The sequence below is a fragment of the Thalassophryne amazonica genome, chromosome 11 (assembly GCF_902500255.1).
Source record: "Thalassophryne amazonica chromosome 11, fThaAma1.1, whole genome shotgun sequence".
Classification (NCBI taxonomy): Eukaryota; Metazoa; Chordata; class Actinopteri; order Batrachoidiformes; family Batrachoididae; genus Thalassophryne; species Thalassophryne amazonica.
The window spans coordinates 8,978,898-9,123,076 of record NC_047113.1 but is presented as its reverse complement, the minus strand read 5'-3'; the positions used below and the strand labels follow the sequence as shown (position 1 = coordinate 9,123,076).

The window sequence follows — 144,179 nt, the reverse complement described above, 5'->3', positions numbered from 1 at the left end:
GGACAAGATTGGTGCCACCTGCAAGCCGAAGTGTGGGGGTTGCCGCTGTGGAAAGTGCCAGGCAGGACGGAAAGAGATCACCCTCTTGGAGGAGCGGGAGCTTGAGCAAGTGAGGAAGGGGTTGACTTATACCCTTGGAGACCATCACTGCAACAAGCCTCACTGGCATACCAGATATCCTTGGGTTGAGCATCCTGTATCCTTGCCCACCATCAACCGCAGAGTAGTGGAGGTGACATTTTTGAGAACAGAGCGGCAGTTGTCCAAGGACCCAGAATGGAAGTCAGCCTATATGGCTCAAGTGCATGAGATGGTTGAGCGGGGAGCTGCTGTCAAGTTGTCACAGAACATACTGGAGAGTTGGACTGGTCCGGTTTGGTACATCAGCCACCTTATTGCCCCAAACCCTCATTCCATCACTACAACCAGTACGGCTCACCTGGAACAGTAGTCAGAAGTGTAAAGGGCAAAGTTTGAATGACCTACTCATCAAAGGACCTGATGTGCTGAACAACATACACGCCGTCCTCCTGAGATTTCGGCAAGGAGTTTTGCTGCCATTGGTGCCATATAAAAATATATAACTCAGTCTGGCTTGCATCTCCACCACGTTGTATGGAGAGACTCTGAAGAGGAGGAAATTGCTGAATATGCAATAACCAGAGTCAACATAGGCGATAAACCTGCCAGTTGCATCGCTCAAGTCGCTATGCGAGAGACTGCAAACCTGCCAGGGTTCTCTCATTTTACAGAAGTGCGGCAAGTGTTGGAGGAGGATACGTACGTGGATGACATACTTACCTCGTGCGATGACCGGGATCAATTAAAACACATAATGGCAAATGTTGGACGAATCCTAAAAGCAGGTGGATTTAAGCTGAAGCCGTGGGTCTTCTTCAGTCAAAGTGGGAGGGACCCCAATGACCAAAAGATTGCTGGCACCTCAGTTTCATTCTCCCCAATCAGTTCTCGGACGAGGATCATAAGGCGCTTGGGATGGGCTATACGCCAGTCAAAGATGAGCTCCACTTCATGGTCTCGGTAAACTTCTCAAAAAAATGCCAGAAGATGAGACTAGGGGAGCATTTGTTGAAGGAGGATGTGAAACAGCAGACACCAAATCCTCTGACCCAACGGGAGCTGCTGAGTCAGGTGGCTGGATTGCATGACCCCCCTGGGTTTGTAAATCCCAATCAAGCAAAAAGGGGCAATTCTTGTGAGGAAGCCTTCCAGGAGGCAAAGGCTCGAGGAAATGGAGCAGATGTCACATGGACACAGCATTGTCGGATGGACTTCGGGAGGATGTCATTAATCTGCTGGAGAGCTATGCTGAGCTGGACAAGCCTTACGTTCCCTAGAGCATTAATGCCTCCGGAGACAGGACACTGAACACTGCTGGCATCATAGTTTCAGATGGAGCGTGAACGCTCATATGGAGCCTGTCCTTTACCTGAGATGGGAATTTTGCCAAGGAATTGTTGTGCGGACTCGTTGAGGTCGAAAGCTAATTTCACTCCATTAGACCATAAGGATGATTCTGTGAAAGCTGAGGTCTGTGGAGCTGTCATACCGCCAGACTGAAGAATTACTTTCCACAGACACTGCAGGATTCGGGTGAAGAAGTGGTACCATCTAGGTGATAGCCAGACTGTTTTAGGCACAACACAGAGGGAGAGCTATGGATATCAGACCTTCTTCGCAAACAGAATTGGCAAAATTCAGAGCAGCACCAGCAATCAGGATTTGCGGTGTATCCCAGTCCTGGTGGGACCTGTGTTTTGTTTGTGTGTGTGTGGGGGGGGGGGGGTGACGGTCCTTTGCGGCCATCCTAATGTGTTTGTTGTGCTGCTGTCTTAGTGTGTGTGTTGTGTGTCCTGAGGTCTCGGCCACCGGGAGGCGCTGGTCCTGTTTACTGCCGTGGGGCTACAGAAGAAGGGAGTTCCCGACTTTTTGGTGCTCCTCCTCTTCCTCCTCTGGATTGCTGCGTGGGGAGCGGCCGCGTGCGCTTGGCCCTGGCTTGGTTCTTCAGTTTATTCCGCTACACCTTCCTTTCCTTTTCTTTTCTTTTACTTTTTATAATAAATGCCCTACAAAGGGTTAAAAAGATCCGTGCTTCTGTGTGTGCCTCACTTTTTGTTGCAGCTTTTGAGCCAGGCCATAACAAATGGGGGCTCGTCCGAACAATTTTTTGTTGTTTTGTTTTCCTAGACTCGTGTTGTGGCGCTTTGGGGTTTTTGCGCATCTTGTTTTTGCAGTTTGTGCTTGTTTGGCTGTGACCTACTTTTGAGGAGAGCAGGTGCGTCGGTGTGGGGCGTGGATACTCGCAGTAGGCTGTAGTGAGGATGCATGGAAGTGTGTTTGGTGTACTTTTTTTTGGGTGGCATGGTGTGTTTTGACGGACACAACCGAGGAAATATAGGTGAGTGAAATGCTGTTGTTGGTGTACGAGTATTGAGCTCTGTTTTGTGGCTGTGTATCCTGGTAAGGTAAGAGGCTTCGCTGCTTTATGCGTGGCCTGTTTTTTTTATAGGGGGGATGCAGTTTGGAGTTCACTGTGTTACAGTGTTCTTGGGAGCAGTCCAGGAGAAATGTTTTCTCGCTGGTTGTGTGCTTAATCATCCCGCCGCCAAACCATTGTTGACTCGGTTGGTGTGTGAATTGTTTGGTTATGTGGCATGGTGTGTGCGCGTAATGGACGCGCAGGTGGAGAGTTTTGTGGCTAATCCCACAAGGGTGAAGCCTAATGTTTTCGTCAAAGATAATTGCTGCCAATTGTGGCTCATTTTGACATTCCATTTGTAGAACGGGATAAGGAAGAAGTTATCAAACAACAAATTGATGACGCACTGGTTACAAAGGTTGTTTTTTTTCCTGCTGCGTCAGTGGTAACCCAGGTGGCAGCTGGGACAGCTGAAGCTGATTTGCGTAAATTGGAGGTTGCAGTTGGAATGAGATGTCTGGACCTCAATCTCGAAGAGCAGGAAATTCAGTCTAATCTTAGGGAGAAAGAGATTCAGTTAGAACAACATAAGTTGGATATGGAAGAGGCGCAGAGACGGGAGGCGGTGCATGTGTCTGACGTGCGGACTGTTAATCCTGGTGAAGCAGACTTTGACATTAACAAGTGTATTTGATTTATTCCACTGTTTATGAGAGAGACGTGGATAAATATTTTGTTTTGTTTGAGCGCGTGGCCGAGGGAGGTTTGGCCGCTGCTGTTGCAATGTGTGTTTACAGGTAAAGCATCCCTTCACTGGCTTCCTGTCCCAGTGATATCAGATTTTAAGGTTCTGCTACTAACCTATAAAATTATTCATGGACTGGCACCTCCCTACCTAGCTGACCTAATTAAACCTTACGTACCGGCCTGGGCTTTACATTCTCAGGGTGACTACTTTGTGTCCCTAAGGTGAATAAGAAGTCTGCAGGTCACAAAAGCTTCTCTTATCGTGCCCCTGTTCTGTGGAATGATCTCCTGCGTCAATAAAACAGTCAGATTCTGTGGAGATTTTCAAGTCCAGACTTAAGACGCACTTATTTTACCTTTCATATGGCTAGCATACTGGTACAGTTTTGTTTTTAAAACGCTTTTTACTCTTTTAATTCATTCATTAGTAATTGGAGCGGGCTGCGGTCTTAACTTTACATAATTCTGGGTCTTTTAGTGAATTTCGGGCTAGTGGCCGGCGATCACCTTAGTATTTCTCTGTTTTTCTTGTTGTTTAATGCTGGCAATTAGACAGTATTTTTTTGTCTTCTGATGCCTGATTCTGTTTTTTTTCATCTCTGTTTTAAGGTGCAGCTCCATCCAGAGATGGGAGTTGTATTCGTGTTGGAGATCCTCCTGTACTGTGCGCCAATAGCATTTCTTGTATATTTGTCCGTGAATTGTTCTGTGAATTGTTCTGTAATTTATGTTTGTAGCATGGCCCAAGCAGAGGGTCACCCCTTTGAGTCTGGTCTGCTTGAGGTTTCTTCCTCAGAGGGAGTTTTTCCTTACCACTGTTGCTCTGGGGGTTGGTAAGGTTAGACCTTACCTGTGTGAAGCGCTTTGAGGCAACTCTGTTGTGATTTGGCGCTATATAAATGAAAAACAAATGAAACTAGGACTGCAAGCAGTCATATACGGGCCCTCGTTCCGTGCAACCGCCTACCCAGGCTAGTGGGTGCCCTTGTGACCACATGTGGGCATGTGCATGCAGGGGCAACCACTCATCACACAGTTAAAATTTTAAACAAATCACACAGTGCATCAAGGAGTTATGACATGTTGATTGTTCATCCACTAGGGGGTGCTCAGTGTACAAACAGAGGGGCTGGGTGTGTTCAGGGGCCAACCGTCATCATACATGTGAAGTTTCAAGTCAATCAGGCAAAGCATGAAGGAGTTATCATGACTTGATGTTCCATGGCAAAGGGTCAAAAGGGCGGCACCATAGCGGCCACACCCTTCAACATAGAGAAAAGCTTTCGATAACTTTTGTTCAGTATCATCTTTGGATGCTGTCAAAGAAATTTGAAGTGCATTGGACAAAATCCCTGTGAGGAGTTTGATCAAATACAACGTGGAAATCACGCCAAAATGAGAAGAAAATTCAAAATGGCTGACTTCCTGTTTGGAGTAGACTCATGGTGCAAGAGACTTTTTTGTACGTCTATGAAAGTCACACGTGTACCAATTTTCATCTCCCTACTCCAAAAAAACCCCTATGTGGAGGGGTTTTTGAAAGTTTCAAGGGGGCGCTATTGAGGCATTTTGCCCCGCCCATGGGCAACGCCCTATAAATTGTAGAGGTTGTCATGCTCGACCTGTGTATCAATTTTCATGATGATGTGACAAATTAAAGCCGTCAAAATGAAGAACGTAATTTCATGGCGAATGGGCAATATTCAGCACGCCGCCACACGGACGCCGTTACTCGTACCTTCACGGCGTTCATCGCCTACGTTCACCAATTTATTCTGCATGTTTTAGAAGTGGAATGAAGTTGATTGGGTTAAGTATGTGACATCAGGACCTCTTAAAGTAAAAATAGGACATTTCCCGCCACCACCGGGGGCGCTATGGCGCAGGTGGGAACTTAAGATATGTAGACGTTCAGGGCAGAGCCCTCATCATGTCCAGCAAGTTTGAAGGATCTACGATGATGTATGTGGGCGTGACAGCCGTTCGAAGTGAATTGGCGTGCTCCGAAAAAGCTCGCCAAAGTTTGACGACCCCTAGCAGCCACGCCTTTTGACTTAATTAGAATCTTTTGATAACTTTTGATCACCATTGTGTTGTGATGATTTTGACCAAATTTGAAGACGATCAGATAAAATCCCTAGGACGAGTTCGTTCAAATGTAAGTAGTGGAAATGGCCAAAAATGGCAAAAATTTGCTCAAAATCGAAACTTAAAATCAAAATGGCCGACTTCCTGTCGATATTTCACCATGACAGTAAGAGACTTTTTCGTGCATCCTGGCATGGTAAATATGTGTACCGAATTTCGTGAGGCTACGACGAAAAAAGCCCAATGCGGAGGGTTTTTTGAAACTTTCTAGGGGGCGCTATTTCTCAATTTTTCTGCGACCATGTGCGATGCCCCCAAAATATCAAATTTCGGATCTGGCCGGACAACTTTGGAAAGTTTGGTGAGTTTTTGAGCATGGGAAGAGGCCGAAATTTCGATTTCAAGAGTCAGAATAACAATAATAATAATAAATAATAATAATAATAAACAGCGCAATTACAATAGGGTCCTCATAGGACGTTGCCTACTCGGGCCTTAATAATAATAAATAGGACTGCAAGCAGTCATATACGGGCCCTCGTTCCGCGCGACCGCCTACCCAGGCCAGTGGGTGCCCTTGTGACCACATGTGGGCATGTGCATGCAGGGGTAACCAGTCATCACACAGTTAAAATTTTAAACAAATCACACAATGCATCAAGGAGTTATGACATGTTGATTGTTCATCCACTAGGGGGCGCTCAGTGTACAAACAGAGGGGCTGGGTGTGTTCAGGGGCCAACCGTCATCATACATGTGAAGTTTCAAGTCAATCAGGCAAAGCATGAAGGAGTTATCATGACTTGATGTTCCATGGCAAAGGGTCAAAATGGCGGCACCATAGCAGCCACACCCTTCAACATAGAGAAAAGCTTTCGATAACTTTTAGTCAGTATCATCTTAAGATGCTGTCAAAGAAATTTGAAGTGCATTAGACAAAATCCCTAGCAGGAGTTTGTTCAAATACAACATGTGGAAATCATTTCAAAATGAGAAGAAAATTCAAAATGGCCGACTTCCTGTTTGGAAGTAGACCCATGGTGCAAGAGGACTTTTTGTACGTCTATGCAAGTCACACGTGTACCAATTTTTATCTCCGTACTCCAAAAAAAAAACCCTATGTGGAGGTGTTTTTGAAAGTTTCAAGGGGGTGCTATTGAGGCATTTTGCCCCGCCCATGGGCGACACCCCTATGAATTGTAAGAGGTTGTCGTGCTTGACCTGTGTATCAATTTTCATGATGATGTGACAAAATTAAAGCCGTCAAAAGGAAGAACGTAATTTCATGGCGAATGGTAAATATTCGGCACAACGCCACACGGACACTCGTAACTTCACGGCGTTCATCGCCTATGTTCAACAATTTGTTCTGCATGTTTTAGAAGTGAAATGAAGTTGATTGGGTTAAGTATGTGACATCAGGACCTCTTAAAGTAAAAATAGGACCTTTCCCGCCACCACTGGGGTGTGCTATGGCGCAGGTGGGAACTTAAGATATGTAGACGTTCAGGGCGAAGCCCTCATCATGTCCAGCAAGTTTGAAGGATCTACGATGAAGTATGTGGGCGTGACAGCCGTTCGAAGTGAAATGGCGTGCTCCGAAAAGCTTGCCAAAGTTTGACGACCCCTAGCAGCCACGCCTTTTGACTTAATTAGAATCTTTTGATAACTTTTGATCACCATTGTGTTGTGATGATTTTGACCAAATTTGAAGATGATCGGATGAAATCCCTAGGATGAGTTTGTTCAAATGTAAGTAGTGGAAATGGGCAAAATGGGAAAAAGTTGCTCAAAATCGAAACTTAAAATCAAAATGGCCGACTTCCTGTCGATATTTCACCATGACAGTAAGAGACTTTTTCATGCATCCTGGCATGGTAAATACGTATGTGTACCGAATTTCGTGGGGCTACGACGAAAAAAGCCCAATGCGGAGGGGTTTTTGAAAATTTCTAGGGGGCACTATTTCGCGATTTTTCTGCGATCATGTGTGACGCCCCCAAAATATCGAATTTCGGATCCGGCCGGACGACTTTGGAAAGTTTGGTGAGTTTTTGAGCATGGGAAGAGGCCGAAATTTCGATTTCAAGAGTGAGAATAATAATAATAATAATAATAATAATAATAATAATAATAATAAACAGCGCAATTACAATAGGGTCCTCGTAGGACGTTGCCTACTCGGGCCCTAATAATAATAATAATAATAATAATAATAAACAGCACAATTACAATAGGATCCTCGTAGGACGTTGCCTACTCAGGCCCCTAATAATAATAATAAATAATAATAATAATAATAATAATAATAATAATAAATAATAATAATAATAATAATAATAATAATAATAATAATAAACAGCGCAATTACAATAGGGTCCTCGTAGGACGTTGCCTACTCGGGCCCTAATAATAATAATAATAATAATAAACAGCGCAATTACAATAGGGTCCTCGTAGGACGTTGCCTACTCAGGCCCTAATAATAATAATAATAAATAATAATAATAACAATAATAATAATAATAATAATAATAACAATAAATAATAATAATAATAATAATAATAATAATAATAATAATAATAATAATAATAATAAACAGCGCAATTACAATAGGGTCCTCGTAGGACATTGCCTACTCGGGCCCTAATAAATTGAACTTGAAAGCTCAGGAGGCGTATGCTTCGTGGTCACTTGAAGATAGTTTGGTTTATGACAAAGTGAAAAGCGCTGTGGAGAGAGCATATGAGCTGGTGCCAGAGGCATATAGACAGAAATTTCAGCGTTACAAAAACTTGATCATCAAAATTATGTGGAGTTTGGATGTGATAAAACTGCATTGTTTGATCGTTGGTGTGCTGTGCAAAATGTTAAAATTTTGATCAGCTGCGAGATTTGATTTGATGGACAATGACTGCATATTAGCAGCCAGCTCACAGTTGCACCAGGTATAGAGCATGTAGGAGCCGTGCTCCAAAGTGACTGCGGGGATAAGTCCTCACAAACAAGTTTGAAGAGGCAGCCGGTAAGAAATGCTTACTTATTTACTTAATGCTGGAACTGTCACACGTGGGCTGTGGTAGATTGCACTAAGACTTTTACTACCAGTCTAAGTGCCTGTGGTTTAGATGCGCGCATTAAACAGCCAATGCATGCCGGCTGAGATGCCTGGACTTTAAATATGTGATGTGGCGTCTCGATGGCATGTGAACTGTTTGGCGTTTGTGATGTGTTAAAATAATATTAATGTTTTGGTGACTGCGTGCATTTTTAGTGGTTTGAGAAGTGCCTTTATTGTTTGCTTTGGATGCTTTTATTTGATTAAATAAAGTAAACGTTAAAGGGTAAATAATCTTGGTTATTGGGCATAGTGCAATGTAGCAGTTGTTGAAAATTAATTATTATTAGTTGGACTTTGTAAATTAAGTAATAGTATTTGTTTATCATGTAGCTAATTTTAGACTTTGAATTGTGCTAAATGTGTTAAAGTGTGCTATTTGAGATTTTAAATTATGCATAGAAATGAACTACCATTTTGATATGAATTTATTGTGGTTTATAATTTTCACTGTAAATAAGGTGTATATGTATGTGTGTTTAAGGTTTTTACCTGGCGTTTTGGGAAATGAAGCAAAATAAACAAACTCCTAATAAAGACAAGAAAGGAAAAGAAACTTAATGCCTGAGTAAATCCATGCAAATCTTCAACTGTGGGTACACCTCTTTTCAAGTGTGGGGCACCGTGCAGTCAATGTACACTTGACAATGGAGCCTCAGCCCCAACCAGTCCCAGCAGAGGACTGCCCCTCCCTGGGCCTGGTTCTGCTGAAGGTTTCTTCCTGTTAAAAGGGAGTTTTTCCTTCCCACTGTCGCCAAGTGCTTGCTCACAGGGGGCGTTTTGACTGTTGGGGTTTTTCCGTAATTATTTGGCTTTGCCTTACAATATAAAGCGCCTTGGGGCAACTGTTTGTTGTGATTTGGCGCTATATAAATAAAATTGATTTGAAATTGATTTGAATGGGACTACACTAAGGATCGGCTCTGAGCCCTTTTTTGTTTGTAGTGGTGATGGACAGGTTGATGGACGAGATCAGACAGGAGCCTCCATGTACTATGATGTTTACAGATGTCATTGTGATCTGTAGTGAGAGTAGAGAGCAAGCTGAGTCTAGCCTCAAAATGTGGAGATACGCTTTGTAGAGCAGGGAAATGAAAGTCAGCAGGAGCAAGACTGAGTACTTGTGTGAATGAGAGATAGCGTGTTGGAATAGTGCAGTTACAAGGAATAGAGGTGGTTAAGGTAAATTAATTAAAATCTTAGGCTCAACTGTCCAAAGTAGCATAGAGTGTGTGGTAGAGAGGGAAAGAAGAGGGTGCAGGCAGGGTGGAGAGGGTGGTTAAATGTGACCAAAGAATATCTGCAAGAGCGAAGAGAAAGTCGAAAAGACAGTCGTGAGACCAGATATGTTTTACTGCTTACTTACTGTAAGCTTACTGTGGGCAGGATGCTGCACGGCTCTCTGGGATCCACCTTGGCCACAGGCAGATAGCTGGTTGGTGCCTTGGTATTTGCTTTGGCCATGGAGCCAACGGGCCCGTTGCCAGACCTGAAAAATACAGCACAGTCATTAATCCCCCCCACCCCAGAGTCGAGATGCAGCTCCGCTGAGGAGCTGGAGGTGCCCTCCTGGGCTCGCCCTGATGTGGCTTTTGTGGCACCCGGCTGGTGATCTCTTCCCACAGCCTTGGCACGACCCTTCTTCTTCATCATCGTGGCCCCGCACAAGCCCTGATTACAGCCAGGACAGTCACTGTGAGAGGTGTCTGGGAGGGTGAGGATATGAAGGAGGGTTGGGCGGCTGATGTTTTGTTGGTGGGACCCCCTGGAGTGTCCCGGGGTGCGTAGCCACCGACCCCTGGAGACACATGCCCCAGTAGTCGTGACTGGTAAAATGCCACGGGGTTATGTGCCCAGTCCAGGCACTTTGTAAATGGCCTATGCCTCCCAGTACGCTACACACAAACCTGCACATCCACCATCCCTGGAACTTCCAACAACTCCAGGTCTTCTACAAATTGAGAGCAGCAACTTGGATTTTGAGGTCAAGGGGACTCTGAATTATGAATTATGCCATTCCATTGTGTTTCTGACAGCAAAATGAGTGGGAATTGACATTTAAATTGTTATTTTGGGCCATCTACTGCAAGAAATATAATATTACAGTTTTCTAAGGGAGTGGTGGTGGCCATTTTGAAAAACGCCTAAAATAAACACTTTCTCGACGTTTTGGTGAGGTGTATGGGAGCTTTCTTTTTTCTTTTTTCTTTTTTTTTTAGTATCAGTTGCCCTTGTTAAATCCACTGAGAAACTTTGGAAACCTAAAAATGGTCACAGAAACCCCGAAAATGACCCTACTATATATCTCTGCAGGAAAATCAATGAGGACAAAACGTAGTACATTCATGATGGGTCCCTCAAAAAGTCAGCCCCTTTTCAAGCTTTTCTTGAATTCCTGTTTACTTTCATCTCTCTGACTATCCCAATTCTTTATCAGCACCCCGTTTGTCCTTATGCTTTCCTGAAGATCATTATTCCACCACCAAGTCTGATGTACAGGGACATGCTAACACTAACCCTAACCATAACCTTAACCATGACTATAACCATAATCAAAACATAGACGAATGTTCCCTGAGGACACACAAATGAAGCAGGTGTTCTGTGCTCTGTCACAGAGAAATGATGCTGCTGTTAACAAACATGCATTCCTGCCCTTCACGAAATAATGGGATGGGGCCCTACCTCATGATGTAGTTTCAATACAATTATTTTATTTATATAGTGCCAATCACAACAACGCTACCTCAAGGTGCTTCACACGAGTAAGGTCTAACCTTACCAAACCCCTCCTTCTCCCTATATAACACTGGTGTCAGAATTTGAGTTTTGTTAGTTTTGTATTTTCTGGGTTTTGGTTTGTTTATTCTCTTGTTGGGATTTTTCTGCTTGGGTCTGTCTGTCTCTTTTTCTCTTGTCTCTCTCTTGGTTCTTGGTGATGGGTGTTTCTCTCTCTCTGGCCACGCCCTGCTTCTGCTGCTTTCCATGCATACCTGTTCCTGATTTACTGACTACCAGCTGGGGTTTTATAAGCTCACTGGGTGGTTTTGTTCCTTGCCAGTTTGTCATGCCATGTGCCTTCATTCCAGCTCTGTACCTGCGTTTTTGTTCCTGTCTGCCTCATAGTGTGTACCTGACCTCCTGCCTGTTGCCTTGACCATGCCATATTGCCTGATGATTTCTGTACTGCTGTTTTTGTTGGACTGCCTTCTCGTGTACCGACCACTATTATCCATTTCAGTAAAGCCTTCTAAAAATCAGAGCTGTCTGCTGAAGCCATGCATTTGTGTCCTACCATTCCTGACCATCCTGCCTGACAACGGGTCTTTCCTCTGCACATGTCCAAACCATCTCAATCTTGCCTCTCTGACTTTGTCTCCAAACCATCCCACCTGAGCTGTCCCTTTGTTATGTTCATTCCTAATCCTGTCCATTCTTGTTATTCCCAAAGAGATTTGTAACGTCTTCAGTTCTGCCATCACCAGCTCTGCCTCCTGTCTTTTGTTAGTGGCACTGCCTCTAAGCCATACAACATAGCTGGTCTCAATACTGTCTTTAAAACCTTCCCCTTTACTCTTGCAGATATTCTTCGGTCACAAATCACTCTTGTCACCTTTCTCCACCCACTCCACCCTGTCTGCACTTTGGACAATTGAACCCAAGTATTTAAACTTATCTTCTTTCACCACTTCTACTCCTTGTAACCACACTATTCCACTGGGCTCCCTTTCATTCACACACATGTATTCAGTCTTATGACGACTCCTTCATTCTCCTGCTCTCCAGATATCTCCACCTTTCCAGGCTAGACTGAACCTGCTCTGTACTCTTACTATAGATCAAGATGTCATCTGTAAACATGATAGTCCATGGATACTCCTGTCTGTTCTCATCAGTCAACCTGTCCATCACCACTGCAAACAAGAAAGGACTCAGACCTGATCCTTGGTGTAATCCCACCTCCATCTTGAATGAGTATGTCATTTCTACTGCACATCTCACTGCTGTCGCACTATCCTTGTACATGTCCTGCACTAACCTCACATACTTCTCTGCCTGTTGCAGTTGGACCCAAAAAATCTCAAGGAATTGGACCCCAGGAGACAGGAAACCAGACACAAAAGGCTTAAGTGCAAAACATACACGTTTAATGATCCCAAGTGAGGGTGAACTTACAAGGGTGACAAAATACTCCAAGTGGCAAAATCCAAAACTGTCAAAAAGTAACAGTGAGGAGAAATTAACAAAATGAACAACAGGTGGAATTCACAGCATGGACAACAGGTATGACTGGCACAAGAACTAAACAGGAAATAAACAAGTGGTACCTGAACCAAGACAAAGGTTTGTCTTAAAAGCAAACTAAACAAATGAATACAGGTGTGACAAATCAAGGGGAGGAGTGAACACAGCTCTGCAGATCACCCTTGTGCTTAAAAATATGAATCAGCACACTTCGTCTCCGCTACTCAGGCATCCTATCACTTTCCAAGATTTTATTAAACAATCTGGTTAGACACTCCAATGCCGTCTCTCCAAGACATTTCTCATGCCTCCACTGGAATGCCATTTGGACCAACTGCCTTTCTGCTCTTTATCCTCTTCATAGCTGCCCTCACTTCATCCTTACTAATCCCTTGCACTTCCTGATGTACTCTCTCCACACCATCCAGCTTTTTCTCTCTCTTATTTTCTTCATTCATCAGCTCCTCAAAATATTCCCTCCACCTTCTCAACACACTCTCCTCGCTTGTCAGCATATTATCATCTGCATCTTTTACCATCATAATCTGCTGCACAGCCTTTCCAGCTCTGTCCCTTTGTCTGGCCAGTTGGTACAAGTCCTTTTCTCCATCCTTACTATTCAGCATCTTGTGTAGCTTGCTAAATGGCTTTTCCTTAGCTTTTGCCACTTCTTGTTTTGCCTTACGTCACTCTCCTTGTACTCCTGTCTACTTTCTTCCTGTCTCAGACTATCCCAATTCTATTTTGCCAATCTCTTTTTCCTTGTGCTTTCCTGGACATCTTCGTTCCACCACCAAGTCACCTTGTCTGTCTTCCACTGTCCAGATTTTTTTGTTCATTTTTTGCTCAGGCGCTGTGGTATACAGCTGCCTCCCCAGAAGCTCTCCAGTTTTACTCTTATTAGCGCTTTTTCCTTTCCTTTCTACCCTTATTCTCTTCTCACAAAGACATTGTGTGCTGTATACATATCCCATGCATATTTTTAACTTTTCAGTGCTACAATGAGCCAGTTTTTGCACTTAATCAAAAGAGGAATGACTGGCTCTGCGAACAAACGGACGAGCCGGAATATGACACCCCATCCTGGCAGAGTTAAGGAGGAGAACTGGGGGCTGCAAGGCCAGAGCTAGGCTAGGCTAGCAGACAACCGGATAAGCTACAAACCATTGATTCCTTCAATGATTATGGGAAATGTGAACTTGCTGTGGAACAAGATCAACGAGCTGTCTGCACTGACAAAACAGAGGATTTACTGTGAGATAAGTTTGTTAATCTTTATGGAGCTCTGCATCAGATGCTCAAAGCGCTTTACAAATAATGCCTCGCATTCAGTCCGATGTGAGAGTGCTGCCATACAAAGTGCTCACTACACACCGGGAGCATTAGGGGATTAATGACCTTGCCCAAGGGCCCATAGTGATTTTCCATTCAGGCTGGGATTTGAACCGAGGATCTTCTGGTCTCAAGCCCAGCACCTTAACCACAAGACCATAACCTTCATATCATGGTACCTAACTGATGGTGCCATCACAGATGTGTAAGTTGCCCATGCCATGGGCACTAACACACCCCCATAGCATCACAGATGCTGGCTTTGGAATTTTGCGTTGGTAACAATCTGGATGGTCTTTTTCCTCTTTAGTCCAGAGGACACGGCGCCGATGATTTCCAAAAACAATTGAAATGTGGACTCATCAGACCACAGCACACTTTTCCACTTTGCGTCTGTCTATTTTAAATGAGCTCAGGCCTAGAGAAGGTGGCGGCGTTTCTGGATGTTGTTGATGTATGTATGTTGTTGTACTTGAGCTTGGGACTCCGGCAAGGGTGGTCGCATCTCCTCCTCTCTCCTCTATCTCTGCTCCAACCTTCAAAGTCCCTACTTCACCAGACTGTGAATTCTTCAAACTATATTGGATTAACCATGGAATTGATCAGCTGGTCTCTGAACGCTATTGACACCATTTTTTCTAAAAGAAGATCAGGGCCGGGTGACCCTGCATGCTCAGATGGAATCTACCCTGCGGGCTATGTTCTCGACGCCTGGGAGACATGGCGTGTCACATGCTTTGCGCCATTCTCTGTGGAGGATGTCGAGGATTTATTCATATTTGGTTTCATAGTAGGAGGGCTGGTACTTATTGGTTTATGTGCTGCCCTGACCTCCCGGAAAATTGGCAAGACGGCTGCCGCCAAACCACAACACCTCAGTTGTCCCTCATGATTAATGAGTTGGGCAAGGCGATGCATTCTCAGACTGCGTTAACCCTTGAACTCAGACAAAAATTGGATAACATCTTGGAGCAAATGCACACCTTGTAGGGGAAGGTGAACGATTTCAGAGACTGGGAATAATTCAGAAATTGGGATCTGATTTGTTCATGTGAAGCTGTAAAAGTGTTTTCACTGCTCAACCACAAACACGGCAGGCTTATCAGCCTGTGAAGGAAAAATGCCCCGTTGTTTCCTCCAGAAGAATCTCTAAGGCCTTGGGGAATATTGGCTGCCTCCTTATCTCTCTAACTCCAGACACAAGGACAGATACTGACTCACACATGGACAAAGACTGAAGCATGCTCCACCTCCCCCCTACCTCCCATCTGCCCCATCACACACCCCATCCCGGCCACCGCTCATGCCACCCCTCCCCTCCGGGGGCTGCACAGTTTTAGCTGCGACAGGTCCCCGTTCCCCCCCAAGCTGATGGCGGCACGACTTACATTTGCTGCAGCCTTCACCCACTTTGCCTCAATTTGAATGACGGACTACTTCAAATTTAGAGCACATAAACAATGTCAAGTGTATATGTGTTGTCTTTAATTTTGATGTGTGCCATAATTACAGTAAAAACAAATAATAATTGTGGATTAATTGCTGTATTCTGAGGTAATTGGAGTGTAAACGTAATCTCGTTGTTGTTGCATTTGTAATGACAATGATAATAAATCTCATTCCATTCCATGTATGGCTTTTGCTTTGCATGGTATATGTAGTGATGAACTGTGTTAATTGACAATGGTTTTCTGAAGTGTTCCTGAGCCCACACACAGAGATTCTTATCATGAACCACTCCAGTACTTGAACAAAGCTTTTAAGGTACATTTCCTGGCAGTTGCTGACTTGAAGTTGATGCTTGAGCTTCTTCTTCCTGTTTAGATTTCTGTTTACTGAATATAGTGATTACTGCTGATCTGGGTGTAACATGTACAGGCCTTTAGGCTCCTTGTGCCATTCCACTGCAGCAAGGGCATGCTGAAATTTATCAAGTTCTTTCCACCGAAAACACTTGCTCTTTAGATTGTCCCACTTTGTATCAGATGTATTGTCCATACTACCATCATTAACACAGGGTTGCTGACATACAATATACATTTCAATTCCGACCCTGGGTTAGGCACATCACTATCTCCTCTACTTTCCATGCCTCAGAATCTTCTTCTATTTCAATGTAATAGACCTGCAACAAGCAAACAAAAATCTTGATCAGTCATAATTCTTAGTTTTCATTTCAGTCTTCATACAGGAGTTCAAGGGGACTCTCAATGATGAATTATGCCATTCCATTGTGTTTGTGACACCAAAATTAGTGGGAATTGACACCTAAATTGTCATTTTGGGCCATCCACCTCAAGAAATATAATATCAGGTTTCTAAGAGAGTGGTGGTGGCCATTTTGAAAAACGCTTAAAATAAACACTTTCCTGCCATTTTGGTGAGGTGTATGGAAGCTCATTTTTTTTAGGATCAGTTGCCCTTGCTAAATCCACTGAGAAACTTTGGTATCCTAAAAATGGTCACAGAACCCCAGAAAATGACCCTACTATATATCCCTGCAGGAAAATCAATGAGGACAAATGTAGTACATTCATGATAGCTCCCTCAAAAATTCAGCCCCTTTTTAAGCTTTTTTCAAATTCCTGTTTACTTTCATCTCTCTGACTATCCCAATTCTTTATCAGCACCCTGTTTGTCCTTGCTAAATCCACTGAGAAACTTTGGTATCCTAAAAGTGGTCACCGAACCTCTGAAAATGACCCTACTAATATGTCTAGTCAATGAAACTCGATGACGCCAAGCCAGCAATTAAGGGAAAAAAGTTATGGACTTTTGAAACAGAGTACCATATGTAACACTTTGTACGATAAATTGGTTTGAATAATTTTGGGGGTTGGGCTACTCAACCAGCTGTTGCTCCTAAACTATCAAACATATCATCACATCCTGTATACCAGTAAAAAGATAATGCAATTGCCTTTCTGATGATATCTGAGTCTTGTATATTTACCCAAGATTCATTTCCCTATTGCCATAGTTACCTTCACAGTGACTTACTTTTTAACATGATTTTAGGTCAAAAACAGCATTCTGAAGGGCATGCTTACATTAAATGATCTTTCTTTGCCTGTGATTTCATGTTCTGCACCACTGGAATTATAACTGAATTACCTTTTATCAATTATCAATGAGGACAAATGTAGTACATCCATGATAGGTCCCCTCCCAGTTGGCTGCCTATTCTACTATAAAGAGAAAAGAGAAGCGACAAGGGCTAAAAAAAAAAAGGGCATATAGTGAACTATATGTGAAGTTGAACATGAAGGACTAACCCTGTTCCTTCCCCTAGCCATAACCCCCAAACCCCACATTTTGTGAAACCCTACATTTTGTGCTCCCATCATGAAATGAATTCGTGCCCACATCATGAAAATGTGACACTTTTTTGTGACAGTATCATGAACCATAGATTAATTTACTTTTCAAGATGCCATCACAAAATGGCATGAGACTGGGTTGCGCCAGACAGAGGGACCAAGCGGGAAATGACGTCTAATGCAGCAGGGTCAGTTTGTAAAACAATGCACATGGCAATGTGCTGACAAGTGAGGAGAGTGTGTTGAGAATGTGAAGGCAGTATTTTGAGGAGATGATCAGTGAAGAAAATGAGATAGGGAAGGCTGGATGGTGTGTAGAGAGTAAATTAGGAAGTACAACAGATTAGTAAGGATGAAATAAGGACAGCTATGAAGAGGATGAAAAGTGGAAAAGCAGTTGGTCCAGTTAACATATCAGTGGAAGCATGGAATTATTTAGGAGAACTGGAAATGGAATTTTTAACTGAATTGTTGAACAAAATCTTGGACAGTGAGTGGATGCCTCAGAAGTGGTGGAGAAGTGTACTGATAATTTTTTAGGAAGAAAAGTGATGTTCAGAGTTGCAATAACTACAGATGTATAAAATTGATCAGACACAGCACAAAAATGTGCGAAAGACTCATGGAAACTCAATTTAGGAAAGAAGTGACAATCTGTGAGGAGCAATATAGTTTCAGGCTGAGAAAGAGCACTGCACATGCAATATTTGGTCTGTGAGTGCTGATGAAGAAGTATAGAGAAGGCCACCAGGAGTTACATTATGTGTTTGTGTACTTAGAGAAAGCTTATGACCGGTGCATGCCAAGAGAAGAGTTGTGGTATTGTGAGTACCACAATGAAAGTCCAAAGTCTTGAATATGATGCCACAAGCTTGGTGCACCTATCTTTGGACAGTTTTGCGCATTCCTCTTTGCAGCACCTCTCAAGCTCCATCAGGTTGGATGGGGAGCATCGGTGTACAGCCATTTTCAGATCTCTCCAGAGATGTTCAATCAGATACAGGATGTCTCTGTACATTGCTGCATTCATCTTTGAATCCTGACTAGTCTCCCAGTTCCTGCTGCTGAAAAACATCCCCACAGAATGATGCTGCCATCACCATGCTTCACTGTAGGGATGGTGTCTGGTTTCCTCCAAACATGATGCCTGGCATTCACACCAAAGAGTTTAATCTTTGTCTTATCAGACCATAGAATTTTGTTTCTCATGGTCTGAGAGTACTTCAGGTGCCTTGGAACTGTGTACATGTGTGCATGCATGATTTTATTTCATAAGTTCAATGTAAATACATTGTTGTAAATACAATGTAAATTATTGGTTGCCCAATAATTTAATGCTTTAATCTATTCTCTTTATTTATCTTTTATGGTTACTTGATGTTATCAAGAACGCCTGAGTACAAGAAGTATAAAGTGGTAAATTCTAATTCCACCCCACCCAAAGTATAATATGTAGCCCTACAAACTATATATATATTCTGAATCCTCATGACATGGGGAACAAACTGGTACCATTTTTTTTAAAAGTTGAACTGAAAATTATCCCCAAAATAGCCTTTTATGTAAAAAACAGCCTTTTATGTAAGACCATACAGTGTTGTACCATGTGGTTTCTCAACTGTTCTTAACTCTTAAGCACCTGATTGTCCTGTACAACCCAGTTTGACTTCCTGTCTGAATACATTCAACCAAAGACGTTATTTGATTCAACTTCTTCTTCTTCTTCTTTGTCTTTCGGCTGTTCCCGTTAGGGGTCGCCACAGCAGATCAATCGTTTCCATCTCACCCTGTCCTCTGTATCTTCCTCTGTCACACCAACCACCTGCATGTCCTCTCTCAGCACATCCATGAACCTCCTCTTTGGTCTCCCTCTTCTCCTCCTGCCTGGTGGCTCCATCCTCAGCATCCTTCTCCCTATATACCCTGGGTCCCTCCTCTGCACATGTCCAAACCATCTCAATCTCACCTCTCTGACTTTGTCTCCAAACTGTCCCACCTGAGCTGTCCCTCTGATATGTTCATTCCTAATCTTGTCCATTCTTGTCACTCCCAAAGAGAATCTCAACATCTTCAGCTCTGCCACCTCCAGCTCTGCCTCCTGTCTTTTTGTTAGTGCCACTGTCTCTAAACCATACAACATAGCTGGTCTCACTACTGTTTTGTAAACTTTTCCCTTCACTCTTGCTGATATTCTTCGGTCACAAATCACTCCTGCCACCTTTCTCCACCCACTCCACCCTGCCTGCACTCTCTTCTTCACCTCTTTACCACACTCTCCATTACTTTGAACAGTTGACCCCAAATATTTAAACTCATCTACTTTCACCACTTCTACTCCTTGTAACTGCACTATTCCACTTGGCTCCCTCTCATTCACACACATGTACTCAGTCTTGCTTCTACTGACTTTCATTCCCCTTCTCTCCAAAGCATATCTCCACTTCTCCAGACTAGACTCAACTTGCTCTCTACTCTCACTACAGATCACAATGTCATCTGCAAACATCATAGTCCATGGGGACTCCTGTCTGATCTCATCTGTCAACCTGTCCATCACCACGGCAAACAAGAAAGGACTCAGAGCTGATCCTTGGTGTAATCCCACCTCCACCTTGAATGAGTCTGTCATTCCGACTGCGCATCTCACCGCTGTCACACTATTCTTGTACATGTCCTGCACTACCCTAACATACTTCTCTGCCACTTCAGACTTCCTCATACGATGCCACAACTCTTCTCTTGGCACCCTATCATAAGCTTTTTCTAAGTCCACAAACACACAATGTAACTCTTTCGGTCCTTCTCTGTACTTTTCCAACAGTATTCTCAGAGCAAACATTGCATCTGTAGTGCTCTTTCTCGGCATGAAACCATATTGCTGCTCACAGATCTTCACCTGTTTTCTAAGCCTAGCTTCTACTACTCTTTCCCATAACTTCATGCTGTGGCTGATCAGCTTTATGCCTCTGTAGTTACTGCAGCTCTGCACATCACCCTTGTTCTTGAAAATAGGAACCAGCACACTTCGTCTCCACTCCTCAGGCATGCTCTCACTTTCCAAGATTTTATTAAACAATCTGGTTAGAAACTCTACTGCCATCTCTCCTAGACATTTCCATGCCTCCATTGGAAAGTCATCTGGACCAACTGCCTTTCCACTCTTCATCCTCTTCATAGCAGCCCTCACTTCGTCCTTGCTAATCTCTTTTACTTCCTGATTTACTCTCACCACATAATCCAGCCTTTTCTCTCGCTCATTTTCTTTATTCATCAACTCTTCAAAATATTCCCTCCACCTTCTCAACACACACTCCTCACTTGTCAGCACATTACCATGTGCATCTTTTACCACCATAACCTGCTGCACATCCTTTCCAACTCTGTCCCTTTGTCTGGCCAATCGGTACAAGTCCTTTTCTCCTTCCTTACTATTCAACTTCTTGTACAGCTCGCAATATGCCTTTTCCTTTGCTTTTGCCACTTCTCTTCTCGCCTTACGCCGCATCTCCTTGTACTCCTGTCTACTTTCTTCATCTCTCCGACTATCCCAAAACTTTTTCGCCAACCTCTTTCTCTTTATGCTTTCCTGGACCTCTTCATTCCACCACCAAATCTCCTTGTCTTCCTTCCACTGTCCAGATGTCATACCCAGTACTGCCCTAGCTGTCTCCCTCACCACATCTGCAGTACTTTTCCAGTTGTTCAAAATTGCTTCCCCTCCAACTAGTGCTTCTCTCACCTGCTCGCTAAATTTCACACAACAGTCTTCCTCCTTCAGCTTCCACCATCTGATCCTTTGTTGAGCTCTCACTCTCTTCTTGTTCTTTACCTCTAAAGTCATCCTACAAACAACCATCCTATGCGGTCTAGTGACACTCTCTCCTGCTACCACCTTATAGTCTGTGATTTCTTTTAGCTTGCATCTCATATAAAGAATGTAGTCCACCTGTGTGCACCTTCCTCCACTCTTATATATTACCCTGTGCTCCTCCCTTTTCTTAAAGTAGGTATTCACCACAGCCATTTCCATCCTTTTTGCAAAATCAACTACCATCTGTCCTTCCCCATTCCTATCCTTGATACCATATCTACCCATTACTTCCTCATCACCTCTGTTCCCTTCACCAACATGCCCATTGAAGTCTGCTCCTATCACCACTCTTTCATGCTTAAGTTATTTGATTCAACATAACATTATATTCAATCTGAAAAATATAATTACCTTTGGTGTACAACCCAATACAGTTTGAAGATTTGCTGTCTGAAAACTTTGTATTTTCACCATTTATGACAAGACAGAAAAAGCTGGCAAGATACATAAAGGTTAAAGGTAAGACATCTTTTACTTCCTAAAGACACAATTAAGGGCAACCAATAATTTAATGCCTTAATCTGTTCTCTTTATCTATTTATCTATTACAGAATTCAGCTTTAATCATTATTGCTAGAAATCTTAGACAAAAGAACTTTCACTTTAATTCTTTATGGGTACTGGACTAATGCTTTAATCTATTCTATTTATCTGTTACAGAATTCTGCTTTATTCATTAGTGCTAGAAATCGTACACAAAAACTTTCACTTTAATTCTTTATGGTTCCTGGGCAACCAATAGTTTAATGCTTTAATCTATTCTCTTTATCTATTTATCTTTTATGGTTACTGGGCAACCTGACACTCTGGATGACCAGGTCAAGCTGCCCTTTGGTCACACTGTTCATGACATATGTGAGTTGGTGGCCAAAATCTTTCCAAACCTCCACCGTAATGGTTACTGGACTAATGCTTTAATCTATTCTCTTCATCTATATATCGTTTACAGAATTCTGCTTTAATCACTATTGCTAGAAATCTTAGACAAAAAAACTTTCAGTTTAATTAATTCTGCTTTAATCATTATTGCTACAAATCTTAGACAAAAAGAACTTTCACTTTAATTCTTTATGGTTACTGGGCCAATATATGAGTTGGTGGCCAAAGTCTTTCCAAACCTCCACCGTAACTACCAGAACCACAACTGGCTGAGCGAGCGTGCTATCCTTGCTCCAAAGAACTTGGCAGTGGATGACATCAATGCCAAGCATCTGGCCCAGCTTCCAGGACAGGCCTCTAGCTACATGTCAATTGACACAGTGCCCGATCCAGATGAGGTGGTTAACTACCCAGTTGAATTCCTTAACAGCCTGGCACCAGCCCTCCCACCACACAGCTTGGTGCTTAAAGTTGGTGCCCCAGTCATGCCCCTGCGGAATCTCGACCCACCCAAGCTCTGCAGTGGAATGCAACTCACAATTAAGAAGTTGATGCCAAGAGTCTTGGAGGCCACAGTAATGACAGGCAAGGCCAAGGGAGAAGATGTCTTTATACCAAGGATTCCACTTATCCCATCAGTCATGCCATTTGAGTTCAGGCGTCTGTAGTTCCCAGTCAACCCAGCTTTGCAATGTCCATCAACAAGGCTCAGGGACAGTCCCTTAAGGTGGTTGGACTGAATCTGGCAGAGCCTGTGTTCTCCCACGGCCAGTTGTATGTCGGCTGCTCCAGGGTTGGTAACCCAGAACAGATGTACATCCACTTGTTAAGTGGCATGACAAGGAACATTGTCTATCAAGAGGCTCTTCAAAACTAATGGTCAGAAAACACTAAGTGAATTTCATGAAGAAATATTTCTCCATTCTAATATTCACATTTGCTGTTTAAAGCCATTTTATGTTTGTAAAATTGCAATGTAAAAACTGAAATACACCGCTACCTCAATTTTGATTGATATTTACATTTACTGTTACATATCTTTTGTGTGTAATTTTATTATAAATTTGATTGCAAAACAAAGTCTTCATGAAGGACTTCAAATGTGTTTGTCTTTTAACCAAGTATTTCCACTTAGTTTGGGGAGTCCACCTCTTATAGTTCTGCTGGACAAACTTTAGTCCATTAAATATTATATTTGTAAGACATCAGCATTACAAAAACAAATGTTGGGCAATTGTTTTGATTAAAATGACTGGCATTTGGCCTATGTCTAAAACAGGTTAACCCAGACAACGCCGGGTAAACCCAGTTAGTACATAATATAATTGTAAATGCATTAAAATACATGGATGGCACAAGAAAGTGGCACAAGAAAGTGAAAACACTTCTTCCCATTGTTGTCCATTTAAATATCAAATGACAAAATTTAAGTAATAATAATAATAATAATAACAACAATAGTGTGTATATAATAACAAGAACCTAAACAATTTACTATAATGATAATTTACTGTAAGACAGTAAATTATCATTAAAAAAAATAGGTTATTAACAGGAAATAAAAGGGTTGAGTTCTTCTTCTTCTACAAACTGTTGAGGTCTAAGGTTCTAAAAACATGCTGGACACACACACCATTACAACTCATTATAGAAACTTTGCATAATTTATTACTACCCTTGAATAATATCATCTACATTTTTTATAAACACTACCCAATCTACAGCCCGTGGTTCTACTAGTTTTTTTTTTTTTATTAAATTTGCAAAAAGGCAAAAGAAAAAACAAAAAACAAAACAAAACTTTATTCGTGTTGTCATTATTTTGTGTTGTGAGTAGAATTTTTAGGGGAAGAAATTAATTTACTCCATTTTGGAATAAGGGTGCAACAAAGCAAAATGTGGCAAAAGTGAAGTGCTGTGAATACTTTCTAGATGCACCGTACAAGGAGAAGGATGCTGAGGATGGAGCCACCAGGCAGTAGGAGAAGAGGGAGGCCAAACAGGAGGTTTATGGATGTGCTGAGGGAAGACATGCAGATGGATGTGTGACAGAGGAAGATACAGAAGACAAGGTGAGATGGAGACGTGATCAGACTGTGGTGATCTCTAACAGGAGCAGCCAAAGGAAGAAGACGATTACTCTTAAATATGAACCTGTCAGTAATAACAAAACTGAGCACATTTCTTCAAGCAACTATATTCACCACATGATCAACAACTGTGACTGAAATGCTTTGAATGCCATATTTATTTCACAACCCTAAAATGACCTTGTATATATATATATATATATATATATATATATATATATATATATATATATATATATATATATATACAGTGAGGAAAATAAGTATTTGAACACCCTGCAATTTTGCAAGTTCTCCCACTTAGAAATCATGGAGGGGTCTGAAATTTTCATCTTAGGTGCATGTCCACTGTGAGATATAATCTAAAAAAAAAAAATCTGGAAAACACAATGTATGATTTTTTTAATAATTTATTTGTATGTTACTGCTGCAAATAAGTATTTGAACACCTGTGAAAATCAATGTTAATATTTGGTACAGTAGCCTTTCTTTGCAATTATAGAGGTCAAACGTTTCCTGTAGTTTTTCACCAGGTTTTCACACACTGCAGCAGGGATTTTGTTCCACTCCTCCACACAGATCTTCTCTAGATCTTTCAGGTTTGGAGTTTCAGCTCCCCTCCAAAGATTTTCTATTGAGGTCAGGTCTGGAGACTGGCCAGGCCACTCCAGGACCTTGAAATGCTTCTTACGGAGACCCTCCTTAGTTGCCCTGGCTGTGTGTTTGGGGTCATTGTCATGCTTGAAGACCCAGCCATGACCCATCTTCCATGCTCTTACTGGGGGAAGGAGGCTGTTTGCCAAAATCTCGCAATACATGACCCCATCCATCCTCCCTTCAATATGGTGCAGTCATCCTGTCCCCTTTGCAGAAGAGCACCCCCAAAGCATGATGTTTCCACCCCCATGCTTCACGGTTGGGATGGTTTTCTTGGGGTTGTTCTCATAATCTAAACATGGTAAGTGGAGTTGATTCTAAAAAGCTCTTTTCTGGTCTCATGTGACCACATGACCTTCTCCCATGCCTCCTCTGGATCATCCAGATGGTCACTGGTGAACTTCAAACGGGCCTGGACATGTGCTGGCTTGAGCAGGGGGACCTTGCTGCCCTGCAGGATTTTAAACCATGACAGCATCATGTGTTACTAATGTAATCTTTGTGACTGTGGTCCCAGCTCTCTTCAGGTCATTGACCAGGTCTTCCTGTGTAGTTCTGAGCTTTCTCAGAATCATCCTTACCCCACAAAGTGAGATCTTGCATGGAATCCCAGACCGAGGTAGACTGACAGTCATCTTGTGTTTCTTCCACTTTCTAATAAATAATCATAACAGTTGTTGTCTTCTACCAAGCTGCTTGCCTGTTGTCCTGTAGTCCATCCCAGCCTTGTGCAGGTTGACAGTTTTGTCCCTGGTGTCCTTAGACAGCTCTTTGGTCTTGGCTATGGTGGACAGGTTGGAGTGTGATTGATTGAGTGTCTGAACAGGTGTCTTTTATACAGGTAACAAGTTCAAACAGGTGCAATTAATACAGGTAAAGAGTGCAGAACAAGAGGGCTTCTTAAAGAAAAATTAACAGGTCTGTGTGAGCCAGAAATCTTGCTGGTTGGTAGGTGTTCAAATACTTATTTGCAGTAGTAACATACAAATAAATTATTAAAAAAAATCATACATTGTGATTTCCGGACTTTTTTTTAGATTTTGTCTCTCACAGTGGACATGCACCTAAGATGAAAATTTCAGACCCCTCCATGATTTCTAAGTGGGAAAACTTGCAAAACCGCAGGGTGTTCAAATACTTATTTTCCTCACTGTATATATATATATACGAGGGCTGTCAATAAAGTAACGGTCCTTTTTATTTTTTTCAAAAACTATATGGATTTCATTCATATGTTTTTACGTCAGACATGCTTGAACCCTCGTGCGCATGCGTGAGTTTTTCCACGCCTGTCGGTGACGTCATTCGCCTGTGAGCACTCCTTGTGGGAGGAGTCGTCCAGCCCCTCGTCGGAATTCCTTTGTCTGAGAAGTTGCTGAGAGACTGGTGCGTTGTTTGATCAAAATTTTTTCTAAACCTGTGAGACACATCGAAGTGGACACGGTTCGAAAAATTAAGCTGGTTTTCAGTGAAAATTTTAACAGCTGATGAGAGATTTTGAGGTGATTCTGTCGCTTTAAGGACTTTTCACGGTGCGAGACGTCGCGCTGCGCTCTCAGGCAGCGTCATCAGCCTGTTCAAGCTGAAAACCTCCACATTTCAGGCTCTATTGATCCAGGACGTCGTGAGAGAACAGAGAAGTTTCAGAAGAAGTCGGTTTCAGCATTTTATCTGGATATTCCACTGTTAAAGGAGATTTTTTTAATGAAAGACGTGCGGACGGATCCGCGCGTCGGGACGCAGCCGACGCGGTGCGGCGGCACAGGAAAAACACCTCCATGTTGATAACCATTTGTAAAATCCAGGCGGCTTTTGATGGCTTTCAGTGGAGTGAGTATATGAGAAATTGTTTAACAGGCAGGACATGTTCCAACTTGTCCTTAAGGCTTTCAACAGAGGTGTTTTTCCTGTGGCGGAGCGTCGCAGCGGCTGCGTCCCGACGCGCGGACCCGTCCGCACGTCTTTCATTAAAAAAATCTCCTTTAACAGTGGAATATCCGGATAAAATGCTGAAACCGACTTCTTCTGAAACTTCTCTGTTCTCTCACGACGTCCTGCATCAATAGAGCCTGAAATGTGGAGGTTTTCAGCTTGAACAGGCTGATGACGCTGCCTGAGAGCGCTGAGCGACGTCTCGCACCGTGAAAAGTCCTTAAAGCGACAGAATCACCTCAAAATCTCTCATCAGCCGTTAAAATTTTCACTGAAAACCAGCTTAATTTTTCGAACCGTGTACACTTCGATGTGTCTCACAGGTTTAGAAAAAATTTTGATCAAACAACGCGCCAGTCTCTCAGCAACTTCTCAGACAAAGGAATTCCGACGAGGGGCTGGACGACTCCTCCCACAAGGAGTGCTCACAGGCGAATGACGTCACCGACAGGCGTGGAAAAACTCACGCATGCGCACGAGGGTTCAAGCATGTCTGACGTAAAAACATATGAATGAAATCCATATAGTTTTTGAAAAAAATAAAAAGGACCGTAACTTTATTGACAGCCCTCGTATATATATATATATTTTTTTTTTTTTTTTTTTTATTTATATTGCGCCAAATCACAACAAACAGCCGCCCCAAGGCGCTTCATATTGTAAGGCAAGGCCATACAATAATTACGTAAAAACCCCAACGGTCAAAACGGCCCCCTGTGAGCAAGCACTTGGCGACAGTGGGAAGGAAAAACTCCCTTTTAACAGGAAGAAACCTCCATCAGAACCAGGCTCAGGGAGGGGCAGTCTTCTGCTGGGACTGGTTGGGGCTGAGGGAGAGAACCAGGAAAAAGACATGCTGTGGAGGGGAGCAGAGATCAATCACTAATGATTAAATGCAGAGTGGTGCATACAGAGCAAAAAGAGAAAGAAACACTCAGTGCATCATGGGAACCCCCCAGCAGTCTAAGTCTATAGCAGCCTAACTAAGGGATGGTTCAGGGTCACCTGATCCAGCCCTAACTATAAGCTTTAGCAAAAAGGAAAGTTTTAAGCCTAATCTTAAAAGTAGAGAGGATGTCTGTCTCCCTGATCTGAATTGGGAGCTGGTTCCAGAGGAGAGGAGCCTGAAAGCTGAATGCTCTGCCTCCCATTCTACTCTTACAAACCCTAGGAACTACAAGTAAGCCTGCAGTCTGAGAGCGAAGCGCTCTATTGGGGTGATATGGTACTATGAGGTTCCTAAGATAAGATGGGACCTGATTATTCAAAACCTTATAAGTAAGAAGAAGAATTTTAAATTCTATTCTAAGAATTAACAGGAAGCCAATGAAGAGAGGCCAATATGGGTGAGATATGCTCTCTCCTTCTAGTCCCAGTTAGTACTCTAGCTGCAGCATTTTGAATTAACTGAAGGCTTTTCAAGGAACTTTTAGGACAACCTGATAATAATGAATTACAATAGTCCAGCCTAGAGGAAATAAATGCATGAATTAGTTTTTCAGCATCACTCTGAGACAAGACCTTTCTAGTTTTAGAGATACTGCATAAATGCAAAAAAGCAGTCCTACATATTTGTTTAATATGCGCTTTGAATGACATATCCTAATCAAAAATGACTCCAAGATTTCTCACAGTATTACTAGAGGTCAGGGTAATGCCATGCAGAGTAAGGATCTGGTTAGACACCATGTTTCTAAGATTTGTGGGGCCAAGTACAATAACTTCAGTTTTATCTGAGTTTAAAAGCAGGAAATTAGAGGTCATCCATGTCTTTATGTCTGTAAGACAATCCTGCAGTTTAGCTAATTGGTGTGTGTCCTCTGGCTTCATGGATAGATAAAGCTGGGTATCATCTGCGTAACAATGACAATTTAAGCAATGCCGTCTAATAATACTGCCTAAGGGAAGCATGTATAAAGTGAATAAAATTGGTCCTAGCACAGAACCTTGTGGAACTCCATAATTAACCTTAGTCTGTGAAGAAGATTCCCCATTTACATGAACAAATTGTAATCTATTAGATAAATATGATTCAAACCACCGCAGCGCAGTGCCTTTAATACCTATGGCATGTTCTAATCGCTGTAATAAAATTTTATGGTCAACAGTATCAAAAGCAGCACTGAGGTCTAACAGAACAAGCACAGAGATGAGTCCACTGTCTGAGGCCATAAGAAGATCATTTGTAACCTTCACTAATGCTGTTTCTGTACTATGATGAATTCTAAAATGATGAAAATGCATATCGCCCTCCAAAAGCATGTTATTGTATTCTTATTATCACTTACTGAGGCGTTGCTAGGCCTTTAGCATAGATTTACATTTACGCTACCTGTCCATACCTGCCCGCAGTAGCAGCCGGGTATTGGGATACCTGCGTGCTGTGCATAAAGTGATGACGTCATAGCATGCACAACCCAAGAACTGTCCGCAGACGATAACATGAAAAGGCGAGAAGTGTGTGTTGGTCCCATTATGAATATTCCGTATGATTTCATCATGGATACTCCGACAATGAACCGCAGCCAAAGCAGCCAGCTTGATGAGGACGCCCTGGCGAATTTGGAGACCAGCACGGTACCAGCCAACACGACAAAAGTTAAAGTGAGCCAACTTTTTATGTACGCATTTGCTGGGTGTTGAGCATTTTGAAATGACATTAAATATTGTTCATGTGATTCCATGTGTTGTGTATCTCATTAAGTGTTATGCATTTTCAGAGGCCCGACGTCCATGCCCAGTTGCCCAAAATGATTGATATTTGACCTCGTCTAACTTGGGCGAATATTGATCATTTTGGGCAACTGGGCATGGACGTCGGGCCTCTGAAAATGCATACCGCCCTCCAAAAGCATGTTACTGTATTAATATGCACCACCCGAGGCAGCCATATTGCAATTTGGGATGGTGTGGGTAGTTTATGCGGTAGGAAACTTCAACATATTGCTAGTTTGGATCAAATATTTAGCTGTGAAATCTGACTATCAGAAGGCTTTTCGAATTTGACCTGGGAAGAGCAGAGGAATCCATATTGCATTTAATATTATACAGAAAATTTGTGTTGATGAGGGTGGTGAAAATAGGAATGTACTAAATCTTAAATTACACATCAGTGGTGTACATAGCTTTTGCCGATACTTTCAGTCCCTCTCAGGGGCAGAATAGCAGAATACAGAATGACAGAATAACACAAACCATATCAACAACAAAAACTTTAGTATACAATAACAACACAACTCTGACAGTCACAGTTTTGTTGAGTTCTGTTTATTTTCCTTGACTTCTTCAAAGTATCACATTATTTAAAATGGAAATAGTGATTATAGAATTTGTCATAAGTAGTGCTTTCAGCTAAGTTTTCAAAATATTTCTGTGTTCAGTGCATTTCTATCAATATTACCTATAAAATTTCAATTCATTAAAAAGACATACATAGGTGTACAATCATACAATATGAAAAACTTGAAAATCCCCCAAACATAAAATCCTCAGTTGCTTCCCCATATTTACACCAATCACAAACAGTCCCCTGTATTTTGACCAGTGGTTCAGTTCCAGATTGTCTCATTTACAGTTTTCATTATGAATGTCTTTGTCACTGAGCTACACATGCTTACAAAAATTTGTAGTTTTATTTATTGCATTTCAAACCCCAAAAACACGCACTCATCAATGAATTTGATCCTAAATGTGCAACAATTACTTAAGATTGGTGTAGTACTAGAACATAGCAGCAGATGGCATATGAGAGCCGTTAAATGTGAGCCATTTGTTTCCCCAAATAAACAGACATTGTGTAAATGTATGTGAGAATGAACAACAATAACAAAAACAAAAGCACTCATCTCCATGTCAATGCATGTGGATCTATCTGTCTATCTTTATATATATATATATATATATATATATATATATATATATATATATATATATATATATATACACACACACACACACACACACACACACACACACACAATTTAAGGGGAGATTTACAAACCAGGTGGGGGCTACAGATAAGCATTGTCTTCCTCTGAAATCCGGAGGACTGGTGTGCTGAAGTTGGATGAGCAGGTGCCCAAGTTCTGGGTACCAAAATAACTCTTATTGTTCATTTCTTCCCTGTGGGCCCCGTAGAGTCCTGCCTCCAGTGAGTCTGGTCCCTTACACTGGCAGCTCGTCTGTGGCGGAGGCACCAAGCCATGCAGGAGGCTATTCCCCTGAGAGTTGCATCGAGCCAAGTTGTCTGTCAGATGCTGCATGTACACCTCCTCCAGCTGCTTCTCTAGGAAGCCATTCAACATGGAGTTAGACATGGGCTCCAACTCTGATCCAGGAAGATCCAAGCTGATGTTCTCTCTGCCTCCCATGACCAGGTAACCTTGGTCAGGCATCGATGAATTAGGCAAGACTTCTGAAGTTTGCTGGGATGCACGTTCTGGAAGGACTAGATCTTGAGCAGAAACATTGTGTTGCCCGTCAGTAGCTGTCAGTGGGCTGTATGAGATCCAGCCTGATTCAGCCACCTTAAGGTCCGGGTACTGCTGCAAGAGGCTACAGTTATCCAAGTCAACAGGAAGGTCAGGGTCCTGGCCTGGTGAACCTCGGGGGATCAAGAGCCCTACAACACCTTGTGGCACCATGTCTTTGGTTTTGGGGAGATCCTGAACTTTGTTTGGATCTGACAAAAGAAAATCATTTTAATTTGGGTTTTAGTTTGAGTTAACATTTTCCATGTGATGAGTGGGACAAGTATAGGATTAATGAAGCCAGTCAGTCACTGAGTCATTGAGTAGTTCTGCAAAATTTCCATAACTGTACTTAATCAAACCATAAATTTAACATGCTCCCATTTTCATTACTTGAAGAAATAGATTTAAGACTTGTATACACACGAGGTTTATTTACCTCAAACTTTACAAAAGTGTTAAAATAATGTTAGTAAGCACTTCGCCTTGCCAAGATATTCCACCCACCTGGCAGGTGTTGCATATTGTGATGCTGATTAAACAGCTTGATTATTGCACAGCTGGGAAGTTTAGGGTCCCCTACTGAAGCTGTTATCCCCGCAACCCAATCCCGAATCCCGGATAAGCGATTGAAGATCAGTGAGGTGAGTGATTATTGTGCAGCTGCACCTTGGAGTGGCAGTCCTGGGATTGTGTGTGGTTGAACATGCTCACCAGCCATGAGGCTGGGCGGATGTACTTTACGGAAGCGCATTGCATTCACTGGATTAAAAAAAGTGACAATTTATCTCGTAATTACGAGATCTTTTCTCATAATTACAAGATCAGGATCTCATGATTATGAGATAAGATGAAGAAAAAGTTCTTGTCGCTTATAAATCCTCGCTAATCAGTGGGCAATGATGGTGCTCTCGAAGTTAATTACCACCTTCTTGGTTTGAGACACTGGGAAATAGTGATACAGAAAAAAAAAACAAAAAAACAATGAACCTAGTATTTTGGGCCACATTGGCATCTTTAAACATGCACAACAACCATAACATAACATATATACAGACCTTCTGAATCACCTAGGTGGGAATTATTTTTATTTTTAAGGCTTTTCACACTTCCGGTGACTGACTCTTAATACCTTTTTTTGCATCACTGTGACATCAGTGATCCAACAAAGGATAAATATTTGTATCCCTCTCTATTGTAACTTGGAACTGATGAAGCTTTTCTGGATGACGAGCAAAAGAGCATATTTTATATTCCCATGCTATACCTTTGCATTCCTTCTCATATAATATTGGCTCCATCCCTTCTCAATGGATGGCACTGATGTCATCCATTGAGAATGGCCATCCATTGATTCTCAATGCATCAATACCAGATACTATGGAATGGATGCACACACAGACCTATATTTTGAGCTCTGTGTTAAATATACAATCACAGCATTGAAAGCACATCAATGCAATTAGCGAGAGAAATCTCTAGGGCTGTGTCAAAGAAAACATTGCAGAAGTATCGTGGATGCTGTGGATATTATTCATCACCACAATGGTGGATGCAGATGGATGCGTTCCCAATGCAGAGAACATGGTCTGCTCATCAAAAAAGAAGTCTATTTAGTTCTGTATGAATTGGACATGAGGAGGATGTCACTGAGGAAAAGGAGCACAAAACGTATGGTGAGGGAATGCAAATGTATTTGTGTGGTAATGCAAAACATATTGCAAGTGAATGCAAAACAAGCTCTAAAAATAAATCCCAACCACAGCCCTTCAGGAGCTCTGTACATGTATGTTGCTTGAGAAGCTACTAATTACATAAGGGTCCCGGTGGCCACGAAGGCCACTGTTGCTCATTTGATTCATAAAATCCTGTAAAAGTGCTTTTAATGCAGAAATGTTTAATTTGAAAGAAACAGCGCATCAAGAGAAAAATGAAAGTTGGACTTCTATGTTTACGTACTTTTACATTTACAGAACATTTTCTTGGGGTATGGATTGACAACAAGGCTGCTTACCTGAAGCGGCTGAAAGTATGTGCAGATCAGTGGAGCTTCCAGAAGGATCACAGTTAATTTTTTGTATTTTATGTACTTTTGCAGGAGAGGCCAATTTTCTCTCCTCCCTGTAACGCAGCATTCTGAGAAAACCTTCGGCCAGCATGGCACAGTCGTCAATGTTTGTGTCGTCTTCGTGTCGTGCTCCTTAAGGCAGCTGGTCTAATGTACGATGGAACAGTGTGACTGTGACTGTTTCACTTCTGCAATGGAGGAATGACTTCTCCGCCCCCTACACCAAACTTCCCTTATTAATCTAAAACTGAAAATCACAGTTCAAAGAAAACAGAAGAGACTCTGACAATTGCGAAACATGGTAAGACGGGGGATCCAATTAGTGGTTGGAAAATATTTTGGAGAACTTTTGGGGCATTTTACAAATTTATAACAATACAACTAGCAGGGCATGCTTCTCTAAAAATCATCTTTCAGGAAGAAAATCACTCACACCGTGCATGCTTATCAGGGTGCACACACTGCAGTACAATCTGGCCCATTGTGCTAAACATAATGACAGGATACCTTAAATGGAATATAAATTTTTATCTGATGTCACACTGCCTTACTCACTACATCTTAAACATCAGGAAAAAAAAATGCTACAACATCCTCCTCCCCACTGCGTTACACTAATATCACACTACCCCAGTTACTACATATTAAACATTATTGATTATATAGTCGATGGCAATAGCGATAATCATTGTTTTGGGCTCATATAAATTACATCATATATTTTTACAGCCTCTCAGGGGTATGTAGTTGCCGTGTGTGACAACACATACCCATAAAAAAGCTATACATATATATATATATATATAAAAACATAAAATCACTCTGTAATTTGGTTGGTTTTAAAAGGCTCTACAAAAATTATTTGATTACACTATGTAACACAATTTTTGTTCCTGGCTTCTAAGTGTTATATTTCAACTGCTTATGTCTAAAGTCTATGGAAAAATGACTACATTCAGCACAAACTTTGATTTTTTTTTTTTTTTTAACATTCTAGAAAGTTCTAAAAGTTTCTTGAACAAATTTCTAGATAATTCTGGAAACGTCTAGAAAATTCTGGACAGTTCTAGCAGTTAAAGACTATTCTAGAAGACTACTCAGTAGTAGTGAAGGCGAATCGAGAATATTCTTGAAAACAGACAAATAAAATTTTAAAATATCATTGTCCTGATCACAGAAGCAAAGTTTCTGTGGAATAACAGCTATTTTCTATTTATTTAAGGCATAACAGGTTAGGAAAACACACTGTGTACCCAGGAACAAAACAAAAATAAAAAATTGTTACATAGTGTTATTTGCTATAGCATGGTGAATTAGGTTTATTCATTTTGTTTTGTTTTTGGTGCACTGCTGTTTGCATGTTTGTGTTTTTGAAAATTTAGTTTGGGGATTAATTTATACTTTGTATTAGTTATCATGGGTATATGTATAATTTTATATACATATGTATCATTTTTATTTTTTGGTTAAAGGGGTGAGCGTTTACAAACTTTTGCTTCTGCCAACACTCTTTTGGACACATGGGTACGTTGGATTAATTTCTTTCTTTATAAGTTTCTTGTTGTTTTTGATCTGTGTGTGCTGAATACATTCATTCATTTATTCAAATTCATTCATTCATTCATATATCTGTGGAATTAAAAATTTGATGAAACTGAAAATTGTCAACCTACAGAGGGCAGAATTCAAAGATACCAAGAAAATCAAAGTGAAAAAATGATGCGGCAGGCTGTCCATTTTCCCAAAATTTCATTCCAGCAATGTATGGTCACCATGTGCTTGCATGCATACCTGAGAATGTAAGTGCATAATTGAGGTTTCTTCCTCAGAGGGAGTTTTTCCTTACCACTGTTGCTCTGGGGGTTGGTAAAGTTAGACCTTACCTGTGTGAAGCGCTTTGAGGCAACTCTGTTGTGATTTGGTGCTATATAAATGAAAATAAATTGAAATTGAACTGAAATTAAATTGATAGTAGATGGAGGGGAAAAAATGTCAGTGGGCTCTGCCTGCAAAACAATTTTTGTTTTGGGTGTCATCTCATTGTTGCCACTCTAGTGCACCTGTTGTTAATTTCATTAACACCAAGACAGCTGAAACTGTTTAATTCAACTGAATAGGAAAGTTTGTCCAAATATTTGACTATCCATTCATCTATCCATCTATCTATAGGTGGAGTGAATGTGTTTGACTGCATCATAGCTGAGACTTGTTTCATGATTTCTATCAAAGAAGAGACTTAGATTTAGAGTGTTAATACGGCCTTATTTGTGTTTTATTTTATAGAAGGTATAAGGCATGAACCAACTTGAGTTTGAAACTGTGAAAAATATCGGGGTGGGGGGTGGTGGATAATCCACTTTCCAAAAACAAATTAAAAACAAACAAACAAACAAACAAACAAAAAAAAACATCTCAGTCCATCTTGTGTCTGTCTGTTTGCAGTTGTGTAAAATTTGACATAAAAAAAGATTTATCACTGGAAAAAGGTTTCCAATTAATACATTATTAAGTCAAAAGTATACAAAAACAGAAATGGGCTTGAATAAACCCAGTTTTCCAAAAAGGTGCTGCAGTTTTGAGTTTTAGTAGATAACTCGTCAACCTTCAGATCAACACTTCAACAATTCAAGGGAAACAAATTACGTAACAAAGTGCAGAATGAACCTGCAGAGTTAAATCAGACGCTACACATATGGACACTACTTTAAAAAGGCAAAGATATTTTATGGTGCAATTTTACCACAGTTGAAGTTGTGCGGCGTAATTACGCGACCAGCCTGACAGTTCTCAGTGTGCACACGTTGGTGCCTGTGGTGACGAACTCTCACACAGGAAGCCATTCGTGCAAACGGTTGATTGACACATAAGCAGCATCAACATTTAAGAGTTTAGGGCTAAGACAAGAAGTAAGGACTGTGCTCAGTTACCCATAATTCTCTGCTTTACAAACTCCTTTCACTATGGATGACAAGGCACAGCAGAATGGAGATTAATTAAAAAAGAAAAGTCTTTGTCTGGGTCCAGGTCTTGATTGAGGTCTTGGTCTGAGTGTCAGCTACAAATGATGTGATGCTACTGTTGTCCTTTTTTCGCTAAAGCTTCAGCCTCCTGAAAAAAAAGAGCAAAAAACGAGGCGACATTAACAGGTATGACATACAGTAAAATAGCTTTGTTTTGTGTGTAGACATCACAGAGGAAAACCCCTGTGTTTCTATGGTAACTGGCACACCTTTCTGCAGTCCCTGTTGCAGCAGACAGGAGGTGCCAGTGTGTGTGTGTTTGTGTGTGTGTGTGTGTGTGTGTGAGAGACAGCTAAGAAAAGGAGAAAAGGCCTACTTGGGTGATGCATTATGTAATATTTGCCGTTTAGGTGTGGAACTAATGCTGTGACAATTAATACACATTTGCTCTATGGGTTTTAAAAATGCAGTTAGGCTACTGGAATGAGTGTGTCTGTTGTTGTGGGTCGTTGGCGTCACAACATTACCTTAGAGCCAGGGGGAGCAGTCAAACCCAGAAATGCATACACAGCATTGTCCTCTCTGGCATCAAAGAAGGCCTCATAGTTCTGAGAAAGAGGAAAACACATTTTTAGTGGTGCCTTCAGGCTCAATCAGCAGACTTAAATCCAAACCACGATCTGATGAACCACAGTGCAAAACAGACTTAGGACCCATGCCTGAGTGCACGAATTTTAGCATGGAATATCACATTCGAGAGTCTTTGTGGAACAGCAGATGTGGAGGTGTGTGGTATTTGCCCAGGGAGAGGCCGAGCTAATTTGGAATCAGACAGGAAACAACTTATAAAGCATCTCAGACAAAATAGGTTAAAAGTACAACTTTCTGTGCAAACATGTTGCTTTCAGGGCTCAGGCTGTAGAAATTTACATGTCAGGTCAGGGAGGATGTCCTAGTGGTGTGCATCCACCTTCATCATCCTTTGCACATACAGTGCATCCGGAAAGTATTCACAAAGCTTCACACAGGATTAATATATCCTGAGACAATTTCTCTGGATCATTTTACAAACGGTAAAAGGTACCACATTCTTTACTGTCATGAAATGGCACATTAGGATGTGACAAAAGTCACTGAAGAATGGTTGAATGAATAGACTGTATTATCCAAGTAGTAATAATAGTGGGCGGACCATTTGGTCGGCAACACAGTCTAGTCAATGCAAGTGGTCTCCAAAAAGAGCTGATTTTACACTATGTTGAGCTGATTTAGCCCCATAGTAGAGTATACGAGGTCCGTCCATAAAGTATCGTACCTTTTTTTTTTTTTTAAACTATATGGATTTGATTCATATGTTTTCACGTCAGACAAGCTTGATCCCTCGTACGAAAGGTACGATACTTTATGGACAGACCTCGTATTTTAGTCTATTTAGATTGGGATCAAAAGTTATCCCAGCAGAGTAAATTTTACTCAGCAAAATTTACTGTGTAGAAGGCATGAATCAAAGAGTTTTAGATTGAAAATGGGAGTACATTGTATTTGCTGCTCAAATTCATTAAGAAATATTTCATCTTAATACAAATGGGAGCATGGGCTCAGGAAAGTAAAGAACTCTGGTCCAACTGTAGTGGTGTAATACTTATTCTGTTTATACATTTTATGATAGTTGTTGTGGTGAGTGTTTTAAACCGCCCGAAAGCTTATCTATATACACTCAACAAAAATATAAACACAACACTTTTGGTTTTGCTCCCATTTTGTATGAGATGAACTCAAAGATCTAAAACTTTTTCCACATACACAATATCACCATTTCCCTCAAATACTGTTCACAAACCAGTCTAAATCTGTGATAGTGAGCACTTCTCCTTTGCTGAGATAATCCATCCCACCTCACAGGTGTGCCATATCAAGATGCTGATTAGACACCATGATTAGTGCACAGGTGTGCCTTAGACTGCCCACAATAAAAGGCCACTCTGAAAGGTGCAGTTTTGTTTTATTGGGGGGGGGGGGGGGATACCAGTCAGTATCTGGTGTGACCACCATTTGCCTCATGCAGTGCAACACATCTCCTTCGCATAGAGTTGATCAGGTTGTCAATTGTGGCCTGTGGAATGTTGGTCCACTCCTCTTCAATGGCTGTGTGAAGTTGCTGGATATTGGCAGGAACTGGTACACGTTGTCGTATACGCCGGTCCAGAGCATCCCAAACATGCTCAATGGGTGACATGTCCGGTGAGTATGCCGGCCATGCAAGAACTGGGACATTTTCAGCTTCCAAGAATTGTGTACAGATCCTTGCAACATGGGGCCGTGCATTATCCTGCTGCAACATGAGGTGATGTTCTTGGATGTATGGCACAACAATGGGCCTCAGGATCTCGTCACGGTATCTCTGTGCATTCAAAATGCCATCAATAAAATGCACCTGTGTTCTTCGTCCATAACAGACGCCTGCCCATACCATAACTCCACCGCCACCATGGGCCACTCGATCCACAACATTGACATCAGAAAACCGCTCACCCACACGACGCCACACACGCTGTCTGCCATCTGTCCTGAACAGTGTGAACCGGGATTCATCCGTGAAGAGAACACCTCTCCAACGTGCCAAACGCCAGCGAATGTGAGCATTTGCCCACTCACGTCGGTTACGAGAACGAACTGGAGTCAGGTCGAGACCCTGATGAGGATGACGAGCATGCAGATGAGCCGAGACGGTTTCTGACAGTTTGTGCAGAAATTCTTTGGTTATGCAAACTGATTGTTTCAGCAGCTGTCCGAGTGGCTGGTCTCAGACGATCTTGGAGGTGAACATGCTGGATGCGGAGGTCCTGGGCTGGTGTGGTTACACGTGGTCTGCGGTTGTGAGGCTGGTTGGATGTACTGCCAAATTCTCTGAAACGCCTTTGGAGACAGCTTATGCTAGAGAAATGAACATTCAATACACGAGCAACAGCTCTGGTTGACATTCCTGCTGTCAGCATGCCAACTGCACGCTCCCTTAAATCTTGCAACATCTGTGGCATTGTGCGGTGTGATAAAACTGCACCTTTCAGAGTGGCCTTTTATTGTGGGTAGTCTAAGGCACACCTGTGCACTAATCATGGTGTCTAATCAGCATCTTGATATGGCACACCTGTGAGGTGGGATGGATTATCTCAGCAAAGGAGAAGTGCTCACTATCACAGATTTAGACTGATTTGTGAACAACATTTGAGGGAAATGGTGATACTGTGTATGTTTTAGATCTTTGAGTTCATCTCATACAAAATGGGAGCAAAACCAAAGGTGTTGCATTTATATTTTTGTTGAGTGTAATAAAAGGCAAGTGACCTCTGTGCATGTGTATGTGTGTGTGCATGTTTGGCTTCGATCACAGAGAAACTGGGTAGAGCTGACATTTGCCGTTTGGTATGCTTATGTATTTTGGGTCAAGGATGAATGCAGCAAAAACGGAAAATTGATAGGACTAATGTTTTTGGAGAAATTAGCGATATTAACTAACAAAAGTCAACGTTAGTTTAACAGTGTCGTTAGTGTTATTGATTTATTGTGTTTTTGTAGTTCAATTGGTTTAGTCCGTTTAGTTAAGTGTCATGCTGCCATTGCCATGAGTGAGAAGTGTTGTGTGTTTCATGTCTTCCGCCATGTCTCTGTTTGTTGGTGTGTAAAACTAAAAGCACCTTCTTGCGGCAGAATGCAGAAAAGACAAAAAGCTCTGGCGCGGTTTTCAATCTTCTGTGCAGCTTGCCACAATATATTAAAAGCGAAGTGGTGTGTGTGCATGTGTGTGTATAACTTTGATCACAGACACACTAGGGAGAGCTGACATTTGCTGTTTGGTATGTTTGTGTAATTTGGGTCAAGGAGGAACGCCACCAAAACGGAACATTGATAGCACTGATATTTTGGGGGAAATTACAGATATTAGCTAACACTGAACAATGGACATTGATAACTACGTTCTGGACTCACACACCATTCCAGCAGAGGGCAGTAAATCATCTATATATCAAAAGTGTGCATGCATGCGTGATCTTATTTAGTAAGTTCAATGTAAGTACATAATATAATTGTAAATTCATTAAAAATACATGAATGACACAAGAAACTGAAAACATTTCCTTTGTGGTCCATTTAAAAATCCAATGACAAAACATAACTGGCGATACTACTACTACTAATAATGGATTATTAACTGAGCGTGAGCTCTGGACAGGAAAATTTTCCCACACAGACCGAGCAAGTGAGGTTAATAATTTGTTTATTATATGGCTATATATATATATATATATATATATATATATATATATATACACACGAGGGCTGTCAATAAAGTATAGGTCCTTTTTTATTTTTTCAAAAACTATATGGATTTCATTCATATGTTTTTACGTCAGACATGCTTGAACCCTCGTGCGCATGCGTGAGTTTTTCCACGCCTGTCGGTGACGTCATTCGCCTGTGAGCACTCCTTGTGGGAGGAGTTGTCCAGCCCCTCATCGGAATTCCTTTGTCTGAGAAGTTGCTGAGAGACTGGCGCTTTGTTTGATCAAAATTTTTTCTAAACCTGTGAGACACATAGACGTGGACACGGTTCGAAAAAATTAAGCTGGTCTTCAGTGAAAATTTTAATGGCTGATGAGAGATTTTGAGGTGATACTGTCGCTTTAAGGACTTCCCACGGTGCGAGACGTTGTGCAGCACTCCCAGGCGCCGTCGTCAGCCTGTTTCAAGCTGAAAACAGCCACATTTCAGGCTCTATTGATCCAGGACGTCGTGAGAGAACAGAGAAGTTTCAGAAGAAGTCGGTTTCAGCATTTTCAATCAATCAACATTTATTTATAAAGCGCTTTACAGCACCGACTGGTGTCCAAAGTGCTTAACATTAAAAACACAAATTTACAAAATAAAACACATATAAAATAAAATTTTAAAACAACACATAAAAAAAAAGAACATAAAAATAACAGAACATCCGGATATTCCACTGTTAAAGGAGATTTTTTTAATGAAAGACGTGCGGACGGTGCGGTGCGGCGGCACAGGAAAAACACCTCCGTGTTGATAACCATTTGTAAAATCCAGGCGGCTTTTGATGGCTTTCAGTGGAGTGAGTATATGAGAAATTGTTTAACAGCTGGACATGTTTCAACTTGTCCTTAAGGCTTCCAACAGAGGTGTTTTTCCTGTGGTGGAGCGTCGTGCCGGCTGCGAGCCGACGCTGCAATCCGTCCGCACGTCTTTCATTAAAAAAAATCTCCTTTAACAGTGGAATATCCGGATAAAATGCTGAAACCGACTTCTTCTGAAACTTCTCTGTTCTCTCACGACGTCCTGGATCAATAGAGCCTGAAATGTGGAGGTTTTCAGCTTGAAACAGGCTGACGACGGCACCTGAGAGCGCTGTGCGACGTCTCGCACCGTGGGATGTCCTTAAAGCGACAGTATCACCTCAAAATCTCTCATCAGCCGTTAAAATTTTCACTGAAAACCAGCTTAATTTTTCGAACCGTGTCCACTTCGATGTGTCTCACAGGTTTAGAAAAAATTTTGATCAAACAAAGCGCCAGTCTCTCAGCAACTTCTCAGACAAAGGAATTCCGACGAGGGGCTGGACGACTCCTCCCACAAGGAGTGCTCACAGGCGAATGACGTCACCGACAGGCGTGGAAAAACTCACGCATGCGCACGAGGGTTCAAGCATGTCTGACATAAAAACATATGAATGAAATCCATATAGTTTTTGAAAAAAATAAAAAGGACCTATACTTTATTGACAGACCTCGTATATATATACACAACCCCTGGCAAAAACTATGGAATCACCGGCCTCGGAGGATGTTCATTCAGTTGTTTAATTTTGTAGAAAAAAAGCAGATCACAGACATGACACAAAACTAACGTAATTTCAAATGGCAACTTTCTGGCTTTAAGAAACACTATAAGAAATCAAGAAAAACGGTTACTTTTTTAGACCAAGCAGAGGGAAAAAAATATGGAATCACTCAATTCTGAGGAAAAAATTATGGAATCATGAAAAACAAAAGAACGCTCCAACACATCACTAGTATTTTGTTGCACCACCTCTGGCTTTTCTAACAGCTTGCAGTCTCTGAGGCATGGACTTAATGAGTGACAAACAGTACTCTTCATCAATCTGGCTCCAACTTTCTCTGATTGCTGTTGCCAGATCAGCTTTGCAGGTTGGAGCCTTGTCATGGACCATTTTCTTCAACTTCCACCAAAGATTTTCAATTGTATTAAGATCCAGACTATTTGCAGGTCATGACATTGACCCTGTGTGTCTTTTTGCAAGGAATGTTTTCACAGTTTTTGCTCTATGGCAAGATGCATTATTTCATCATCCCCAAACATACTTTCAATTGATGGTATAAGAAAAGTGTCCAAAATATCAAAGTAAACTTGTGCATTTATTGATGATGTAATGACAGCCATCTCCCCAGTGCCTTTACCTGACATGCAGCCCCATATCATCAATGACTATGGAAATTTACATGTTCTCTTCAGGCAGTCATCTTTATAAATCTCACTGGAACGGCACCAAACAAAGGTTCCAGCATCATCACCTTGCCCAATGCAGATTCGAGATTCATCACTGAATATGACTTTCATCCAGTCATCCACAGTCCACGATTGCTTTTCCTTAGCCCATTGTAACCATGTTTGTTTCTGTTTATGTGTTAATGACGGCTTTCGTTTAGCTTTTCTGTATGTAAATCCCATTTCCTTTAGGCGGTTTCTTACAGTTCGGTCACAGATGCTGACTCCAGTTTCCTCCCATTCGTTCCTCATTTGTTTTGTTGTGCATTTTCGATTTTTGAGACATACTGCTTTAAGTTTTCTGTCTTGACGCTTTGATGTCTTCCTTGGTCTACCAGTATGTTTGCCTTTAACAACCTTCCCATGTTGTTTGTATTTGGTCCAGAGTTTAGACACAGCTGACTGTGAACAACCAACATCTTTTGCAACATTGCGTGATGATTTAGCCCTCTTTTAAGAGTTTGATAATCCTCTCCTTTGTTTCAATTGACATCTCTCGTGTTGGAGCCATGATTCATGTCAGTCCACTTGGTGCAACAGCTCACCAAGGTGTGATCACTCCTTTTTAGATGCAGACTAACGAGCAGATCTGATTTGATGCAGGTGTTAGTTTTGGGGATGAAAATTTACAGGGTGATTCCATAAATTATTCCTCAGAATTGAGTGAGTCCATATTTTTTCCCTCTGCTTGGTCTAAAAAAGTAACCGTTACTGATGGCCACAATTTTTTTTCCGGATTTCTTATAGTGTTTCTTAAAGCCAGAAAGTTGCCATTTGAAATGACTTTGTGCCATGTCTGTGACCTGCTTTTTTCTACAAAATTAAACAACTGAATGAACATCCTCCGATGTTGGGAACATTGCCGAAGTGCAGACAAACTTCGTCTGCAGGCGCATCTTCTGATGTGGCGCAAATTTCGCTTCAACATCGACGCGTCATTTTCGCTTAAGCAAGATCGAGCGCAGTGAATATTATGAATTTCTTGAAACCTCCTGCCTCTGGGCAGAAACCAGGAAAGCAAAGGAAAGAACAGCTATCACCCTCAAAACAAGCACAGAAGAGGAAGGCTGCTGATGCTGAATATGAGAAGAAAAGGGTGAGGAAAACTTGGCAAACTTCCTGGAAGAAAAGACGGCCATAGCTGGAGCGTGATGAGGAGAGTGAGGTTGTCTTCTGTGGAACTTGTAGGGCCATGCCAGAATATGCTAACAAGTAAGTATAAATATACCATGTCCTGGTAGACAATGTGGTATGATTTCATACGCCAGTTTAAAAGTCTAATCAGTATGCCCTTGTGGAAACCCCACGGTGACAACATTAGCAAGGGAACTTGGTTTATGAAATTTAACATATTAATTTTGTAAATGATCAAGAAATAAATTTATTTTTGTATTAATGTCTGAGTGTTGAAAAAATTCCTATCAGTTACCTACCGACATTTTTTTTCAAACTTTACTCACTTTAAGGTTTTTATCATGTAGTATAAGAATTTTGTGTTTGTTTTCAAGTGTTTTTACATTAAGGAAACCCAATTCTAATGTCTGAGTGTTGATTTAAAAAATTCTTATCAGTTACCCCCCGGTTCGGCACAGGCGTGAAAGTATGGGCCAGTGATATTTTCATCCGGGCCAGTAACTTTCAGATTCTACTGGCCCTGTGGGCCAGTGCATAAATTGCCTTATTGTCAAGCCCTGAACTAATGTGATATGCATTCTGGACCGATTGTCACGGTAATCGACCTGACTTGGGAAAATATCAGATTGGAAATCAGCCAATCAGAGCGCACGTAGCATTGCAGGCATAATATAGTGTGTATGTGAAAACAAGAACCTAAACAATTTAAAAATACATTAAGACAGTAAATTAACATAAAAAAATTACAAAATTAACAGGAAATAAAAGGGTAGAGTTCTTCCTCTAAAAAATGTTGAGGTCTAACATCTAAGGTTCTAAAAACATTCTGGACTCACATGTCATTCCAACTCATTGTAGAAACTTTGCATAATTTATTTCCACCCTTGAAAAATATCAACACTACTCAGTCTAGAGCCCGTGGATCCCCATGGGCAATGCGCGAGTTAAAATTATGTCCATAACTAAGTGTCATGTCCAAATTAAGAAACAACGTGACAGCATGGGTGTACGTGTTGTAGCCATGTAGTGGCACACTTATGTTATTTATTTTGACCACACACAAACACTACAATCTCCATTTCACATAAGTTGATTTGCTTTTCTGTCTTATGAAAGTATTCCGATGAGAAAGTGAAGCAACAAACAGATGTACTGTTGCCATACATGGTTACGTTATAGCATGAGTATGTGCTTATGTGGGATTTATCAACAGCTGACACTTACTGGTGTGCGTATAAACAGCATGTGTCTGTGTGATGAATACAGAATTTTTTGTACTTACACAAATACTAAATTTTGTTCATTTTCTCCAGAGTTTGATGTGTCCACAAGTCTCTGTACCACTGTCCTCCAACAAAGTTATTGTAGTTTTAAACAATTTTGTCCGGTGACTCCATTACGCATTACATTCTTCGCAAATGTCACTTGACCTCATTACATATTATTTCTGTACATCGACATCCCACGAAGAATTTTGTCTTTTCCAGTTTCTAATTGAGCTGGTAGCAGCTCTGACTGGAGATAACAATTTAACTTAGGCAGCTACATGCTGAATAACTATCATGGAGAGCTGTTCTGCACATTATGCACACTGGGACAAAAAGGGATCTTTTTTAATGTGGCCACCATTTTTGGAAGGAATCGGTGTGCATCCAGGGTCAGAATAAGGTTCTAAACCTGATGTCTCAGCTGCCTAGCAACATTATAAATTATTTTATTATGACTGAATTAGAGTTGGGGATAAGACTAGAAAAAGGGTTAGGGATTCATTTTTAGTGAAATACACACAACATCTGGAAATCTGAACAATACTTCTGCTTGGGGACCACAGCATTGCACTTGTCCCGATGTCCTGCACAGCACCAGTATTCCTATACAAGTCAGACCAAATTCCAGAATATTTCAGATTCTCATACTGCATGGAACAGACCTATTGCAGTGACTGGGCTAGGTTAGACAGCCTAGAATGGGAACGTCCCATATAATAAGCTTCAACATTTACATCAAAAGATGTATTTTTACTACCTAGTGTTGTCTTATGACTGCATAATATACACACAACCTTGGAATGTTTGGAATTGTGTATTATTGGAATGTTTGAAACTGTATTATTTTACACAATTAGGAAATATATTATTAGCCACCAGTTTGGAATTTTAAAAAAGGTCCACAGTGGCTGAGCCTGATTGGTCATCAATACAAATTTGCAAATGACAGCTTATCAAAAGATGTCCTCTGTTGCAAACACTTTGTACAGGTTACTCCATCAAATGTATTACTGCATTTGTGAAACTTCAAGGTACAAAAAAAAAAAAAAAAAAAAAAAGAATCATTAAAATTAACTCAAATTTTGCAAACAAAATGAAAATGTGACATCATATAATTCAAAGCATCTCACCCCACAATATTTGTTTTCATTAAATATTTGTGGAGGAAGAGGGTTCCCGGTGGCTGGCCTGGAATCTTCTGGAATGTTCTCTCTCATCCACTTTCTGTTCTCCTCACTGGCTGCGATGTCACACTCCTCAAATTCGATTTTATTGGCTGCCAGGAAGCCCATGACATCCTGCTGCTGCTTTTTAATCTGTGTGGTGCAGAGAGAGGGGAAGTTGTTAGTAGTAGTGCTACTTCAACATTATGAGCACACATACGGCCTTGACACGCCATACTGTCACCAGTCTGCTCCAACAATAAGACACTTCTGCTGCACTGAGAAGTAACACCACAGTAATTGTTAAATGTTTTGTTACTAAGTTACCATTCATTCACTTGCAGAAGAAGGAAGTGACACAAGCGTATTATAAGAGATGATGAAGTTGTCAAGGCGAAGCAGACAGTCACCTTCCATTTTTTTTTACTATTTAAAGTGGGCTCCCATTGTTGATAGGATATGTTTCTGGCACAAATGAATGAAGAAGTAAATAAATAAGTTCATAGAACACCTAATCTGGGCCTGAACATGTGTATGTAATCTGTGGTAAAACTAGTGGTGTAGAACACTGTGAGCAATCATGAAAGCTTTAAATGTTTACAAATAATTATCATGTCGGGACACATCGTGATCCACAAGATCCATAAAATGTAAATAATCAGATGTTATTTGTGCAGGTAGGGGGTAATGTTTAAACAAAGTCAGGGCATGTGAGTGAAATGAGCATGGAGTAGAAACGGTGGATTTTTGGCTTTTATCTTATGTAAACTTAAAATACAATGCAGATTGTTTTCTCTTTTGGAGCGAGCAGTGAGTGATTTAATTTGTGTGGGATGAAAAGTGACCAAAGCGGGGAGTGATTGTGAGTGTAATGGTCTGCTGTGGCTGTGCCTGGGGGAGCAGGGGGGAAGCGTAGAGGGTTGTGAGAAAGCCACGCCCACAGAGTCGTATGTTAGTAGTAGAGTCCGGAGTTGCACTGAGACGTGTGCCGGCAAGGAGGCGCGGACAACATTTTCTAACCAGGCAACTCAGTGGTTTGCACACACAGGAGTAGCTCATAAATCTTGTCAAGACACAGCTGAAAATGCCAGAAAGGTGCACATGTTGGCAATGCGACAACAGGAGGAAGAAGGGAGACAACATTTCCTTCCATAAGCAATTAGTTTTGGTTATTTTCTGTACTTTTTCTATGACTTTTAGGCAATAAACTGGTTTATAAAGTGGTTGGCTCTCACTGCAGTATTGTATCACTTCCTGTTCCGGAGCACAGCGGTGTTTTGCTGTATCTGTTAGCTGTTTAATCTGCGTAGTTAGATTGATCTAGATAACTAGATAACGATTTGTTTCACAGTGTAATCTTCACGTGCCTTAACTAAAGCACTCCCTCTGCTGAATCACCTCTAAATTATTTACACACTATTCACTTTGTGTGTTTTTAGGAATCCACTAGCTTAGCGCAGCTACTAGCTCTTAGCCGGTTTAGCATGGCGGCTTCTCCTGTCTCTCCTGCACTTTTCTGCTTTGGGTGTGAAATGTTTAGTTATTCCTCGGCCTCCTTTAGCAGTAATGGTACTTGTAATAAGTGTAGCTTATTCGTAGCTTTGGAGGCCAGGCTGGGCGAATTGGAGACTCGGCTCCGCACCATGGAAAATTCTACAGCTAGCCAGGCCCCTGTAGTCAGTGCAGACCAAGGTAGCTTAGCCGCCGTTAGTTCCCTTCCAGCAGATCACGAGCAGCCGGGAAAGCAGGCCGACTGGGTGACTGTGAGGAGGAAGTGTAGCCCTAAACAGAAGCCTCATGTACACCGCCAACCGTTCACATTTCTAACCATTTTTCCCCACTCGGCGAAACACCCGCCAAGGATCAAACTCTGGTTATTGGCGACTCTGTTTTGAGAAATGTGAAGTTAGCGACACCAGAAACCATAGTCAAATGTCTTCCGGGGGCCAGAGCAGGCGACACTGAAGGAAATTTGAAACTGCTGTCTAAGGCTAAGCGTAAATTTGGTAAGATTGTAATTCACGTCAGCAGTAATGACACCCGGTTACGCCAATCGGAGGTCACTAAAATTAACATTGAATCGGTGTGTAACTTTGCAAAAACAATGTTGGACTCTGTAGTTTTCTCTGGACCCCTCCCCAATCGGACTGGGAGTGACATGTTTAGCCGCATGTTCTCCTTGAATTGCTGGCTGTCTGAGTGGTGTCCAAAAAATGAGGTGGGCTTCATAGATAATTGGCAAAGCTTCTGGGGAAAACCTGGTCTTGTTAGGAGAGATGGCATCCATCCCACTTTGGATGGAGCAGCTCTCATTTCTAGAAATCTGGCCAATTTTCTTAAATCCTCCAAACTGTGACTATCGAGGGTTGGGACCAGGAAGCAGAGTTGTAGTCTTACACACCTCTCTGCAGCTTCTCTCTCCCCTGTCATCCCCTCATTACCCCATCCCTGTAGAGACGGTGCCTGCTCCCAGACCACCAATAACCAGCAAAAATCTATTTAAGCATAAAAATTCAAAAAGAAAAAATAATATAGCACCTTCAACTGCACCACAGACTAAAACAGTTAAATGTGGTCTATTAAACATTAGGTCTCTCTCTTCTAAGTCCTTGTTAGTAAATGATATAATAATTGATCAACATATTGATTTATTCTGCCTTACAGAAACCTGGTTACAGCAGGATGAATATGTTAGTTTAAATGAGTCAACACCCCCGAGTCACACTAACTGCCAGAACGCTCGTAGCACGGGCCGAGGCGGAAGATTAGCAGCAATCTTCCATTCCAGCTTATTAATTAATCCAAAACCCAGACAGAACTTTAATTCATTTGAAAGCTTGACTCTTAGTCTTGTCCATCCAAATTGGAAGTCCCAAAAACCAGTTTTATTTGTTATTATCTATCGTCCACCTGGTCGTTACTGTGAGTTTCTCTGTGAATTTTCAGACCTTTTGTCTGACTTAGTGCTTAGCTTAGATAAGATAATTATAGTGGGCGATTTTAACATCCACACAGATGCTGAGAATGACAGCCTCAACACTGCATTTAATCTATTATTAGACTCAATTGGCTTTGCTCAGAATGTAAATGAGTCCCACCCACCACTTTAATCATATCTTAGATCTTGTTCTGACTTATGGTATGGAAATTGAAGACTTAACAGTATTCCCTGAAAACTCCCTTCTGTCTGATCATTTCTTAATAACATTTACATTTACTCTGATGGACTACCCAGCAGTGGGGAATAAGTTTCATTACACGAGAAGTCTTTCAGAAAGCGCTGTAACTAGGTTTAAGGATATGATTCCTTCTTTATGTTCTCTAATGCCATATACCAACACATTGCAGAGTAGCTACCTAAACTCTGTGAGTGAGATAGAGTATCTCGTCAATAGTTTCATTGAAGACAACTTTGGATGCTGTAGCTCCTCTGAAAAAGAGAGCCTTAAATCAGAAGTGCCTGACTCCATGGTATAACTCACAAACTCGCAGCTTAAAGCAGATAACCCATAAGTTAGAGAGGAAATGGCGTCTCACGAATTTAGAAGATCTTCACTTAGCCTGGAAAAAGAGTCTGTTGCTCTATAAAAACGCCCTCCGAAAAGCTAGGACATCTTACTACTCATCACTAATTGAAGAAAATATGAACAACCCCAGGTTTCTTTTCAGCACTGTAGCCAGGCTGACAAAGAGTCAGAGCTCTATTGAGCTGAGTATTCCTTTAACTTTAACTAGTAATGACTTCATGACTTTCTTTGCTAATAAAATTTTAACTATTAGAGAAAAAATTACTCATAACCATCCCAACGACATATCGTTATCTTTGGCTGGTTTCAGTGATGCCGGTATTTGGTTAGACTCTTTCTCTCCGATTGTTCTGTCTGAGTTATTTTCATTAGTTACTTCCTCCAAACCATCAACATGTCTATTAGACCCCATTCCTACCAGGCTGCTCAAGGAAGCCCTACCATTAATTAATGCTTCAATCTTAAATATGATCAATCTATCTTTATTAGTTGGCTATGTACCACAGGCTTTTAAGGTGGCAGTAATTAAACCATTACTTAAAAAGCCATCACTTGACCCAGCTGTCTTAGCTAATTATAGGCCAATCTCCAACCTTCCTTTTCTCTCAAAAATTCTTGAAAGGGTAGTTGTAAAACAGCTAACTGGTCATCTGCAGAGGAATGGTCTATTTCAGGGGTGGGCAATCATGTGCCATAAAGGGCCGAGACACTGCAGGTTTTCCATGCAACCAGTCACCTCAGCAGGTGATTTCATTGACAACCAGGTGTTTATGTTCAGAGGAGAAGCTCATCAGCAACCCACCTGCTGAGGTGAATGGTTGCATGGAAAACCTGCAGTGTCTCGGCCCTCGATGCCCACCCCTGGTCTATTTGAAGAGTTTCAGTCAGGTTTTAGAATTCATCATAGTACAGAAACAGCATTAGTGACGGTTACAAATGATCTTCTTATGGCCTCAGACAGTGAACTCATCTCTGCGCTTGTTCTGTTAGACCTCAGTGCTGATTTTGATACTGTTGTTCATAAAATTTTATTACAGAGATTAGAGCATGCCATAGGTATTAAAGGCACTGCGCTGTGGTGGTCTGAATCATATTTATCTAATAGATTACAATTTGTTCATGTAAATGGGGAATCTTCTTCACAGACTAAGGTTAATTATGGAGTTCCACAAGGTTCTGTGCTAGGACCAATTTTATTCACTTTATACATGTTTCCCTTAGGCAGTATTATTAGACAGCATTGCTTAAATTTTCATTGTTACGCAGATGATACCCAGCTTTATCTATCCATGAAGCCAGAGTACACACACCAATTAGCTAAACTGCAGGATTGTCTTACAGACATAAAGACCTCTGGATGACCTCTAATTTCCTGCTTTTAAACTCAGATAAAACTGAAGTTATTGTACTTGGCCCCACAAATCTTAGAAACATGGTGTCTAACCAGATCCTTACTCTGGATGGCATTACCCTGACGTCTAGTAATACTGTGAGAAATCTTGGAGTCATTTTTGATCAGGATATGTCATTCAATGCGCATATTAAACAAATATGTAGGACTGCTTTTTTGCATTTGCGCAATATCTCTAAAATTAGAAAGGTCTTGTCTCAGAGTGATGCTGAAAAACTAATTCATGCATTTATTTCCTCTAGGCTGGACTATTGTAATTCATTATTATCAGGTTGTCCTAAAAGTTCCCTGAAAAGCCTTCAGTTAATTCAAAATGCTGCAGCTAGAGTACTGACAGGGACTAGAAGGAGAGAGCATATCTCACCCATATTGGCCTCTCTTCATTGGCTTCCTGTTAATTCTAGAATAGAATTTAAAATTCTTCTTCTTACTTATAAGGTTTTGAATAATCAGGTCCCATCTTATCTTATGGACCTCATAGTACCATATCACCCCAATAGAGCACTTCGCTCTCAGACTGCAGGCTTACTTGTAGTTCCTAGGGTTTGTAAGAGTAGAATGGGAGGCAGAGTCTTCAGCTTTCAGGCTCCTCTCCTGTGGAACCAGCTCCCAATTCAGATCAGGGAGACAGATACCCTCTCTACTTTTAAGATTAGGCTTAAAACTTTCCTTTTTGCTAAAGCTTATAGTTAGGGTTGGATCAGGTGACCCTGAACCATCCCTTAGTTATGCTGCTATAGACTTAGACTGCTGGGGGGTTCCCATGATGCACTGAGTGTTTCTTTCTCTTTTTGCTCTGTATGCACCACTCTGCATTTAATCATTAGTGATTGATCTCTGCTCCCCTCCACAGCATGTCTTTTTCCTGGTTCTCTCCCTCAGCCCCAACCAGTCCCAGCAGAGGACTGTCTTCCCTGAGCCTGGTTCTGCTGGAGGTTTCTTCCTGTTAAAAGGGAGTTTTTCCCTTCCCACTGTCGCCAAGTGCTTGCTCACAGGGGGTTGTTTTGACCGTTGGGGTTTTTCCGTAGTTATTGTATGGCTTTGCCTTACAATATAAAGCGCCTTGGGGCAACTGTTTGTTGTGATTTGGCGCTATATAAATAAAACTGATTTGATTTGATTTAAAGCTGCCCATTCCTCTTGGCAAAAAGCCTACAGTTCCTGTAAATTCCTGGATTGTCTTGTATGAACTGCACATTTGAGATCTCCTCAGAGTGGCTAATGCAGCCCAGTCTCACGTTTTTTTTTTTGTGCGCACGTCACGAAATGCGTCAAATTTTCGTGATGAGTTTTTTTTTAAACTCACTATTACTAACCCTATTCCTACCCCAACCCTAACCTTAACCATAACCTAATCCTACTCATTCCTCCCACCCAAACCATAACCACCCCGACCCCCCGCTTCACTTTTAATTTTGTGCAGCCAACATGGAATGTATTATGCCGCGTTCACACCGGGTGCGACCAGACGCCACAAATTTGCATCGGTCACGTGGCGATGGACGCGCCACCATCGCCCGGTGTGTTGCTCTGCTTTCGCTGCGAAAATTCGCCCCAGTGCGTCATCAAATATGAGGAGCTTCCATTCCGCTCGCCGGCTCCGGTTGTCAGTCAAGTTAACATGACGGACCTTGATCACATGGAGTGAGTTGTTGTGGAAAGCTGACAAACGTCATGAGATGTTCCAAATTCGGGGAGCATCATTATTTGCTGCAGAAGCTGCGTCTGGATGACGGCCGCTTTCAGCGGTCCTTCCACCTCTGCAGGACCCAGTTTGAGGACCTCCTGTTCCGTTCACGCACGCACATGTAAACAAAAAAAAAAAACTCAGCTGCTTGCTGTGGGCCTGCAGCTCACTCTTTCCCCCCAAAAAAACTCTCTTATAATTGTGTTTAGAAACCAGTCACCATTTGCTTTATTATACATCTGTGTAGTTAATAAATAAAATAATCTTCACGATTCGCTCGCACACGCACGTAAAAAAACAAAAACAAAAAAAAAGTGTTTCTTTCTCTGCATTTAATCATTAGTGATTGATCTCTGCTCCCCTCCACAGCATGTCTTTTTCTTGGTTCTCTCCCTCAGCCCCAACCAGTCCCAGCAGAAGACTGCCCCTCCCTGAGCCTGGTTCTGCTGGAGGTTTCTTCCTGTTAAAAGGGAGTTTTTCCTTCCCACTGTCGCCAAGTGCTTGCTCACAGGGGGTCGTTTGGCCGTTGGGGTTTTTACGTAATTATTGTATGGCCTTGCCTTACAATATAAAGTGCCTTGGGGCAACTGTTTGTTGTGATTTGGTGCTATATAAATAAAATTGACTGATTGATCACAAAAACAGTGATCCACCTCCGTGCTTCACAGTTCGAAGGGTGCACCTCATCATAGGCCTTGTTGACTCCTCTCTAATTGTAACATTTATGGCTATGGCCAAAAAGATCAATTTTGGTCTCATCACTCCAAATGACTTTGTTCTCTGTGCTGTTTGGCGTATTGTAAGCAGGATACTTTGTGACATTTGTGTATTAATGGCTTTCTTCTGGCGACTTGACCATGCAGCCCATTTTTCTTCAAGTGCCTCCTTATTGTGCATCTTGAAACAGTCACACTACTTTTTTTTTCCAAAGAGTCCTGTATTTCAGCTGAGGTTATTTGTGGATTTTCCTGTCAGTTGTTGCTGAAATTTTTGTTGGTCTAATGACCTTGGATTGGTTCCAACACTGTTAGCCCAGGAGCCCAGAAACTCACTGACCTTTTATACACACACCGATTACAAGCAAACAGATCACAGATGAGGATGGTTACCTTTTGTAGCCATTCAAAGCTGTTTGTGTCAAGTTGTGTACATGTTATAAGGCCAAAATCACCAGGGATGTAATCTTTTGACCAGGGTCATTTGGTTAGTTTCTGTTGTAATTACACAGTTGTTTGACAATAAATGGCTTCACACAACTACTATCCATGAGTGAAAAATAAATTGTTGTGCAATCTCTCATATTCTCTGCAAAGTGGGTAAAAAAAAAAAAAAAAATAATCCAAAATTCTGCCAGGGTATGTAAATATTTGAGCACAATTGTAGTTTTATTAGAGTCAATACATGTATTTGTTATATTTAGAAACAGGAAATTCTGAATTCCCAGTTTTCAACTAATGCAGCTTGAACTTTGAATCACATGCTCTTCTTTCATGTCACCTTCAAGAACTCATGGAAGAAACGCAATCAATAAATATTTTACTAGCAATAAAATCAGCTGTAATTTTGCATTAAAGATGCATGTTGCCAATTTGTGAAAAATTGTAAAGGATTACACTTTTAAAGTGATAGCTACACAGATCTGAAGAACAGAAAATTAAATCCCAAGAGCAGAGTACGGCCAAAAATGAGATGTTTTCAAATGGAACATTTGCATACTTAACATACAACAGAATGAAGACATTCCCAGTTCGCTCACTTTCTCACTGTCTTTTTCATGCAAATGTGATGATGTGTGAAACTCTGTTCTTCTGCTTTGACTCAGCAGCACATAATGTGACATTTGTAAGAAGATCAAAGAGATCTCAACTAACCGACTCCAGATTTCTTGAAATTTAAATGCATCAATGATGACAGCATGATTATATCTGTACTCAAAATGTACAATTTACTTGACATGTCCCAAAGTATCCTCAATACACCGACCAAGAAAACAAGGTTTGCAATACAAGATAGTGACATGGTGCATCAGGATTGATGTGTGTGCATGACTGCTCCTACGTGCACGATGTATTGGAGGAAGTAGACGATGCATGCTATATGAAACTCTTGCTCAATGAGGTGCAGTGGGTGTGGGTAAGAAAGAGGATGGCCCTATAAGGCCAGACGGAAACAAGCGCTCCTCTGAGATTCGAGAGGACGTAACTGGTCAAACTCAAACCAAATAAGGTCCGCTGCAAGGAGGAACATCAGGCTTCAGCCGCACACATACACAGCTAATAAAATCAGCAAATAAACTACAGGTTTCTGCAAAAACCAACCGTCTCACTGTCTCACTTCTCTGTGCAGCAGTGACGACTCCTCCCAGACTCATGGTATATACACCAGACACATGCATTGTTTACCTGAAGTCTTCTGTGAGGAAGCTGACAGTGTCACCAGATTAGCCTTTGAACGGTTGGAAGCATTTAACGGCAGCTGCACCCACAGGCCAAAGTCCGACCACATATTCCCACCTGTTCTGCAAAGCAGCAGCAGCCGAGGGGAATGCAGGATCTGCACAGCCTTCAGGGGGCGAACCTGAGCTTACACCCTTGCTACCTTTTTAATCAGACATCGCCACAGTCACACTCACACCTGCTGTTCTGTAGACATTTATCCTCTCCTTCCTGTTGTGCACTTCAGCCTTTCCTTCAACAGACCACCATTGTACTGCTGCCAAGCAAAATTAATTTGTTGGGAAACTGGACACATGCCATCTGTGCATACTATAAGTGCACATTTAGAGTTCCAAACTTGAGCCTTCGCATTGCTTTCTGTCTAGATTTCATGGATGCAAATAGACATTCCCTGTCTCATGGTGTGATTAGAAACAGGGACTTTCTCATATATTGTTCAAACCTTATCTGTTGCTTTTGGAATGCTAGAGAACAACTCCTCTGTATTGACTGGAATGTTATGCAGGGTCACAGTTAGGCTTGCAAAATATGTAAGCTCGAACCTTATTGGTTATTGTACAGCCACTTTTTTCCACGCAAAAGCAATAAGGCACAATTTAATTCTTAGTCAATAATTTATTAAATTTATTCCTTAAAATGGGGGCATGGTAGTGCAGTGATTGTGCTACAGTGTAAACATTAGGGGGCTCGTGGACTCACCAGGGCATCTACATCAATATCTCTCAATGTTTCTGGATCCAAAAGGATCCACCCATGCCCTGCCCCATTCTCATGGTACATCTGGAGTTGCATCAGCATCAGCAGCCAGCATAAAAATTTGTGCCAAATAACCATACAGAGCCATATACCAGATTTGTCGTGATCACCCAAGCAAAAAAAAACAAACAAAAAAAACAAAAACAAAACAAAAACACAATCATCTTTTTGCCAGGTAACAAATGCTATAAAAACATAGTGCTTGTACAACTGAGTGGAAGATATAATGCTGTATAATAAATGTTATTGTGCTGTTTTGCACCTGTCTTAACGTAACCCTGAGAATTTAATTTTGTTTTAGCACTCTGGGGTCAGTCTGAACTGGGAGCGAAGAGCTGGATGTACTTGTTATTATTACACTGATAGCACGACTTTGTTTTCGTAGCCACTAACGACTGGGAGTGAAGCATGCTGGGATCATTCTGAACTGGGAGTGAAGAACTGCTTTTATTATATCTTTGAAATAACTTTCAGATGCCTGTTGATTAAAGAAATTATGTGCGCCAGGGAGGTTGAGTTGGCCACTCACCCTCCCTTCGCGGACACACTAGAAAAGAGGGAGTAGAACCATGCTTCAACAGAGTCTGCTGCGGGTTAACGTACGAACGCCCAGCCGGTTGACAGGCGCACTCTGCTGAAGGTGTTGGCTCTCCACCTTAAAGGCGTCACGGTAAGAGAAAAATGCGCTGCAACCACTTGTGTTTGATGTAACTGCTTTTGTGGGGAATAAATATACGCCTTTTTATTCTAGCAAAATGCAGTCTGTGTGATCATTTCTGTGTGCCGATCTGACCGAACCTTGTGTTTCAAAACATTTTTGGCGTTGTCGGCAGGATACGGTTACGCTCAGACTACACACAGAAATGTCTTGCTTTAGATTGGGAAAGAGAGATGCGGAGGTGGCATCTCAGCAGGAGTCTTGCTTTAGATTGGGAAAGAGAGATGCGGAGGTGGCATCTCAGCAGGAAGAAGTGGTCCCGGGGTGGGATGGGATCACTTTTAAGGAAATAGGCCAGCTTCTACGGCGACGTGGGGGACGCCCTGGGCCGTGGACTGGAGCGATTCCCACCGCGACTCCGCCAGTTTTATGTGAAATGTTAAAACGGGTGGAGGTTAAAGAGAAAGCTCCGTTGGGAGGTATTCATGAAATGATGTGGATTTGTGCAGAAGCCTGGAAAGAGCGGGTTTTAACTTTAGATACAGTCCGCTCATCAGAATGTGCTAAATCACAAAAGGTGACAAGATTAGAACAACAAGTGAAGCAATTGGAAATTCAAGCCGAAGAAATAGACGGTGTACCAACTTCCTTCTTGGCTGAAAAATGTAAACAAAAAGGATTGAAAGTGACTTGTGTGTCAGGGATGCGCCCTGATATGTTTGAATTGGCCTCATTGTTGAAAGAAATTGTGCAGGGAGAAAAAGGAGTGAAACCTAGTGCCCCTCCCCTACAGGAGGAGGAGGAGGAGGACTCTGATGATGATCAGCTGCAAATAGCTGCAGTCCGGAAAGGAAAGAAAGACAAAAAGAAGGGGAAAAATAAAGAAAGGCGTTCTTGGAGCTTTGACCCTTGCGAGGAAGATTAGGATGATGGTCAAACTCTTGTGGCCCGCCGAGAATTAAAACAATGGTTCACAAGTGATATTAGACCCCATGTGTGATTGGAAATATTTTGGAAAAAATCAGTTAAAGTCACCTCGGCTTTAGTGGACACAGGAGCGGAGGCCTCATTGATTCATGGAAATCCAGAGAAAATGAAGGGACCTATAGTTCCCTTAACTGGATTAGGCGGACAATTGGTGTATGGAAAAAATATATCGATACCGCTTAAAATTGGAAATATGCCAATTAAAGTGTACACTGTAATAGTGACTCCAATTAATGAATGGATAATTGGCATGGATATTTTAGCTGGAATGACTTTGCATTTAGAACAGGGTAAATTTCAATTTGGGATAGCAAACGTAAGAATGATTCTGGTGGGAAAAGTAAAAATGAAACCTTTTCCCATTCCAGAGGCTACATGTGTGATTAATCAGAAACAATATCGTATTCCTGGAGGACAAGCAGAAATTACTGCAACCATAAAAGACTACTTGGAGGCAGGAGTTTTGAAACCAGTGACAACAAAATGGAATAATCCATTGTGGCCAGTCCGTAAATCGGATGGTACATGGAGAATGACTGTAGACTTTAGAGGTCTAAATAAACATACACCGGCTTTGACTTCAGCTGTACCTGATGCTGTGAGTATAATTGAACGAGTGCAACATCATAGTGGTACGTGGTATGCTGTTATAGATTTGGCCAATGCATTCTTTACCATACCAATCCCAGAGGATAGGATGGAACAGTTTGCATTTACGTGGGAAGGACGGCAATATCACAAGATTGCCACAAGGATATTTACACAGTCCCACTATTTGTCATAGAGTGGTGGCGGAGCATTTGGAACAGTTCCAGGTTCCAATGAGAATGATGATCTCACATTACATTGATGACATTATGCTTCAAGGAGATACAGAAGCAGAAGTAGTGGAATATCTACCGAAATTAGTGACTCATATGAAATCATTTGGCTGGGAAATTAATCCAGCAAAGATTCAGGGACCAGCTCAAACAGTGAAATTCTTAGGTTGGAATAAAGGAGAGAGGGAAATCACACAGGAAGCTAAAGAGAGAATAGCTAACTTTCCAGTACCTCACAGTAAGACAGATGCACAACGATATATTGGTTTATTTGGATTTTGGAGACATCATATTCCACATTTAGGACAGATTTTGCAGCCTTTATATCGATGCACTAGAAAAAAAGAAGAGTTTGTATGGGGAGAGGAACAACAGTGCTCATTTGATATGGCAAAGGAAGCCATACAACAAGCTGTGTCCTTAGGAAAAATGCAATCAGGACCAGTAGAACTTCAAGTGTCTGCTCTAAATGATTATGCTAATTGGAGCTTATGGCAAAAACAAAACAGGATACGAAAACCTTTAGGATTCTGGTCGAGAAAACTCCCGGACGCAGGTATGCGTTATACACCTTTTGAAAAACAGCTTTTAGCATGCTATTGGGCGTTGATTGAAACTGAATCACAAACGGTGGGACATGAAGTAATGATGAGGACACAGATACCTATTCTCTCATGGGTGATGAGTAATCCCACCACTCACCGAATAGGGACAGCTCAGGAGGCTAGTGTGATAAAATGGAAATGGTATGTGTCAGAGCGTGTAAAACCAGGTGAAAAAGGGGTGTCATTGCTGCATGAACAAGTAGCTGATGCTCCTGAGGAAGATGAGGAACCTTTTGAAGTTCAACCATTGGAGGAATTTCCTGTTAAAGCAGGAAAAAGGTGGGATGATTTGTCAGATGATGAGAAAAGTCGAGCATGGTTTACTGATGGTTCCTGTCAATATCAAGCAGGAAAAAGGCGATGGAAAGCAGGAGCTTTTAACCCACAATTAGGTCAGTCTCTGGAAGAATTAGGAGAAGGAAAAAGCAGTCAGTGGGCGGAGTTGAAGGCCGTGCATATGGTGGTCATGCAGGGAGGACCACAGGGCCTCCATATTTATACAGACTCATGGTCAGTGACCCAAGGACTACTTACCTGGATGCCTACATGGCATGCCACTAATTGGAAAATACATTCTAAAGAAGTTTGGGGAAGAGAATTGTGGGAAGACATTTGGGAAAAGGCTAAAACAATTCCTATTACTGTGATGCATGTAGATGCACACACTAATGGACAAGACTCAGAAGCTTTATATAATAAAGCTGCAGATCAATTAGTAAAAGTAATGATTGAATTAAGACAATCCAGCCCAGGATTGGCTAGATGGGCTCATGTCAAAGCAGGACATTGGGGGGTTCAAGGTACCCTAAAATGGGCCAGAGATCGAGGTATTGATCTAAAATTGGATGATGTGAAAACAGCAATCACTGAGTGTGAACAATGTCAACACCACCGGAAGGGTGTTCCTCAACATTTGCATGGGCAGTTAAATCGTGGAAAAAGTCCTGGTCAAATTTGGCAGTTAGATTTTATTGGACCACTGCCCCATGTCTAAGGGATGTAGACATGCATGCACTGCTGTAGATACATTTTCTGGGGTCTTGGTAGTGCATCCATGTAAATTTGCAAATCAAATGGCCACACTTAAGTGTTTGAAAATAATACAGCAGTATTATGGTTTGCCAGTACTCATTTTACAGGAAATAAAGTGAAAGAGTGGGCCCAAGAACATCATGTTGAATGGATTTATCATATTCCCTATTACCCGCAAGCGGCGGGGTTAATAGAGCGAATGAACGGGCTTCTTAAAGAGACCCTACGGAAGCTGTCAAAAGATCGCACTATGCGACATTGGAAACAGGACTTGACTACTGCTGTGGATCAGCTGAACAATCGACCTTTAGGGTCGGGATCCACACCCTTGATAAGAATGATTTCAGGAGAAATGATAGAGCATACTACAGAAAGCATCAAAATGTGGAAAATTGATCCACAAGCGGAACTACCTGTCAGAGCAACTCCAGGCTCAGCAGGACTAGACTTAAGAACATTGACTACTGTCACATTGGTACCTGAAACAACCTAACGGACCGCCTAAGGCGGCAGAAATTATAGCTCAAGGGAATGATGCAACTGTTAGTATACTCTATCAGGGTGAAGAAAAATGGGTAAATGTGCCTGTATCAAAGTGTTATGTAAGAGAAGACTAATCGTTGTCATTCTACCCGTAGTTACACTTGTGTTGTCTAGGCTCGGATTGATGCCCTGCTGGGAGTTGCTGATCGGGCGATCGAGGACCACAAGAGGCGGGCGTCGCTATGGCAACCAGTGGAAGCCCCGGGATTGGAGGTGTCGGCTGCTGGGTCATACTCCTCCTTGTAGGTGGTGCCATGGTCTCCGGTTGTTGGGGAATGACGGAAGGACATCAAGTGAGAGAAGTCCAACCACGAGTGGAGCTCGTCTGGAGAAATCTCACTAAAACAAGTCAACAGGACAATTTTACTTGTGCCACAAGCAACAGTGAAGACAAAGGTATATTGGCAAGTTACCTTTCCAAAAATTCCAATTTGCAGAAGACGTCGAAGGGCGTGGTATGACACTCTATTAGGAGGAACAGGGACTGTCCTGGGAGTATCAAACACAGTTGATAATGAGGTAACTAGAACAATGCTATCTAATACTGGACAATATTCGTCTCAAGCGCTCCATCAGGTTGGAGAGTGGTTACCAACCGCATTGGTGGGGCAATTACAAAATGCTAATTTATGGCAAAAAGTTTTCAATGGCAATTGAAATTATGGAATGAAACTTATGATGCATTTAAAAATATTTCGCATATGGGAAATTGGACAGCATGTACATTACAAACCATTCATGCAGAGGCTCAAAGGGAAAGATTTCAGCGAATAGTTACTACAGGGAACTATCATGATTGGAGAAGGATTTGGAACATTAGCAACACCTTATGGTTAAAGCTACATCCAGAATATACACAATGTAATGAAACAGTATGTACTGGGTATTGGACCCAGTACAATGTGACACAACCAAAGGTTGTTTGTAAATATCAAGTGTTACCTGTGATAACGACTAATGGCTATTGGTTCTTGCATATGGATGGAGAGTGGTTAGAACCAAAAACTAATACGACTTTTGATACCAAAATGTGTGACAAAACAGATAAAGGTATGGCCTGTGTGCTGCAAACGGGATATGCCAATCCATGTCTAACCGACTCAGAGGTTGTACTTTGTGACTGGACTAGGGAAACACCAAGAGAAATGTTGTGGCAGATCGGCCCACATGCTCTGTGTGTTGCAACAATGAAAAATAATTCACAAGTACCTTCGGTTCCGTTTACTGGCTGCCTGAACAATGTGCACTTATGGCATTGGGGAGACCGGACGTATCGTTTGACTAATTATTCTGTATCAAGTCGGCTGACTTCGGTACAATGGGATGTATTGCATTCCCCATGGAGTCTTTCCCTGGAGCGTTTCAAATGCGCATTGGAACAATCTACGGAAATTCAGCAATTAATAGAGTCACATACGTCCAACATCTCCAGTCTCATGGTGTCTACATTGATAGCTAGTGACCGGGTAAAACATGTGGCAAAATTAGTACAGCAAGCATCAGCACATCATTGGTGGGATATCTTTTCAGGGATGTCTGTCACTGCCAGGAGTACCTTAGTGCCACCTTTGATACTATTAATTATAGCAATATGTGTGATGACTTTTTGTAACACTTTTACATGTATCTATGTTATACGTTTAAGGCGAGAGGTGGAATGGGTAATATTTCAACGAATGCGATGAAATTGACACTGTTAATTCATGACAGGTATAATCACGACTATATTACTCAAAATTTTGTTTGTGAATCACTAGAAGAAATGTGGGAAATGCTATGGCAGGACATAATCGTTGGAATAGGCTGGAGCCCAGCCTTACCTGAATCTGTTGCTGGTTACATAAATTGACTGGTGCAAAACACCAAGAGTGGAATGTATAATAAATGTTATTGTGCTGTTTTGCACCTGTCTTAACGTAACCCTGAGAATTTAATTTTGTTTTAGCACTCTGGGGTCAGTCTGAACTGGGAGCGAAGAGCTGGATGTACTTGTTATTATTACACTGATAGCACGACTTTGTTTTCGTAGCCACTAACGACTGGGAGTGAAGCATGCTGGGATCATTCTGAACTGGGAGTGAAGAACTGCTTTTATTATATCTTTGAAATAACTTTCAGATGCCTGTTGATTAAAGAAATTATGTGCGCCAGGGAGGTTGAGTTGGCCACTCACCCTCCCTTCGCGGACACACTAGAAAAGAGGGAGTAGAACCATGCTTCAACAGAGTCTGCTGCGGGTTAACGTACGAACGCCCAGCCGGTTGACAGGCGCACTCTGCTGAAGGTGTTGGCTCTCCACCTTAAAGGCGTCACGGTAAGAGAAAAATGCGCTGCAACCACTTGTGTTTGATGTAACTGCTTTTGTGGGGAATAAATATACGCCTTTTTATTCTAGCAAAATGCAGTCTGTGTGATCATTTCTGTGTGCCGATCTGACCGAACCTTGTGTTTCAAAACAAATGCAAAGATAATGTTCATGGTGACAAATGGAGCAGAGTCAAGCAACATTCAAGCAGCCATGAAATATAATGTTGACAGAACATAATGAATAAAATGCTGTGAGCCAGATACACTTAATGCAATCCTAAAAACAGCACTTCTATGAGACTGAGATGGCAACGTGTTAGCACATAGTTGAGAAAAAAAATAAATAAATAAGAAGGCTGCCATAACATGCTTCCATGCATTAATTCATTTTCTATACCTGGGCTGATCCAAAATGAGCAGATGCCTGTGGTCACTTGCAGTTACAAGTCAAATTAAAGAAGTTTTAATGATATTCACATCATTTGTGGGTAGGTCAGTGAAAATAAATTTTAAGAATATTGGTCAAGTGTTACCTAAAGGCTAGTATCAATGTTTAAGAAATATTTTTAAATAAATTTGATATGCTGGTAAGACGAAGCACATACATAAGTCCCTTTGACTTTCTCCCTTGTTTCAATTGGGGTTACCACAGCAGGTCTGAGGTAGATCTGCATGCTGATTTAGCACACGTTTTACGCCAGATGCTGGTGTCGCCGACCAAATGGTCCCCTCTAAAAACTGGTCCCCCCTGCCTTCACTGCACATGCATCATTTCGGAGCATCGGCAACGTCATTTCTGAGCCGCGGTTCACCGATTATCACCTCGTCTCTCCTTAAAACTGCACTCCAGTCATCATCTATCTCAGCAACAGATATCTGACACTTTTGTACAACAATTATTTCCAAATAAATTCAGCATTATTTCAAAATAAAAGACAGGGGACCAATCAGAGCGCCACAGCAGCACGTCTGAGTCTGACGTGCTGCTGCTGCACCTGCGTCATTTCAGAGCATCAGTAGCGACTCACTGATTATCGCCTCATTTCTGCTTAAAACAGCCTAGTTTCTGCTTAAAACCGACTTTAGAATAATTTAAGAGGTTTTACTTTGTCATCTGATTGTTAATAATCACATTATTCTCTTTGATTGCTTTGGGTCTAGAGTCCACATGAGAAACAAGTGCACTAACCGCTATTCCACCACTCCTATAAGATGAAGCACATCATTTGAAGAAATAGTGAAGAAATGGTACCTGAATTAAAAACATCCTGGCAGACAACTGATCCATTTATACCTCTTGAAAGTACTGATGTATGTGCCACAGCCAGGTGAAAATTATGTGTCCCATGGCCTTCTGCAGTGTCTGAAGTCCTCAACACTGCGAAACCTGCATGCTAGATTATGCACAGAGTAACGTGCCACATGGCCAATATGTAATTAATCTCACTAAGTGCTTGCTTGACACAAAGTGATGTCAGCGGTACCCAAGGATCCTCCAAGGGAACCAAACACCAAAGACATTCAATTGCTGCTTTATGTAATTGGTTAGCAAACATCTTACCACCATACAGTAAGGACCAGAACATGAAAGACTTGGACCTACGACTTCTCCTGCAAAAGTATCGGGTAACACCTCTGTCCAGCGACCTCGTGACTCCATAAACTATTCCCAGGCATGTCTCGATCTTAAAGGCAGAGGACTCAGAGACATAAATGTCACTGCTGAGATAACTGAACATTTCTTCAATTTCAACATTTTCATCACATATAGATGGCTGAGTCCAGGATGTCACTGAAAGTAAATACCTTTGTCTTGAAAGATGATACTCTTTGCCCAGACAGAAACAAAGATTGGTGCAATGCCACTATGACTCCTCTGGATGACATTCAGATTGCCCTCAGACATGGAACATCTCTTCCTATGGACACAGGCTAACCCAAAACAACACCCAGCAACTTTAAGGGTCTGGTCGCTGAAGATGTCCCACTTGCAATTTAGCTCATCACTTGTCTTCATGTCACGTCATGTCTTATCTGGCGCCATCTTATCTGGTTGATCTGGTGGAACTTTACGTGCCGGCCCGGGCTTTGCGGTCGCAGGATGCGGGACTTCTCTGTGTTCCCAGGGTGAAGAAGAAGTCAGCAGGTCAAAGAGCCTTTTATCATCGTGCACCCACCCTGTGGAACAGTCTTCCTGCGACCGTGAGGCAGTCAGCGTCCGTGGACATTTTTAAGTCAAGACTGAAAACCCACTTTTATTCTCTTTCTTATGAATAGTTTTTATTTTTTATCTGTTTTATTCTTTTACTTCTACTTTTAATTATGTATTTGAATTTTTTTTATTCATTTTTAATAATTTATTTAAATTTTATGTTGTATTGTTTCGTGTAAGGCACCTTGAGACGGCTTTTGCTGTGATTTGGCGCATTATAAGCTAAGTCAGACTGCTTGCAAATTAAAATGAAACAGCTCTGGATTAGGTTTAGAATAATCACATCCAGACTTTATCATGCTAACATGAAAAATGTGAAGTTGTGAACAACACTTCATATTTGACTCCAAATATTTTACAACTGCATCTAAGAGACATTAATAGATTTGAGGCCTCTCGTGTTGCAGTGAAACACAATCATTTTTACTTTCAGTGGATCTTGAGAAAACCTCTATGCAGAAGGAAGTGCTGCCATATGACAAATGGTTTACATGCCAAATCATCAGCATGGCGAATGGTTTAAATGTTTTATATCACCATCATGTGAGGCATGAGGTGGCAGGGCAGTGAGATCAGATTGGGAACCAGTTAATCACGAAAAATGTCACAAAATGTCAGATAATGGTATCTATTGACTACCTTCACTTGTATCCACAGCAGACTTTGATCAATACTGTATTGTGCAGAATGATTCAATCAACTGCATTGATTCAGGGCTGCGGTCAGTTTAAAGCACCATTTTCCAAACATGTCCAGAGAATAACCTTTGGAACTTTTGTTGTGAATCATTTTACAGCTTTTTGCACACAATACCCAGCTTCAGTTTTAGTAGGTTTAACACATTTAGCTTGAAAAGATTTGTGGTGAAATATAAAGCAGCCATGACAGCCCCACCCAAGGCTGAGTGCAGTCAGCATTACAAAATCATTACTAAACACTGTACATTCCCGCCTTGGAAAGTCAAGACAAGACCAATCGAGTACATTTACAGAGCGCCATTGAGACACAAATGGAAATGCCACAAGTTCAACAAATGCACAAAAATACTGTGGATCACATCTGAAGGCAAAAAACACAATGGAAATGCAAAGTAATGGCAGTGGTGGGCACAGTTCAGCTAATCTGATAACAGATAATTATCAAAGCTAATGTTTTTGCAAGCGGATTATCTTTTCAGATACGTTTTAAAACCATCATCGGACCAATTATCTTCCGATAAATTTAGTTCCGATAATATGAATATTCTTAATTAATAATTGGGAATATTCTTAATTCATAATTGGGATTTGGTTGTTCAAGTGGAACTGTTAAAAGTGTTTTTTCACTGCTCAACCATAACACTCCAGGCTTACCGAGCCTGAAGGACAAATTGCCCACTGTTTACCTCCAGAGGAATTTATTCAGGCCTTGGTGAGATTATTTGGCTCCTTCTTATCTCAACCCACAAAGACAATAAACTGACAGATTTACACATGGACAAAGACTGAAGCATGCTCCATTTTTCCCTTCACCTCCCTTCCTGCCCCCCCATCACACACCCCATCCCAGCCACTGCTCACGCCACCCCTTTCCCCTGCGGGGGCTGCGTGGTTTTTAGCTGCAGCAGGTCCCCTTTCCCCCCAAGCTGGCGGCGTGACTCCAGTTGCAGCGGCTACCACACACTCACATTGCCTCAGTTTGGAAAACAGACTGTTTCAAGTTTAGTGCACATAAGGGTGATTCTTAGACTACGGGCACTTATTATGTCCTTTGATCATATTGTATGAAAAACAGAAAAAAGGGGAAATTTCACACTTTTATAGTTATCTTTACAATGAAAGTGTTTTAAGAAATTTGTTCTAGTAGTCTATGATGACTTTTTCACCTTTTTTCAGCATCATTATATGCAAATATTGCCGTTTTGTGCTTGTCCCACACCCAGACTTTTGATCTTTAATGATAAAAATTAATGGTAAAAAAACATTTTTTCTAATGTTTTAAAATATCTCAATAAAATATCAGTAAAATAATCAAAACATAATTGGGGTATTCAATGTCATACAACTGTTGTGATTTTTTTAAACAAAATGTAGTTGTCCCACACTATTGCCATAATTTCCACCACAACACTGTAATGTCCCTTTAAACAGTTTGTATAAAAGACTGTTTGGGTAGTTTCTATGGAGATAAACAGTGACATCAGAGCAGTGTTGCCACAGTTACTTTGAAAAAGTAATCCAATTACTGATTACTCCTTGAAAAAGTAACTTAGTTACTTTACTGATTACTCAGTTGGAAAAGTAACTAAGTTAGATTACTAGTTACTTTTTGAGTTACTTTCCCCAGCTGCCGACAACAACCCCCTGCCATCTCAACATGACAATAATACTTGTTTTGCCAAAACTCACTTTATAGTCAACCTTTCTTGACTTCAATGAAAATAAATACTTGTTTTATAAAAAGTAAAATAAAGACCTCTTTCTTGACCTCATATTTAACTGTTGACAGCATTGTAACAGTAAAACTTGAAATTTGTAACCTACATTGTTTATAAATGTAACTATTAAATTTTTTCTAACATTTAAATTCTCTCTAAACATTTTACTTGTCGAAATTATTATTTTAAGTAGTAGTAGTAGTAGTTGTAGTAAAAAAAAGGCTTCAAAACTGGACCTTTAATCTAGGGGTGTTGTGGGGGGCACATCCCTGCCCCACGCCCCCATTCCATCTGGATTCGCCCCTGCCTTGGCGTTTGGGCACAAAGAATGGATAACATTTATTTATGCAGAAAACGTGACCAGATTTACAGGTAAGAAAGTTTTATTGTGTTTTCACATCATGTGGTCCTCAGAAAGAGAGTTTAGGTGTATTTGAGTGGAAAATAGTGTTAGTCGTTGACGTGCCTGACGCGTGGCGGAGGACCAGCTGTTTTTAGCAGCAGATACGGAGCGGCTCAGAGAAAAAAAAAACAAAAACATAAAAATGTCTTTGTAAAGCTCAGTGCATTTGTGCTGTTGTCACTGCTTTAAGAGGTGAGGACAAGTCGTAGCTGCTGCCTGGGAGCTACTGCAAAAAACCGTGGATGAAAAGCTTGCAGCTCACTTAAAGTGGGCAGTTCAGTCTTCTTGCCCACAGACTACGTTTAATGCTGCTATCGACCCACAATGCAATGCAAAAATAATAGTAACGCACAGTGACTTGGAGAAGTAACTTTAATCTGATTACTGATTTGGAAAGATTAACGCGTTAGATTACTCGTTACTAAAAAAAGTGGTCAGATGAGAGTAACGCGTTACTAAGTAACACGTTACCGACATCACTGCATCAGAGCACATGTATATAGCGCCAAATCACAACAAACAGTTGCCCCAAGGCGCTTTATATTGTAAGGCAATGGTGTGGTGGAAATTACATTTACAAGGCCAATAGTGCCCGTAGTTAAAGAATCACCCATAAACAATGTCAAATGTATATGTGTTGTCTTAATTCTGACGTGTGCCATTATTACGGTAAACAAGTAATAATTACGGATTCATTGCTATTTGTCTGTGGAATGTGAGTGTGGAAATCTCGTTGTTGTAATGACAATGATAATAAAGCTATCCATCTATCCATCCATTTCAGTCCGATAACATTTTTTTTTGCTATTAAAGTGAGCAAAGTTTAACAGTCAAAAACATTTGTAAACCTTAAAATCAAACATTTTAGTCCATCTGTTGTGCGTTTGTGGCAGACTGGTGCCTGTTGCTTGCTGATGATGTCATCATTCAGCGCAAAACGTGAATGGCTGTTCGACACAGGGAGCATTGTGGGTAGTGTAGTTCAGGTTCACTTTGGACGTTACAGTGAGTGTTATCGTCAGCTCGACACAAAAACAAAACGGACTAATTTTAACATTATTTTATTTCTTTGTGGCTGACAGTATTATTTAAATCGCCAAGACTTGGTGGGGGAGAGGAGTTCTCATGGTGCAGCTGTGTGTACAGAGGGACTTTTCTTCACCGTTTAGACACTGTTTTGGATTTAAGAAAAGGACGCTTTATGTGGATTATTTCTTCAGGTGAATCCTACTGAAACTACCAGGTAAGAATTTATATTTACTACGTGTCTTTTACTCTGCCAATCAATGCATTAATGGACGTATTGTTCAAGCCGTAGGGTTCAAAGCGTGTGAAAAAAGCAGCAGCTTTTTAGTTCGTACTTCTAATACTGTGTTTTACTGCTTTTAAAGATGATGATAGTGTTTGGGGTTTTATTTATTATTCATTCATATTTTGTGCATTCTAATCTCTTTGTGATCCTTGAATTTACCCAGCAGCGAAAAGTGAAAGTGAAACTGGTTTATCAGAAGCTGACAGTGTAATCTGATGTGGCCACATCTGAATTAAAAATAAAAGTTATTGGTTATCTGTAATAAAAATTTTTTTTTTTTAGCAGTTTATCGGTTTAGCATCAAAAAAGTTATCAGATTAATGGTTATCGAAGCTAACGTTTTGGTTAGCTGTGCCCACCACTGCTTAATGGTAACAAAAGGGTAGGTCTCATACACAGACATACTTTACAATTTGGTCCCATATTGATACCAGACCAGAAGTAAATGAGTTCTGCAGTCCGGAGTTATTTGCAAATGACATAAATATACCCCCGGAGCACTGGTGGATTAATATGAATGGATATGCCTTGGCTAGGAAAGTTCCCCTAGTCCTAGGGTCCACCAGCCCTAGGGTCCACTAGCCCTAGTCGTAATATTAAGAAGAGCATGTTGAAGTTGTTTTTACATTTATGGTAGGCTATATGCATAAAAGATTGGTTATGTAATGTTACAAAAATGTGACAATTAAAAAAAAAATGTAATTATGGTGAATTACCACCATTTCTTGATTTTCAATTCAACAGATTTATAGACAGCAGTACAATTAAAGGTGATTAATGGTGTATGTCAACAGAATCATGTTTTATTTTTGTAAATTGAACAAAACTGGATCCTCAGGAGTTTTTTTTATTTTTTTGCAAATTTATTAAAAATAAGAAACTAACAAATCACATGTACATAAGTATTCAGACCCTTTGCTCAGTACTTTGTTGATGCACCTTTGGCACCAATTACAGCCTCAAGTCTTCTTGAATATGATGCCACAAGCTTGGTGCACCTATCTTTGGACAGTGTTGTCCATTCCTCTTTGCAGCACCTCTCAAGCTCCATCAGGTCGGATGGGGAGCGTCGATGCACAGCCATTTTCAGATCTCTCCAGAGACGTTCAATCAGATTCAGGTCTGGGCTCTGGCTGGGCCACTCAAGGACATTCACAGAGTTGTCATGAAGCCACTCCTTTGATATCTTGCCTGTGTACTTAGGGTCACTGTCCTGCTGAAAGGTGAAAGGTCAACTCAGTATGAGGTCAAGAGCGCTCTGGAGCAGGTTTTCATCCAGGATGTCTCTGTGCATTGCTGCATGTCTTTCTGGAACGTTCTCCTCTCTCCACAGAGGAATGCTTGCAGTCTGACAGAGTTACCATCAGGTTCTTGGTCACCTCCCTGAATAAGGCCCTTCTCCCCCGACCGCTCAGTTTAGATGTACTTCTTACAGATGATGCAGGCCACTGTGCTCATTTGGACCTTCAAAGCAGCAGAAATGTTTCTGTACCCTTCCCCAGATTTGTGCATCGAGTCTACAGACAATTCCTTTGACTTCATGCTTGGTTTGTGCTCTGACTGTCAACTGTGGGACCTTATATGTAGACAGGTGTGTGTCTTTCCAAATCATGTCCAATTAACTGAATTAAGCCAGGTGGAGTCCAATTAAGCTGTGAAAACATCTCAAGGATGATCAGTGGAAACAGGATGCACTGAGCTCAATAGGTCTGTTCGTCTAAAAATGCAGCGTGGTCAGGCACAGAGTTGGCACATTCATATCCTCCATCACAAGAAAACCTGGTCTAAAGTCTGGTAGAGACCAAATTACAAAAACTATTCAAGGCTGTGGTGCTTCACATAACACATGTGCCTCATGAACACAATAAATCCAAACCCTTTGCCTCTTGCACCTTGATTTTTACTGATATTTTCCATCATTTAAACAGCAAAGTACGCTTGTATGTGCTTCAAATGGATTTGTGGCCTCTGCGCTTCTTTTTTTTTGCACCCGCCTTCAAGTTATTGAACTCAACCACACACTTTTTATTTCTTATTGACTAAAGAAACTGAACTCAGAGGGATATGTAATACTTGAAATATACTCTACATATTTTGTCTGCTGACTTACCAGTGAAATAATGACAAAACTTGTGTATTGCCTGTTGGAGATCCACAGGTTCTAAATTGGTTAGTGTTTATAAAATAGGTAGTTGACATTTTTCAAGGGTGGCAATAAATTATGCAGTTTCTATAATGATTTTAACTGAAAGTGCAGGAAATGAAAATGAGAAACCTTTGTGAAAAATTGTATTTATTACACTATGTAACACAGTTTTCGTTCCTGGCTTCTAAGTGTTATATTTCAACTGCTTATGTCTAAAGTCTATGGAAAAATGACTACATTCAGCACAAACTTTGATTTTATTTTTTATTTTTTAACGTTCTACAAAGTTCTAAAAGTTTCTTGAAATTTCTAGATAATTCTGGAAACTTCTAGAAAATTCTGGACAGTTCTAGCAGTTAAAGAATATTCTAGAAGACTACTCAGTAGTAGTGAAGGCGAATCGAGAATATTCTTGAAAACAGACAAATTTCAAAATATCATTGTCCTGATCACAGAAGCAAAGTTTCTGTGGAATAACAGCTATTTTCTATTTATTTAAGGCATAACAGGTTAGGAAAACACACTGTGTACCCAGGAACAAAACAAAAATAACAATTTGTTACATAGTGTTATTTGGCACATTTAGCTGAAGTCATGTTTTACAACTGGCAAGGTTGAGATATCTCCTTTGTCCAGAGCTTGTCTGGTTACCAGGGACTGATTAGTGGTGATATCAGCGTCCATTATTTTCACCTAATATCGCTAATTTCTCCAAAAATATTAGACCTATCAACTTCCTGCTTTCATCTTTCTGTGAAGGCTCTCAGTTGTCCAGGTGGTTTCCATAGTAGAGAAGCTTGAATCTTCGACTGGACTGGGTTGCTAGACGCAAGGACGTTTCACTTCAAATCGCAGAAGCTTCCTCAGCTAAAATTCTTGCTCTGGTAGTCTGACTTCTGTCTTGAGCCTTGTCGAGAAGAACAAACAGAAGCCACAAAAGCTGGAGTTTTAAACCTAACCAGACCCTATTGGGGTATTGGCGAGTGACTAAACAATTGCATTAATTAGCACCTATTGTACTTTAGTTAGTACCCTCCTAATGACAGGGTAGCTGTCCCTCCTAACAATGGGACTGACGCCTCTCCCGATGGCTCTCCTGATGATGTGAATGACTCATTACCATGAACAAAAGACTAAAACTGCTTAGACCTGAGTACCCCATTGTAAACAGGGGACAAAGTGTGTCTCAGACCCCCTCCCCGGTTAAGGCTGGGTTTCAACTGTTTCACATACAATGCCTCCTTCACCCCTCTCTCAAACCATTTCTTCTCTCTGGCTAAGATTTTAACTTTCTTGTCCTCAAACCTGTGGTTAGTGTCTAATTAAAGCGATTGTTTAGTCACTAGCCAACAGCAGTCTGCCTCTTGGTTGGAGGGGTCTGGTTAGGTTTAAAACTCCAGCTTTTGTGGCTTCTATTTGTTCTTCTCTACAAGGGTCAAGACAGAAGTCAGACTACCAGAGCAAGAATTTTAGCTGAGAAAGCTTCTGTGATTTGACGCGAAACTTCCTCGCATCAAGCAACCCAGTCCAGTCGAAGATTCAAGCTTCTCTACTTCCTGCTTTCATCCTTGACCCAAAATCCATAAACATACCAAACGGAAAATGTCAGCTCTCCCCAGTTTCTCCATGACTGAAGGTGCACACACGCATGCATGTACACATAGGCCACTTCACTTTTAATATAGATAACATGGAAATCGAAGTGAAACTGCTAAAGCAAATTGTTCAATTACTTTTGGTCACTTGAAAACAAGGGACAACAGACAAAACGTACATATTGCAGACACAGTTTAAGTGATCTGGATGCAATGATATTGAAATGTGACAAAGAAGCACCATGCAGGATCACATGAACCATCCTTTCACAAAAGAAACCACGTCAATGTCGAGCTTTTAGTGACTTTTACCACATTTATTGTGACAGTAAAGAAAAGACATGATGGGTGGGTCCAGCAGGCAAATGTATGATAAAAGAGGAAGTACTGCTGTGATGGTGTCCAGCAACATACTTGAAGCATTTTGTTTGGTTTGAAGCTCTACAGTTCAGTGTCACATAAGAATCCTGTTTGCAATTCAAATGAATCTTTTGCCTGAAGGCAAATAAAAACCACAGGGGCGATGGCCATGCAGTTAGTGCGCTTGTTTCCAGTGCAGAATGCTCTACACATTGTAGTTGTGTCAGGAAGGGCATCCGGTGTAAAACTTGTGCCAAATCCAGCTGAAAATTTTTTTGAGTCAAGATGACGCCTGTGTGTGGGCTCGTCACTGAACGCTGCTTTTATGTCAGTTTTTGACATTGATTTTCACATCGTATGCCTTTTTGTTAGTCCTCGTATCAAGTAACTGTGCCTATGCTGTCCGCACTTATGATCGCAGCTCTCTTTTTAACATCAAAGAGTCTATGGAACGCTGCTTTAATGACAGAGACAGCTACAAACAAACTTTCCCCCCACCGTTTGTGTGCGCGCCCACTTCCCCGGAATACCTGCTGCTGTTACAAGTCCCAGGCAATCCCAGGAAGAACTCGAGGAGGAGGAGAGGGCGCAGGGCCGGCATGCAGTGCGTAATCAAACGGGTCATGTGGTCAGCCGGTTTCTCCCGCTCGGACCGAGGCTACCGGTGGTTGCAAATGGTTCCTCTTCAGCGGGACGCGAATGAAATCGCTGCGTCACAGCCACCGCTCCCTCAGAACACCGGTATGGAGTCTCTGCGATGCTGGCGACGAGATGGAATGGCTCCGTGACATTCGTGCTCTCAGATGTCTGCCCAGCTTTCATCTTGGCCTCAGGCCCCACCACCACCACCAACAAAAACAATGGAGAAACAGCTGATCCGCCAGTACAGCCGGGGACCACGTGACCGCGAGAGCTGGCTGCGACTAATCACGCTCTGCCCAGCTGACACGAAGGGGATGACATCATCAAGTCGGATTGGTCTATTGAATGCGCGCTCGATAGCAAACAAAGCTTTTTCTCTCAACGAGCTCTTTACCAGGGAGAGCTTGGACTTCATGTTCCTCACAGAGACGTGGCAGAAGGACGGAGAGTTTTTTTTACTTAAACGAACTGTGCCCTGTCGGCTGCTGCGCTCTTGGGAAGCCCCACCTCTCTTGCTGCTGTGTATCAGGACAGATACACATGCAGAGTGACTGACACTGAACACTTCTCTTCTTTTGAGTCACAAGTAATAAAGGTTGGCTCTTTAAACTCTTTTTACTGTATCTTAATCTATCGCCCTCCTGGCCCTGTAGGGGTTTTTCTACATGAGTTCAACAGTTTTTTATCTTCTCTTATAAAATTAGAAAGAGTTTTAGTTCTTGGAGATTTTAACCTACACACTGATGATACTACGTCCAACCCAGCACTGGAACTTTTATATATGATTGAAACTTTTGATTTTAAACATGTATCAGGCCCCACCCACTCGAAGGGTCATACTCTGGACTTGGTGTTTTCTCTTGGCCTACACGTCACAAATATGCATGTGGAAGACATCCACCTGAGTGACCACAGCTGTATTTTTTTTCAGGTTGATGTTCCCCCTGAGCCTAGACCTGTCTCTAAAAGGGCAGAAAGGAGGATCATTATACAAACTACAGCTGACAAATTTTGTGCCTTATTTCATCCCAGTGCTTTTAATGACTGTGCGGATGTCAATGATCTTATGCATCATTTTAACTCTCACTGTGCCACATTATTGGACTTGGTGGCCCCTTTCAAAACAAATAATGTCCGTGAGAAGTCATGTCCATGGATAAATAACAGTATCTTGGAGTTAAGAAGACTGTCGGAAACGGAGCGCTTGTGGAAATCCACGCACCTTGAGGTCCATAGGTTACATCTCAGGGACCTTATTTCCACGTTAAATGATGCATTAAGAGAGGCAAGATCTAAATATTTCCATCGCCTGATAATGTCCAATAAGGGAAATCTGAAGGTGTGTTTTAACACAATTAACTCTCTCGTGTCCCATGCTGCCTCTGCAACCTCTGAGTTTTGTAAAGCAGATGGCACTGACCTCTTGGAGTTCTTTGTTGATAAGGTCAGACACATAAAAAATGCCTTTACTGACCCCTTGTGGTCTGTCCCAGTCCGGCCTGAACCGCCACTACAGGTCTGGTCATCTTTCAACCGAGTGTCACTAGAAGACATTGCAGCGGTTGTAACTAAAATGAACCTGACCTCATGCCCATTTGATGTCCTTCCCTCCAAGCTTTTTTTTTAGATACTTTTGACTCAATCTGGCCATGGGTCATGAAAATGTTCAACATGTCCCTGTCATCTGGTCTCTTTCCGAGCTCATTTAAACATGCTGTGGTGGAACCAAGACTCAAAAACCCTAACTTGGACCAGTCTGAGCATAAGAATTTCCGGCCAATATCGAAGCACCCCTTTATAGCAAAAATACTGGAAAAAGTGGTCGCAAAACAACTAACATCTTTCCTTGAGATGCACAACATCTATGACACTTTTCAGTCAGGCTTTCGGAAACACCACTCCACCGAGACCGCACTACTGAGAGTGTCTAGTGATATCATGATGGCTGCTGACGCAGGAAGATGCACGGTCCTAGTCCTGTTAGACCTGTCCGCAGCCTTTGACACCGTCGACCAAAGCATTATGGTCAACCGGCTGCGCGATCTGGTAGGGTTGTCGGGGTCCGTGCTGAAGTGGTTTGCCTCATACTTGGAGGAGAGGACCTTTAGTGTGTTGGCTGGCCGTAAACTATCGAAAACAGCTGCTTTACAGTATGGTGTCCCGCAAGGTTCTGTTTTGGGGCCACTGCTGTTTCAATTGTATGTCCTTCCCCTCGGCCAGTTGATTCAGGACTTCAGGGATATTTCCTACCACCTGTTTGCGGACGACTTACAACTGTACTGTTCCTTTAAGATTTCAGAAGTCCACAAATTGAACTCTTTATTTGACTGCCTGTCACAGGTGAAGAAGTGGCTTAATGGAAACCATCTGCAACTGAACTCTGAAAAAACTGAGACACTTATTGTTGCCCCTGACAGTGCTATTCCTGTTATCAGGAGCCTCCTTGGTGACTTGGGCTTAACGGCAAAAACAAGCCTTAGAAACCTTGGCATTATTTTTGATGAAGGAATGTCTCTTGCTCAACACGCAAGCAAGCTTGTGAAGAATTGCTTCTTTCACCTGCGAAATATCACCAAACTTAAACAATTGGTGTCACAGAAAGAATTAGAGGAAATCATCCATGCCTTTGTCTCCACGCGGTTGGACTATTGCAATAGCCTGTTCACTTGCCTGGGTAAGAAGGAGATAAATTGGTTGCAGTATGTCCAGAACTCTGCTGCAAGGCTTCTGACCCGAACCAACAGGAGAGCCCACATCAATCAATCAATCAATCAATTTTATTTATATAGCGCCAAATCACAACAAACAGTTGCCCCAAGGCACTTTATATTGTAAGGCAAGGCCATACAATAATTACGTAAAAACCCCAACGGTCAAAACGACCCCCTGTGAGCAAGCACTTGGCGACAGTGGGAAGGAAAAACTCCCTTTTAACAGGAAGAAACCTCCAGCAGAACCAGGCTCAGGGAGGGGCAGTCTTCTGCTGGGACTGGTTGGGGCTGAGGGGAGAGAATCAAGAAAAATACATGCTGTAGAGGGGAGCAGAGATCAATCACTAATGATTAAATGCAGAGTGGTGCATACAGAGCAAAAAGAGAAAGAAACACTCAGTGCATCATGGGAACCCCCCAGCAGTCTAAGTCTATAGCAGCATAACTAAGGGATGGTTCAGGGTCACCTGATCCAGCCCTAACTATAAGCTTTAGCAAAAAGGAAAGTTTTAAGCCTAATCTTAAAAGTAGAGAGGGTGTCTGTCTCCCTGATCTGAATTGGGAGCTGGTTCCACAGGAGAGGAGCCTGAAAGCTGAAGGCTCTGCCTCCCATTCTACTCTTACAAACCCTAGGAACTACAAGTAAGCTTGCAGTCTGAGAGTGAAGCTCTCTATTGAGGTGATATGGTACTATGAGGTCCCTAAGATAAGATGGGACCTGATTATTCAAAACCTTATAAGTAAGAAGAAGAATTTTAAATTCTATTCTAGAATTAACAGGAAGCCAATGAAGAGAGGCCACCTTTTAGGACAACCTGATAATAATGAATTACAATAGTCCAGCCTAGAGGAAATAAATGCATGAATTAGTTTTTCAGCATCACTCTGAGACAAGACCTTTCTAATTTTAGAGATATTGCGTAAATGCAAAAAAGCAGTCCTACATATTTGTTTAATATGCGCATTGAATGACATATCCTGATCAAAAATGACTCCAAGATTTCTCACAGTATTATAGTATAGTATAGAGGTCAGGGTAATGCCATCCAGAGTAAGGATCTGGTTAGACACCATGTTTCTAAGATTTGTGGGGCCAAGTACAATAACTTCAGTTTTATCTGAGTTTAAAAGCAGGAAATTAGAGGTCATCCATGTCTTTATGTCTGTAAGACAATCCTACAGTTTAGCTAATTGGTGTGTGTCCTCTGGCTTCATGGATAGATAAAGCTGGCTATCATCTGCGTAACAATGAAAATTTAAGCAATGCTTTCTAATAATACTGCCTAAGGGAAGCATGTATAAAGTGAATAAAATTGGTCCTAGCACAGAACCTTGTGGAACTCCATAATTAACCTTAGTCTGTGAAGAAGATTCCCCATTTACATGAACAAATTGTAATCTATTAGATAAATATGATTCAAACCACCGCAGCGCAGTGCCTTTAATACCTATGGCATGCTCTAATCTCTGTAATAAAATTTTATGGTCAACAGTATCAAAAGCAGCACTGAGGTCTAACAGAACAAGCACAGAGATGAATCCACTGTCTGAGGCCATAAGAAGATCATTTGTAACCTTCACTAATGCTGTTTCTGTACTATGATGAATTCTAAAACCTGACTGAAACTCTTCAAATAGACTATTCCTCTGCAGATGATCAGTTAGCTGTTTTACAACTACCCTTTCAAGAATTTTTGAGAGAAAAGGAAGGTTGGAGATTGGCCTATAATTAGCTAAGATAGCTGGGTCAAGTGATGGCTTTTTAAGTAATGGTTTAATTACTGCTACCTTAAAAGCCTGTGGTACATAGCCAACTAATAAAGATAGACTGATCATATTTAAGATCGAAGCATTAAATAATGGTAGGGCTTCCTTGAGCAGCCTGGTAGGAATGGGGTCTAATAGACATGTTGATGGTTTGGATGAAGTAACTAATGAAAATAACTCAGACAGAACAATCGGAGAGAAAGAGTCTAACCAAATACCGGCATCACTGAAAGCAGCCAAAGATAATGATACGTCTTTGGGATGGTTATGATTAATTTTTTCTCTAATAGTTAAAATTTTATTAGCAAAGAAAGTCATTAAGTCATTACTAGTTAAAGTTAAAGGAATACTCGGCTCAATAGAGCTCTGACTCTTTGTCAGCCTGGCTACAGTGCTGAAAAGAAACCTGGGGTTGTTCTTATTTTCTTCAATTAGTGATGAGTAGTAAGATGTCCTAGCTTTACGGAGGGCTTTTTTATAGCGCAACAGACTCTTTTTCCAGGCTAAGTGAAGATCTTCTAAATTAGTGAGATGCCATTTCCTCTCCAGCTTACGGGTTATCTGCTTTAAGCTGCGAGTTTGTGAGTTATACCACGGAGTCAGGCACTTCTGATTTAAAGCTCTCTTTTTCAGAGGAGCTACAGCATCCAAAGTTGTCTTCAATGAGGATGTAAAACTATTGATGAGATACTCTATCTCACTTACAGAGTTTAGGTAGCTACTCTGCACTGTGTTGGTATATGGCATTAGAGAACATAAAGAAGGAATCATATCCTTAAACCTAGTTACAGCGCTTTCTGAAAGACTTCTAGTGTAATGAAACTTATTCCCCACTGCTGGGTAGTCCATCAGAGTAAATGTAAATGTTATCAAGAAATGATCAGACAGAAGGGAGTTTTCAGGGAATACTGTTAAGTCTTCAATTTCCATACCATAAGTCAGAACAAGATCTAAGATATGATTAAAGTGGTGGGTGGACTCATTTACATTTTGAGCAAAGCCAATAGAGTCTAATAATAGATTAAATGCAGTGTTGAGGCTGTCATTCTCAGCATCTGTGTGGATGTTAAAATCGCCCACTATAATTATCTTATCTGAGCTAAGCACTAAGTCAGACAAACGGTCTGAAAATTCACAGAGAAACTCACAGTAACAAGCAGGTGGACGATAGATAATAACAAATAAAACTGGTTTTTTGGACTTCCAATTTGGATGGACAAGACTAAGAGTCAAGCTTTCAAATGAATTAAAGCTCTGTCTGGGTTTTTGATTAATTAATAAGCTGGAATGGAAGATTGGTGCTAATCCTCCGCCTCGGCCCGTGCTACGAGCATTCTGGCAGTTAGTGTGACTCGGGGGTGTTGACTCATTTAAACTAACATATTCATCCTGCTGTAATCAGGTTTCTGTAAGGCAGAATAAATCAATATGTTGATCAATTATTATATCATTTACTAACAAGGACTTAGAAGAGAGAGACCTAATGTTTAATAGACCACATTTAACTGTTTTAGTCTGTGGTGCAGTTGAAGGTGCTATATTATTTTTTCTTTTTGAATTTTTATGCTTAAATAGATTTTTGCTGGTTATTGGTGGTCTGGGAGCAGGCACCGTCTCTACGGGGATGGGGTAATGAGGAGATGGCAGGGGGAGAGAAGCTGCAGAGAGGTGTGTAAGACTACAACTCTGCTTCCTGGTCCCAACCCTGGATAGTCACGGTTTGGAGGATTTAACAAAATTTCTAGAAATGAGAACTGCTCCATCCAAAGTGGGATGGATGCCGTCTCTCCTAACAAGACCAGGTTTTCCCCAGAAGCTTTGCCAATTATCTATGAAGCCCACCTCATTTTTTGGACACCACTCAGACAGCCAGCAATTCAAGGAGAACATGCGGCTAAACATCACGCCTATCTTGGAATCCCTCCACTGGCTCCCTGTTGCCTCCAGAATTAATTTTAAAATCTTGGTTTTGACTTTCAGAGCACTACATGGTCAGGCTCCTGATTACATTGCTGACTTGATTCAGCCTTACACCTCAGCCCGCAGCCTCAGATCTTTAGGTCAGAACCTGTTGATGGTTCCTCGAACCTCCTTTAAAACTCGAGGAGACCGATCTTTTAAAGCCATAGCGCCTCGTCTCTGGAACGAACTCCCTCCGTCCCTGCGATCCCTGGACTCTGTTGAGATGTTCAAAAAGCAACTAAAGACTCTACTTTTTAAACAGGCTTTTCATGGCCAATAATCTTTTAGTACTGAGTGTTTTACTGTATATTTTTATTGTTTTACCTTGTAAAACGCTTTGTGACCCCTGTCTGTGAAAAGCGCTATATAAATAAAGTTTACTTACTTACTTACCAAATCAATTGAGTGGTGACTCTGAGTGAAAACAAGAGAGAAGTCGAAGGGACTTACTATGTAGCAAGATGGTATGGTGCAGTTCTCTCAGAGATACACAAAGACTGTCGCACTAAAATGCATTTTTTCGTTTAAAGCATCTGTGTGTCTTTATCAGCTCTAGGTTATACCTGTGTTGTACAGTCTGACCTAATCCTCACAGCTGGGTCAGATGTAACACGAGACATCTCTCGAGACAATTCAAACAAGTCACTACAGAGTTTCTTCAGGTGACTTCACCATTCACTCATTAACACTACAGAAATATGATCAAGTCAGCTCTGTCTTGGTTTGCAGGAATCCCACGGGTCAGGGGTCAGGGAGAGACAAAAGAATGAAATCACTGCTTTTGTCAGTGACACTTCAGTGAGAGTTCAAAATGAATGAATGCTGTAAATTCCGCAGGGAACAGGTGCCGTCTGCAAAGCACTAAGAGGAACTCCAGCATGGATGTTCATGTGCCTGTTACCTATCATCATTGTCAGACCTGTGGCACCACTGTGTCGACCACTGCTTACACTTCATAACCATCATCATCATCATCTCTCTCTCTCTAAGACAAAAGTGTGTGCTGCTTACAGAAAGTACAGTTTTGATCGTTGCTTTAACAAAAAATGCATTTTTCCATCTTTGCATGCAATCTTTGAGATTTCCATATATAAAATTGACATGGTTTGTTCACATTCTTCTGTACTTTGTACACTAATCTTAATCTAAGCTGTAGTCCTCAGATAAAATGTGCCTATTTGGAGATACTGGGTTTTGCATCTGAACCCTTCATATGTTTTATTGCGCATTTAATCGCATACAGTAAAACCCACCTACACCATCATTGTATGAACCGGATACTCACACTCACCGGACAAAAGTAAAAGTCCCACGGATTTTGTATAACGGATTTTCGCTCACATTGGACAACACCCCCCACCCCATCACAATGCACTTCCATTAAAAGCCCCTTGCATGTACCGGACAGAGTAGTCTGGGATTTCCCAGTCGCAACAGAGGTACAAAATAAAGTCCAGCACTGCTACTCGCCAAGTCGAGGAAAGTGGGTATTGTATTTCCTTGATTAAAAGCCAGAGTGTTAATTTTTTTTCCACACCGTGTTCAGACCCGGCACTTAAATGAGGCAGGGTGTAGTTCAAGGCCAGCAATTATCACTAAAATGCTGCTTGTTGTCTGCACTGTAATAGGGTGGTAAATTTCACATATATCCCTGGGTGTGGTGAACCAAAGACAATCGCTTTAGACCATAGCCCTCTGCATGGCTGCGAACCCTCTCCATAGCCTCACATGCACCTGCTTTAAAGGCGGAGACCGCAAAGGCTGTGATTTGTCACTTTTATGTTTTCACTCCTTCCTCTCCCGTTATATTTTAAAAGTTTTGCAGTGCGCCCACCAATTACATTTCGATCAAATTTGTTTGGCAGAAAAGTTTGTAAATATGACCAACTTTACAACACAGAATCGGAAAAAGACGCTCAAATGACCCCCAATTCATGGAGGGAAATTGGACATACTCTATGGTTGGTTTAGAGGTTGATGACTGTATGAAGACGTGGCGCTTGTTGAGGGATAAATACATCCAGAAAAAGGCACTACTCCTGCGGAAAATTGCATTAAGACACAACAGAGAACTTTAAAAGGGTCATGTACATGTCAATGCCATTGCATGGCTATCGAGTTACAGAGCTGTAGAAGCGTAAATCAGGCTTTAGAATTTGAAGGTACCACTCTGTAGCAGACTTCCAAAAAGACTGACTTGACCAAATGTAATTCTTTTAATGCACATAATTCCCAGAGCTTAATTAAGGCAGGCATTTATTTTTTTTCAGACGTTTTGACCCAGCCATTAAATGAGGCAAGCCCCGATTCAAGGTCAGGTGTTTAGTCAAGGAAATACATAAGCCAATGTGGTGCTGGAGATTCCCCATAGATTGTTCCTCCTAACTGTAACTAATCTGTTACATACATATAACAGATTTTGTCTGTTTTATACATAAAGCGGATTTAGATTATGACGGACAAAATTTGCTGGTCCATTATATGCCAATTTTACTGTAGTCACATTTCTTCTTCTATACCAGGGGTTGCCAACCCTGTTGCTGGAAAGCACGTGCCCTGCATGTTTTCTAATGCTCCCTGTTCCACTCCCAGGCAATTAACTCTATCAGGTGTTCTCAGCCAATCAAGAGCTGGAAAACACCAATTTAAAAAAATCAGGTGTGACTTGAGTAGGTAGACGTGGAAAACATGCAGGGTAGGTGCTCTCCCTGAACTGGACTGGTGACCCCTGGTATAAAAGAAGAAATGTTAATACAGTCAAATTTGCATAGAATGGATATAATGGCCAATAAGAGCTGGAAAACACCAATTAAAAAAAAAAATCAGGTGCAACTTGAGTAGGTAGACATGGAAAACATGCAGGGCAGGGGCTCTCTATGAACAGGGTTGGTGACAATGTTATACTCTTTAATCAATGATCAGCCATGCCGTGGCTAGAAACAATTTCAGGGCCCCATGGTCCTTTGCGCTTGTGGAGGGGTTCCGGTCATGCTATAACATGGCGTTGCTTGGAGATTCATTGTTTCTTTGCAGTTATCATGAAATTAGGGACCTTCTGGAATGGGAATTTCAATGGCACGTAACCTGGATGTGATTCCTCTGCATTCCAGACTGGTTTGCATTTCTTTTTCTCGTGCGTAATGAGCGGTGACTTTATTTTCGTTATTCACCACTGGCAAGTTGAACTGGAACCACTGCAGGCACCCAGGGGATGATGGGACCTTGAAAGACTATATGTAGCTTGGGGGTCCCGGCCAAGCCATAAATGGGTAAAGAGGTGGAGGTGAGCATGACCCCGTGTGACCTGGTTGGGACAAACGCCCCCATCTCAGAGGTACCGAACAAAACTACTTCAAGTGTTCTATTAAAGCACGTTTTTATGGACTGGGCAGTGGGTTTCCTGATGGGCTTTACTGCCTTACAGTGGAGTGTTAGGGTTAGTGTTAAGTGTAGCTGACATCAGCTAAGAGACATACCTGCTCAACAGAAATATTGGTGGACACTTTTTATGTGATCTGTTAGAACAATTACCCACACAGAGGGGTACCAACAGGTCATGATGGAAAAAAGCTATAATGGCTCAAAAGGGGCCTCTCCCAAGAATATTTTATAAAATAGAAGGTTCTAGGAGCAAATTTGGTTATTTCTTTAGGAAAAATTCCACAGTAAGAATTGTATTTTTAGGGCACTTTTTTTGACTGAGTTTTTAAATAACTGGAGAACATGAAAAAACTGAAGTAAACACAGTCCATGAATATAGGTAACTTGTTTTATTATAAGATATGGCATAGGTTTGATTATTATGTCATTGTTTTTTTTTTTAATCACAGTAAGTCACTCAGTTATGGCACGAACTGCATAAAAGAAGCTGTTGGTGATACCAACAAAAGGCCGGCAAAAAGGGTCAGTTTCGATTAAGAGTTTGTGGCGTTATGGCAATGATAATATGCTTCATGTAGATTGTTTATGTATCATTTTTCTGTTACAGATTTTCTATTATTTAATCACAGATGGCTAATAGACATATTGATTTAGTCAGATTTTTTATTTGATTCATTTCTCAGTGTTCCTCACATTGTTTTCAGCAAATGCGCATGCGTTTCTTGATCGCTCAACCAAGTGGCACTTTGATTTGCTGTGAGAAGGACACACCCAAGAAAAAGGTCCAATCAGGACTCTTGACTCTTATCTTGATAAACAGGGGACTGTATATCAAAATAAATGAAGCACATGGTTCCTCTACAAGCCTTAGTGAGTGGAGATGCAGTTTGCCCCAAGATCAACTCCTCAGTGTGAATATTGCAACAGGGAGGTCATAGATGATACGTATGGACACTTCATAGCACATCTGCTCAAAGTGATGTTAATCAGTGAAATCACCTGCTGGAGTCAGTGGCTGTTTTTCTGCCGGCCGCTTACTGCCTACATGTGAACGCAGCATTTGGTCACATTCGTCGTTTCGCAGTTGTGAATCTCGCACCGTCTCGTGGTCCGTGACTCATGCAAGAGGTCGGTTTCAGCAGAGTTCCGGTGTCAGGAGCTCAGCACTCACAGTGTAAACAAACCTCGTGAAGTATGGCCAATAAGACGACATCGCAGCATGGCAGAAGTCCATCACAGATGCTACACCTCCTCTAGATAACCCTCTCAACGTGGGAGAGCATGTCAACATCATAATCACCCGCTGGATCAACGCCATCCACATGCTTGCTTTGCCATTATTTACATGCGCTGTGAGACGGCGGAACTCTGCTGGTGCCGCAGTGGATTCTGGGAAGCACAGGGGGCCGCCAGGGGGATTATGGGAAATGTTAAAGTACCAAATTGTCTACAATTGCCAGGCAAAGCAACCAACTGTTAGAAATTCTTAATCAGAGCTGGCATTTTCAGCGACAAGAGACAAGTGGTCGCTGTGCGACCAGGTAGGCGGGGCCAAACAGACAAGTCTATTTTATGCAAATGGCCAGTGAGGTGACACAGAGTCTACCAATCTGAGTGAAGGCAGTGTGACAGCAAAGTACAAATAAAGTTCATGCTTAAACTATAAAACATCAAGCCTCAATGACATTTTTTGTAGTAGAAATTGTTGCCATATTTTAAGAATATGTCAGCAGATTTATCGGTATCATAATTTTTTTGTTTCCCAATATAGACATCGTATCGGCCCCAGAAACTCCATATCAGTTGGGCTCCAATGAAAATTCCTCTGTGTTCCACTGCGTCATGACGTTATGCAATGCAGGATTTTTGTTGTTGTTGTTGTTAGAAATGTTAAAAAGGAGAAGCAGGATGAGTTGACAGGCCACAGGGAATTTCTGTTCTTGTGTTCCTTCTCTGTGGAATAGTCTGCCCACTGAGAAAAGACAATGTGATTCCTTCAGTCCTTTAAATCCAAACATTTGCTCTAATTTATAATTAGTTGTAATACACCACTGGCTTGTATCTCACTTTCATTAGTCACATCACTCTCAGGGAACAATTCAGTCTCGTTAAACTCTAATTTTCGGTAATGTTTGATGGGTTCCTGATTCTCCTCCCAACAAAGATGTTAAACAATGACTTTTCACTCTTAGGTATTCTGTTTTTTTCCCCAACCTAATTCTATAGGACCTGCTCTCTGCAGCTCTTTGGGCATCTGCTGGAGTGTGATTGATCTGCTGTCATCAATTTCATGGCTGCCATGCATCCCAGAGTCCAGCTACCGTCCCAGTTCTTCTTCTTCCTATATTTTTATTACCTCTGCCAACAAAGTTGAGCAGAGGTTATGATTTCACCTGTTTGTTTGTGAACAGCCTGGCACTCAAAATCTGTCATATATTATTATGAAATTTTTACAAAGGATTCATATCCTGAGAGGTAAGCAGGGGTGGTGGCCAAGTGGTTAATGCACTTGGTTTTGGTTCAGAAGGCTCTGGGTTCAAATCCCACCCCTGCCACATTTCTCCATGTCATGTGGAGCTGCGTCAGGAAGGGCATCCGGTGTGAAACCTGTGCCAATTCAACATGCAGATCCACCTTGGATTTGCAGTGGCGACCCCGAGTGCAAACAAGGGAGCAGCCGAAGGGACTTACTTTTTATTTATATCCTGAGAGGCAAGAACTGATTACATTTTCCAGGCCATAGGTCAAAGTCAGAAAATATCTTGGAAAGATCCCTACCCTTTCACATTGAACAATTATTTTAAAATTCATAACTCTGTCAAAAAAGATCAAATTTCTTTTATATTTGAGAGCATTATGTAGGATGGTATCCTTCATCAATTGACAAAGTTTAATCCGGATCTGATTCAGATTCCAGATTTTGTGGCCATTTAAATTTAAAATTGAAATCCCCATTTCAAATCTTAATCAAATGTGCCCCAATCACTCTCTTATTTGAACGTGAGGTGCAGACTGGCACTCACTATCACCTGACAACGTTTGATCGAGATCTGATCTGAGTTGTGGATTTTGTGGACATGTGGCTTTAATATTGAAAACCCCATATGGTGTACATTTGGCAGTATATATTACCTACACCACCAAAATTGGATGGAGGCTCCAATTTTATGCCTGTCTGTATATCTTCCAGTTACCAGTCTGCGTCAAAAGACGATGACAAATTGTGCATAGCAGAGATAAGGGTCCCTTCACATATAACTATGGATGGTTATTGATAAGATTTTTATCGATATCGATGCCATTATCGATTTTGCTTATCAATCCGATTCCTTATCAATTCCCTTATCTATACCTCTTGTGAATTTTCTGTGCACTAAAAGTAGGCTTTACTGGTTTTCTGTCACCAACATTTTATTGAGTTTTAAAGTAAATAAATATGAACTTGGTCACTGGATCCTTGATCTTGTTTTTGTAAAAAGCATTTCTTTTTAGACATTTTGGCATGTTCTGGTGAGATGTGTGGGTTGGACAATTTATGTGTCCCAACGCATAAATCGACCGATCCGCGTCCCGACAATACTGTGGTGTCAAAACAGCGTGCGCATGCAAATCTGAACTTTTTAAAATTGAAAAGACACTTATTGCTGTTGTATTTTCATGTAAAGACTAAACTTATGTTCATTTCCTTGAGTGGGAGAGCGTAACTCCGAGTGTGAATGTACTGTAGCTTGAGCGGTCAAGTTGTGTCCCCCCACAATATTGTGCTGTAAATACAGCGTGCACATGCAAATTTTAAGTTTTTAAAGTTGAAAAAACATGTATTGCGGTTGTATTTTCATTCCTTGGTTGCTTGGTCGGGGAGCTCAAAGCAGTAAAGAGAGGCACCGTCAACCCAACGGGGGGCAGTGTGGACGGGGAGAGGTGTGAAAGTCTGGGTAGAGAGCATGCACAGTTGTGGGGAGGGCTGGCTTCTCGAGAGGAATGATATCTTGTCGGGACACTGGCTGTGCTGCACGTCAGCGCAGGACGTCTCATTCTGGGAGGAAAAAACGCATTTAGATCAATTGCAATTTATTACTTGTATTGCAACGTTTAGAAAGAGGTGTCATTTGATTTAAACAGCTATTTGCTTTGAAGTTATTAATTCCAACCGGACTCTATCTTTCTAACTTGACTCAGCAGAGAGCAGCGCAGCATTTGGAGCTGTGCGAACGGAATGGAGGACGATTCTCGTTTCTTTCTCGCAACAAGACAGGAGTCCCAGTTAATGACTTTAATCCCCGCAAAAGTGACTCATGATTGACATATTTTAATGGCTTTGAGAGGGAATAAGAAGCTTATTTGCCGCTTCTGAAAAGCAGTGAAGCACAGAACCAACGCAGCAGCGGGTCGGAGCACTGCTTCACTGCGTCAAGCTTTAAGCAGAGTCACGCTGCAGAAGTGGTTGATTGCAGACCCGCTGCAGGGTCTGCAATCAATGTAGAGAAATGATCATTTTCCTGACAAACACCATCAAAAACAATGGCTGCTCTGAAGGACCAGTTAGGGAATTGATAAGTAAAAAGGCTATTGATGTCGATGGAGCAAATAATTTCTTAACAATACATGAAAGAACTGGTTCTCGATACCTAACCCTACATATAACATGATTTAAGCCCACTAGAACATGAGGGAGGAATTGCATGCCATACGTGAAAAATCGGAGCTGCTCCAACGCCTCGTACACATATTGCTATAACTATTCGCGCACACCAGTGGCTAAAAGACAGACAGAGAGTGCCCTGTGAGACCCCATTTGATCCCTCTCGCGGCAGGTGTCGGCCAAATTCCAGGTAACACAAACGAACATCTAACACACTCACCTGACACTTAGAAAATGTGTGGCCATTCACGCTGTCAGCACAAAAATAATGAGCAGACAATCACTTTCGAGCTGGATGTGAAATTTGCCTAAGTGCCCCCACGAGTGTGGCATTGCAAAAGCAACACATGTGGTGCATGTGTCTCGCACGTGTGCGCATGTGTTGCGCCCCCGCTCCCCCCTCAAAACACATGTGGTGTATGTGTCTTTTGTGCTCCCCGCACCCCCTACACATGGCGTGTGTGTGTGTGTGGGGGGGGGGGGGCAAATGACACAAATGATGGCTCAGTGCACAGGACGTGTCACAGTACAAACACAGACACCACAGCCAGGACAGGTATATTAATAAGTACTACACTACCTACATACACAATTACATAACAAATAACTAAACAATAATGTTCACATAACAGCGAGTGACACGTCGGTGTGTGCGCTGAACTGACAGGGGGCGTGTCTGCCGACAGCAGATGCTGTGGAGATCTCTGGATCTGGACGTCCAGCTGGGGAACACGTATCGTGTTTTGAAGGACATGAATTTACAACTGTCCACTGTAATGCACGTGTCTGCTTGCTGTCCTCACGTGGACATACATAAAAACATGTATCACTGTTGCGATGGGCTGCAGTGAGCAAGCACACGTGCGCACATTGAGAGGCTGCCCCAGGTGAAACGGATGGTCAGATCATAACATGCAGCGGGTGATATGAATGTCACGTCACCCATGTGAGCTCTGTTCTACATGACACGGTGTCTGTCCTGTGGTGCACCATCGACAGGACATGCGTGTCAGGCCAGACACGTGCGCAGGGCCAGCAGATGTGGACATGATAAAAGTGAACTGGTTCATTCATGTCATTTCATGACTGTATGTCTGCGGCCATGGGTCATCTACAGAACTACGGACAGTTTATACTTGTACTGTCCACTCGATAAGAGGAATTCAATACAATCGCATGTTTTTTCATGGTGTGTGGTTTTATTGTTTTTTAAATATGTTTATCTCCTTGTTGATTTCAGGCATTTTATGCACCTTTTATAGGACAGCGATGGTAGCACAGTGGTAAAGGTTCTGGCAGGCAATCAAAGCTTTTGTAAATTTAAGGTTTGAATCCCGTGGGTGGCATGCATTTTATTTTTTCCACAGCAGCTGCGCGATGTGGTTACACATGCTCCAGCTGCTCACACTTTGTTCTTGCTGTGATGGTTTCGTGCACGCTTGTGCACAAAACCGTCGCCACGGGATCGTTTACACCTGCCCGACCATGTGTCCCTCCTGAGGTCAGCTCGATGTTTTCGTGGTTTGCTCATATGAGCTGTATCACTGTGATTCGCCCTGATTTGTCCTTATTCGTACTATGTGTGAAGGGGCCCTGACCAATATGTATATTCTATGAAAATTATGTGAAAAAGAATTCAGAAATAAAATTTTCCAAGATAAAATTTGTGGAATTGGATATTAGTGTTGATGGAGGTTTGTGCTCTATGAGTGTGGTGCTCTAGTTTAATTTATATCAAGTTGTAGAGATTGCTTTCAGTTTAAGTAGGATAATTTTTGAAATTTTAATATAGAGAACCCTGAAGTACTTTTTGTGTTTGAAATTGCGTGAATAAATTAAAATGTGTAAAAGCCCAAGGGGTGAACACTTTTTGCAAGGCACTCTACAGTGTACACACTGCCTTTAGAAGGTAACTCTCCTCTCCCAGCACAGAGGGCAGTCATTGTATACTGCTATGACAGTTGGCAGGAACGATGTCCTGTGGTGGTCTTCTTTACAGTGGAGCTGCCAACTGAAGGTGCTCCACTGTGTGAGCGAGAGGTCAGACTATGGATCTGGTCTTTTCCATTATTCTGAGCAGTTGCAAATAAATCCATAAGATAATTTTTGAAATGTTTAAAACAATGTTTGTCAAAGAAACACTTGATGGGGGCACTAAGAAAATGTAGTTATATTCACAAATGCCACTTGAAACTGTGGCACAACAATTGACACTGTGCAACAAAGAAGCCCTATGTTCATCTTCTTAAGAAGTGGAGTCAACATCTCTGGGCTCTGACGCATCTGGGTCATCTGGGTTCGACCGTCACACAGTGGAAACTGTGTACTGTGGTCAGACAAATCAGTATTCCATAACTTTTTTGAAGAAATGGGTGCCATGTGCTCCAGTCAAAACACAAAAAGGACCAACCAAACTACAATCAGTAACAACTGCAAAAGTCAAGGTCTGTCATGGTATGCAGCTGTGTTAGTGCCCTTGACAAAGGAAACTTGTAGTTCTGTGATGGCAGCATTAGCACAGAAAAGCATACTGAGGTTTTAGAGAAACATACAGTGCTTCCAGAAAGTATTCACGGCTCTTCACTTTTTTTTTGCATTTTGTTATGTTATCAAAATTCTACACACAATATCCCATATTGACAATGCAATTTTTTGGAGATTTTTACAAATTTATTAACAACAACAACAAAAAAACTAAGAAAACACATATTTCACAGGTCGCTGTTCTACTACAATCACTCACAATCTGAAAATGTGCAAAAATGGTTTAATTTGGATAGCATCCTAACAGGCTGACTTATAAAGTGCAGACGTGGCAACTTCCTATATTATAAAGTACAGACCTGGCAACTCACCCAAAAATGAAAGTAAGGAGCTGTGCCCTTGGCCAGAACCGCAACAAACATTGCTTTGGCTTCAGATTTTTACCCCGATTGATTATGATCAAACACGTTTCAAGCCGTACTGACTAGGAATACCCCATTTAAAAATGTTTGAACATAAGACTACAAATACCCAAAGGTTACCACGCACTTTCAACGATTTTGTAAATTGGAATGAAATTTTGAACAGTTTGAAAATTTGACCCCAGTTTCAAAACTGATGCTGATGATGGCTGTAAATACTGCAAATACCAAGTTCATTCAAGATTGACAAAGGTGGATCAAGAAGTTATTGTGATGCTTCAAAACGTGCCCCAACTTGCTGTTGGGGATTAAACGTGAAGGAGTGGCGCTTTGTGGTATTGCCCCATAACAAAATCAATAAAGAAGATTCAATACAAAAATTAAAATAAATAAATACATTTACAGATGAATTTCAGCATATAATAATTTATGTGATGTTAGGCTAAGAAGACCTGGCTTCTTCTACACTGCTAATTCTGAAAATGTATGTGCTGCTGCTGCCCCCCAGTGGTGAACAAAAGGTGAACACAGACAGCATCAATGGGCTGCAGCACTCCAAATAAAAACCTGAACCTTGGTCTTTTGGGAAACATGTAGGTCATGGCAAGCAAAGCCACTTTGGGCTTATTCTAATTTATTGAAAAATAAATGTCGACATTAAACAAAGAATTGCATCATATCACAATCAAATTGTTCAATAATAAAAAATACCGTCCCAGAATCGTATCATAGTCCATATCACCATATATACATTTCAACATAGCTGAAATAGCTACATATACACATACATACATACATACACACATATATATCCTCCATGACCAGTAAAAAAATCAAGGCCCGAGACGTCGCCCGGTATGGCGGAGCAGGGGCCCCACCCTGGAGCCAGGCCTGGGGTTGGGGCTCGCGTGCGAGTGCCTGGTGGTTGGGCCTTAGCCCATAGCCGAAAGAGCGACGTGGGCCCGCCCTCCTGTGCGTTCACCACCTGCAGAGGGGGCCATGGGGGTCGGGTGCAGAGAGGATTGGGTGGCGGTCAAGGGCGGGTGGCCCAGCGGCCCGGTCCATGCTCACAGCCCCTGGCTGTTGGGACGTGGAATGTCAACTCGCTAGGGGAGAAGGAGCCTGAGCTTGTGCGGGAGGTTGAGATACCGACTAGAGATAGTCGGGCTCACCTCCACGCACAGCTTGGGCTCTGGTACCCAACTCCTGGAGAGGGGCTGGATGCTTCATTTTTCTGGCGTTGCCCACGGGGAGAGGCGAAGAGCTGGGGTCACATTGCTTATCGCTCCCCAGCTCAGTCGCCATGTGTTGGAGTTCACTCCGGTGAACGACAGGGTCGCGTCCCTACGCCCTCGGGTCGGGGACAGGTCTCTCACTGTTTATCTCGGCCTATGGACCGAGCAGCAGTGCAGAGTACCCGACCTTCCTGGAGTCCCTGGGAGGGGTACTAGATAGCGGTCCGACTGGGGACTCCACTGTTCTCCTGGGGGATTTCAACGCCCACGTGGGCAGCGACAGTGAGACCTGGAGGGGGGTGATCGGGAAGCATGGCCTCCCTGATCTGAACCCGAGTGGTGTTCAGTTGTTGGACTTCTGTGGTAGTCACAGTTTGTCCATCACGAACACCATGTTCGAGCACAAGGGTGTCCATAAATGCACGTGGCACCAGGACACCCTGAGCCGGAGGTCAATGATCGACTTTGTAGTCGTATCATCTGACCTTCGGCCACGTGTCTCGGACACTCGAGTGAAGAGAGGGGCAGAGCTGTCAACCGATCACCACCTGGTGGTGAGTTGAATCCGCTGGGAGGGGAAGAAGCCGGTCAGACCTGGCAGGCCCAAACGTATCGTGAGGGTCTGCTGGGTACGACTGGCGGAACCCTCTCTCAGCGAGGTCTTCAACTCCCCCCTCCAGGAGAGCTTCTCCCAGATCCCGGGGGAGGTTGGAGACACGGGGTCCGAGTGGACCATGTTCTCCACCTCCATTGTCGATGCGGCCACTAGTAGCTGTGGTCGCAAGGTCTCTGGTGCCTGTCACGGCGGCAATCCCCGAACCCGGTGGTGGACACCGGAAGTAAGGGATGCCGTCAAGCTGAAGAAGGAGTCCTACTTATCTTTGTTGGTAGGTGGGACCCCAGAGGCAGCTGACAGGTACCGGCAGGCCAAGTGTGCCGCAGCCCGTGCAGTCGCAGAGGCAAAAACTCGGGTCTGGGAGGAGTTCGGGGAGGCTATGGAGGAGGACTATCGGTCGGCCTCGAAGAGATTCTGGCAAACCATCCGACACCTCAGGAGGAGGAAGCGGCTCTCCAACAGCACTGTTTATGGTGTGGGTGGGGAGCTGTTGACCCTGACTGGGGATGTTGTTGGGCGGTGGAAGGAGTACTTCGAGGATCTCCTCAATCCATCGTGACATCTTCCGAAGACGAAGCAGAGACTGGGGACTCAAAGGCGGACTCATCCATTACCCAGGCCGAAGTCACCGAGGTGGTTAGAAAGCTCCTTGGTGGCAAGTCTCCTGGGGTGTTGAAATCCGTCCTGAGTACCTTAAGTCTCTGGATGTTGTGGGACTGTCTTGGCTGACACGCCTCTGCAACATTGCGTGGCGATCGGGGACAGTGCCTCTGGATTGGCAGACTGGGGTGGTGGTCCCTCTGTTTAAGAAGGGAGACCGGAGGGTGTGTTCCAATTATAGGGGTATCACACTCCTCAGCCTCCCCGGTAAGGTCTATTCCAGAGTACTGGAGAGGAGAATTCGACCGATGGTCGAACCTCGGATTCAGGAGGAGCAGTGTGGTTTTCGTCCTGGTCACAGCACACTGAACCAGCTCTACACGCTCCATCAGGTGCTCGAGGGTTCATGGGAGTTCGCCCAACCGGTCCACATGTGTTTTGTGGATCTGGAGAAGGCGTTCGACCGTGTCCCTCGGGGGACCCTGTGGGGAGTGCTCCAAGAGTACGGGGTCCGGGGTCCTTTGCTAAGGGCTATCCGGTCCCTGTACGACCGCAGCAGGAGCTTGGTTCGCATTGCCGGTAGTAAGTCAAACCTGTTTCCAGTGCACATTGGCCACCGCCAGGGCTGCCCTTTGTCACTGGTTCTGTTCATTATTTTTATGGACAGAATTTCTGGGCGCAGCCAGGGTGTAGAGGGGGTCTGGTTTGGGAACCACAGAATCTCGTCTCTGCTGTTTGCGGATGATGTGGTTCTGTTGGCTTCGTCAAATCAGGACCTTCAGCGTGCACTGGGGCGGGTTGCGGCCGAGTACCTTAAGTGCGAAGCGTCCGGGATGAAAATCAGCACTTCCAAATCCGAGGCCATGGTTCTCGACCAGAAAAAGGTTGCTTTGCCCTCTTCAGGTCGGTGGAGTGTCCTTGCCTCAAGTGGAGGAGTTTAAGTATCTCAGGGTCTTGTTCACGAGTGAGGGACGGATGGAGCGTGAGATCGATAGACGGATCGATGCAGCATCTGCAGTGATGTGGTCGCTGTATCGGACCGTCGTGGTGAAGAGAGAGCTGAGTAGGGGGGCAAAGCTCTTGATTTACCGATCGATCTACGTTCTGATCCTCACCTATGGTCATGAGGTTTGGCTCATGACCGAAAGAATAAGATCGCGAGTACAAGCGGCCGAGATGAGTTTCCTCTGCAGGGTGGCTGGGCGCTGCCTTAGAGATAGGGTGAGGAGCTAGGTCACTCAGGAGGAACTCGGAGTCGAGCCGCTGCTCCTCCACATTGAAAGGAGTCAGTTGAGGTGGCATGGGCATCTTTTCCGGATGCCCCCTGGACGCCTCGCTGAAGAGGTGTTCCGGGTACATCCCATTGGGAGGAGGCCCCGGGGAAGACCCAGGACACGCTGGAGGGACTACATCTCTCGGCTGGCTTGGGAACGCCTTGGGGTTCCCCCGGAGGAGCTGGGGGAGGTGTGTGTGGATCGGGAGGTCTGGGTGGCTTTGCTTGAGCTGCTGCACCTGCGACCCAACTCCAGATAAAGCGGAAGAAAATGGATGGATGGATGGATATATATATATATATATATACACACACATATACATATATATATATATATATATATATATATATATATATATATATATACATATACATACACACACACACACACACATACAAGGTCTGTGAGAAAAGTAACGGACCTTTTTATTTTTTTCAAAAACTATATAAGCTTGAACCTTCGTGCGCATGCGTGAGTTTTTTCACGCCTGTCGGTTGCGTCATTCGACTGTGGGCAGGCTTTGAGTGAGCACTGGTCCACCCCTCTCGTCGTTGTTTCATTGCGAGGAAATGGCGGAATGATTTGGGCTTTTTTTCCATCAGAATTTTTTCAGAAACTGTTAGAGACAGGCAGCTGGAAACCATTCGAAAAATGTATCTGGCTTTCGGTGAAAATTTTACGGGCTTCACAGAGAATAAGGAGTGTGCTCACTCCTTAAAGCTCACTACTCACAATAAGGAGTGAGCTTTAAGGATGGCCCACAATGGCGCACGGCGCACCACGCTCCGAGCCGCCATCGAGAGGCAGAAACCAATCAACTTCAATCAACTTTTTTCTTATATAGCGCCAAATCACAACAAACAGTTGCCCCAAGGCGCTCCATATTGCAAGGCAAAGCCATACAATAATTATGAAAAACCCCAACGGTCAAAACGACCCCCTATGAGCAAGCACTTGGCCACAGTGGGAAGGAAAAACTCCCTTTTAACAGGAAGAAACCTCCAGCAGAACCAGGCTCAGGGAGGGGCAGTCTTCTGCTGAGACTGGTTGGGGCTGAGGGAAAGAACCAGGAAAAAGACATGCCGAGAAGGGGGGCAGAGATCGATCACTAATGATTAAATGCAGAGTGATGCATACGGAGCAAAAAGAGAAAGAAACAGTGCATCATGGGAACCCCCCCACAGTCTACGTCTAAAGCAACATAACCAAGGGATGGTCCAGGGTCACCCGATCCAGCCCTAACTATAAGCCTTAGCGAAAAGGAAAGTTTTAAGCCTAATCTTAAAAGTAGAGACCACCACATCATTTCTAAACGGATGGCTGTGTGGAGCCGGGACCGTCGTGTGCAATTTCTCTGGTTATCACAAGAACTGGACATCAGCCATTTTCCGGCAGATTTCACTTTTAACAAGAGATTTTGTCATGGAAAGCCGCGAGGAGGCTTCGCACGTCACGACCGATTCACTGATGAAGCGAGACAAAGGAACACCTCCGTTTCGGAGTGTTAGAGGACAAGTTGGGACATGCCCAGCTCTCCACAATTTCTCTTATACTCACTCGACTGGTAAGCACTGAAAGTCGAGATAGGCATGTCATTTTTGATCAGGATATGTCCTTCAATGCGCATATTAAGCAAATATGTAGGACTGCTTTTTTACATTTGCGCAATAGCTCTAAAATTAGAAAGGTCTTGTCTCAGAGTGATGCTAAAAAACTAATTCATGCATTTATTTCCTCTAGGCTGGACTATTGTAATTCATTATTATCAGGCTGTCCTAAAAGTTCCCTGAAAAGCCTTCAGCTAATTCAAAATGCTGCAACTAGAGTACTGACAGGGACTAGAAGGAGAGAGCATATCTCACCCATATTGGCCTCTCTTCATTGGCTTCCTGTTAATTCTAGAATAGAATTTAAAATTCTTCTTCTTACTTATAAGGTTTTGAATAATCAGGTCCCATCTTATCTTAGGGACCTCTTAGTACCATATCACCCCAATAGAGCGCTTCGCTCTCAGACTGCAGGCTTACTAGGGTTTGTAAGAGTAGAATGGGAGGCAGAGCCTTCAGCTTTCAGGCTCCTCTCCTCTGGAACCAGCTCCCAATTTGGATCAGGGAGACAGACACCCTCGCTACTTTTAAGATTAGGCTTAAAACTTTCCTTTTTGCTAAAGCTTATAGTTAGGGCTGGATCAGGTGACCCTGAACCATCCCTTAGTTATGCTGCTATAGACTTAGACTGCTGGGGGGTTCCCATAATGCACTGAGTGTTTCTTTCTCTTTTTGCTCTGTATGCACCACTCTGCATTTAATCATTAGTGATTGATCTCTGCCGTCTTCCACAGCATGTCTTTTTCCTGGTTCTCTCCCCTCAGTCCCAACCAGTCCCAGCAGAAGACTGCCCCTCCCTGAGCCTGGTTCTGCTGGAGGTTTCTTCCTGTTAAAAGGGAGTTTTTCCTTCCCACTGTCGCCAAGTGCTTGCTCATAGGGGGTCGTTTTGAACGTTGGGTTTTTCTGTGATTACTGTATGGCTTTTGCCTTACAATATAAAGCACCTGTTGTTGTGATTTGGCGCTATATAAATAAAATTGATTTGATATATATACGAGGTCTGTCCGTAAAGTATAGGTCCTTTTTATTTTTTTCTAAAACTATATGGATTTCATTCCGAATTCCGACGAGGGGCTGGACGACTCCTCCCACAAGGAGTGCTCACAGGCGAATGACGTCACCGACAGGCGTGGAAAAACTCACGCATGCGCACGAGGGTGCAAGCATGTCTGACGTAAAAACATATGAATGAAATCCATATAGTTTTTGAAAAAAATAAAAAGGACCTATACTTTACGGACAGCCCTCGTACACACACACACACACACACGTGTGTGTGTGTGTGTTTAAGAATTAAACAACGAGAAGCCGTGCATTATACGGTTTGAATGCACGGCGCAAAGTCTAAAACACCACGACGCAAAATGGAGTGGTGTTACTCTGCGAGAAGCATTCAAACCATATAATGCACGGCTTCTTGTTGTTTAATCCGCTTATACCATGTTCACACACAGTGAGCTAACACACAAATATTTATTTAAGTTAACAGAACTTGATAAAAATGCGCAAGCATTTGGGACTACATTATGCCAGTCTCAAGATATTTTGTCTCCGATGCACTTACCGAGTCTGCGGGCTCGGTAAACGCCACAGCTGCGGCCAACTCTGGCAACAGGTCGAGACTACGCTCGCTGTTTTGATGCGGAGCACTCCGGCAGCCCGCAAGGATTGATTTCTGCGCCGCAAGGTCTCAGTAACTGCAGCCGCACACCGGAGGCAGTGTGAGCGAGGGGTCATCCTTGGCAACCATTCTCTTCTTCTTTCCCGTCTTCAATCTTGTCCAGTTCGTCCGATGATCTTTACATTGCTTTTGCTGTTCTTCTCGTTTGCTCTCCTCCTCTTTCCATTCCTCAAACGTTTTATTTTGGCCAAAAATATTAAAATTCACTTGGAAATCCACATTTTATCGTGTTTCTGTCATTCACCTGTCAAAACACAGCTGATCTGCGCCAACTGATTTGCACGTTGCTATGATGACGACCAGATTGGAGTGATTATAACAAGTGACTTAACTCGCCGAACTACGTGTGTGTATACATGAAAATAATGCACGCCAGTTAGACATGGAATTCTCACTGACCATGGTGTGTGTGTGTGTGTGTGTGTGTGTGTGTGTGTGTGTGTGTGTGTGTGTGTGTGTGTGTGTGTGTGTGTGTATTACACACACACAGTGAGGAAAATAAGTATTTGAATACCCTGCGATTTTGCAAGTTCTCCCACTTAGAAATCATGGAGGGGTCTGAAATTTTTATCCAGGGACAAAACTGTAGACCTGCAAAAGGCTGGGATGGACTACAGGACAACAGGCAAGCAGCTTGGTAGAAGACAACAACTGTTATGATTATTGATTAGAAAGTGGAAGAAACACAAGATGACTGTTAATCTCCCTCAGTCTGGGATTCCATGCAAGATCTCACTTTGTGGGGTAAGGATGATTCTGAGAAAGCTCAGAACTACACAGGAGGACATGGTCAATGACCTGAAGAGAGCTGGGACCACAGTCACAAAGATTATATTAGTAACACATGATGCTGTCATGGTTTAAAATCCTGCAGGGCAGCAAGGTCCCCCTGCTCAAGCCAGGCTTTCTGTTAGTTGGTATAAAATAAATGACTGTCTAACACAGAGGTCTCAAACCCATTCCAGATAGAGCTGAGAGGGTGCAGGCTTTCTTTGCAACCACCCACTCACTCCACCAGGTGATTTCACTGAGTAACTGATACTCAGTGAAATCACCTGGTGGAGTGAGTGGGTGGTTGCAAAGAAAGCCTGCACCCTGTCTGCTCTTTCTGGAACAGGTTTGAGACCTCTGCCTAACATATGCTTAGAAGTACAGTAATAAAACTTTACTTGGGGGATGTCATTTTTTGCCAATTTCTCAAAAACATGCATGCAGATTATAAACTGTCTTTGCAGAGACAAACATTTTAAAGTAAATGAGAAGTAGAATGAACCTGAAATACTATGTGACATCCTGGGAAACAGAGTGTATACCTGCTCAGTGCACAAACCTTTAAAGTTGCAGACAGATGTGTTCATGCCTGTTAAAGACAAATCAATGGGAGCTAATGGATTTTCCAAGACAAGCTCCAGCAGCATGATGATGGTGTCTCCGGGTCTGAGGTTTAACGGCTCTGACTGTAACAGGAAGGCCACATCTCGCAAGAGCCTTTGTAAATGTCATTCCCTCCTGGGCAGTGAAGTCAATCAGCTACTGAAAACTGCATCTCTGTACATGACTGCAGCATGTATAAGCGAGGTGGTACTAAAACTGTGGAAAAACCACAGGGTTAGCTTTGCACAAAAGTGAAAACTAAGTGAATGGGTGCAGGCAAGTTTTCATTACTGTGGAAAAAATATGGAGTTTTAGCATTTGGCTTTATGTCTTAGACAATATTTCTGACATTTTTTTCATGTAAATGTGCTACACTATTAGATTAATAAGATTAATAAATGCAGAGGAGACAAGGCAGTTTAGGCTTGCAACGGCTACCAGAAAATATTTTTTCTTTAACAAGAGAAAAGCCAAACACTAAAGTGGTACTCAGTACAGTGCATACTTCAGCCAAGGCACAACAGGTCTTTCGACTGCATGTTTGTTTGTCTGTTTTTAATGAGGTCCCTGCAATAATGAAAAAACACCCAATATCACAATGTTAAAAAAAAATAAAATCTAAAAAGAACTTCCTACATCTACCTTCAACTAGTGCAGCAGATAACTGACACAATCCTTCAAACGGAGATGCAAGCACAAAGTTCAGCACAAATACGATCGGCCACTTGAATTTTCAACAGGCAGCCAGGTAGGGGTCAACTGAGGAATTACACAGTGGTCAAAATTTTCAATCATACTGAAAGCTATACATTATTTGTCTGATCACAAAGATTCCATAAAGGTATAGTTTGGACTATGACTGAATGTTATAGTTATGGGGTTAAAAACAGCAAGAATGGTGACAAAGGTCAATTTCAGTTTGTACAGGGGTTAAAAGTTAAAGTTGCTCCAATTTTGGTAAAAGAAAAAGTGGTGCAAATTATTGGTTGAGCTAATAAGATTAATAAATGGAATAGTTTGGACCATGCTGAATGCTTGGTCTGCAACGTAAAGGTCAAACAAGGTCAATGTCCATTGGATTCTATGACATGTGACATATGTTACCCCGTAACATGATAACTAAGCATGACACATGGTGCAAACTATTCCTTTTAAAACCCCTATTAACTGAACCAATAAACTGCATATTTTTTACCAAAATTTAAGCAACTTTCATTGTTGACCCTTGTACAAACTGAAATTGACCTTTGTCACCATTTTTGCTGTTTTTACCCCATAACATTCAGTCATAGGTAGTCCAAACTATACCTTTGTGGATTATTTATGATCAGACAAATAATCTGGTGTAGTTTTCAATATGATTGAAGCATTTTTATAATTCTGACCCCTGTATAATTCTTCAATTGACCCCTACCTGGTCACCTATTAAAAATTCAAGAGCCAAGTTGTTCTAGTTGTCCTGTCTCTCCCACACTTTTCTGCTCTGGGTGTGAAATGTTTAGTTATTCCTCGGCCTCCTTTAGCAGTAATGGTACTTGTAATAAACTGATCCAGTTAGGGCTGGATCAGGTGACCCTGAACCATCCCTTAGTTATGCTGCTATAGACTTAGACTGCTGGGGGGTTGATGCACTGAGTGTTTCTTTCTCTTTTTGCTCTGTATGCACCACTCTGCATTTAATCATTAGTGATTGATCTCTGCTCCCCTCCACAGCATGTCTTTTTCCTGGTTCTCTCCCTCAGCCCCAACCAGTCCCAGCAGAAGACTGCCCCTCCCTGAGCCTGGTTCTGCTGGAGGTTTCTTCCTGTTAAAAGGGAGTTTTTCCTTCCCACTGTTGCCAAGTGCTTACTCACAGGGGGTCGTTTTGACCGTTGGGGTTTTTCCGTAATTATTGTATGGCCTTGCCTTACAATATAAGGTGCCTTGGGGCAACTGTTTGTTGTGATTTGGCGCTATATAAATAAAATTTATTTGATTTGATTTGATTTGATTTGAAGTGTAGCTTATTCGTAGCTTTGGAGGCCAGGCTGGGTGAACTGGAGACTCGGCTCTGCACCTTGGAAAATCCTACAGCTAGCCAGGCCCCTGTAGTTGGTGTGGACCAAGGTAGCTTAGCCGCCATTAGTTCCCCTCCGGCAGATCCCAAGCAGCCGGGAAAGCAGGCCGACTGGGTGACTGTGAGGAGGAAGCGTAGTCCTAAACAGAAGCCCCATGTACACCGCCAACCCGTTCACATCTCTAACCGTTTTTCCCCACTCTGCGACACACCCACCAAGGAACAAACTCTGGTTATTGGCGACTCTGTTTTGAGAAATGTGAAGTTAGCGACACCAGCAACCATAGTCAATTGTCTTCCGGGGGCCAGAGCAGGTGACACTGAAGGAAATTTGAAACTGCTGTCTAAGGCTAAGCGTAAATTTGGTAAGATTGTAATTCACGTCGGCAGTAATGACACCCGGTTACGCCAATCGGAGGTCACTAAAATGAACATTGAATCAGTGTGTAACTTTGCAAAAACAATGTCGGACTCTGTATTTTTCTCTGGGCCCCTCCCCAATCGGACCGGGAGTGACATGTTTAGCCACATGTTCTCCTTGAATTGCTGGCTGTCTGAGTGGTGTCCAAAAAATGAGGTGGGCTTCATAGATAATTGGCAAAGCTTCTGGGGAAAACCTGGTCTTGTTAGGAGAGACGGCATCCATCCCACTTTGGATGGAGCAGCTCTCATTTCTAGAAATATGGCCAATTTTATTAAATCCTCCAAACTGTGACTACCCAGGGTTGGGACCAGGAAGCAGAGTTGTAGTCTTACACACCTCTCTGCAGCTTCTCTCCCCCTGCCATCCCCTCATTACCCATCCCCGTAGAGACAGTGCCTGCTCCCAGACCACCAATAACCAGCAAAAATCTATTTAAGCATAAAAATTCAAAAAGAAAAAATAATATAGCACCTTCAACTGCACCACAGACTAAAACAGCTAAATGTGGTCTATTAAACATTAGATCTCTCTCTTCTAAGTCCCTGTTAGTAAATGATATAATAATTGATCAACATATTGATTTATTCTGCCTTACAGAAACCTGGTTACAGCAGAATGAATATGTTAGTTTAAATGAGTCAACACCCCTGAGTCACACTAACTGCCAGAACGCTCGTAGCACGGCCGAGGCAGAGGATTAGCAGCAATCTTCCACTCCAGCTTATTAATTAATCAAAAACCCAGACAGAGCTTTAATTCATTTGAAAGCTTGACTCTTAGTCTTGTCCATCCAAATTGGAAGTCCCAAAAACCAGTTTTATTTGTTGTTATCTATCGTCCACCTGGTCGTTACTGTGAGTTTCTCTGTGAATTTTCGGACCTTTTGTCTGACTTAGTGCTTAGCTCAGATAAGATAATTATAGTGGGCGATTTTAACATCCACACAGATGCTGAGAATGACAGTCTCAACTCTGCATTTAATCTACTGTTAGACTCGATTGGCTTTGCTCAAAATGTAAATGAGTCCACCCACCACTTTAATCATACTTTAGATCTTGTTCTGACTTATGGTATGGAAATTGAAGACTTAACAGTATTCCCTGAAAACCCCCTTCTGTCTGATCATTTCTTAATAACATTTACATTTACTCTGACAGACTACCCAGCAGTGGGGAAAAAGTTTCATTACAGTAGAAGTCTTTCAGAAAGCGCTGTAACTAGGTTTAAGGATATGATTCCTTCTTTATGTTCTCCAATGCCATATACCAACACAGGGCAGAGTAGCTACCTAAACTCTGTGAGTGAGATAGAGTATCTCGTCAATAGTTTTACATCCTCATTGAGGACAACTTTGGATGCTGTAGCTCCTCTGAAAAAGAGAGCCTTAAATCAGAAGTGCCTGACTCCGTGGTATAACTCACAAACTCGCAGCTTAAAGCAGATAACCCGTAAGTTGGAGAGGAAATGGCGTCTCACTAATTTAGAAGATCTTCACTTAGCCTGGAAAAAGAGTCTGTTGCTCTATAAAAAAAGCCCTCCGTAAAGCTAGGACATCTTACTACTCATCACTTATTGAAGAAAATAAGAACAACCCCAGGTTTCTTTTCAGCACTGTAGCCAGGCTGACAAAGAGTAAGAGCTCTACTGAGCCGAGTATTCCTTTAACTTTAACTAGTAATGACTTTATGGCTTTCTTTGCTAATAAAATTTTAACTATTAGAGAAAAAATTACTCATAACCATCCCAAAGACATATTGTTATCTTTGGCTGCTTTCAGTGATGCCGGTATTTGGTTAGACTCTTTCTCTCCGATTGTTCTGTCGGTGTTATTTTCATTAGTTACTTTCTCCAAACCATCAACATGTCTATTAGACCCCATTCCTACCAGGCTGCTCAAGGAAGCCCTACCATTAATTAATGCTTTGATCTTAAATATGATCAATCTATCTTTATTAGTTGGCTATGTACCACAGGCTTTTAAGGTGGCAGTAATTAAACCATTACGTAAAAAGCCATCACTTGACCCAGCTATCTTAGCTAATTATAGGCCAATCTCCAACCTTCCTTTTCTCTCAGAAATTCTTGAAAGGGTAGTTGTAAAACAGCTAACTGATCATCTGCAGAGGAATGGTCTATTTGAAGAGTTTCAGTCAGGTTTTAGAATTCATCATAGTACAGCATTAGTGAACATTACAAATGATCTTTTGGCCTCAGACAGTGGACTCATCTCTGTGCTTGTCCTGTTAGACCTCAGTGCTGCTTTTGATACTGTTGACCATAAAGTTTTATTACAGAGATTAGAGCATGCCATAGGTATTAAAGGCACTGCGCTGCGGTGGTTTGAATCATATTTATCTAATAGATTACAATTTGTTCATGGAAATGGGGAATCTTCTTCACAGACTAAGGTTAATTATGGAGTTCCACAAGGTTCTGTGCTAGGACCAATTTTATTCACTTTATACATGCTTCCCTTAGGCAGTATTATTAGACGGCATTGCTTAAATTTTCATTGTTACGCAGATGATACCCAGCTTTATCTATCCATGAAGCCAGAGGACACACACCAATTAGCTAAACTGCAGGATTGTCTTACAGACATAAAGACATGGATGACCTCTAATTTCCTGCTTTTAAACTCAGATAAAACTGAAGTTATTTTACTTGGCCCCACAAATCTTAGAAACATGGTGTCTAACCAGATCCTTACTCTGGATGGCATTACCCTGACCTCTAGTAATACTGTGAGAAATCTTGGAGTCATTTTTTATCAGGATATGTCCTTCAATGCGCATATTAAGCAAATATGTAGGACTGCTTTTTTGCATTTGCACAATATTTCTAAAATTAGAAAGGTCTTGTCTCAGAGTGATGCTGAAAAATTAATTCATGCATTTATTTCCTCTAGGCTGGACTATTGTAATTCATTATTATCAGGTTGTCCTAAAGTTCCCTGAAAAGCCTTCAGTTAATTCAAAATGCTGCAGCTAGAGTACTGACGGGGACTAGAAGGAGAGAGCATATCTCACCCATATTGGCCTCTCTTCATTGGCTTCCTGTTAATTCTAGAATAGAATTTAAAATTCTTCTTCTTACTTATAAGGTTTTGAATAATCAGGTCCCATCTTATCTTAGGGACCTCATAGTACCATATCACCCCAATAGAGCGCTTCGCTCTCAGACTGCAGGCTTACTTGTAGTTCCTAGGGTTTGTAAGAGTAGAATGGGAGGCAGAGCCTTCAGCTTTCAGGCTCCTCTCCTGTGGAACCAGCTCCCAATTCAGATCATGGAGACAGACACCCTCTCTACTTTTAAGATTAGGCTTAAAACTTTCCTTTTTGCTAAAGCTTATAGTTAGGGCTGGATCAGGTGACCCTGAACCATCCCTTAGTTATGCTGCTATAGACTTAGACTGCTGGGGGGTTCCCATGATGCACTGAGTGTTTCTTTCTCTTTTTGCTCTGTATGCACCACTCTGCATTTAATCATTAGTGATTGATCTCTGCTCCCCTCCACAGCATGTCTTTTTCCTGGTTCTCTCCCTCAGCCCCAACCAGTCCCAGCAGAAGACTGCCCCTCCCTGAGCCTGGTTCTGATGGAGGTTTCTTCCTGTTAAAAGGGAGTTTTTCCTTCCCACTGTCGCCAAGTGCTTGCTCACAGGGGGTCGTTTTGACCGTTGGGGTTTTTCCGTAATTATTGTATGGCCTTGCCTTACAATATAAAGCGTCTTGGGGCAACTGTTTGTTGTGATTTGGCGCTATATAAATAAAATTGATTTGATTTGATTTGAAAAGAGTTCAATACTTTCATCAGACTTCAATAAATGCAGCCAAATTTCAACACCCCATGATATGCCAGTCTAATGAAAGCTGTTTCCAGTTTGGGCTTCTTCTACTATGTTTTCTGGCACCACAATGTAGCACTGCCCCTGGTGGTGAGATATAAAAGTAAAGGAGAACAGACACTAAATGATTTCAGATCGGGTCAAGACGACGAAGTGCAGCAGCAGCAGCAGCAGCAGCACAGGAGTAAAAACTGACCATTAAAGCTACAGTGTGCAGAATTTAGTGTCATCTAGTGGTGACAGATTGCATTATTGCTGGTCACGATTTTGTTTCTTTTCGTGTTTTACTTTGTTGGTAAAAGGGACTTGTGCTCCCTTGCGTTCTCGTTTGATAGGAAAGACAAACGATCCTCCATTTCACAAAAATGCGGGTTATCAAACTTGTTCACCTGCACTAACAACCCGCAGACTGTAGCTGGGTTTCCATTACAGATATGCAGAATTTTAGTGACATTTTCAGAATGTCGACAAAGCAGAATTGTGAAATAACAGCGTTTTCATTAACCAATGGAATGTGACTCCTGGGTTCTGTGTTATTGCGGCAGCTGTCATTCTAACGACGAGGATCCCGTAAGAACTATAAATCCAACAGTCATGACAACAGAACTGTAAGTCACACGAAATATTGACGTGTGATTGTGTTTTTTATACAGTATTGCTGTATAAAATGCGGTATAAATTACTGTATATCAATTCTTATAACATTTAACAAGCTCTCTGCCCCTTACTTCTTCCACATGTATGTTTCCATGTATTTTAGAACATCATGTGACCTGTAAGAGTGGAAAAAGTGTTTCCGCTTCCACTTTTTCCAAAAAAGGAGCAAAAAAAATGCAAAACTATTTCAAGTCATTTGACAAACCACCATGTTTTTGCCAAAAGTGGAGAAGTTTAAGCATCTCAGGCACTTGTTCACAAGTGTAGGTAAGGTGGAGCATGAGATTGATAGACAGCTTGGAGCGGCGTACAATGTATCGTGGATGCTTTACTGGACTGTCATGGTGAAAAATAGCTGAGCCAGAATGTGAGACTCTCGATTTACCAGTTGATTCATGCTCCCATCCTCACTTAAGTTGTGAACTTTGAGTATTGGCAAAAAGAACAAGTCTGCAGATAAAAGCGGCGGAAATTATATTCCTCAATCAGGTATCTAGTCTTACACTCGTGGACAGGGTGAGAAGCTCAAATGTCTGAGACGGACTCTGTCCACTGCTTCTCTGCATTGAACGGAACCGGGTGAGGTGGTTTAGGCATGTGGCGAGGATGCCCCCTGGTTGTCTAGGGAGGTCTTCCTGGAACGCCCGACTGAGAGGAGGCCCCAGGAAAGACCCAGGACACACTGAAGGAATTGTATTTCCCAGATGGTTTGGGAATGCCTCAGGATCCGCAAGGAAGAGGTCAAGAACTTGACAGAGAATAGGGAAGTGTGGGAAGAGCTACCTGGACAAGAAGTCTTTTCAATTTGCTCAATTTAGAAGGTAATGGAATACCACCTGATGCTTAGGGGAGCAACCCCAATTCCTCTTATCTTTTCTTCAGTCTTCCTGCAAAATGTTGAAAGACAGACTAAATGTGTCCCTTTTAGGCTACCATGGCACTGCAACATGGCAGCCTCCATGAGGGGACACCGCTCCCTTGTAGATATGACGGACTCATTCTAAGTCTAAAAAAACAAACTGATTTGCTGTTTTATACAACCCCTGGCAAAAATTATGGAATCACCAGCCTCTGAGGATGTTCATTCAGTTGTTTAATTTTGTAGAAAAAAAAGCAGATCACAGACATGACACAAAACTAAAGTCATTTCAAAAGGCAACTTTCTGGCTTTAAGAAACACTATAAGAAATCAAGAAAAAAAGATTGTGACAGTCAGTAACAGTTACTTTTTAGACCAAGCAGAGGAAAAAAATATGGAATCACTCAATTCTGAGGAAAAAATTATGGAATCACCCTATAAATTTTCATCCCCAAAACTAACACCTGCATCATATCAGATCTGCTCGTTAGTCTGCATCTAAAAAGGAGTGATCACACCTTGGAGAGCTGTTGCACCAAGTGGACTGACATGAATCATGGCTCCAACACGAGAGATGTCAATTGAAACAAAGGAGAGGATTATCAAACTCTTAAAAGAGAGCAAATCATCATGCAATGTTGCAAAAGATGTTGGTTATTCACAGTCAGCTGTGTCTAAAACTCTGGACCAATACAAGCAACATGGGAAGGTTGTTAAAGGCAAACATACTGGTAGACCAAGGAAGACATCAAAGCGTCAAGACAGAAAACTTAAAACAATATGTCTCAAAAATCGAAAAATGCACAACAAATGAGGAACGAATGGGAGGAAACTGGAGTCAACGTCTGTGACCGAACTGTAAGAAACCGCCTAAAGGAAATGGGATTTACATACAGAAAAGCTAAACGAAAGCCATCATTAACACCTAAACAGAAAAAAAACAAGGTTACAATGGGCTAAGGAAAAGCAATCGTGGACTGTGGATGACTGGATGAAAGTCATATTCAGTGATGAATCTCGAATCTGCATTGGGCAAGGTGATGATGCTGGAACTTTTGTTTGGTGCCGTTCCAATGAGATTTATAATGATGACTGCCTGAAGAGAACATGTAAATTTTAAGTTTTTAAAGTTGAAAAAACATGTATTGCGGTTGTATTTTCATTCCTTGGTTGCTTGGTCGGGGAGCTCAAAGCAGTAAAGAGAGGCACCGTCAACCCAACGGGGGGCAGTGTGGACGGGGAGAGGTGTGAAAGTCTGGGTAGAGAGCATGCACAGTTGTGGGGAGGGCTGGCTTCTCGAGAGGAATGATATCTTGTCGGGACACTGGCTGTGCTGCACGTCAGCGCAGGACGTCTCATTCTGGGAGGAAAAAACGCATTTAGATCAATTGCAATTTATTACTTGTATTGCAACGTTTAGAAAGAGGTGTCATTTGATTTAAACAGCTATTTGCTTTGAAGTTATTAATTCCAACCGGACTCTATCTTTCTAACTTGACTCAGCAGAGAGCAGCGCAGCATTTGGAGCTGTGCGAACGGAATGGAGGACGATTCTCGTTTCTTTCTCGCAACAAGACAGGAGTCCCAGTTAATGACTTTAATCCCCGCAAAAGTGACTCATGATTGACATATTTTAATGGCTTTGAGAGGGAATAAGAAGCTTATTTGCCGCTTCTGAAAAGCAGTGAAGCACAGAACCAACGCAGCAGGGTCGGAGCACTGCTTCACTGCGTCAAGCTTTAAGCAGAGTCACGCTGCAGAAGTGGTTGATTGCAGACCCGCTGCAGGGTCTGCAATCAATGTAGAGAAATGATCATTTTCCTGACAAACACCATCAAAAACAATGGCTGCTCTGAAGGACCAGTTAGGGAATTGATAAGTAAAAAGGCTATTGATGTCGATGGAGCAAATAATTTCTTAACAATACATGAAAAGAACTGGTTCTCGATACCTAACCCTACATATAACATGATTTAAGCCCACTAGAACATGAGGGAGGAATTGCATGCCATACGTGAAAAATCGGAGCTGCTCCAACGCCTCGTACACATATTGCTATAACTATTCGCGCACACCAGTGGCTAAAAGACAGACAGAGAGTGCCCTGTGAGACCCCATTTGATCCCTCTCGCGGCAGGTGTCGGCCAAATTCCAGGTAACACAAACGAACATCTAACACACTCACCTGACACTTAGAAAATGTGTGGCCATTCACGCTGTCAGCACAAAAATAATGAGCAGACAATCACTTTCGAGCTGGATGTGAAATTTGCCTAAGTGCCCCCACGAGTGTGGCATTGCAAAAAGCAACACATGTGGTGCATGTGTCTCGCACGTGTGCGCATGTGTTGCGCCCCCGCTCCCCCCTCAAAACACATGTGGTGTATGTGTCTTTTGTGCTCCCCGCACCCCCTACACATGGCGTGTGTGTGTGTGGGGGGGGGGGGGCAAAATGACACAAATGATGGCTCAGTGCACAGGACGTGTCACAGTACAAACACAGACACCACAGCCAGGACAGGTATATTAATAAGTACTACACTACCTACATACACAATTACATAACAAATAACTAAACAATAATGTTCACATAACAGCGAGTGACACGTCGGTGTGTGCGCTGAACTGACAGGGGGCGTGTCTGCCGACAGCAGATGCTGTGGAGATCTCTGGATCTGGACGTCCCAGCTGGGGAACACGTATCGTGTTTTGAAGGACATGAATTTACAACTGTCCACTGTAATGCACGTGTCTGCTTGCTGTCCTCACGTGGACATACATAAAAACATGTATCACTGTTGCGATGGGCTGCAGTGAGCAAGCACACGTGCGCACATTGAGAGGCTGCCCAGGTGAAACGGATGGTCAGATCATAACATGCAGCGGGTGATATGAATGTCACGTCACCCATGTGAGCTCTGTTCTACATGACACGGTGTCTGTCCTGTGGTGCACCATCGACAGGACATGCGTGTCAGGCCAGACACGTGCGCAGGGCCAGCAGATGTGGACATGATAAAAGTGAACTGGTTCATTCATGTCATTTCATGACTGTATGTCTGCGGCCATGGGTCATCTACAGAACTACGGACAGTTTATACTTGTACTGTCCACTCGATAAGAGGAATTCAATACAACGCATGTTTTTTCATGGTGTGTGGTTTTATTGTTTTTTAAATATGTTTATCTCCTTGTTGATTTCAGGCATTTTATGCACCTTTATAGGACAGCGATGGTAGCACAGTGGTAAAGGTTCTGGCAGGCAATCAAAGCTTTTGTAAATTTAAGGTTTGAATCCCGTGGGTGGCATGCATTTTATTTTTTCCACAGCAGCTGCGCGATGTGGTTACACATGCTCCAGCTGCTCACACTTTGTTCTTGCTGTGATGGTTTCGTGCACGCTTGTGCACAAAACCGTCGCCACGGGATCGTTTACACCTGCCCGACCATGTGTCCCTCCTGAGGTCAGCTCGATGTTTTCGTGGTTTGCTCATATGAGCTGTATCACTGTGATTCGCCCTGATTTGTCCTTATTCGTACTATGTGTGAAGGGGCCCTGACCAATATGTATATTCTATGAAAATTATGTGAAAAAGAATTCAGAAATAAAATTTTCCAAGATAAAAATTTGTGGAATTGGATATTAGTGTTGATGGAGGTTTGTGCTCTATGAGTGTGGTGCTCTAGTTTAATTTATATCAAGTTGTAGAGATTTGCTTTCAGTTTAAGTAGGATAATTTTTGAAATTTTAATATAGAGAACCCTGAAGTACTTTTTGTGTTTGAAATTGCGTGAATAAATTAAAATGTGTAAAAGCCCAAGGGGTGAACACTTTTTGCAAGGCACTCTACAGTGTACACACTGCCTTTAGAAGGTAACTCTCCTCTCCCAGCACAGAGGGCAGTCATTGTATACTGCTATGACAGTTGGCAGGAACGATTTCCTGTGGTGGTCTTCTTTACAGTGGAGCTGCCAACTGAAGGTGCTCCACTGTGTGAGCGAGAGGTCAGACTATGGATCTGGTCTTTTCCATTATTCTGAGCAGTTGCAAATAAATCCATAAGATAATTTTTGAAATGTTTAAAAACAATGTTTGTCAAAGAAACACTTGATGGGGGCACTAAGAAAATGTAGTTATATTCACAAATGCCACTTGAAACTGTGGCACAACAATTGACACTGTGCAACAAAGAAGCCCTATGTTCATCTTCTTAAGAAGTGGAGTCAACATCTCTGGGCTCTGACGCATCTGGGTCATCTGGGTTCGACCGTCACACAGTGGAAACTGTGTACTGTGGTCAGACAAATCAGTATTCCAGAACTTTTTTGAAGAAATGGGTGCCATGTGCTCCAGTCAAAACACAAAAAGGACCAACCAAACTACAATCAGTAACAACTGCAAAAGTCAAGGTCTGTCATGGTATGCAGCTGTGTTAGTGCCCTTGACAAAGGAAACTTGTAGTTCTGTGATGGCAGCATTAGCACAGAAAAGCATACTGAGGTTTTAGAGAAACATACAGTGCTTCCAGAAAGTATTCACGGCTCTTCACTTTTTTTTTGCATTTTGTTATGTTATCAAAATTCTACACACAATATCCCATATTGACAATGCAATTTTTTGGAGATTTTTACAAATTTATTAACAACAACAACAAAAAACTAAGAAAACACATATTTCACAGGTCGCTGTTCTACTACAATCACTCACAATCTGAAAATGTGCAAAAATGGTTTAATTTGGATAGCATCCTAACAGGCTGACTTATAAAGTGCAGACGTGGCAACTTCCTATATTATAAAGTACAGACCTGGCAACTCACCCAAAAATGAAAGTAAGGAGCTGTGCCCTTGGCCAGAACCGCAACAAACATTGCTTTGGCTTCAGATTTTTACCCCGATTGATTATGATCAAACACGTTTCAAGCCGTACTGACTAGGAATACCCCATTTAAAAATGTTTGAACATAAGACTACAAATACCCAAAGGTTACCACGCACTTTCAACGATTTTGTAAATTGGAATGAAATTTTGAACAGTTTGAAAATTTGACCCCAGTTTCAAAACTGATGCTGATGATGGCTGTAAATACTGCAATACCAAGTTCATTCAAGATTGACAAAGGTGGATCAAGAAGTTATTGTGATGTCTTCAAAACGTGCCCCCAACTTGCTGTTGGGGATTAAACGTGAATGGAGTGGCGCTTTGTGGTATTGCCCCATAACAAAATCATAAAGAAAGATTCAATACAAAATTAAAATAAATAAATACATTACAGATGAATTTCAGCATATAATAATTATGTGATGTTAGGCTAAGAAGACCTGGCTTCTTCTACACTGCTAATTCTGAAAATGTATGTGCTGCTGCTGCCCCCCAGTGGTGAACAAAAGGTGAACACAGACAGCATCAATGGGCTGCAGCACTCCAAATAAAACCTGAACCTTGGTCTTTTGGGAAACATGTAGGTCATGGCAAGCAAAGCCACTTGGGCTATTCTAATTTATTGAAAAATAAATGTCGACATTACACAAAGAATTGCCTCATATCACAATCAAATTGTTCAATAATAAAAAATACCGTCCCAGAATCGTATCATAGTCCATATCACCATATATACATTTCAACATAGCTGAAATAGCTACATATACACATACATACATACATACACACATATATATCCTCCATGACCAGTAAAAAAATCAAGGCCCGAGACGTCGCCCGGTATGGCGGAGCAGGAGCCCCACCCTGGAGCCAGGCCTGGGGTTGGGGCTCGCGTGCGAGTGCCTGGTGGTTGGGCCTTAGCCCATAGCCGAAAGAGCGACGTGGGCCCGCCCTCCTGTGCGTTCACCACCTGCAGAGGGGGCCATGGGGGTCGGGTGCAGAGAGGATTGGGTGGCGGTCAAGGGCGGGTGGCCCAGCGGCCCGGTCCATGCTCACAGCCCCTGGCTGTTGGGACGTGGAATGTCAACTCGCTAGGGGAGAAGGAGCCTGAGCTTGTGCGGGAGGTTGAGAGATACCGACTAGAGATAGTCGGGCTCCCCTCCACGCACAGCTTGGGCTCTGGTACCCAACTCCTGGAGAGGGGCTGGTGCTTCATTTGTCCTGGCGTTGCCCACGGGGAGAGGCGAAGAGCTGGGGTCACATTGCTTATCGCTCCCCAGCTCAGTCGCCATGTGTTGGAAGTTCACTCCGGTGAACGACAGGGTCCGTCCCTACGCCCTCGGGTCGGGGACAGGTCTCTCACTGTTTATCTCGGCCTATGGACCGAGCAGCAGTGCAGAGTACCCGACCTTCTGGAGTCCCTGGGAGGGGTACTAGATAGCGGTCCGACTGGGGACTCCACTGTTCTCCTGGGGGATTTCAACGCCCACGTTGGGCAGCGACCGTGAGACCTGGAGGGGGGTGATCGGGAAGCATGGCCTCCCTGATCTGAACCCGAGTGGTGTTCAGTTGTTGGACTTCTGTGGTAGTCCAAGTTTGTCCATCACGAACACCATGTTCGAGCACAAGGGTGTCCATAAATGCACGTTGGCACCAGGACACCCTGAGCCGGAGGTCAATGATCGACTTTGTAGTCGTATCATCTGACCTTCGGCCAGGGTGTCCTCGGACACTCGAGTGAAGAGAGGGGCAGAGCTGTCAACCGATCACCACCTGGTGGTGAGTTGAATCCGCTGGGAGGGGAAAGAAAGCCGGTCAGACCTGGCAGGCCCAAACGTATCGTGAGGGTCTGCTGGGTACGACTGGCGGAACCCTCTCTCAGCGAGGTCTTCAACTCCCCCCTCCAGGAGAGCTTCTCCCAGATCCCGGGGGAGGTTGGAGACACGGGGTCCGAGTGGACCATGTTCTCCATCTCCATTGTCGATGCCACTAGTAGCTGTGGTCGCAAGGTCTCTGGTGCCTGTCAACGGCGGCAATCCCGAACCCGGGGTGGACACCGGAAGTAAGGGATGCCGTCAGCTGAAGAAGGAGTCCTACTTATCTTTGTTGGTAGGGTGGACCCCAGAGGCAGCTGACAGGTACCGGCAGGCCAAGTGTGCCGCAGCCCGTGCAGTTCGCAGAGGCAAAAACTCGGGTCTGGGAGGAGTTCGGGGAGGCTATGGAGGAGGACTATCGGTCGGAGCCTCGAAGAGATTCTGGCAAACCATCCGACACCTCAGGAGGAGGAAGCGGCTCTCCAACAGCACTGTTTATGGTGTGGGTGGGGCGCTGTTGACCCTGACTGGGGATGTTGTTGGGCGGTGGAAGGAGTACTTCAAGGATCTCCTCAATCCCATCGTGACATCTTCCGAAGACGAAGCAGAGACTGAGGACTCAAAGGCGGACTCATCCATTACCCAGGCCGAAGTCACCGAGGTGGTTAGAAAGCTCCTTGGTTGGCAAGTCTCCTGGGGTGTTGAAATCCGTCCTGAGTACCTTAAGTCTCTGGATTTTGTGGGACTGTCTTGGCTGACACGCCTCTGCAACATTGCGTGTGCGATCGGGGGACAGGCCTCTGATTGGCAGACTGGGGTGGTGGTCCCTCTGTTTAAGAAGGGAGACCGGAGGGTGTGTTCCAATTATAGGGGTATCACACTCTCAGCCTCCCCGGTAAGGTCTATTCCAGAGTACTGGAGAGGAGAATTCGACCGATGGTCGAACCTCGGATTCAGGAGGAGCAGTGTGGTTTTCGTCCTGGTCACAGCACACTGAACCAGCTCTACACGCTCCATCAGGTGCTCGAGGGTTCATGGGAGTTCGCCCAACCGGTCCACATGTGTTTTGTGGATCTGGAGAAGGCGTTCGACCGTGTCCCTCGGGGGACCCTGTGGGGAGTGCTCCAAGAGTACGGGGTCCGGGGTCCTTTGCTAAGGGCTATCCGGTCCCTGTACGACCGCAGCAGGAGCTTGGTTCGCATTGCCGGTAGTAAGTAAGAGATCTTTCAATATTATTGAAAGATTCTTGAGAACATTGTTCTCAAGAATCTCTTGCTTGCCTCTACTGGTGGTTGGCTCTCACTGCGGTATTGTATCACTTCCTGTTCCGGAGCACAGCGGTGTTTTTCTGTATCTGTTAGCTGTTTAATCTGCGCAGTTAGATTGATCTAGTATCTAGATACGATTTGTTTCCCAGTGTAATCTTTACGTGCCTTAACTAAAGCACTCCTTCTGCTGAATCACCTCTAAATTATTACACATTATTCACTTTGCGTGTTTTTAGGAAATCCGCTAGCTTAGCGTAGCTACTAGCTCTTAGCCGATTTAGCATGGCGGCTTCTCTGGAGCACTCCGGCAGCCCGCAAGGATTGATTTCTGCGCCGCAAGGTCTCAGTAACTGCAGCCGCACACCGGAGGCAGTGTGAGCGAGGGGTCATCCTTGGCAACCATTCTCTTCTTCTTTCCCGTCTTCAATCTTGTCCAGTTCGTCCGATGATCTTTACATTGCTTTTGCTGTTCTTCTCGTTTGCTCTCCTCCTCTTTCCATTCCTCAAACGTTTTATTTTGGCCAAAAATATTAAAATTCACTTGGAAATCCACATTTTATCGTGTTTCTGTCATTCACCTGTCAAAACACAGCTGATCTGCGCCAACTGATTTGCACGTTGCTATGATGACGACCAGATTGGAGTGATTATAACAAGTGACTTAACTCGCCGAACTACGTGTGTGTATACATGAAAATAATGCACGCCAGTTAGACATGGAATTCTCACTGACCATGGTGTGTGTGTGTGTGTGTGTGTGTGTGTGTGTGTGTGTGTGTGTGTGTGTGTGTGTGTGTGTGTGTGTATTACACACACACAGTGAGGAAAATAAGTATTTGAATACCCTGCGATTTTGCAAGTTCTCCCACTTAGAAATCATGGAGGGGTCTGAAATTTTTATCCAGGGACAAAACTGTAGACCTGCAAAGGCTGGGATGGACTACAGGACAACAGGCAAGCAGCTTGGTAGAAGACAACAACTGTTATGATTATTGATTAGAAAGTGGAAGAAACACAAGATGACTGTTAATCTCCCTCAGTCTGGGATTCCATGCAAGATCTCACTTTGTGGGGTAAGGATGATTCTGAGAAAGCTCAGAACTACACAGGAGGACATGGTCAATGACCTGAAGAGAGCTGGGACCACAGTCACAAAGATTATATTAGTAACACATGATGCTGTTCATGGTTTAAATCGCAGGGCAGCAAGGTCCCCCTGCCTCAAGCCAGGCTTTCTGTTAGTTGGTATAAAATAAATGACTGTCTAACACAGAGGTCTCAAACCCATCCAGATAGAGCTGAGAGGGTGCAGGCTTTCTTTGCAAACCACCCCACTCACTCCACCAGGTGATTTCACTGAGTAACTGATACTCAGTGAAATCACCTGGTGGAGTGAGTGGGTGGTTGCAAAGAAAGCCTGCACTGAGTAACTGATACTCAGTGAAATCACCTGGTGGAGTGAGTGGGTGGTTGCAAAGAAAGCCTGCACCCTGTCTGCTCTTTCTGGAACAGGTTTGAGACCTCTGCCTAACATGCTTAGAAGTACAGTAATAAAACTTACTGGGGGATGTCATTTTTGCCAATTTCTCAAAAACATGCATGCAGATTATAAACTGTCTTTGCAGAGACAAACATTTTAAAGTAAATGAGAAGTAGAATGAACCTGAATTACTATGTGACATCCTGGGAAACAGAGTGTATACCTGCTCAGTGCACAAACCTTTAAAGTTGCAGACAGATGTGTTCATGCCTGTTAAAGACAAATCAATGGGAGCTAATGGATTTTCCAAGACAAGCTCCAGCAGCATGATGATGGTGTCTCCGGGTCTGAGGTTTAACGGCTCTGACTGTAACAGGAAGGCCACATCTCGCAAGAGCCTTTGTAAATGTCATTCCCTCCTGGGCAGTGAAGTCAATCAGCTACTGAAAACTGCATCTCTGTACATGACTGCAGCATGTATAAGCGAGGTGGTACTAAAACTGTGGAAAAACCACAGGGTTAGCTTTGCACAAAAGTGAAAACTAAGTGAATGGGTGCAGGCAAGTTTTCATTACTGTGGAAAAAATATGGAGTTTTAGCATTTGGCTTTATGTCTTAGACAATATTTCTGACATTTTTTTCATGTAAATGTGCTACACTATTAGATTAATAAGATTAATAAATGCAGAGGAGACAAGGCAGTTTAGGCTTGCAACGGCTACCAGAAAATATTTTTTCTTTAACAAGAGAAAAGCCAAACACTAAAGTGGTACTCAGTACAGTGCATACTTCAGCCAAGGCACAACAGGTCTTTCGACTGCATGTTTGTTTGTCTGTTTTTAATGAGGTCCCTGCAATAATGAAAAAACACCCAATATCACAATGTTAAAAAAAAATAAAATCTAAAAAGAACTTCCTACATCTACCTTCAACTAGTGCAGCAGATAACTGACACAATCCTTCAAACGGAGATGCAAGCACAAAGTTCAGCACAAATACGATCGGCCACTTGAATTTTCAACAGGCAGCCAGGTAGGGGTCAACTGAGGAATTACACAGTGGTCAAAATTTTCAATCATACTGAAAGCTATACATTATTTGTCTGATCACAAAGATTCCATAAAGGTATAGTTTGGACTATGACTGAATGTTATAGTTATGGGGTTAAAAACAGCAAGAATGGTGACAAAGGTCAATTTCAGTTTGTACAGGGGTTAAAAGTTAAAGTTGCTCCAATTTTGGTAAAAGAAAAAGTGGTGCAAATTATTGGTTGAGCTAATAAGATTAATAAATGGAATAGTTTGGACCATGCTGAATGCTTGGTCTGCAACGTAAAGGTCAAACAAGGTCAATGTCCATTGGATTCTATGACATGTGACATATGTTACCCCGTAACATGATAACTAAGCATGACACATGGTGCAAACTATTCCTTTTAAAACCCCTATTAACTGAACCAATAAACTGCATATTTTTTACCAAAATTTAAGCAACTTTCATTGTTGACCCTTGTACAAACTGAAATTGACCTTTGTCACCATTTTTGCTGTTTTTACCCCATAACATTCAGTCATAGGTAGTCCAAACTATACCTTTGTGGATTATTTATGATCAGACAAATAATCTGGTGTAGTTTTCAATATGATTGAAGCATTTTTATAATTCTGACCCCTGTATAATTCTTCAATTGACCCCTACCTGGTCACCTATTAAAAATTCAAGAGCCAAGTTGTTCTAGTTGTCCTGTCTCTCCCACACTTTTCTGCTCTGGGTGTGAAATGTTTAGTTATTCCTCGGCCTCCTTTAGCAGTAATGGTACTTGTAATAAACTGATCCAGTTAGGGCTGGATCAGGTGACCCTGAACCATCCCTTAGTTATGCTGCTATAGACTTAGACTGCTGGGGGGTTGATGCACTGAGTGTTTCTTTCTCTTTTTGCTCTGTATGCACCACTCTGCATTTAATCATTAGTGATTGATCTCTGCTCCCCTCCACAGCATGTCTTTTTCCTGGTTCTCTCCCTCAGCCCCAACCAGTCCCAGCAGAAGACTGCCCCTCCCTGAGCCTGGTTCTGCTGGAGGTTTCTTCCTGTTAAAAGGGAGTTTTTCCTTCCCACTGTTGCCAAGTGCTTACTCACAGGGGGTCGTTTTGACCGTTGGGGTTTTTCCGTAATTATTGTATGGCCTTGCCTTACAATATAAGGTGCCTTGGGGCAACTGTTTGTTGTGATTTGGCGCTATATAAATAAAATTTATTTGATTTGATTTGATTTGATTTGAAGTGTAGCTTATTCGTAGCTTTGGAGGCCAGGCTGGGTGAACTGGAGACTCGGCTCTGCACCTTGGAAAATCCTACAGCTAGCCAGGCCCCTGTAGTTGGTGTGGACCAAGGTAGCTTAGCCGCCATTAGTTCCCCTCCGGCAGATCCCAAGCAGCCGGGAAAGCAGGCCGACTGGGTGACTGTGAGGAGGAAGCGTAGTCCTAAACAGAAGCCCCATGTACACCGCCAACCCGTTCACATCTCTAACCGTTTTTCCCCACTCTGCGACACACCCACCAAGGAACAAACTCTGGTTATTGGCGACTCTGTTTTGAGAAATGTGAAGTTAGCGACACCAGCAACCATAGTCAATTGTCTTCCGGGGGCCAGAGCAGGTGACACTGAAGGAAATTTGAAACTGCTGTCTAAGGCTAAGCGTAAATTTGGTAAGATTGTAATTCACGTCGGCAGTAATGACACCCGGTTACGCCAATCGGAGGTCACTAAAATGAACATTGAATCAGTGTGTAACTTTGCAAAAACAATGTCGGACTCTGTATTTTTCTCTGGGCCCCTCCCCAATCGGACCGGGAGTGACATGTTTAGCCACATGTTCTCCTTGAATTGCTGGCTGTCTGAGTGGTGTCCAAAAAATGAGGTGGGCTTCATAGATAATTGGCAAAGCTTCTGGGGAAAACCTGGTCTTGTTAGGAGAGACGGCATCCATCCCACTTTGGATGGAGCAGCTCTCATTTCTAGAAATATGGCCAATTTTATTAAATCCTCCAAACTGTGACTACCCAGGGTTGGGACCAGGAAGCAGAGTTGTAGTCTTACACACCTCTCTGCAGCTTCTCTCCCCCTGCCATCCCCTCATTACCCATCCCCGTAGAGACAGTGCCTGCTCCCAGACCACCAATAACCAGCAAAAATCTATTTAAGCATAAAAATTCAAAAAGAAAAAATAATATAGCACCTTCAACTGCACCACAGACTAAAACAGCTAAATGTGGTCTATTAAACATTAGATCTCTCTCTTCTAAGTCCCTGTTAGTAAATGATATAATAATTGATCAACATATTGATTTATTCTGCCTTACAGAAACCTGGTTACAGCAGAATGAATATGTTAGTTTAAATGAGTCAACACCCCTGAGTCACACTAACTGCCAGAACGCTCGTAGCACGGCCGAGGCAGAGGATTAGCAGCAATCTTCCACTCCAGCTTATTAATTAATCAAAAACCCAGACAGAGCTTTAATTCATTTGAAAGCTTGACTCTTAGTCTTGTCCATCCAAATTGGAAGTCCCAAAAACCAGTTTTATTTGTTGTTATCTATCGTCCACCTGGTCGTTACTGTGAGTTTCTCTGTGAATTTTCGGACCTTTTGTCTGACTTAGTGCTTAGCTCAGATAAGATAATTATAGTGGGCGATTTTAACATCCACACAGATGCTGAGAATGACAGTCTCAACTCTGCATTTAATCTACTGTTAGACTCGATTGGCTTTGCTCAAAATGTAAATGAGTCCACCCACCACTTTAATCATACTTTAGATCTTGTTCTGACTTATGGTATGGAAATTGAAGACTTAACAGTATTCCCTGAAAACCCCCTTCTGTCTGATCATTTCTTAATAACATTTACATTTACTCTGACAGACTACCCAGCAGTGGGGAAAAAGTTTCATTACAGTAGAAGTCTTTCAGAAAGCGCTGTAACTAGGTTTAAGGATATGATTCCTTCTTTATGTTCTCCAATGCCATATACCAACACAGGGCAGAGTAGCTACCTAAACTCTGTGAGTGAGATAGAGTATCTCGTCAATAGTTTTACATCCTCATTGAGGACAACTTTGGATGCTGTAGCTCCTCTGAAAAAGAGAGCCTTAAATCAGAAGTGCCTGACTCCGTGGTATAACTCACAAACTCGCAGCTTAAAGCAGATAACCCGTAAGTTGGAGAGGAAATGGCGTCTCACTAATTTAGAAGATCTTCACTTAGCCTGGAAAAAGAGTCTGTTGCTCTATAAAAAAAGCCCTCCGTAAAGCTAGGACATCTTACTACTCATCACTTATTGAAGAAAATAAGAACAACCCCAGGTTTCTTTTCAGCACTGTAGCCAGGCTGACAAAGAGTAAGAGCTCTACTGAGCCGAGTATTCCTTTAACTTTAACTAGTAATGACTTTATGGCTTTCTTTGCTAATAAAATTTTAACTATTAGAGAAAAAATTACTCATAACCATCCCAAAGACATATTGTTATCTTTGGCTGCTTTCAGTGATGCCGGTATTTGGTTAGACTCTTTCTCTCCGATTGTTCTGTCGGTGTTATTTTCATTAGTTACTTTCTCCAAACCATCAACATGTCTATTAGACCCCATTCCTACCAGGCTGCTCAAGGAAGCCCTACCATTAATTAATGCTTTGATCTTAAATATGATCAATCTATCTTTATTAGTTGGCTATGTACCACAGGCTTTTAAGGTGGCAGTAATTAAACCATTACGTAAAAAGCCATCACTTGACCCAGCTATCTTAGCTAATTATAGGCCAATCTCCAACCTTCCTTTTCTCTCAGAAATTCTTGAAAGGGTAGTTGTAAAACAGCTAACTGATCATCTGCAGAGGAATGGTCTATTTGAAGAGTTTCAGTCAGGTTTTAGAATTCATCATAGTACAGCATTAGTGAACATTACAAATGATCTTTTGGCCTCAGACAGTGGACTCATCTCTGTGCTTGTCCTGTTAGACCTCAGTGCTGCTTTTGATACTGTTGACCATAAAGTTTTATTACAGAGATTAGAGCATGCCATAGGTATTAAAGGCACTGCGCTGCGGTGGTTTGAATCATATTTATCTAATAGATTACAATTTGTTCATGGAAATGGGGAATCTTCTTCACAGACTAAGGTTAATTATGGAGTTCCACAAGGTTCTGTGCTAGGACCAATTTTATTCACTTTATACATGCTTCCCTTAGGCAGTATTATTAGACGGCATTGCTTAAATTTTCATTGTTACGCAGATGATACCCAGCTTTATCTATCCATGAAGCCAGAGGACACACACCAATTAGCTAAACTGCAGGATTGTCTTACAGACATAAAGACATGGATGACCTCTAATTTCCTGCTTTTAAACTCAGATAAAACTGAAGTTATTTTACTTGGCCCCACAAATCTTAGAAACATGGTGTCTAACCAGATCCTTACTCTGGATGGCATTACCCTGACCTCTAGTAATACTGTGAGAAATCTTGGAGTCATTTTTTATCAGGATATGTCCTTCAATGCGCATATTAAGCAAATATGTAGGACTGCTTTTTTGCATTTGCACAATATTTCTAAAATTAGAAAGGTCTTGTCTCAGAGTGATGCTGAAAAATTAATTCATGCATTTATTTCCTCTAGGCTGGACTATTGTAATTCATTATTATCAGGTTGTCCTAAAAGTTCCCTGAAAAGCCTTCAGTTAATTCAAAATGCTGCAGCTAGAGTACTGACGGGGACTAGAAGGAGAGAGCATATCTCACCCATATTGGCCTCTCTTCATTGGCTTCCTGTTAATTCTAGAATAGAATTTAAAATTCTTCTTCTTACTTATAAGGTTTTGAATAATCAGGTCCCATCTTATCTTAGGGACCTCATAGTACCATATCACCCCAATAGAGCGCTTCGCTCTCAGACTGCAGGCTTACTTGTAGTTCCTAGGGTTTGTAAGAGTAGAATGGGAGGCAGAGCCTTCAGCTTTCAGGCTCCTCTCCTGTGGAACCAGCTCCCAATTCAGATCATGGAGACAGACACCCTCTCTACTTTTAAGATTAGGCTTAAAACTTTCCTTTTTGCTAAAGCTTATAGTTAGGGCTGGATCAGGTGACCCTGAACCATCCCTTAGTTATGCTGCTATAGACTTAGACTGCTGGGGGGTTCCCATGATGCACTGAGTGTTTCTTTCTCTTTTTGCTCTGTATGCACCACTCTGCATTTAATCATTAGTGATTGATCTCTGCTCCCCTCCACAGCATGTCTTTTTCCTGGTTCTCTCCCTCAGCCCCAACCAGTCCCAGCAGAAGACTGCCCCTCCCTGAGCCTGGTTCTGATGGAGGTTTCTTCCTGTTAAAGGGAGTTTTTCCTTCCCACTGTCGCCAAGTGCTTGCTCACAGGGGGTCGTTTTGACCGTTGGGGTTTTTCCGTAATTATTGTATGGCCTTGCCTTACAATATAAAGCGTCTTGGGGCAACTGTTTGTTGTGATTTGGCGCTATATAAATAAAATTGATTTGATTTGATTTGAAAAGAGTTCAATACTTTCATCAGACTTCAATAAATGCAGCCAAATTTCAACACCCCATGATATGCCAGTCTAATGAAAGCTGTTTCCAGTTTGGGCTTCTTCTACTATGTTTTCTGGCACCACAATGTAGCACTGCCCCTGGTGGTGAGATATAAAAGTAAAGGAGAACAGACACTAAATGATTTCAGATCGGGTCAAGACGACGAAGTGCAGCAGCAGCAGCAGCAGCAGCACAGGAGTAAAAACTGACCATTAAAGCTACAGTGTGCAGAATTTAGTGTCATCTAGTGGTGACAGATTGCATTATTGCTGGTCACGATTTTGTTTCTTTTCGTGTTTTTACTTTGTTGGTAAAAGGGACTTGTGCTCCCTTGCGTTCTCGTTTGATAGGAAAGACAAACGATCCTCCATTTCACAAAAATGCGGGTTATCAAACTTGTTCACCTGCACTAACAACCCGCAGACTGTAGCTGGGTTTCCATTACAGATATGCAGAATTTTAGTGACATTTTCAGAATGTCGACAAAGCAGAATTGTGAAATAACAGCGTTTTCATTAACCAATGGAATGTGACTCCTGGGTTCTGTGTTATTGCGGCAGCTGTCATTCTAACGACGAGGATCCCGTAAGAACTATAAATCCAACAGTCATGACAACAGAACTGTAAGTCACACGAAATATTGACGTGTGATTGTGTTTTTTATACAGTATTGCTGTATAAAATGCGGTATAAATTACTGTATATCAATTCTTATAACATTTAACAAGCTCTCTGCCCCTTACTTCTTCCACATGTATGTTTCCATGTATTTTAGAACATCATGTGACCTGTAAGAGTGGAAAAAGTGTTTCCGCTTCCACTTTTTCCAAAAAAGGAGCAAAAAAATGCAAAACTATTTCAAGTCATTTGACAAACCACCATGTTTTTGCCAAAAGTGGAGAAGTTTAAGCATCTCAGGCACTTGTTCACAAGTGTAGGTAAGGTGGAGCATGAGATTGATAGACAGCTTGGAGCGGCGTACAATGTATCGTGGATGCTTTACTGGACTGTCATGGTGAAAAATAGCTGAGCCAGAATGTGAGACTCTCGATTTACCAGTTGATTCATGCTCCCATCCTCACTTAAGTTGTGAACTTTGAGTATTGGCAAAAAGAACAAGTCTGCAGATAAAAGCGGCGGAAATTATATTCCTCAATCAGGTATCTAGTCTTACACTCGTGGACAGGGTGAGAAGCTCAAATGTCTGAGACGGACTCTGTCCACTGCTTCTCTGCATTGAACGGAACCGGGTGAGGTGGTTTAGGCATGTGGCGAGGATGCCCCCTGGTTGTCTAGGGAGGTCTTCCTGGAACGCCCGACTGAGAGGAGGCCCCAGGAAAGACCCAGGACACACTGAAGGAATTGTATTTCCCAGATGGTTTGGGAATGCCTCAGGATCCGCAAGGAAGAGGTCAAGAACTTGACAGAGAATAGGGAAGTGTGGGAAGAGCTACCTGGACAAGAAGTCTTTTCAATTTGCTCAATTTAGAAGGTAATGGAATACCACCTGATGCTTAGGGGAGCAACCCCAATTCCTCTTATCTTTTCTTCAGTCTTCCTGCAAAATGTTGAAAGACAGACTAAATGTGTCCCTTTTAGGCTACCATGGCACTGCAACATGGCAGCCTCCATGAGGGGACACCGCTCCCTTGTAGATATGACGGACTCATTCTAAGTCTAAAAAAACAAACTGATTTGCTGTTTTATACAACCCCTGGCAAAAATTATGGAATCACCAGCCTCTGAGGATGTTCATTCAGTTGTTTAATTTTGTAGAAAAAAAAGCAGATCACAGACATGACACAAAACTAAAGTCATTTCAAAAGGCAACTTTCTGGCTTTAAGAAACACTATAAGAAATCAAGAAAAAAAGATTGTGACAGTCAGTAACAGTTACTTTTTTAGACCAAGCAGAGGAAAAAAATATGGAATCACTCAATTCTGAGGAAAAAATTATGGAATCACCCTATAAATTTTCATCCCCAAAACTAACACCTGCATCATATCAGATCTGCTCGTTAGTCTGCATCTAAAAAGGAGTGATCACACCTTGGAGAGCTGTTGCACCAAGTGGACTGACATGAATCATGGCTCCAACACGAGAGATGTCAATTGAAACAAAGGAGAGGATTATCAAACTCTTAAAAGAGAGCAAATCATCATGCAATGTTGCAAAAGATGTTGGTTATTCACAGTCAGCTGTGTCTAAACTCTGGACCAAATACAAGCAACATGGGAAGGTTGTTAAAGGCAAACATACTGGTAGACCAAGGAAGACATCAAAGCGTCAAGACAGAAAACTTAAAACAATATGTCTCAAAAATCGAAAAATGCACAACAAATGAGGAACGAATGGGAGGAAACTGGAGTCAACGTCTGTGACCGAACTGTAAGAAACCGCCTAAAGGAAATGGGATTTACATACAGAAAAGCTAAACGAAAGCCATCATTAACACCTAAACAGAAAAAAAACAAGGTTACAATGGGCTAAGGAAAAGCAATCGTGGACTGTGGATGACTGGATGAAAGTCATATTCAGTGATGAATCTCGAATCTGCATTGGGCAAGGTGATGATGCTGGAACTTTTGTTTGGTGCCGTTCCAATGAGATTTATAATGATGACTGCCTGAAGAGAACATGTAAATTTCCACAGTCATTGATGATATGGGGCTGCATGTAACGTAAAGGCACTGGGGAGATGGCTGTCATTACATCATCAATAAATGCACAAGTTTACGTTGATATTTTGGACAATTGAAAGGATGTTTGGGGATGTTTCAAGATGATAATGCATCTTGCCATAGAGCAAAAACTGTGAAACATTCCTTGTAAAAAGACACATAGGGTCAATGTAATGGCATAGGGTCAATGTCAATGAGCAGATCTGATATGATGCAGGTGTTAGTTTGGGGGATGAAAATTTACAGGGTGATTCCATAATTTTTTCCTCAGAATTGAGTGATTCCATATTTTTTTCCTTTGCTTGGTCTAAAAAAGTAACCGTTACTGACTGCCACAATCTTTTTTTCTTGATTTCTTATAGTGTTTCTTAAAGCCAGAAAGTTGTCATTTGAAATGACTTTAGTTTTGTGTCATGTCTGTGATCTGCTTTTTTTCTACAAAATTAAACAACTGAATGAACATCCTCCGAGGCCGGTGATTCCATAATTTTTGCCAGGGGTTGTACAACAGAGATGGGTATGAATACTATGCTCAGTTTATACAAATAAACACCTCTACATCTGACACAATGCAGCTTTAATCTCAAACGTTGTGACTCTCGTAAGATATTACAGTGATTTTCTTTTTGCACAGGCGCTTTCTTAAAACTATGGAAGCTTAAACAACCAGTACTGTGATCGGGCTGTACTCCTACAGGTCACACACACAGCAGTAAGTGCAGTTGGGCTGCAGCTGCATATCTAAAAAGAGGCCTTGGAGAATTGCATCACAATCATTCCTCTAATTTCTAAGAAGAAACTGGAAGGCCTGAAGCTCCAGGACAACTTGGTGTATAAGAATGCACAGTCACACTTACCAGGCAAAAGCACACACACACACACACACACACACACACACACACACACACACACACACACACACACACACACACACACACACACACACACACACACACACACACACACACACACACACACACACACACACACAGCAGAGCATGCACATTTTAAATTATTGTGATGTTTTCCCTTTTTGGGGAGGGAGGGGTGCTCGGTTGCACAGGAGGAAGTAGTATGTGAAACCACAGCTGAGAGAGCTGCACCCTCTTAACATACTTGCAACTTCCTTTCCTTTTTTTAAAAATTTGACTTCCTGCCGCTTTGCTCACGACAAAATCCAAGAAAATGCAGAGATATCAAGAAAAGAGCAGCAGAGACACAGAATTGCCTGTCCTCAGGAGGAGGAGGACCAGCAGAGCTGATGGACCTCTCTGCAACTTCAACTCACTTTTTACACTGACAGCAATCTGAGGATGGCAGATCACTCTGACAGCCATTTAAAAAAAAAAAAAAATCAATAAAATGAAATAAAATATAAAAGCACATGCAACTGTGCTGTTGTTTGCTGCTTACCGAAGTGGAGCCAGAAGAAGATGCTATGTACACTTTGATGACCATGTTCGATCCCTGGATGTGGTTCTCCTGCTGCTGGCGCGCTGGGACTCAAACAATAACAAAGTTCCAGACTGGAATCCTGCGTGTTGGAAGGAGCGCAGACGATCTGCGCAAATGCTCCTTTTTTCTCTCCGGTGGATGGAGCTTCGCATTCCTCCTCCGCCTCTCTGCTGTCCAACCCCGCCCCCTTCGCACGCGCGCGCAGCAGATCTCTCCGCACGCACACACACACACACACACACACACACACACACACACACACACACCGACCCATTGTGTGTAAGGCTGACCGTTGTGTTCACGGTCCTTGCTACACTGGGTATTTAATGAACAACAACCGGTGTGAGAAAGTGAGAGAAAACATTTCTGACTGTGATTTATTTGTTTGTTTTTTTAAATTCTGGCTGCTTTTATTGCGCTGAGCAGGAGCATTTCTTGGACAGACTTCGTGCGCCCCCTACAGGCGTCTGGCGCACACGACGATGGGCTTTTCCCCTGAAACGAATTCAGCCAAAGCCCGACTGACCAAAAAAAAAAAAAAAAAAAGTGTCGGAGAGGAGTGGGCGCCATATTGGTCTCGCATAGAAAGTGATTTTTTGGTGTATTTTCGCCTGGCTGGACGCTGTAAGATGCTCGCCCCGTGCTTTTGCACGTGCCAGCAATCATGCACGGGATTCCACGGGCGCGTGCAACCCCAAGTGGAGCCCCCCTGCTAAGCTTTGGCGCGAGCAGCTCGAGCTCGAGCTCGCGGGCTCTCTCCATTTGCTTTAAGTGAACATGTTGTGTGTGTGTCCTCAAATCAAAGCCTGTCTCCCCCGCAGGCTTCCTCCCCCCCCCTCTCTCTCCCTTTCTAACACACACACACACACACACAGAAGCCATGATTCGACCCCAGAACATCACCGGCTCCAAAAATTCCGAGTGTTCTGCGGGCCCGAAAGGCGCAAGCTGATTGGCTGAGGGCCTATCAATCACGGCTGTAGCCGCACCCCTCCCCCCATTCAGCCAGTCGCCTCTCTGTTCCACTGTTTACTACACTGCCGAGCATAAGGGAGACAACTCGTCTTCACATGCACTGAAACCCACTGACAAAAAGCAGTTTTTAAATTGTGTTTGTGAGAAAAAAAAAAAAAAACTCCAGGAGGTCAACATGCCCAAGAGAAAGGTACGTATTCTCAAATTACCATTATTATTATTATTTTCGATCTGCCGTGAACGCGCCGCGAAGCCATCCACTCTAAGACGTTACTTAATTATAACACGACGTAAAAACCGTTATTTCTCGCCGGTCATTTTTTACCCCGTGTTGCAGATGGGATAGAATTTTTTTGTGTGTTAAAACGAATATTTTCCCGCCCGGGGACGGCTAAAAAAAGCGGCGTTTTGTTGCGTGCTCCGCCGTCCTTTGGGGGAGTCAGAAGTGTCTCCATGCAGTTAAAGCACAAGCAGCAGCCATGCTTTGCAGCTCTTGTCCACCTTCGTCGCCGACCTATCGAGAACAAACGCGTCTTTTAACACCGTCCAGTCCCCGAACCGCCCAAAACCGCCGGCAGAAAATGCACTGGTGACATTACTTAGCATTTTGACCATAACATTAAACATTCGTCGCCGCATTTCGATAAAATTGAATATTTTCTCTCTTTGTTCGCAGTCCGAAATGGCTGCAATGACGGCGCTCTGCCGCCTGATGGCGCTTGGGAGCTGAAAGTGGTCCCTCCCCCCTTCTGTAAATCTCCCGCGCCAGCTTTCAAATCTGAGCTTAAATGGCGGAGTGAAAAGCAGCAGAGGCCCCTCCAAATGTGGCCCCACAGGCCCGCTTCTCTCTGCACTTTTTCCTGAAAAACCTATTTATGCAAAGAATCCTGGCGTGAACTCCATTAAATCAACATGTATTGATATAATAATACTGTATTTTCACGTGCATCTAAAAAGTTCCCCGCCAGGATTAATCAGAATGCACATCTGACACATGTAGCTATTGCTTATTGTTAAAACACGTGCTGTAAACCTTGAAATGCTGCCGTTTAATCTGTTTACATTTCTCTTTTTCAGTCACAGACCGAAGAAGTGATTGAGGTAAGAATGGGGCACGCTCACCTTTATTAAAAATAAGCATGTAATCAGTAGTTAAACTGTGTAAATAAAGACATTTTATATCAAAACTTGTGTTTTTCAAGTACAGCCATACTTAAAATTCGCTGTGTTTGTTCTGTTTCAGCCCCAGAGGAGATCAAATCGGTTAAAGGACGTAAGATGCACCAAATAATCTAATAAGTTATTTCAACACATGCAGTTAATAACTATATAAATGCTTTCACATTCTAGAAAAAAAAAATTACAAACAGTTGCACTCTTTTTCTTTTTTTTTTCTTTTTTTTTTGCAAACCATATATTTGTTGCTGTAGAGAATCGAAAGCAAGTCAACAACTATATTTGCAATATTTTTAATTAGGCTGTGTTAATTAAAACCTGCAAAGTATGACATTACGAAATAAACCAATCTTAAAAACTCAAACTAATTAAAATGAGTTAACACTGTATAGTTAGTATATTAAGGCACAGCTCAGTCTAAACAGGATATCAGTTGCGACTTTCTGTTGTCTTTGGGCCTTAAAAAAAGAATGTTGGGAATGTGCAGGAAAAAATCTAATTGTTTTAAACTGTACTACAATTTACAGTTCTTGTACTAATTAAAGTTTTTACTTGAATTCTAAAGTAAATGAAACCTGTTGATCTGTATATTTTAAAGAATGAGCAGGTGAACCAGCTTGTAATGCTGACAAACGATCACTCGGTGGCTCAACCGACGCATTTCAAATGATTACATCTTAATATGGTGTACATGCCTTAAATAACCTCATCAGGAAACTCGTGTCAATGTCAGGAAACATTTTTTTTTAATGAAGAGGATAGATTTGTTTTTAGGAAACCTTTTTTTCTGTAAAAAGTACATAATAGAAACAACACTGAACAGAGAACCATTGGACAAAGTGTTTCAGTTGGTGACACTCGAATAAATTGGGTTGACCCAGCAATATTTGTGCCAATTTGTTAATTTCGACAAACAATTTATTAGGGTTTTATTAACTGAGGCAATTTCTTTAAGTTTTCAATGTAATAGCCTTTGGAGGTGCACTGTAAGATGATAAATTATTATTGCTTTCAAACTTTTGTCCCCCTCCTATTACAGAAACCAGTCACAACCAAGCAGGAACCAAGGGTTAAGAAGTCAGCAAAGGTACCAGTTTGGTTTTGCACTGCTTGCATGACAAAACAGGAAAAACAGTGGTCTGACTTATCATAGGTGTTCAAGTTGCTAACAGCATCTTCGGTGGCACTTGCAGAAAGAAAAGGCTGTGAACGACAAGAAAGAGGACAAGAAGGCCAAGAAGGCAAAGGAGAATGCTGAGGCAGAAGCAAATGAGGAAAACCACTCTGAAAACGGCGAGGCCAAGACCAACGAGGTGCGTCGGCTTCACTCCAAGGTGGAGATTTTTTTGGTTCTGCGTCGTGACTTTTGTCCCGTCTTGTTTGTCCTGCAGGTGGAGGCAGCCCCCGAGGAGGCCAAGGAGGAGACCAAGTCTGAGTAGCACTACTGCCCGAGCTTCCTCCTCCACTACAATCCCAAACCCACCCCGCCCGACCCCACAAATCTCTCACATGGTTTCCCTCCAAGGTGTATTGTTAACAGAGGAATATTTTTATCAATGATTTTATAAGTATCCGTACAGATTTTTAGCACAAAAAGCAAAGCTGATTATGGAGCACCTTGCAGATTTGCAGTGGTCATATCAAGTGTCTGCAAGCAAGATGAACACACTAAAATCTTTTTAAAATGGCATTTCATGATTGTTGAAGGCTTGTTTGGTGTAGAAAGTGTGTCCCTGCCGGATTGGCTATGTTGTGAGTTGTGTATTACTGTGTTTTGTTTTGGGTTTCTCCCCTCCCCTCTATATTTCCCTTCCCTCTCCTCCATGGATCAGTCTTCTCTCCCCCACAGTTCAGACTTTATCCATGTGTTATTAACGGTTCAGCCATGATAATGTGGGTGATTCTTTTAGACTTCTAAATGTGCAGTGAGTTCCCTCGCTTCTGCCTCATGAGTTCTTTCTCCCCACCCTACCCCATTGAAATTGTGTATATTATTATTATTATTATTTTTTTTTTTTTTTTTTTTTTTTAAGTGTGTTGAATCATTTTGTTCATAAGAAAGAGGAAGACGAACATGTAAAACATTCCGGGAACAGCGATGCCTCCAACCTGTCCTCAAGACGACCCTGCGTGTAAAACAGCTCCTGCTCCACCAACGCTGTCATGTCAGCTTTTCTAAACACTTTGGTTTTAACATTTTGTTTTTCCAATAATTGAATTTGGATTCTCTGACAAGTGCAGGTGTCTGGTCCCTCTCTTATGTTCTGAAATTCTCTTAATAAAAAGAAGTCCTGAGAATTTTCCTCGAAATAATGTCTTGAGTTTGATTTTTGCCCGTGTGGTTTATTAGAGCTTTTCTGTGCGCAATGCACTTATGTTAATATCAGGGAAAACAGCAAAGTGCATATATGTATAAAAACGAACAATTTAAGAAGCTCAACTTTCTAGCAGGCAGATTGATATAATGGCACCTAATGGTTTGTGTTGTTTTAAAAGTGTAACTTGGTGTTTGATGTGGTCCAGTGCTTTTTAACAAGACTAAGCAGCTTCAGAAAATGAACAAAACGAATGTGGAAAAGTGCATAAAGTAGAATTTGGTCTATTAAATAACTGCTTAGGCTGTCACAGTAGGACATGATTTAATATCTCTAACAGTGGAAGTCTGACTTAAATCTGCATTTAATGCTCTAAATCTGGATTGTCAATAAACGTGAACATATTGTCATTTAATCTGAATAAAGTGGTTTGGAATACAACCTGTATCTGAAGATCTGACCTTTGCTCCATCAATGTAAACCATAACTTTAGGTGTAAATCGTGTGGAGACCAGGTTTCGAGTCGAGCTATGTGCTTCATACTTCAACTGCATTGTCCCCAGTTAACCCAGCTCTAAGTGGGTACCTGTGGATGTATCCTGTGAGGGACTGGTGTTTTGAAGGGCCTCCAGGCATGAAGCAAACATACAGTGGCTGGTTTAAAACCCAGCAGGCCCATACCTTTCACCTGCCTGTTGGCGGCAACCTCCACAACCTTAATGCACCGTAAATACATGACCTTCATTCGCCTCAACCCTCACACAGCATGCATGTTTTTATTATGCTGTGTAATTTGCAGGTTTTCTTTCTGTGCACTCATAAAACCAGCTCCATGTTTCATACATGTTCACAGGCTGATGATGCACCAGGTTGTGTTCTGATCGGTGTCTTCTTGAGCAGACATACTCAGTTTCTATCTGCTTTGTATGTGTGCACTGGCCTCCAGCATCAGGCCTATTGTGCGTTTTCTGCTTTCCTCACCACCCAAACCCTGCTGGGAGCTGAAATACTCCGTCTAACATACTTTTAATTACGAGGAAATGCTGTGAAATCCTCCAAAAGGCCATTTCATGGATCAATTGAGCTGCAGCGGGTCAGCAGCGAGCGTCATTTTGTGTCTGAAGTAGTGTTTTTGTGTCTCCATCCCTCAGAGAAGGTGTTCTTCTTGCTGTGGTCTCGGCTCCTCTGACCTGCATTGTCATGGCCGAGCTCGGCTCCATTTTGTCGACATTTTGTGTGTAAAGGCGTCATTGCAACGAGTCGCCACTAGGTGTCAGGCCTGTCTCATTTTTTAAATACTGTGAACATAAACGGCAACATGGCCAACAGCCAAGTCCATAAGTATTGGACATGGACAAGTTTTTAAATGTTGCCACTGCACACATCTGAAGGGTTTAACAAAAATATCCCAACAGCCATTGCAGAATTACTGCCATTTTATGCTCAGTCTCTCTATTTTCAGAGCCCATAAGTAACTGGACGAACTAAATAGAAGGATTATTGTTCGCAAATCATCATTTTTACAGCCAGTGTTCTTCAGGCAAGTCAGGAGATGGACACATGGACATTTCCAAGTTGCTGAATATGTCTTGGTCTTCATTAACATCAATCATTAATCAAAACAAACAGTGTAGCTACATGCACATGCACAGCCCTGTGCAATAAAAGAGCCACAGTATTCTTAATCACATTTGGTCATGAAATGGTTTGGAATATATGCAATGTTTGTTTATGATGCTGCATCATGTGATAATGCATTTAATTCTTGGAGGATAGCTCTGAAGGCCTACGTAGGTGTAAAATGTACAGGCCTCCATTGTGTGGTACTGTCTGGATTAGGCAGTTCTCAAAAACTGAGTGATCGTGCAACAAGTTGAGTGAGGGAACCCACCAAGACACCTGAGGCAACTCCAAAGGACTTATAGGCTTCTGTGGCTGTGAATAGGGAAACTTTTGTTGTGCTGGCACTTATTCAGCTTTATGATGGCGTGGCACAGAGAAACATCTCTACCGTTAAGACTCAGGATATAAGCGACTTTTATTCCATATTTCCACATATACAGTGAGGAAAATAAGTATTTGAACACCCTGCGGTTTTGCAAGTTCTCCCACTTTGAAATCATGGAGGGGTCTGAAATTTTCATCTTAGGTGCATGTCCACTGTGAAAGACATAATCTAAAAAAAAAAAAAAATCCGGAAATCACAATGTATGATTTTTTTTTAAATAAATTATTTGTATGTTACTGCTGCAAATAAGTATTTGAACACCTACCAACCAGCAAGAATTCTGGCTCACACAGACCTGTTAATTTTTCTTTAAGAAGCCCTCTTATTCTGCACTCTTTACCTGTATTAATTGCACCTGTTTGAACTTGTTACCTGTATAAAAGACACCTGTTCACACAATCAATCACACTCCAACCTGTCCACCATAGCCAAGACCAAAGAGCTGTCTAAGGACACCAGGGACAAAACTGTAGACCTGCACAAGGCTGGGATGGACTACAGGACAATAGGCAAGCAGCTTGGTAGACGACAACAACTGTTATGATTATTTATTAGAAAATGGAAGAAACACAAGATGACTGTCAGTGTCCCTCGGTCTCGGATTCCATGCAAGATCTCACTTTGTGGGGTAAGGATGATTCTGAGAAAGCTCAGAACTACACAGGAGGACCTGGTCAATGACCTGAAGAGAGCTGGGACCACAGTCACAAAGATTACATTAGTAACACATGATGCTGTCATGGTTTAAAATCCTGCAGGGCAGCAAGGTCCCCCTGCTCAAGCCAGCACATGTCCAGGCCCGTTTGAAGTTCACCAGTGACCATCTGGATGATCCAGAGGAGGCATGGGAGAAGGTCATGTGGTCAGATGAGACCAGAATAGAGCTTTTTGGAATCAACTCCACTTACCATGTTTAGAGGATGAGAACGACCCCAAGAAAACCATCCCAACCATGAAGCATGGGGGTGGAAACATCATACTCTGGGGGTGTTCTTCTGCAAAGGGGACAGGACAACTGCAACGTATTGAAGGGAGGATGGATGGGGTCATGTATTGCGAGATTTTGGCAAACAACTTCCTTCCCTCAGTAAGAGCATTGAAGATGGGTCATGGCTGGGTCTTCAGCATGACAATGACGCCAAACACACAGCCAGGGCAACTAAGGAGGGGCACCACTCAACCATGAAGCTGTCGTTGGTGATGCAACAGGTCAAAGTGGCATGATGCCAACTTTTTCCGATCACACCCACAAAACTTATGTTGATGTATGGTGGCTTCCTTCACGTGTCTTGATTCTCACATTCCCAAAAAAAGCTGGTAATGTTAAAGCATTTACCACTTTGTAATGGTGCCAGTTTTTCTCACAACACCTGAAAGTTGTTTAGGCATTGATGTTTCAAGAAATTAAGCATTTTAGGTGTTATTTTGTTATAAGGCGTGCAATGGTACTGGGTCATAGTTGTTGCATTTTTCCTTTCAAAATTCTTCGCAAATTCATGACTGTCGGCAGGTCAGAACTGCAGGGAGCCCAGTCCAATACCTGTATCCGCTTCATCCTCAGCCATGCCTTTGTAATGTGTGCAGAATGTGATTTTGCATTGTCTTGTTGAAAATGCATGGGCATCTGTGGAAAAGATATTTTCTTGAAGGCAGCGTATGTTGCTATAAAATCTCTGTACTTTTCCCATGACAGACCCTGGTTTTTGGTTGTGTTGTGGATAACAGTTGTGGATGATTCTGCTCATTTTCTGCTCAGCACATTGAGTCCATTTCTTCCAAACAAACAAACAAAGCCACAGAGCCCAGCGAAGTTGATGTTGCTTTTTCTACAAGGCTAACATAAGGCCACATAAGGCTTCTTTTTTTTTTGCACAGTAAAGTTTTACGTGGTACTTGTGAATGCAACTCTGTATTGTAGTGCTTGGCAAAGGTTTTGCAAAGTAATTATTTCCCTATGTGTTATATCAGCTATTGATGAATGAAGGTTGTTGTTGCAGTGCTGTCTGAGGTATCGGAGATCACAGTTGCTCAGCTTCGGCTTGTGCGCTTACCTTTTACGCACTGAAATTTCTCCAGATTCCTTGAGTTATCTACTAATATAACCAACTGGTTAGTCATTGTTTAGTCTTTGTCGGTGGTGTGCCACAACAACTTGTACTCAGTTGGAGCAACATCGCCACCTGGTGGACATTTACCATTAATGCAGATACAAAAGAATTGTGTCAAGAGCTCTCATTTAATGATATGCACGGTACAGGGCAAAATATGCAGATCCAATCTTTCTTTGAGGAACATTCTTTTTAAACATTTCAGTCATTTTCATCTGCCCATCTTTGTTCCGCAAAGACTCAGCCTTTTGTGGATACTGCTTTTTTTTTTTTTTTACCAATCACAATTACAATTACCTGTTGACATCACTTGTTTGAAATAACTTAATTTATTTATTAATTCGTCTATTTATTTTACCCCATTGCTAGCCTTAAATTGATCCCATCCCAACTTTTTTTGGAATGTGTTGCAGGCCTGAAATGCAGGAAAGGATGGATACTAACCAATGAAATGAAGTTGACCACACAAGAAATAAAATACACTTTGAGCTCATACTGTCTGCAGTGAAATGGAAGTCAAAATAAATGTAACAATCACTGCATGGTTTTTTTCTTATCATTCAAGTTTCTTCCTGATTTGGGATTGTAAAATACTGAATGGTCAACCACCCTCTTATCTGGCAGATGTCATTAAGCCTTTTGCATTTCTGTGCCCTGTGTTCTGAAAATACAGCAATACTTTATGTTACAAAGGTGAAAAAGAAGTCAGCAAGTTAGAGTTCTTCATGTTAGATTAGATTAGATAGAACTTTATTCATCCCTTGGGAAGACTCCCTCAGGGAAAGTGAGGTTCCAGCAGCATTATATAGCAGCACACAGGGTAAGAAGCACACCAAGTATCAAAAGTGAAAGTAACAAGAAAAACTTTGCAAATATAAATATAAATACACAATATAAATACCAGACATACTGATCAATACTGGTTTACTGCTGTTCCTCTCATTCCCAACCTCTGTCTTCCTGTTATCATATTCAGTTTCTCTGGATCAATATTCCTCCTGAAATAACAAAAGTGCTTTAAAACCAGCATGGGTCACAGCATCGTCCATGGGACTGCCCAGTTTTCACGTGGTTGTGCAGATGGATGGTTACTTTGAAGTAGTGGGGATGGACTTGTCTGTATGGCTGGTTGCTATGCAGATGGGTGGTTACAGTATATTTTGTTTTGGTTGTGGTAATGTGTTGTAATGCACAACTCCAGCGCATGCTCCCAGACCTGACTCTGACGTATATCTTAGGAGTGACATTCATACGTCTGGGACCTCAACCTTTGAGATTAAGCAATGCGTGGGAAGAGGTTATGGAGTCATGAGGTCACTGGACAGAGGTGTTAGGCGAGACTACTGCCTTTGCAAGAGAATGAAGTTCAAAGCCCTTTGGGTCTAGGTACTGGCTGCAACACATGGTACTAGGTCTTTCTGGAAGCTCCTTGTGTTCTGCTGGAATAACTTTGTGTCAAATGAACAGCTACTTAGGGACACTCAGGTGAGGACTACCACTTGTGAAGGAACAGCAGTTACAAATTTTGGTCATGTGGTGCGCTTTTCTGTGCATGATCTAACACACAGGTGTCTCAGTGTTGAGGAATATTAACAACAACAACAACAACAACAAAAGCAGCAGCTAGATGGCCACTTTCAAGAGGTGGGAATTGACTGGTTGTCAACCTACGTGGTTGCCACCCAGTATGAGAGGTGCTTAGTTAGGGTGTATACTGCAGCACATGCCCCCAGACTTGACCTGACTTTTAAAACAACACTCACATCACATTTGGTCTCTTTAAGTAGCTGTTTGTTGTGTGGGCCGCTGAAGAGGAGGTACTGCTGGCCCACCACCAGAGGGCGCCCTGCCTGAAGCCGGAGCAACTGGGAGTGACAGCTGTCACTCATCAACAAGCACCAGCTGTCACTCATCACCATCACCTTAAAAGCCGGGCAGCAACTCCACCTCGCTGCCGAGATATCATCTACTACTTAGGTAATATTCTCTGCTGTATCCCCTACTGTGACTTACGTCTGATCTGTTTTGTAGCCGTTTTTCCTGTGGTGCACTCTGCTGGGTTGGCGTGTAGTGAGAGAAGCGACGTCTTCGCCTCTCACTCCATCCAGATAAGTGGTAACAGGAGCTGCTTGTGTGTTCCTACTTCGGAGGTGGAGGTGCTCCCTCCCGGAGGAACTGTATCTGTGTGTGAGGATTTACTGGGTGTGTATCCACACACCCACCATTAACTGTCTCTGCTTCCTGCCAGCAGTATCAGGTCTGACAGCTGGAGACAGTGGCCACCTGGAGATTCAGGGCTTGTCGGCTCTGGTGTTCTTCAGAGCCGTTGGCGGTGGAAGCCGTGTGGGATCCGGCTCTTCTCTGGACGGACGTCTTCTATCCTCGAGCCTGCCCACACGTCACTTTTCGTATAATTGACTATCATTCTTAAACTGCATTTGTCTGTATTCCGTTGTGCACAATTTGCAACATTAAATTGTTATATTTTGGCTTATCCATTGTCCGTTCATTTACGCCCCCTGTTGTGGGTCCGTGTCACTACACTTTCCCAACAGGATATCTCGGGCAATGTCATGGATCCCGAGGGGCGTCAACCATTGAGTGAACCACCAATGGAAACGCAGGGTGCACAGGCGCCGGCAGGAGGTGTATTAGGTGAGCTGCAGCAAATCTTAACCGCCTTCACTGCTCGGTTGGACTTGGTGACCGAGCAGAACGTTATTCTCAATCGGAGGATGGAGGCTCTCACCGCCCAGGTGGAAGCGCGCACGCAGGGCGCTGCTGCAGTACCTCCTCCTGCTGTTCAGGCGCCGAATACAGATATTCCACTGGTCATTCAACGAACCCCCCCACCATCCCCTGAAGCATACATAAGCCCTCCGGAGCCATACGGAGGTTGTGTAGAGACGTGCGCAGACTTCCTGATGCAGTGTTCGCTCGTCTTTGCACAGCGTCCCGTTATGTACGCGTCAGACTCCAGCCGGGTGGCTTATGTTATTAATCTGCTTCGAGGTGAGGCACACGCCTGGGCTATGGCGCTCTGGGAGCAGAATGCACGGCTCCTAACGATATATACTGAGTTTGTGAGGGAGTTCAGACTGGTGTTCGATCACCCACATAGAGGCGAGACCGCTTCGAGTGTGCTGCTGTCTATGAGACAGGGGTGTCGGAGTGCAGCCGAGTATGCGAGAAACCTGCCACCGGGAATGTTTAGGATCCTCAGTCCCACCCGGTGTGACAGCTAATGAGGAGGTCAAAGTATCCCCCAATTTGACGGCAGTGCCTGAGGAGTACCACGATCTTGCTGACGTCTTCAGCAAAGATCTGGCACTCACTCTCCCCCCGCACCGGCCATACGATTGCGCCATTGATTTGATCCCAGGCGTTGAGTACCCGTCCAGCAGGCTGAACAACCTCTCATGTCCAGAGCGCGAATCAATGGAGACCTACATCCGGGACTCTTTAGCTGCCGGGTTGATCCGGAACTCCACCTCCCCGACGGGTGCAGGTTTCTTTTTTGTGGGCAAGAAAGACGGCGGACTCCGTCCATGCATCGATTACAGAGGGCTGAACAAAATTACGGTTCGCAACCGATACCCATTACCTCTGTTGGATTCGGTGTTCACGCCCCTGCATGGAGCCCAAATATTCACTAAATTGGATCTTAGGAATGCGTACCACCTGGTTCGGATCCGGAAGGGAGACGAGTGGAAGACGGCATTTAACACCCCCTTAGGTCACTTTGAGTACCTGGTCATGCCGTTTGGCCTCACCAATGCGCCCGCGACGTTCCAAGCCTTGGTTAATGACGTCTTGCGGGACTTCCTGCATTGGTTTGTCTTCGTATATCTGGACGATATACTCATCTTTTCCCCGGATCCTGAGACCCATGTCCAGCATGTACGTCAGGTCCTGCAGCGGTTGTTGGAAAACTGGCTGTTTATGAACAGCCAGTTATGTTTGCTGGCTGTCTGAGTGGTGTCCAAAAAATGAGGTGGGCTTCATAGATAATTGGCAAAGCTTCTGGGGAAAACCTGGTCTTGTTAGGAGAGACGGCATCCATCCCACTTTGGATGGAGCAGCTCTCATTTCTAGAAATCTGGCTAATTTTCTTAAATCCTCCAAACCGTGACTATCCAGGGTTGGGACCAGGAAGCAGAGTTGTAGTCTTACACACCTCTCTGCAGCTTCTCTCCCCCTGCCATCCCCTCATTACCCCATCCCCGTAGAGACGGTGCCTGCTCCCAGACTACCAATAACCAGCAAAAATCTATTTAAGCATAAAAATTCAAAAAGAAAAAATAATATAGCACCTTCAACTGCACCACAGACTAAAACAGTTAAATGTGGTCTACTAAACATTAGGTCTCTCTCTTCTAAGTCCCTGTTGGTAAATGATATAATAATTGATCAACATATTGATTTATTCTGCCTAACAGAAACCTGGTTACAGCAGGATGAATATGTTAGTTTAAATGAGTCAACACCCCCGACTCACACTAACTGTCAGAATGCTCGTAGCACGGGCTGAGGCGGTGGATTAGCAGCAATCTTCCATTCCAGCTTATTAATTAATCAAAAACCCAGACAGAGCTTTAATTCATTTGAAAGCTTGTCTCTTAGTCTTGTCCATCCAAATTGGAAGTCCCAAAAACCAGTTTTATTTGTTATTATCTATCGTCCACCTGGTCGTTACTGTGAGTTTCTCTGTGAATTTTCAGACCTTTTGTCTGACTTAGTGCTTAGCTCAGATAAGATAATTATAGTGGGCGATTTTAACATCCACACAGATGCTGAGAATGACAGCCTCAACACTGCATTTAATCTATTATTAGACTCTATCGGCTTTGCTCAAAAAGTAAATGAGTCCACCCACTTTAATCATATCTTAGATCTTGTTCTGACTTATGGTATGGAAATAGAAGACTTAACAGTATTCCCTGAAAACTCCCTTCTGTCTGATCATTTTTTAATAACATTTACATTTACTCTGATGGACTACCCAGCAGTAGGGAATAAGTTTCATTACGCTAGAAGTCTTTCAGAAAGCGCTGTAACTAGGTTTAAGGATATGATTCCTTCTTTATGTTCTCTAATGCCATATAACAACACAGTGCAGAGTAGCTACCTAAACTCTGTAAGTGAGATAGAGTATCTCGTCAATAGTTTTACATCCTCATTGAAGACAGCTTTGGATGCTGTAGCTCCTCTGAAAAAGAGAGCTTTAAATCAGAAGTGTCTGACTCCATGGTATAACTCTCAAACTCGTAGCTTAAAGCAGATAACCCGTAAGTTGGAGAGGAAATGGCGTCTCACTAATTTAGAAGATCTTCACTTAGCCTGGAAAAAGAGTCTGTTGCTCTATAAAAAAGCCCTCCGTAAAGCTAGGACATCTTTCTACTCATCACTAATTGAAGAAAATAAGAACAACCCCAGGTTTCTTTTCAGCACTGTAGCCAGGCTGACAAAGAGTCAGAGCTCTATTGAGCTGAGTATTCCATTAACTTTAACTAGTAATGAGTTCATGACTTTCTTTGCTAACAAAATTTTAACTATTAGAGAAAAAATTACTCATAACCATCCCAAAGACGTATCGTTATCTTTGGCTGCTTTCAGTGATGCCGGTATTTGGTTAGACTCTTTCTCTCCGATTGTTCTGTCTGAGTTATTTTCATTAGTTACTTCATCCAAACCATCAACATGTTTATTAGACCCCATTCCTACCAGGCTGCTCAAGGAAGCCCTACCATTATTTAATGCTTCGATCTTAAATATGATCAATCTATCTTTGTTAGTTGGCTATGTACCACAGGCTTTTAAGGTGGCAGTAATTAAACCATTACTTAAAAAGCCATCACTTGACCCAGCTATCTTAGCTAATTATAGGCCAATCTCCAACCTTCCTTTTCTCTCAAAAATTCTTGAAAAGGTAGTTGTAAAACAGCTAACTGATCATCTGCAGAGGAATGGTCTATTTGAAGAGTTTCAGTCAGGTTTTAGAATTCATCATAGTACAGAAACAGCATTAGTGAAGGTTACAAATGATCTTCTTATGGCCTCGGACAGTGGACTCATCTCTGTGCTTGTTCTGTTAGACCTCAGTGCTGCTTTTGATACTGTTGACCATAAAATTTTATTACAGAGATTAGAGCATGCCATAGGTATTAAAGGCACTGCGCTGCGGTGGTTTGAATCATATTTGTCTAATAGATTACAATTTGTTCATGTAAATGGGGAATCTTCTTCACAGACTAAAGTTAATTATGGAGTTCCACAAGGTTCTGTGCTAGGACCAATTTTATTCACTTTATATATGCTTCCCTTAGGCAGTATTATTAGACGGTATTGCTTAAATTTTCATTGTTACGCAGATGATACCCAGCTTTATCTATCCATGAAGCCAGACGACACACACCAATTAGCTAAACTGCAGGATTGTCTTACAGACATAAAGACATGGATGACCTCTAATTTCCTGCTTTTAAACTCAGATAAAACTGAAGTTATTGTACTTGGCCCCACAAATCTTAGAAACATGGTGTCTAACCAGATCCTTACTGTGGATGGCATTACCCTGACCTCTAGTAATACTGTGAGAAATCTTGGAGTCATTTTTGATCAGGATATGTCATTCAAAGCGCATATTAAACAAATATGTAGGACTGCTTTTTTGCATTTACGCAATATCTCTAAAATCAGAAAGGTCTTGTCTCAGAGTGATGCTGAAAAACTAATTCATGCATTTATTTCCTCTAGGCTGGACTATTGTAATTCATTATTATCAGGTTGTCCTAAAAGTTCCCTAAAAAGCCTTCAGTTAATTCAAAATGCTGCAGCTAGAGTGCTGACGGGGACTAGAAGGAGAGAGCATATCTCACCCATATTGGCCTCTCTTCATTGGCTTCCTGTTAATTCTAGAATAGAATTTAAAATTCTTCTTCTTACTTATAAGGTTTTGAATAATCAGGTCCCATCTTATCTTAGGGACCTCGTAGTACCATATCACCCCAATAGAGCGCTTCGCTCTCAGACTGCAGGCTTACTTGTAGTTCCTAGGGTTTGTAAGAGTAGAATGGGAGGCAGAGCCTTCAGCTTTCAGGCTCCTCTCCTGTGGAACCAGCTCCCAATTCAGATCAGGGAGACAGACACCCTCTCTACTTTTAAGATTAGGCTTAAAACTTTCCTTTTTGCTAAAGCTTATAGTTAGGGCTGGATCAGGTGACCCTGAACCATCCCTTAGTTATGCTGCTATAGACGTAGACTGCTGGGGGGTTCCCATGATGCACTGTTTCTTTCTCTTTTTGCTCTGTATGCACCACTCTGCATTTAATCATTAGTGATCGATCTCTGCTCCCCTCCACAGCATGTCTTTTTCCTGGTTCTCTCCCTCAGCCCCAACCAGTCCCAGCAGAAGACTGCCCCTCCCTGAGCCTGGTTCTGCTGGAGGTTTCTTCCTGTTAAAAGGGAGTTTTTCCTTCCCACTGTAGCCAAGTGCTTGCTCACAGGGGGTCGTTTTGACCGTTGGGGTTTTACATTATTATTGTATGGCCTTGCCTTACAATATAAAGCGCCTTGGGGCAACTGTTTGTTGT

The 144,179-nt window shown here is 42.3% G+C and overlaps 3 protein-coding genes and 1 long non-coding RNA gene across 4 annotated transcripts in view; 2 read left to right on the top strand and 2 right to left on the bottom strand.

Annotated features, from left to right (window-relative positions):
- Positions 1-7,044, top strand: part of LOC117520285 — an 11,738-nt gene extending 4,694 nt beyond the window's left edge. The window contains exons 3-4 of the long non-coding RNA XR_004563591.1: positions 311-313; positions 7,033-7,044. This is a non-coding gene — a long non-coding RNA (uncharacterized LOC117520285). The remainder of the gene's footprint in view (positions 1-310; positions 314-7,032) is intronic.
- A 22,999-nt stretch (positions 7,045-30,043) lies between these two features.
- si:dkey-237j10.2 lies at positions 30,044-33,446 on the bottom strand. Its single transcript, XM_034181650.1, has 3 exons — positions 33,204-33,446; positions 30,690-31,401; positions 30,044-30,587 (listed from the first exon to the last, which is right to left on the bottom strand). Exons 1-2 carry the CDS (start codon positions 33,346-33,348, stop codon positions 30,731-30,733), a joined length of 816 nt encoding a protein of 271 aa, XP_034037541.1. The 5' UTR covers positions 33,349-33,446; the 3' UTR covers positions 30,044-30,587; positions 30,690-30,730.
- Positions 33,447-35,679: 2,233 nt separating this feature from the next.
- sh3bgrl (SH3 domain binding glutamate-rich protein like) lies at positions 35,680-128,123 on the bottom strand. The gene is made up of 4 exons (XM_034181651.1): positions 127,964-128,123; positions 46,326-46,511; positions 36,745-36,825; positions 35,680-36,365 (listed from the first exon to the last, which is right to left on the bottom strand). The coding sequence occupies exons 1-4, from the start codon at positions 128,006-128,008 to the stop codon at positions 36,330-36,332; spliced, it is 348 nt and encodes a 115-aa protein (XP_034037542.1). The 5' UTR covers positions 128,009-128,123; the 3' UTR covers positions 35,680-36,329.
- An 890-nt stretch (positions 128,124-129,013) lies between these two features.
- On the top strand, positions 129,014-132,466 carry LOC117520191 (non-histone chromosomal protein HMG-14A-like). The gene is made up of 6 exons (XM_034181509.1): positions 129,014-129,170; positions 130,058-130,081; positions 130,224-130,253; positions 131,196-131,243; positions 131,350-131,469; positions 131,548-132,466. The coding sequence occupies exons 1-6, from the start codon at positions 129,156-129,158 to the stop codon at positions 131,593-131,595; spliced, it is 285 nt and encodes a 94-aa protein (XP_034037400.1). The 5' UTR covers positions 129,014-129,155; the 3' UTR covers positions 131,596-132,466.
- Positions 132,467-144,179: the final 11,713 nt, after the last annotated feature.

Coding starts and splice junctions, on each gene's coding strand:
- LOC117520191 (XM_034181509.1), top strand. Junction 130,082..130,223: donor AGACCGAAGAAGTGATTGAG/GTAAGAATGGGG, acceptor GTTCTGTTTCAG/CCCCAGAGGAGATCAAATCG. Junction 130,254..131,195: donor GATCAAATCGGTTAAAGGAC/GTAAGATGCACC, acceptor CTCCTATTACAG/AAACCAGTCACAACCAAGCA.
- si:dkey-237j10.2 (XM_034181650.1), bottom strand. CDS start 33,348: ATGCTGGCCGAAGGTTTTCTCAGAATGCTGCGTTACAGGGAGGAGAGA. Junction 31,402..33,203: donor CATACTTTCAGCCGCTTCAG/GTAAGCAGCCTT, acceptor TTCTTTTGTCAG/ATCCAAACAAAGTTCAGGAT.
- sh3bgrl (XM_034181651.1), bottom strand. CDS start 128,008: ATGGTCATCAAAGTGTACATAGCATCTTCTTCTGGCTCCACTTCG. Junction 36,826..46,325: donor ATGAAAACAAATATTGTGGG/GTGAGATGCTTT, acceptor CCTCTTTCTCAG/AACTATGAGGCCTTCTTTGA. Junction 36,366..36,744: donor CTGCTCCCCCTGGCTCTAAG/GTAATGTTGTGA, acceptor CTTTTTTTTCAG/GAGGCTGAAGCTTTAGCGAA.